We start from the raw sequence: 143,522 nt of genomic DNA on the forward strand, positions 1-143,522 counted from the left end.
GAGGCAACCTCAGAATGGTTCGAGCTAACGACTGGTGTCAAACAGGGATGTACAATGTCTGGCTTTCTTTTTCTGCTTATTATAGACTGGGTAATGAGGCATACTGTGAAGGAGGAGGGAACCGGACTGAGGTGGAAATTTACATCAAAACTTGAGCTTCTTGACTTCGCGGACGATGTAGCTTTAATTTCCTCAACGCAAAGACACGTGCAGTTGAAAACAAACAGGCTGGTAGAGAATGCAGAAAGGGCAGGCCTTCGGGTAAATGTCGGGAAGTGCAAAGTCATGAGAGTAAATGCAAGGAATAACGAAGCCATCACAGTGAACGGTGTGGCGTTGGAAGATGTAGAAAAGTTTACTTACCTGGGCGCCACAGTATGTAAACAAGGGGGTGGCGAAGAGGACATCAAGGCTAGGCTAGGGAAAGCGAGAGGAGCGTTTGTGAAGCTAGACCGAGTATGGAGCTCCAGCAGTATGTCGAGGAGGACGAAGATCAGGCTATAAAAAACATTGGTCAAACCAGTTCTCATGTATGGTTGCGAAACATGGAAAATGAACGAAAGTGATGCCAAGAAAATCGATGTGTTTCAGAACCGATGCCTGAGAAGGGTAATGTAGATTAAATGGCAAGATAAGATCAGTAATAGAGAGCTACTGGAAAGGGCTAACGTGGAGAAGTTGAGTGAAGAGGTAAGAAGAAGGAGATGGAGATTCATTGGACACATCCTGAGACAACAACCTGACAATGACTGTGTTACAGCCCTAACATGGACCCCAGAGGGAAGGAGAAAGAGAGGCCGGCCAAAAACAACTTGGCGGCGCACGGTAGAACAAGAGAGGTCCAAAGCAGGGTGGCAGTCCAGGAGTGAGGTGCGCACTGCAGCGCAAGACAGGAATCGCTGGAAAGCCCATGTGGAGGCCCTATGCGCCACCTTGGCACGAGGGGACACGTGAAGTGAAGGGATTTTACTGTGCTCGTGATTGCAGGGAAAATACTTGTCTCGCAAATAGAACCTTGTAAATCTTAGTACAATTATAATGTAAGGTCAGATCGAGTAAGAACGAATTGTGAATGGAACTGTGAATCGCGATTTATAGAAGATAGTGAATTGTAGAATGGATCGGAGATTGTCGGATTATTGGAATGTTGCAATAAATCTTCAGTAAAGGAAAGATACAGTCCTCTTCAGTTTGTGAACCGGCGAGTGCGGAGTCCGTGAAAGATTCTGCGACAGTTTGTGCTAAACGTCTTTCACTGAAACATGGTTTACAGTAGTCAACACTAAAACAGTCTATTGATTATTGGCTGTCCTTGGAAACGACGCCATCTAACTGGCCACCTGTAATTGCTTGCCGTCCAATCCAAAGTACAATTTTACTTTACTTTGATAAGGTCTGTTCAGTGGGCAGACAGACGTAAAGGTAATCACAAGATATTAAATACCTTTTGCTTTGCTCGATGAAGGAAGTTTTTCGAATATTTTAATTAAGCACGGTAATCAAAATATCAGCAAAAACAAACTACGTTTCGAAACATCGTGGCTTGACTTGACTTGAAAATGAAGCCACCATGTCTTCAAAACGAAGTCTCTTTTCGCTATCTTTTATTTTAAATTGTTTCTCTAAATTCTTACTTATTAGAATCAAAATATCGTATCCGCAAAGTGTACGTTGTCGAAAGTTCGAAAGTTCGAAAGCTTTTCACTGTCAAGTTACGCGTGGCCACTTCTAAACAGCTGTCGACGGTTGCATTTTCTGACTATCGGATTGGTCTCTATCATGTCGCTGTAATGTTAAGACGAATTTTTCAAGAAATCCGAGAGGTAACCGACATCAAGCTGATAGACCTTATGAAACCCACGAGTTTTTAACGGTCTGCCAGAATTAGAAATGAAAGTAGCCATTTTATGACATTATAGGATAAAAACAAGCTTAGAACCGAATCGAGGCTAAGCCTCGTGCTGGCCAAGAAAATGCTTCCCACATGGGAGAGAAAGAATTCAACAACTCTTATGTAAAGCTTTTCGCATAATGCGGAGTGGACCGGTGAGGGTAGGACTCTGCAGAGACTTTGCTCCCGTAAAATCTACCTCGTGAAGGGGGGTAGGGGGGAGAAGGGACATACCGCGAGAGTATTAAGACATGGGGAGGACCTACAGAGTTGAGAGGAAGACGCATAATAGTTGTCCCTTCCATAAAATGCCCGGCTAGAGATGTTTCGGCGACAACGACGAGCCAAGGTAAGAAGGCAGATAGCATCGGATATTTGGGAAGAATAAACCAACGCCATCTGAAGTCTTGTTTGTATGAGCGTATACAAGTCTTTGTTAGGTACGTACAATTTTGTAGCTCAAGGCAGAATTTAGTTGGTTATAAAGTTTGCGCGATTTTAAAACAAAGCTTAGTCCAGATCTTCAAATGTTATCTTATGTTTGAATGTGTGTATGTGGATAAGCTAAACATTATTCACTGTTCACCCGATCGTCAAATAATTTTATTTTATTGGTGGTTTGCATGTGACGTCATGGCGTCCATGTTGGTGGACAGGAGCAATAAGGTTTTCCTCCTCTGGGAGTTAACTTCCCTTTTTATGCAAACTTTGTGAACAAATTTTCTTTCGTTTTGTCCACTAACATGGCTGCAATGCAAACCACCTATACAGTCAAGAGACAGATAACTTGTCTGCATGCCGAACTTGGGCAAGCATCTTTGGTTCATCTGATAATTTTTCTCGGTATATATAAAGTCAAACAGATGAACTCGTCGTCTAGATGTAAGTTGACAGTATCCCCAGTAGGGTCGCTCTCTCTCTCCTTCTAACAGAGGCCTCTCAGCTTCTGTAGAGGAGAGAGGGACTCCCTTGTAAAAGAGGTGGGAAATGTTGTCATCTCTCTTTGGTGTATAAATTGTGGATTTCGGAGCCTCATGAGCTGAACGAACAGTTCCTTCAAGAGCAAGTCCACCCCCGAAAGGATATCATCAGGCAAAAATTTTTCAAGCCCTAAAAGCCTGCTGTGAGTCGTGGTCCAAGGAAGCCCCACAATTATCCGGGAGGAGCGGCTAGTGCCGAAAGATTTGATAAGATTTTATAGTAACCAGTACAAGATTTCTTCTATTTTATTTTTTAATGGAGAAACACCGTTTTCTAAAAGAAGATTGGAATGAGATTATTTGTTTACTTCATAGGTCTCGCTCTTAGCCTTGACTCATTAGAGCGGTATTTGATTGACAATCAGAAGTTACAGTACACTATAATAATTAAATCTTGATTTGCTCTCGGCCAGCTTAAATATCTGCCTACTTTGCGCATCGTTGGTTTCGCTCGGAGATTGTTTAGATTCATTACGTGATCACTGTTGTTTAGTCTGCATGCAACAATACAACTGTGAATTCACGATGGCTTTCTTTTTTTAACATTCTCAGTTGATCGTTGTTTCCCTAGATGCCTGCCATGACCGAAATTTCCCCAATTAGCTCGTATTTTAGTTGGTTAGAGCGCTACTGGTATAATTCAGATGTTGTGGATCCAAATCCCATCAAACCAAATTTCCGTCACAGGGCTAGCAAGCCGGGGAACTCTAGGACGGTACTCCTCACTTAAGCACTCAAATAAATCGTTACTTTCTAAGTACAGGGACTGTTGAAGGGGTCACTGTTTTATCTAGACAGCCTTGATCTTGAGAAGTCCTTGAGTTCTACCTCCAAGACATTATACGTGGAAACATAAAAGCCCACTCTTTGATCTTGAGGTCAACAAAACTTTCATCGCGCGATAATTTTTTTGGAGCAATGGAGGAAGGCCAACTTTGCGTGAAACAGGTAGAGTTTATAATGAATCCTACTATTTCCTCTCTTGTCAACTTTTACATGTTGTCGTGCATTTTTTAATAATCCAAAAAAATTACTGTCAGGTGCAGTTTTGTCGATACATGTTTGTAAGTGGAATATATGAAATAGCATATATTTGAAATATGTGAAGTGTCATATATATTAACTGTCTCAAAATCTGTTAATGCTTTCAATTTGTGTGATGTTTGTGGCAGTTAAAGACTAGAACACAGCTGTGTTCCTTGGGTTGGTTATGGATGGCTTATGACGTCCCCTACATCTGTAACATTTTCAAAAAAACCTTTAGACAAAATTACTTAGCTTTTGAATAAGACGAAAACACACAGTTCTTCAGTCTGAAAAGAAGGTCTTGCTCCGGGCAACGTTTCATAAAATGTATCGCACAACATGATTGCGACAGAAGTTGTACCATAAAACGGCCGAGTGCAAAGGGCCCTACTACGAACATGGCATATACCGAAATAGCTGCGAGAGGAAGAATTCGATTCCGCACCGCGCATGGTAATGTTTAGCAGCAGAAAAATTCGAGATTTTTGTGTTGCGGCCGCACGGTACGTTGAAATGCGCAATATTTGTAGTGCAATTTCTGTCGCAGTTTGATATCAAGACAATTTGGATGCAACGTTACCTAATGTGTTTTCTCAGCGGTCTCGAGCGATCTCTTGTAACAATTAAGAACTAACTTCGAGCCCTGTTTCATAAGCAAGAACCTTGGTGTTTTTTATTGTAGAGGAACATTGATTATCATTTATGTACTAATACTGATATTTTTTAGTTTTTAACAAAAGGTTGGTTCGTTGGAAGAATTTTGCAGTAATAATTGTGTGTTTTGAAGAACTGCATGTAGTAGTTTGCATAATAGTACATGACTGGAAATTGTTTGAAATGGAAGACCTTCTTTAAAAAAAAGTAAATAAAAGGGGCTCTCGATGAGAACATTCCTTTGTAATACGTTGTCATGTTTTACCCTCGGTTTTACATAGCAACTCCTAGGTTTTGCTACCGAATTATAACGAGCGAGATCAGCATATTTCTGCGGTTCCAATGTGTGAAAGAAACGTTTTTCCGAAAATGGAATATTCCTAATTTTTTTAGTTAAAATTACCTTTTTTGAAGTAACACGTTTTAGCTTGTTTTTGTGATATATTGGTTTCGGTTAATGTTCGGTCAATTTTGGCGGTTTTCAGAAGTTGGTCAGATTCAGAAATCCAAGATGGCCGCCGTTTGGCATTGATGACGTGCCACATATGACGTCATCATTTTCTCTTGTGAACCTCAAACAAATCATCTTTGAATATACTATATATCATCCAAGTGACATTGTGGAATGTGGTGGGGGGAGGGGGACGAAAAAATCCCGGTCTGGGCCGGTAAAGGATTAACAGAATTCCAAGAAAAATTCAAAGAGCTGTCCGGCAAACCGGTTCCCGAATTGTTCCTTAAAGGTTAAATTTGTAAATATAGTGATAAATGACAACCGGTGAGGTAATCAGCGATAACATCTACCCAACAACTGTGTTTTAGAGACAGGCCTATACGCTCCACCCGTCTCCGCACAATGAATAAAATCTCTTTGAATTTTCCAGAAACGTTGTTTTCGAATGGTGAATTATGTGAACTCGATTATAATTAACAATTACCTTGTAACTTACAGAGCTGTTAAAACTGACGACAAATACTACAACATGCGTGGGATCGCTGATGCCGTCTGGAACACAATAGACGACAATCAAGAGTTGACATAAAATAATTCTTCACTCCCGCAACTGTGAGAAGCCTGGTATGAGTAATGGACTGTGGGATCGTTTTGGTGGACGAATGGACATAGCTCCGACGAATAAGTGCATTATTCGGCATTTCCTCAGGGTAACGAAGTTCTTGTTAAATTGGGATCCCCAGTGAAAGCAACGAACGGTTTCATTATTTCCACAACGTTGATTCCACAAATTACTACACCACGCTTCTTCAGATTTACACCTTTCTGTATGGACGAGCTCTCGCCCTTTTATATACGTACACCTCAAGGTTCTAGAAATTCCTCTAAAGAGCTAAATTTAGTAGTATTGTACGGTTTCTAAACCAGGGTTATTACCTAAGAAAAACATTCCAGAATGTTCTTTAGGTGCGGACGGCTGAATGACTTCCGGTTCTAGACGGCTGTTCTATCAAGGAAGTTCTGAAAGTTAAACTTTCCCTGACATGTAAATTATGGTTATGTCTTGAAGAATGCCCAGAAATTAGCCAGAAAAGCAGGTGGTCGAGTTTGTGAAAATATAATACTCATAAATGACAACCGACGAGGCTGCTAACAACATTCCCATCTAAACAATTGTAAGCCGGAGCTCAATTTCCACGAAAGTCCCAAGAATGGAAAATTTTACAGCAGATGAAAATACTTTCCAGGTTTACCAAAACGGCACATTATCAGTGGACATGGCCACGGTTTTTGTTGCTTTGAACATATTTCTGTCCATCGTTGCATCTCTTGGCAATGGTCTGATCCTAGTCGCTCTTCACAAAGTGACTTCTCTTCATCCACCAACAAAATTGTTGTTTCAATGCCTGGCAGTCAGTGATCTTTTCGTTGGACTCGTTTCCTTGCCACTAAGAGCCATATTTTACTTGCCTTACATAATAGCGGTAAATATGAAAACGTTTCAATACGTTCCCGACATAACTGGTGGTTTCGGTTTCAGTTTTGGCATATCATCAGCTTTAATATCGACGGCCATAAGTATGGACAGGCTCCTCGCTCTTTTATTGAGGCTAAGATACAGACATGTTGTAACTTTAACGCGAATTGGGGCAGCTATAGTTTGTTGTTTATTGCTTAGTGTTGTCATTGGATTTTTGCACGTTTTCTTCAGCGACAAGTTATACAGCTTGGCTTTTGCCGTTGGTGTTTGCACACTTTCAGCTATCATATCAGTTTTCTGTTACACCAAGATCTACACTAAATTACGGCAACATCAAGCTCAAGTACACAACCTCGTGGAGCAAGGACAACCAAATGGAGCCAGAGAAAGTCCACTGAACATTACACGATACAAGAAGACGGTTGCTAGCATAGCGTGGTTACAATTGTCATTAGCTGTCTGTTATCTTCCTTTTGGCATTGTGTTTTTCAAACAATTCGTGTTTGGATTGTCAAACAAAACCTCTCAAATCACTTGGTTTTTTGCCATAACTCTGATGCATTCAAGCTCGTTCCTAAACCCGCTTCTTTACAGTTGGAAAATCCCAGACGTACAACAAGCTGTGAAGGACACAATCAAACAGTTTTGTAGCTCATAAACTTGAGCTTCGGCAAATCTCGATGCCGATGTCACATATATGGCGGCATGGAAAGCAGCGTGTTTCAATTACCGTCATCCGACCGACCCACATTTGTGGGAATTTCGCAGAAAAATTAATTAAATAAAAAGTGATACTATTGCAACGTTTCCTAGCGAGCAGCTGAAAACTGAACAGAGAGTGAGGTCGACCTATTCGCTTCAGTTAGTGTACAGTTAAAAGAGAGATTTAAAGCTGAGTTTTCTTTATCGTAAGTACCGAACGTATTGCTCCTTACTGCTTTCGGGCTTTCAGCGTTTTTATTACTATTGACATCTGCAGTGAAGTGTCAAATGCAAAATGTCGGTAATTTGGCAACATCAGTAACTGAAAAATAAAATACGTGGCATTTTAAAATATCTCTAAAAAGTTTACATTTCCTTTTTCGTCTTTCAAATAAGGACTTTAAAAATTTTAAGTACATGTCTTTTATCGATATCGAGATTTTGGAAAACCGAGGAAAATGGTTGTAATATCTAACGAAATTTTGCTTACTTTGTAATCCTGCGTCAGATTATGTTAAAATTTTAACAATTAGGTCTAGTTTCCGAGAATAATCACAGTTTAGTAAAACAAAACAACCAATTAAGTTCTTCCATATTTTGCCAGAGTTGTGCTGTATTATAATGACCCCGCTAGGTACCTTGCTGTGTTTTAGAACGTGTTATGTTATATATCTGCACCTGTCATGGACGGACAAGCCACGACTGAATTCTCACAAACATGAAGTAAATGCAATATTCACCTTCTGAAAATAGCACTACAATCGATTTAAAACAGAAGCAAACCGTTAGTTAGAACTGGTCAGGTTAAATCGCGTGGGTGGGTCGTGCAAGGAATGCGCAGTCAAGTGCTAACTTTAAAGAGCGTCTTAGTGCGCGCTTTAACCGGTCTTAAAGCAAGAAAATTAATATGAAAATTGTCTCTGCTATAATTTATCAAGAAATTAATTATCTCTGTTAGAGTGCCACAAGACAGGAGGAAGCAATGTCGTCGAGTGGGTAGGGCGCCGGACTTCAAATCCGGAGGTCCCGGCTTCAAGTTCCGCTCTGACCGCTCTAGAGTAGTTTCTCGCTAGCCCCGAGTTCAACTCCCAGGCCGCGCTTGTAAAAAGTCAGCTGGTCTGCCTCCTGCCATTTGGGATTTTTAACCATGTTATTTTCAATTTAAATTATTGGTTTGTGAAGTTTAATGCTCGGCCTCACTAGTACTTGCCGAGGGTAAATAAAGGTTATATTTAAGACTGTTGACGCACTTAACGGTCTTAACTGCGCTGGGTAAGCTTCTTTGAATTTTTTCTTATATAAAAACGGGCTCAAACCATTCAGTTAAGTTTAGACAGCCAAGAGCTAAGGTTGACCGTTAATTTTCACTCATTGTTAGTCAGAATACAGCAGAACGCGCGCGCTCCCTGGTGAAATAGCGGAAAGCCAACGATTTATCATTTTTAGAAGTAAACTGAGAAAACTTTGAAATTATTACATTTTTATCATAGTTGGATTGTGTATTTGATTAAGGGAACATTCTCGATAGCGAACTGAACACCTCGGACATTTCCTTTTATGTTTTGTTTATATGGTAAAATCCTGTTGTTGTTTTTGCTAAGGGGTCTTGTTGGGTGGAGAAAATTAAGTACTTAACGAGAAATGTGGAAAGCTATAATGATCTTTAAATCTTTACATGTTCTTACACCTGAGTAGTTTAAGCGAGCTGTTTGTCCAGCTGTGAAATAACTGAATATTCTCGGCTCTAAAAGACTACATTAACAAAACTACAAATCCATTGCCTCGCACCCACTTTCTGATGCAGTTCTTTGGAAAAGCTCACCTTCAGATTTTTGGTTAGCATCATCACTAAATAATTTCTGTCCCTCGTGTTGGGGTAAATACCAGTCAACAAAATTACCCACAAAAAAGGAAGAAAACGAAAATAAGTCCAGTGACCATCAAACAGACAAAAGAGGAGGACGAAAAAGATGCAAAACAAACTCAGTAATTGCTTCTCCATCAGTTGGGGTGCAATCGTTTGTTAGCCCTACATCCCTATTCTTGGCTGTGGGGTGATTCTGTTCTCCCCCTTTTGATAGACTTATAGACTATCTGTGGGCCAACACAATAGTGACAGGGAAGTGCACCCTCGCCTGCACTTTGCCCCACGGTAAGTGCTATGGCCTTTGTTCGAAAAAAGTCTGATCTCTCCAAGATTGTATCATCGTACCTTCTGACCTGATATCCTCCCAGAAGAGCACCCTTCCTGTGGTCCACCCTATGTTACACTCTAACATAGGTTCCCTTAAAGACACTGTTACTTTTTGGGATAGTCTCTACCTTCGCTGCAATCCACGTTTTGCCACAGCAATCAGCATTTCTAGTCTCCTTCTTCTGCGTTCTGGGTGTTTGTATCATGCACGTCTCCCTTACAGCAACTAGCAGCTAATTTTAAGATGTGAGCATTCAAGTCAGAGTCAAATTAAGTGGCCAGTTTATTCACCAAAATGGTTAGGTGCGCTTTAGCTTGGATTTTTTTGTATTGCACAAAAAGTTAATACAAATTATGGGAAGTGAATCAAAGGTTCTCACTGATACACCAGAAATACTACAGTTAATTTTGCGTCCTTGTTTATAAATTCTGTATAAATAAGTGAAAATCGCGGCTGACATTCTGAACCGTCCGTATTTTTATCAGAATATAACACCTCTTTTAGCTAGAAAGAGCCTTAAATACGGATACCCCGTTCTAGATCAGGAGTCGCAAAGAATTGAGTGTACTCGTCTGCTGTAACGAGGTGTTTTTGGAAAGCACATTGTGAGATTTTTATTGGGTAGCTTGAAGGTTGTTCTCGAAAATACGTCAGTCGTCGAATCATAATTATTTTTTATTTAAGCCTAAAGAAGTCTTTTGTGAATAAATTGCTGAAAGTGTTGCACTATAGGAACCAATCACAGCACGGAGATAGACAGAGATGAATTAATGATGATTGTTTTCTGAATAATCTGTTGCGCCGGCCTTGGTACTCAAAACTGCAAAACAAAAAACCTTGAAACTAGAAAACGAATCACCCCAAACTTAGAAAGTAAACTTCAGTCGCCCTTTATTTTAGAGCTAGAAGCGGTTAACTCATTACTATAAAAGGGGGCATACATTTTTATGCTATTTTTATTTGTTTATTTATTTATTTATTTATTTAAATTGACTAGATAAATAATTTGCACCCTTTCAACTGTTGTGTTTTCATTATTTTTGATTAAATATATTTAAAGTTGCTGACAATTAGACAGCAAAATTTACGTGTAATGATTTTTTGGTCACGGAAATTTTGCTCTCGAAAATGCAATTTTGACGATCGGATGATAATCATCGAACAAAAATAATAATGACTTCCGCTGGTATGATAAATTTAGAAAATAAACTTCAGTCGCCCTTTATTTCAGAGCTAGAAGCGGCTAAATCATTACTACTGATAAAAGAGAACATACATTTTTACGCTGTTTTTATTTATTTATTTATTTATTTATTTATTTATTTATTTATTTATTTATTTATTTATTTATTTATTTATTTATTTATTTATTTAAAGAGAATTAAACAGCAAAATTTACATGTATTGATCTTTTGGTCACGCAAATTGTCCTCTCGAAAATGCAATTGTGATCGGACGATAACCATCGAACTAAAATAACAATGACTTCCGTCTGTATGATATATTAAAACACGCTTTACAAAGCACTGAACGCTCAATCATCCTATATTGCTTTAATTTCCACTTTACCGTGACAGATTTGGATCAACACGATCTTTTGCCAAAGAGGTAAGTAATAATCTAAAATCTAACGCTTTGTTCAAGATTTAATCATCCCAAATTTAAGAGAATAATCACGGCTGTGTTGTGTGTATGGCGTAGCCGGAGAGTACACAGTTTAACTTTCGATCCAGTCCTACCACGCCCTGTGCCGGATGTATAAAACTAACAACTGAAATGGTTGTCCCTTTAAAATAGATAATAGATACAAACTATTTTCCTGTATTGTCGTAGTTTGTTAAACATTGTTGTTTCACCCTACGTACTAAACGAGCAACTCGCACATTTTTGTAACAAAATTACATCATATCCCAACAAACTCAACGAGAGACTTTTATTACCACGAACGCCGGCAGTTCTTTGTTTGTTAGTCCAGTTATGGTCTCGTAATATAAAACCAGTCTTTCCTGACACGATATATAAAATTTAAATAAGTTGTGAAAGATATTCGTAAATCAATATACTGGATTGTAATGATGGATCAGAAGATTAACTCTGCAGCGTATGTTAAAGTGCTAAAGTGAACCTATGAATTTCCCACTGAGGGTTAGCCCTAGTAAGGAAATGGGAGATCGCAAGAGGCAAAGAATAAATAAATCTTCGACCTCGCTAAAAGTTTAAAACTCCTCATTTGATCAACAGTTGCTCCAACGTCTAAGCTACGAGGCCAAACGGGAGTAAGATATGAATGATATTGGTGTTAAATGCGGTGATGTGAATGTCAAGAGCACACTGATATAATACAGAGTGTTGTGCCTCTAGCCGCTAGCACTCCTACTCATGACACAGATGACGGATCAGTGAACCCCAAAATTTCCCACTTAAGTGTTAGTCCTAGTGATAAGATTGGATTCCCGCCATGGTCGAAGATTTGTTTTCCTTGCCTCACATGGTCTTTCCTTACTAGGGAAAAATTGCACAGTAGGAAATTCATGGCTTAGCACTAAAAGGAGCAGTGTCACCTATTTTTTAATAGTGTCACTTTGAATAGTCCGATAATGTATTTGTTTCGATGGGAAAGTTAAAATAATGTTTCAGTTTTATTAACTAAAACCTTTTTAGTGTTCACACACTAGTATTAACTATCTTTGGCTGCAGCTGGCTGGGATGGAAATGGATTTCAAATTGAAAAAAATGGCCCTTGCCACACGCGGTCCAATCATAAATTATTATGATATCTCTCAGTAAGGATGCGCGGTGTGATTGGTCAGTTTTGCGGGCTATACTTCACTTTAAGGCCCGCTAAATTTGAAAAGTTTTTCCTTTCCCGCGCGCCCGATTAACCTCAGAGCTATATTTTTAAAATATCATACTAACCTCGTTTTCTCGGTCCGTACTGTAAGTTACGGATCCTCGTTTTTCCCGTTGATTTATGGGCCAACTCGCGAAACCATAAATCAACGGGGAAAAACTCGGTCCGAAACTTACAGTACAGACCTCGTCGAACTCGGTTAGTAAGAGAGGTATTTATAATGCTTACTTCTGTTGTCAGGAAAGTTGAGCGCGCGCTCGATCATTGTCAGGTGTTGGAAGATGTCTTCACAACTGAATGGTAAGTTACAGAACACGTAAGCGATGGAAAATTCAGCCGTTTGAGTGTATTTCCTCCGCCGTCGAATTCGTCCCCTGTAGCAGTTATGCATAGAGCAGAGCTAAGCAGTACAGCCACCAAAGCACTGACTTCAAACCCCGTTTTACGAACCCAAACATTAACAAAACCCTCATGAATTATGGCATCAAAATGCGCCAAATTTATGTAGTTTTCGAATTTGCGGTTACAGCCCACTCTGAGCATGCGTTTTCCAGTTCTAGGCCCAGACTCTCAGCCCTATATACGATATTACTTAAAAAAGCCCTGTAAAATGTTCTCGATCGCCAACAAAGAGAAGCCTGTTTACCAGAGAAAATCTTAACCATTCGATGTAGATTAGATATCCACGTAAGCGTCAAACATTCCTCTTTTACAATCTGGAGGTAACAGAATCATTCCGTCATTAGACCCAGGCAGCGAGAGAAAGAAAAATTTTCTAAAATTTGTATTCTCTCGAGTGACATTGATTCTTGCGGATGTCACGCAAATTCTGAAATAAAGCTGTTGTCCCGCCTGACTTTGATACGGTTTTATATATACAAACAAAACTAATTTTCATATGAAAAGCTTTGCAGTTAGTCTCGTTTACATAACGAGGTCCAAAGCAACTCAGAAATGGTCTATTTTGTTTATGCCATAGTCATCGCCTCAAGAGTTTTACCGGTATTCTCTTTCAGGCTCAGATTCATTAAACGAAACTGATGCCACAGGGACCCCACAGGTAGACCTTATAGCGATCATCCTGTACAGTATCACAATCTTAATGGCACTTGTGGGGAATATCCTGGTGATATACATTCTCTACAAAAGACCCGAAACAAGGCGCTTGACTAGCTACATGTACGTAAACCTTGCTGTGGCGGATTTGCTTGTCACTGTGGTTGTGATGCCTCAAAATCTGCAGTCTATTATCATGAAAGGAAGATGGCTGGATGGGTTATTTGGCGAGATCCTTGCCAAGTTGGTGGTATTTACGTTCTACGTAGCGCAAATGGCGTCTGTTTACTCCTTAACAGCTATTGCGTTTGATTCCTTCTTCAGTATTGTGTTTTCCTTAAGGGAATTTCCGCGTTTTAGGAACAAAAAGATTCTTGTACCATGCATCTGGCTGATCTCGATGTGTTTTATGTCTCCGTGGTTAATCATTCCGAAAGTTAGAAAGGAAGGACAACTAACTACTCTTGCTTTGAAATTTTCGCAGTTCGGGAAGCCTGTTCAATCATCTCTAAGAGGCGTTTACCTGTATGTAGTGATCACCATATTCGCATTGCCATTTGCGACAATGAGTTTTCTTTATGGGTACGTCTGCCTAAAACTCAAGGCGCACAGTTCACCAGGTGAGTCCATAAAACATGACAAAGCGCGACGTCGCGCGAACAAAACGAAACGTCAAGTCATACGCATGTCTATCGCAATTGTGGTTGCGTTTGCACTATGCTGGATTCCAACGCATGTCTATCACGTGATTTTGACCATCGATTATGAGTGGTCATATCGTGTATTGCCCTCTTACGTCATGTTGGTGTGTTACTGGTGTGGACATGCAAACAGCGCAGTGAATCCTTGGATGCTGATATACTTTAAAAAGCGATTCCGAGCTGTATTTCGCAAAATGCTCTTCTGGCCTTTATCTCGAATGTCGCTTACAAGCAGAGCAGGGACTATGAACAGGCCAGCTCCAAAGCCTGTCGTACAGTTAACACAATTTTATCAATTTACAACATCTTTGTAAACTGAATCGCAGGTTATTGGACAATTCCCACGCCAAAGAAAGGTTTGGCAATACATAAGCAAGTGCAAAACAACGATAAAATCGAAAAGTATTCGCTTTATTTACGTTTTTCTTCAGCGAGCTATATCTGACAGTATATTCGAATAATTTTTTTGTCAAATCAAAATAGAAGCTGGGTATTTGAGTAGCCATGACACCCAGTGGGATTCATTACTGATTTTTGTAATCAATTTTGTAAGTAATTAAGCTTGTATAGTAAGACTTGTAGTAAGGCTGTATTGTATTGTAAATATACTGTTAGTATTGAAACAGATTGTAAGTAGTGTAGATATTGTGAGTATTATTAAGAATGGTAAATACAGTGAGGTTGTAAATATAGTAAGTATTGTTAGTAGAAAAAAATGTTGTTAATATTCAGATTGCAAATCAGATTGAAATTATTATAAGCACTGTAAGTAGTGTGTAGTATTGTAAACACTGTGTTCTGTTGTATGCAAAGCTAATAATAAAATAAAAAAATATTAGAATAATTTATAATTTTGACCTTGAAAAAAATTAGTGCCTTGACACCTCCAATCGAAACGCCCGATTTTGTCGTTGATTTGTACTTGCTTATGTAAAAGGAATAAATGACTAAATATATGATGTTAAAAATTATAAATAAATATAGGGATAAATAAAGAAATTAATCAAATGTTAATTTAAAGTTTCTGATTTTCATTGCCCAGAACTCCTTACGGGTGTTTAAAGAGACATTGTCACCCAAGCTCATGCGCCAACACCTCAAAAAAAAAGTTCAGGCTGAAGTTTATTATTTTGTGTCAACGACAACAACGAAGTACCAAACAGAATAGCTGATATATCAATTTAATAGTTTAGGACAATTTAAAAATTTAAGACGATTTAAGAAATAAATAAATAATAGACCCTTCTCCAAAATGGCGGCCGAAAATTCAATTAAGTTAAAATTAAAAACGTATACCAGCACTAGAAAGAGCACTTTTACTTTAATAACCCTGCAAAAATGCAGCATAATTATCAGGTGTAATATCAGCTGAAAAAATGTAAGTTGAAAAATGAAGAATTTACAGACGTTTGTATGACTGGGGGTATGACGTATACCCCCAGTCACACAAACGGCTGTAAATTTGTCAAATTTCATCTTACATTTTCTCAGCTGATATAACACCTAATATGCTGAAACTTTGCGAGGTTATTGAAGTAAAGGTGTTCTTTCCAGTGCTGGTATGTGTTTTTCATTCGTTCAATTTTAGCTCATTCAAATCTGTTGCCGCCATTTTGGAGAAGGATCTATTACTTCGGAGCCTTGACTATATCTCCACCGCTAGTTTTGTATCCATCCCTATCACACTATTTAATTGAAGACGTCGTTAATGGCGGCTGCACCGCGGAGGGGGGGGGGGGGGGGGGGGTTTCCTGCACCAACTGTGAACATCTAGAAAGGGTTACTAATTTGTATGTAAAGCATAATATGAGGGAGGGGGTACTGGTGGGAAACGCAGAAATTAATAGAGGTGGCCTTATGCGGTTCCTTGCGATTGTTATCTACATTTGTACTGGTAGACCCGCTACACAGGCTAACGAAGGGGTGTCGAATGGTCTTAGCGAGCATTTGCGAGCACGCGAGCAGTGTGTTTTTTTTTTTTGCGAGCACGAGCAGTTGTCTAATTTTTCTTGGATGGCGTATAAAACGTTAACGATCTGGACGTAGGAACATGAGTAGTATATGACGTGAAACAGAACTTTAGAAATCCCAATGGACATTTGCTGACATGCTAACACACCGTTCATCAGGATGAGTCAAACGCTATTCGATGGTGTCTTGAGATTCTCAGATGTATTTTTCAGCACGCTGTAGCTATGGCAACTGTCTTCACCATGCATGCTTGCCAGCAAGGCCATCATTGCATTCTCGGTTTTCATGTGACGTCGTTGAATTCTAAAAACAAACCCGTGAAACCTTCAACCTCGTTCCCAGGGTCTCTCTTCTTCCTGCCGGGAAGAAGAGAGACCCTGGGAACGAGGTTGTGAAACCCTCTGATGTTTTATCTTCATGAAGCTTAAGGGAAGTATCACGAGAATTCGATGTCATTTCAAAACTCAAAAATGTTTGTCTGTCAACAGAAACAAAAATAGAATTGTCTAGTTTTGTTATAAATTATCACCCCAGTGCCATAAAACTGTGGATAAGTGCCTCTGGCCAGAGATAGAAAAGGTCGGAACGGATTGAAACTTGAAAAATGTTAGGCTGACGTTTTGCAAGTTTTCGCATTCAGTTGTTTCCAAAATGCGCTAGAATAGATAACGAGTTGTTCCTTTCAATAAATGAATTGATTCCTTTCTTCTCATTGTTCTGGAATTATTTTATAGCTAAGTGAAGATCTTATTTCACCATTTTTGACATACAGAAGCGTCAAAAACCCCATAACACTTCCCCCTTAAGACGGAACTGAAAACATCTCTCCCCGAATTTTTTAGCCTGATAGAGTCCTTCACTGACTTTGAAAGTAAAGAATGTTGAATTTTCGACTTTATACCTTTGATTTTATACCGGCGTGACATTACGATGACTTCCGGGTCAAAGTTGCCTTATAAAAAAAAAACTTCATCTTCTCCAGCGATTTGCAACGGTCTAGGCGGTTTAGCATTTGGATAAATGTCGATGCGGATGCGGATATGCAATAACCTACAAGAGAAAAGTAATCGCCTTTACAGCAAAAGTGGATTAATTCCAGACGTTTGCTTTGATTTCCGACCGCCATGTTTGTGCCCCTCGGAGGGGAACAAATATGGCATCTCCGTACTGAACTCATTCAATTCGTGTGGAATATTTGAAGAAATTACTCAAGTACAGGACACTGCCTAGACCTGAGACATGGGCAAGTTGTTTCTTTATATATCTTCTATAAAACGTCAAACTCTTGACATCATTCAGTAAATTGTTTCAATTTTAATAATTTTAATTTGTTACGGCGTGACAGGGAAACCTGCAGTCTTCTTCACGCAGGAAAACCGGCAATAAACTATTACTATTGAAAAAAAAAAAACAAAAACAAAAACAAAAAAACAAAACAAAACAAAAACAAAAAAGTCAAACATGAGTTTGTTCGTCGCCAAAGGGAGATCGCTGTTTGAGAAGAGAACTTCACTGTAGACATTTGACAAAAGTGCTAACGAGTTTTTTTTTATTTAAATATGATCTATTGTCTTACAGCCAATATATAAAACAATACTGGCGTTTCGCGACCAACTTCAAACAAATGCTGTTTGTCTAAATAGCTGTCTGGTGGTTCCAATACAGCATTCTGCTTCTCTGACACCACTGTTTTGGCGCACAATATCTTAGAGTGCTTTCCATTTCACCAGAACTGGCTGGCCACTGTAAATCAAATGCGTCATTTTGAAGGGATGGTGCTGCAAAATCTTGAAAAAATAAATCACTCTGAAAATGGAAGGTGCTATTTGAAGAAATTCGAAGGACAGGGATCAAATTTATCCTTCAGATCAGTACAGTCCGTTGGAGAACTGAACGCTCTGGCCGGCCAGTTGTTGCATATGGAAAGCGCCCTTGTCTTCTTGGCTGTAGGTACAGGCTGTCGAATAGGATAGTTTTTCAATCCTTATAACAATACTGTAAGAACTGGAAGGATAGTTATCCAGTCCTTACAAAACATGGTTTTGCACAATCGTTTATACGTGAGCACGTAGTTTATCCTGTAATAACGGCAATTGGTCTTAGCTTGATCGCCTTTTGACTTATCCCAGCATCATGACCTGAAAAAAAAATAGCATTTTAACACTAAAACTGTGTATGTTGTTCAATTGTCCTTGACTCAGACACAGCCGAAATGTTTAACCTTACCGTTGCTTCATCCTACACTCAACCAAACTTTGGATAATTAAGTGTGTTTTACACAAGTTGAATTCCGATAACTTGGGCCCAGTCCACGCGAATGCGTTCGTCGATGCGTATCCGTGTGGACGGAAAACGAAAATTAAAAGGATAACAAATATCTTGATCTTTAAACAATTTCTCCCAACAAATAGCAGACAAAATTAGTGGAAAACAACGAGGAGAATAAGCATGTTGATAACGGGGCTTACAGGGGTAATGGGTTTTTTGGTAAATCACAACACCGTTCCAGTAAACGAAGACTTCATGGACACACTTGAAGGAGGAAAGAAAATATCTCTACTCACATGTATTGACTACATCGGTCACGTTTTTGTATGATTCAGGAGCCTGAAAATAAAAATAAGGATGGCAATCGTCAATCAATCTCCAGCAATATCCATTTTTTCTCTAATTACAGAGAAGAATCAGAATCAGCAGTGACTCTACTTCTTCTAAACAATTCGATCTTTACGAGTTGCTTTGAACCTCATTATGAAAACGAGACTAAGTGCACAGTTTTTATCATGAAAATTAGTTTTCATTCTTCTGCAAACAAACCTAATTTTCATACCAAAAGCTTTATACTTAGCCTCGCTTTCATAATGAGGCTCAAAGCAACTCGGTAGTAGCCTATTGGTGTGCTAATGGTGGGGGTGGGGGAAGGGACATGACCACGAAATATTAACTTACCTCTTCTATGACAAGTTTGGGCGAGGCTACTCTGATGGATATTCCCTTTGTTTTAAGGCTATCTAACACATCTTGATAGTCGAGATTTCGCCTGAAGAGAAGAGTCGAGAACTAATTAAATGCATGTGCGCTTAAATCAATCAATTAGTATTCCAAAACATACTGAACTTCAATGGTGCAAGGCCTATTTTCCTCCACAACAACACTGACGCATGCGCTTTCAAGCCCACTCAGACTTTTACTACGTTTGTGTTAAGCTCCCTAAAGCCTAGATCTTGCGTGGTAAAGGAAAAAAAGACTCTGCTGTTAATGAAGTCGAAATAGGGAAGGCTTTCGCAAAGGCCTGTCTGTTTTCTATGACGGTCTTTACGAACTTTTGTGGCCATATTGCTCAACTGTCTGAACCTTCCTGGTCTTGTGGCTGGTCTAGGGTGTAGCCTATACAAATTCTATTTGCAGTCAATCCACGTCACGCGTGATCGGTATTTTTGAAATTTGAAGGGGGTTTTGAAATTTATATGTCAGTTTTGAACATCGCCAACGAGATTTCAGAGAAGAAATTTCCCTAGTTTATTGACGGAATAAAGCTATAAATTTTTCTTTATGTTATAGCATTAAGTATTTCAAGAATAACAACTGTTTCTTAAGTATTTTGAATCTTTTTTTTTAGCTAATGCGTCTTTTTTGGAAAGATTTCCAGAGAAATGATCAACATTCCATTCAAATGTCGGACATTACAAAGAGGAATTCGAATGCTCATTTTATTCTCGGAAATACTGGTTACTCGTGACGTGGTTTGAGTATGGAGCTTTAGCAACGACGACGGCGACGGTAACGACAACGCCGCAAAACAATAAGTTTAATGAGCAAAAACAATCGCTCTGTACGCGCGTTTTACATTTTGGTACATTTTCTTGCCGTCCTCTGCAAAACAACAACGTGAAATGACCACATTTAAGGTTTTGTGGAGAACGTGAACGCACGGCAGTGAATTTTTCATTTTCTTTCTCAACTTGTACGCCAGTTCTACCAATTTGGTTCCTGGATAGTTTGCCATTTTTGTAAAAGTTGAACGAGTTGAAATAATCGCGAAGTAGCACAAATAAAATAAAGATATATTTTTCGGGTGACGTTTTCTTTGCCGTTGGCGTCGTCGTTGCTTAAGGCCTGGCTAAACTAGGGAACATTGTTGTTTCCGCAACAATATTTCCAAGTTTAGCCAGGCCTTTAAGCTCCCTAGTAAAACATTGAAAAGTTCAACTCCCAGGCCGCGCTTGTAAAAAGTCAGCTGGTCTGCCTCCTGCCATTTGGGATTTTTAACCATGTTATTTTCAATTTAAATTATTGGTTTGTGAAGTTTAATGCTCGGCCTCACTAGCACTTGCCGAGGGTAAATAAAGGTTATATTTAAGACTGTTGACGGACTTAATGGTCTTAACTACGCTGGGTAAGCTTCTTTGAATTTTTTCGTTATATAAAGACGGGCTCAAACCATTCAGTTAAGTTTAGACAGCCAAGAGCTAAGGTTGACTGTTAATTTTCATTCATTGTTTGTCAGAATACAGCAAAACGTGCGCGCTCCCTGGTGAAATAGCGGAAAGCCAACGATTTATCATTTTTAGAAGTAAACTGAGAAAACTTTGAAATTATTACATTTTTATCATAGTTGGATTGTGTATTTAATTAAGGGAACGTCCTCGATAGCGAACTGAACACCTCGGACATTTCCTTTTATGTTTTGTTTATATGGTAAAATCTTGTTGTTGTTTTTGTCAAGGGGTCTTGTTGGGTGGAGAAAATTAAGTACTTAACGAGAAATGTGAAAAGCTATAATGATCTTTAAATCTTTACATGTTCTTACACCTGAGTAGTTTAAGCGAGCTGTTTGTCCAGCTGTGAAATAACTGAATTTTCTCAGCTCTAAAAGACTACATTAACAAAACTACAGTTCCATTGCCTCGCACCCACTTTCTGAAAAACAGCTTAAGCTATAGCGGTGCAGTTCTTTGGAAAAGCTCACCTTCAGATTTTTGGCAAGCATCATCACTAAATAATTTCTGTCCCTCGTGTTGGGGGTGATTACCAGTCAACAAAATTACCCACAAAAAAGGAAGAAAACGAAAATAAGTCCAGTGACCATCAAACAGACAAAAAAAGAGGAAGAAAAAGATGCAAAACAAACTCAGTAATTGCTGCTCCATCAGTTGGGGTGCAATCGTTTGTTAGCCCTATATCACTATTCTTGGCTGTGGGGTGATTCTGTTCTTCCCCTTTTGATAGACTAATAGACTATCCGTACACCCACACAATCGGGGCAGGGAAGTGCACCCTCGGCTGCGCTTTGCCCCACAGTAAGTGCTATGGCCTTTGTTCAAAAAAGGTCTGATCTCTCCAAGATTGTATCATCGTACCTTTTGACCTAATATCCTCCCAGAAGAGCACCCTTCCTGTGGTCCACCCTATGTTACACTCTAACATAGGTTCCCTTAAAGACACTGTTACTTTTTGAGATAGTCTCTACCTTCGCTGCAATCCAAGTTTTGCCACAGCAATCAGCATTTCTAGTCTCCTTCCTCTGCGTTCTGGGTGTTTGTATCATGCACGTCTCCCTTACAGCAACTAGCAGCTAATTTTAAGATGTGAGCATTCAAGTCTAAGTCAAATTAAGAGACCAGTTTATTCACCAAAATGGTTAGGTGTGCTTTAGCTTGGATTTTTTTGTATTGCACAAAAAGTTAATACAAATTATGGGAAGTGAATCCAAGGTTCTCACTGATACACCAGAAATACTACAGTTAATTTTGCGTTCTTGTTTATAAATTCTGTATAAATAAGTGAAAATCGCGGCTGACATTTTGAACCGTCCGTATTTTTATCAGAATAGAACACCTCTTTTAGCTAGAAAGAGCCTCAAATACGGATACCCCGTTCTAGATCAGGAGTCGCAAAGAATTGAGTATACTCGTCTGCTGTAACGAGGTGTTTTTGGAAAGCACATTGTGAGATTTTTATTGGGTAGCTTGAAGGTTGTTCTCGAAAATACGTCAGTTGTCGAATCATAATTATTTTTTATTTAAGCCCAAAGAAGTCTTTTGTAAATAAATTGCTGAATGTGTTGCACTATAGGAACCAATCACAGCACGGAGATAGACAGAGATGAATTAATGATGATTGTTTTCTGAATAATCTGTTGCGCCGGCTTTGGTACTCAAAACTGCAAAACAAAAAACCTTGAAACTAGAAAACGAATCACCCCAAACTTAGAAAGTAAACTTCAGTTGCCCTTTATTTCAGAGCTAGAAACGGTTAAATCATTACTATAAAAGGGGGCATACATTTTTATGCTATTTTTATTTGTTTATTTATTTATTTATTTATTTATTTATTTAAATTGACTAGATAAATAATTTGCACCCTTTCAACTGTTGCTGTTTTCATTATTTTTGATTAAATATATTTAAAGTTGCTGACAATTAGACAGCAAAATTTACGTGTAATGATTTTTTGGTCACGGAAATTTTGCTCTCGAAAATGCAATTTTGACGATCGGATGATAATCATCGAACAAAAATAATAATGACTTCCGCTGGTATGATAAATTTCGAAAATAAGCCTCAGTCGCCCTTTATTTCAGAGCTAGAAGCGGCTACATCATTAATTTAAAAGGGGACATACATTTTTACGCTGTTATTTATTTATTTATTTATTTATTTATTTATTTATCTATTTATTTATTTAAAGAGAATTAAACAGCAAAATTTACATGTAATGATCTTTCGGTCACGCAAATTGTCCTCTCGAAAATGCAACTGTGATCGGATAATAATCATCGAGCAAAAATAACAATGACTTCCGCGGGTATGATATATTAAAACACGCTTTATAAAGCACTGAATGCTCAATCATCCTATATTGCTTTAAATTTTTACGGTACCGTGAAAGGTTTGGATCAACGCGACCTTTTAGCAAAGAGGTAAGAAATAATATAAAATCTAACGCTTTCTTCAGGATTTAATCGTCCCAAATTTTAGAGAATACACAGTTGTTGTGTAGGGCGTAGCCGAAGAGTACACCGTTTAACTTTCGATCCAATCCTACCACGCCCTATGCCAGATGTTTGAAACTAACAATTGAAATGGTTGTCCCTTTGAAATAGATAAAAGATACAAACTATTTTCATGTATTGTTGTAGTTTGTTAAAAATTGTTGTTTCACCCTGTGTACTAATCGAGCAACTCGCACATTTTTGTAACAAAATTACATCATATCCCAACAAACTCAACGAGACACTTTTATTACAACGAACGCAGTTCTTTGTTTGTCAGCCGAGTTATGGTCTCGTAAAACCAGTCTTTCCTTACACGATATATAGAGTTTGAATAAGTTTTGAAAGATATTCGTAAATCAATATATAGGACAGTTTTCGGGCTCCGGTGACGAAGCTCTTCATTTTGCATTTAAGGTCAAGAGAAGAGGAATAATATTCTCTCATATTAATCTGTTTCACTAGGAAGTCTGTAAATCTTATAAAAACCTCAGTGCCTACATTGTGTGTATCAGTAAAACTATAAACCATGAACAATTATTGATAAGGCGACTAACTTTGCAGTAAACTATCTACAGAGTCATAAAGAGAACACCCCGAAGCTCTTCAATCAATTACCCAGAAATCTCACGAAGAATTACTCCGGAACGAGAACTGCAAGGGTGAGTAGTGATCAATGCCTGCGCCAGATACTTCTAAACAGAAATCGTTCAGTGCAACTTGTGTTTGTAATCTGTCCGTAAACGGTGTTTACAGTTGAATGTATCCTAGCAACACCTTTTTCAAGTCATCTTGAACTGTCGTCACTGGGGTTGGCAAGTTGTTTAAAAATCGCCAATATTTGGTGTGTAAGATAATGGCGTTAATTAAGTGACCGCAAATCGTCGCTCGCTCCTGCGACCGCAAACCGCAAAAACCAACCATCACTGGTACAGTGCGGATCAATCTGCTGCAATGATGGTATAAAATTCATTTGTATGCTTATGGCTTGCTTCAAACATTACGATCGCTGGCGTCTTAAAAACCTTTGGCCCATATAAATCCACCAATTGAAAGAAGTTTTCCATGTTTCCTATTTTCTTTGCACAGGAACCGGCTCTAACTACTAAAATTCCTCATTCGACCTTAGTGGCATTTTCCATCCTCGGCGGAGCAAGCAAAACTTAAATCAATCGTCACTCGCTTGCATACATTTTCCCACGCTCGCAATTTACTCCGGAATCATGAGTGAACTTTGAATTCTAATTGGTTCATTGCGCTGTTTTCAGCTCTTCTGATTGGCTAGAATAGTTTCTTTGGTTTTGGTTGCATGACAAAACTTGAAAATCGTTTCACTTGATTGTTTATTTTACATTCAGTTTAATAATATATTTAACATTGATATAAATTTTAATTCATATCAGTGAGTACATCAGTGAGTACATTTAAATTCATTCTATGTCGAAATTCAAACCATTAAGGCTATTTGTGGCCTCAGTCGCGTTTTACGGGAGATTTCTTTTTGCGCGGTGACAATGTTACTTAAGCTGATAGTTCTTTGCTGTATCGTTATCCGCCGTTTAGAGCTGTCAGACATTCCAATTATTTTTTCCAGTTTCTCCATTTACACGATATTCCTGTGTTTTTCTATGCTTTCTTTCTCATTAAAGTAAACAAGTAATAACAATAATTTCAATATCAAACCTCTGAAGGTAAAAACTTTGTGCTTAAGTTCATTCACACGTACTACAGTAAGCCCTGTTCCCTGTCTTTTGTCCTCAAATCCCACCTTTTATTATACAGTGCAGTTTTCATAGGGTCAGTAAATATTTCGACCAACCTGAAAACCGATTTCGTTTTTCTTTCTGCAATCTAAGGCGGTTCTGAGTTTGAGTTTGAGTTTGCGTTTATTAATATTTCTAACAAATACACAAAGACAATTTACACAACCCGCGTATAGCATTAGCTAATCTGGGCGGATATTAGTAAGAGACAAAAATTAAGACTACAATATTGCTACAATATCGGCACTACAATATAAGACTGTGACATGTAGTTGTAAACGAAACATATAGCTATAACGTATAATAATTAGCAATAAACAAAAATTAAGTATTAATGCTTAAAAACTACAATATTGCTACAATATCACTACAGTATAAGACTAAGACATGCAATTTTAAACGAAAAACGGGGCGAAACACATAACAATAGGGTACAATAATTATTGGCATTAAATTTCAATATTAAAGAATGGGCGTCAACATAATAGTCCTCAATCCCAAGTACGATTAAAAGTATTTTATGAAGTTTTCTTTTAAAAGTTCTTTTCTTTAGCTTACGCCAGTAGGGGTGTAGACGGTTCCACAATCTCGCACAAAACGCAGAGAAAGATTTAAGTTTCACACGCAATCTAGATTCCTGAGTATAAAATTTCTTTTTAGAAGAACGGAACGCGTATTATGTGCATAAACATCAGATGAATGAATGAAAAGCTTACGAATATTCTTAGGTGTAGAATTAGTAGAAACATCATGCATTATGGCGGAAACCGTCTTAAAATAGAGCATAACAGGTAGAATGTTCGAAGTTATAAAAAGATGGAAACGAAGGAAGTCAGGTCACTATTTTCGCTAATGACCTCATCACAAAAAATGAAAGAATTGGATTTTCGACTTGTACCACTAAATCCAAATTTTGCTTGATAATTACAGTTACACAATAGGTTTTTGTTCCATGTTATTAGGTCTTGTCATCTTGTCTTCCTTTCTATGAGAACCATCTTTGCTGGGTTACGTTTTCTTTGGCTGTCATAGACCTTTAATAATGTTAAAGTGATTCTCGTCAAGACTTTCGATCCAAAATTTTTACCTTTTTTTTTTCCAAATTTTTCCTATTCGAAAATTTTTCACGTTTTCGTCAAGAAATGAATGCAGTCAGATAATTATATTAATTTAATAGCCAGCCCTTTTAAAATATCATTTAAAAAAAGAGCTATGATAATAGGCTTTCTTTTAATAGAGTTGTTTTTAGCACGTTTTTCAACTGAGTGAAGTAAATCCAAAACCAAAGTAATTACACTGGCCAATCACAATAGATGTAAACAGAGGAACGAACCAATCAGAAGTCGAATCGAATACATGTTACTAGCTAAACCAGTAAACCGCGGGAAAACACGAGAAGCATGCCGCGACTATTGGGTTTGGTTTGCTTCTCACTGGTTGAGAAAGTACGCACGCTTTGCTGAACAATCTCACAAATACGAAAATCGCTGAAAACCACTCTATTTTAGTGTCGACTGAAGTAAGTTCGCGTTTCCTTCGTTTTTGCTTTGCTTTGTTCTGTGACTGGTTAGCAAAACTCATAACGTGCGAAAAGCCGGCTCCATTTTCGTTTTGTTTAGTAAAATATTCACGCGGGAAACTCGAAAGGAAAACCAATTTTAGCGAGCGACTAAATAAGAGTAAATGAGAGCGCTGCTAAAATTGGTTCTGATCACAGGTTTGGAAACGCGCGCTACTTTCTCGACTAATTAGAATTGAAACCAAAAACAATCATGACTTTCTTGCACACGTTTCCCCGCGCCTGGCGCCAGTCACATGTATTTGTTTCGAGTTGTGATTGAGTCAGTGTGTTCTTGCGCTTTGATTCTCATTATGGAATCGAGGTTCTTGCATGTTTTTATTATGAAAATTAGTTTTCATTTGATATATTTCAAAACTAATTTTCATATGAAAAGCTTTGCACTTAGCCTTGCTTTCATGACGAGGTTCAAACCTACTCGAAAATGGCTTATTTCTTTGGCTCATATGTTTGTTTCGGATACTTAAACCAAAAGCACTTAATCGCAATTTAAAAATCCCCAAAAGTCAGTCATTCACGCACGCGTTGTTTTAAAATATGCGAATTAGTAGAGTCAATATGCATCATGATCAAATCCAATTTTTCTAGACTTTGTTGTCGTTGCTCAAGCATCGAATTTAAAGGCCCATGTTCACCCAAGAGACATTGCGCGCCGAGCTGAATTTCGCACAGTCGAAAATTCAGAAAATTACCCGCGAGCGCTAAATCCACATTCATCGAGCTCATTTCCTGGAATATCACTATTTTTCGTGTCACTAAGCTTTGTATAATATCCTCTCGCTTTATTTATGAGGATATTTTCAAGAACAGTCTTCGTGTGGAAAGGAAAATTGGAAAATCGTCGGTCGCTTCTAAGTAACATCTCGCCGTTGACAATGTGGTTGTACAATTGTTATTCCAAAGGAATGTATTTGTCTCGCTTTTATTCTGAAACAAAGAAGCGGGAGGATTTGTTGTCTCCATGCATGCATCTGTTGTAGCGATGTTCCTGATTTCAACGGATGTCTGACCTTAACACGTAAGTTTTTTAGCTCCATTCGATTTTATTCTCCCGATTCATGTAAACAGCGTTGCGAAGAGACGTAATAAACTGTATGGTTTTCTAGGTGGCGTTCCTTCGTTTTTTCTTATCGGCATAGGCAAATAAATTAAAATACTCATTTGCTTAGTAAGCTGCAGATTCATTCATAGCATCGTTGCTTTATCATCAAAGGTAGAAATAATTTCATGATGGTAAGATAGACCGGATCGGCGCAGCCCGCTATAATTTTGAAAGCGATATTAACTGAGCTAACGAGTCCAGCACTGTTAATTTCATTTCATGTCAGCTTTTATAATAATCGAAAGGACACTTAAAGATTACTGTCTAACTTATACAACAATAGAATGAAAATCTTCGGACAAAATTATTTAATGTTGAGGGCTGCCGGCTTTAACTGTTCGACTGTTTCGCCGCATCGCTCAAAGGAATGAATGCAGAAAAACAAACCAAACCTCGAATTTCGTTCGCCGAGAATTTTACACAAAGGAGTACAAAGAACTCGAGCGCTTTGGAGAGTACATATTTCCTATAGGTATAGAAATTAAAATAAATCGGAGCGACTGAAACGAAATCAACCAGTCCGATTTGTGTGGTCTGATTTATTTTGAATGCGCCAGGACTTTCATCCCAGCGGGAATATTCTGGTAAACCAATCAGATCGCAAGACTAAACAATAGAAGCGCTTTTAAACAATAACAAACGGCCGCAAAGCCGAATGGGTGAAACTGGGCCTTTAAATGTGCCTAACGTTAATAACCTAAGGTACGAGTGGTAGCGTTACCAGAGCAAAATAAAATTTAAAATTTCGAGTGCGTTCAAGGATTAGAACACTATGAACATGGGACTCGTGCAAACTGACTGGTAAACTATTGAGACTAGAAAGGTTAAGAGGCAGGGTGTCTCAGATGAGGTCACATCAGATTATCTTGACAAATAAACCAAACTATTTGCATGGCTGACACTACGGCAAAGGGCTTACCGTATTTTCTCGATTAAACACCGGCCCCCGATTAAACGCCGGCTTCGTTTAAACGCCGGGTAAAAACTGCCAATTTTTAAATAAACGCCGGGTGCGTTTAATCGGGTCCCCGGCACAAGGACCGGTTACATGTAAATTGTAACCTCTTGAATGGCACTGTTACGACATACCAAGTACGGTATGCTGTTTTGGTATTTTAATAAACGTTCAAGGGAAAAATACCGGCGTTAGATAACTGGGATAGTCGCTGCACAGCGAAATAAAATATAGCGTTCGTGTTGTATTATTGACGCACTTTCTTGCTTGTGTTGTAGTAGCTTGTAGTGCTCACTGTCGTTTGAATCACGAGGATCCCTCCAAACTTCCAAGGATCGGTAGTAATAAATCAACCTGGAAATATGGCTGAAAATCGTATTTCATTAATAAACGCCGGACCCCGATTAAACGCCGACCTCGAAAAAACGCCGGGTCAAAACTGCCGAATTTTAAATAAACGCTGGTGGCGTTTAATCGAGAAAATACGGTATTTATTTGGGCCAAAAATAAAATATTTCAACTAGTACAACTAGTCTTCTTCAGAGCCAGAGCTACAACGGAACGTATTCAGAAGCAGTTTATTTGTGTGTCGTGTGGTACCCTGCATTCAAAAGTTTCGTTCTTATCTGAGTACAACATCGTCGCCATCGATGTCATGTCAAAATTATTCTCATTTATTATGAATAAGACCAAACAGCTAAACTGCTAGTGACGTATTAACTTATTCTTTCGTTGAGTGATAAAACCTGTCACTCAGCTGCCGTGGGAATCGGATGGTTCGTTTTGGTGGAATATCTGTTGGGAGGGCGGCATTCCCACTTCAGAAATTCCGCGTAAAATTGTGATAAAAAGCTAGCGTGTTCATTGCAGAAAAGTTATCTCAAACTTCCAAAACATAGCTTTCGTTTTCGAAAGGGCAAATACGTCGTTTTAATTGTGGAATGACTGTTCAGCTTGTATTTTCGAAAGGCCAGCAACAGCTTGGAAATTCGAGGAATAAGATTCCGTTCCCTAAACGCGTCCGCGATTAAACCTTGAGCTAAAAACTCATCGCAAGTCAGATTGTGTTGGCTTTCACAAATTTGCCTTTAAAGTGCCAATAAAACGACCTAAGAACACAGAGGACAGCATTTACAGTATTTTTCTTGAATGCTCTTCGCAGGTACGAAGGTGTCAACCTCGTTCTCAGGAGGAGACATTATGGGAACGAGGTTGGTTAGGTGTCCCTAAGCTATTTATTTACACTGAAAATGTTAATATGAAACGAAAACAACTAGAAGGCTGAGTCGGCTAAGATTTCCACTTTGGTTATAAAAGATAAAGAGATGTGCATTGTTAATAAAGCCCCTTTAAGTGTGTCAGTTAGTGTTGAATGTGCTGAGTTGTTTTGTGAAAATTATTATGAATCAAAATTAAAACACAGTCAGAGAAAAATACCGAGGGAAATTTTCTTTCATCAAATCGCGATCTTCTTAAACTATCTTTCCTTGTAGGTACGTCGAATGTAACGGAAGTACGTTTGATAAGACCTCCGATCATCATTTACACAAAAATGGTGGATGGAAAGTCAGGAGATCTAGACATAGAGAACCACATTCGAGAGCTTATTAATGCCAAAGAAGTTGGGGACAGAGGGAGGGAGGGATGTGCCTCTTTTGAACTGGGTGTGGGTTATTTCCAACGAGGTGATTTTAGAAAGGCCATAGAGTATGGTACTCAAACGCTTAGTATTGTAAAAGAAATGAGTGATAAATTTTTGGAGAGAAAAGCCTGTGGGCTTTTGGGCGATGCTTATAACAGTCTGGGTGATTTTGATCCCGCCATAGAGCACCTTACTAAATATCTTAGCATTGCACGAGAACTGGGGGACAGACCTGCAGAGGGAAAAGCCTGTTGCGGCATCGGCAGTGCTTATGAGAGAATTCGAAAATTTGAACAAGCCATAGAGTTCTTCAAACTGCATCTTACTATTGCTAAAGAGGTGGAGGACAGGGATAGTGAGAAATGTGCATGTAGACAACTGGGCAATGTTTATTTCCAACGAGGTGATTTTAAACAGGCCATAAAGTATGGCACGCAAACGCTTAGTATTGCAAAAGAAATGAGTGATAAATTTTTGGAGAGAAACGCATATGGGCTTTTGGGCGGTGCTTATAACAAGCTGGGTGATTTAGAGCAAACCATAGAGCACTATACTAAATATCTTAGTATTGCACAAGAACTGGGGGACAGACCTGCAGAGGGAGAAGCCTGTTGCGACATCGGCAGCGCTTATGAGAGACTTAGAAAATTTGAACAAGCCATAGAGTTCTACAAACTGCACCATACTATTGCCAAAGAAGTAGAGGACAGGGATGGCCAGGCATGTGCATGTAGACAACTGGGCGATGTTTATTTCAGTCTGGGTAATTTTAAACAAGCCATAGAGCACCACACCGAATGTCTCAGTATTGCCAAAGAACTGGGTGACAGAGGTTCAGAGGAAGGTACTTATAACTGTCTAGGCGATTCATATCAACAGCTTGGTAATTTTAAACAAGCTATAGACTACCATGCACAAAGTCTTAGGATTGCCAAAGAAGTGGGAAACAAGGCTAGCGAGTTATGGGCATATCTCGGACTGGGTTACTCCTTTGAGAGTCTGAACAATTTAAAAGAAGCCACGGAATTCTTTATAAAAGGACTCAATATTGCTAAAGAAATAGGGCACAGGTTAGGGGAAGGACGAGCCTACTGCGGCCTTGGATCTGCTTCCATCAATCTGGGTGATTTTGAACAAGCCATGGAGTACTTTAAACAACAACTTAGCATTGCTAAGGAACTTAGGAACAAGAAAGGGGAGGCAGGTGCACATGGTAATCTTGGCACAATTTATCGCCTTATGGGTAATATTGAACAAGCCATAGAGTGCCACGAACTATCTGTTACTATCAGCAAAGAGTCAGGGGACAGGCTTCTGGAGGGAAAAGTATACAATGAGCTAGGTGATGATTATCACCGTTCAGGTTGTTTTTCTGAGGCTCTTGAGTGTTATCGATCAAGCATAGAGATCCTAGAAAGCACACGAACTCTTCTTCAGTCAGAAGATGCGTGGAAAATAGGATTTCGTGATCTCAACTCGCATCCGTACACTGGTCTGTGGAGAACTCTTCTGATGAAAGGACACACTGAGGAGGCTTTATGTGCTGCTGAGAGAGGACGAGCACAGGCTTTGATAGATGTTTTGAAGACACAGTATGGGGTTGACTCACAACCGTCCGCCTCAGTTGAACCAAAGGAAACTATTTCCTTTATATTAAACAATTTGTCAACACCCACAGTTTTTGTAGCATGGCATTGCTGTAGTACAAATTTTTGGGTGCTGAGAAAAGGAAGCGAGATTCTCTTTGAACACATCAAAACAAAACCATGTGGCACTGTTTCGTTGTTCATGGAAAACACCTTAGCAGAGATTGGTGCACCTGGCCGTGTGATTTGTGAGAATCGCTCAATGGATGAGCTCAGTAATGACTCACGGTCTAAAAGAGAAGATGTGGAAAAAACACAAGAGTCCTCAACTTCTTCTGTCAATTCTTTGCCTCGACTGTATGATGTTATTATTGGCCCCATTGCGGACTTGCTCCATGGTGACCAGTTAATAATTGTTCCGGATGGTCCATTTTGCTTGGCTCCTTATTCTGCATTGAGTGAGTCAATCAGGATTCGCACTGTTCCCTCGCTGACCGCGTTGAAACTGATTGCAGGTGCACCGGAGGACTTCCACTTTAAGACTGGGGCGCTGGTCGTGGGAGACCCATGTTTAAAGGAAGTTACCAACCAATACGGTTGGGAGCAGCTAGAGTTTGCCAGAGAGGAAGCAAAGATGATTGGAAAACTTCTTAACATCACACCTCTTATTGGGAGTGATGCAACAAAAGACGAAGTGCTGAAAAGGCTCAAGTCGGTTGCCTTGGTGCACATTGCCGCACATGGATGTGCTGAAACCGGAGAAATTGTTTTGGCCCCAAAGACTGACAGGACATCGCAGATCCTTGAAAGGCAAGATTTCATCTTAACAATGTCAGACGTGCAAGCCGTTCGTCTGCGTGCAAGGCTTGTTGTGCTTAGTTGCTGTCACAGTGGCCGGGGAGAGGTCAAGTCTGAGGGTGTGGTCGGCATAGCACGTGCTTTCTTGTGTGCTGGTGCTCGGTCTGTTCTGGTGTCACTCTGGGCGATTGATGACGAGGCAACCCTGATGTTCATGAGAAATTTCTACCAACAACTAGCAGATGGGAAACGCGCCAGTGTGGCTCTTCACCAGGCTATGAAATCACTTCGGGAGTCACAAAAGTTCGGTGACGTGAAGTACTGGGCTCCATTTGTGCTGATTGGTGATGACGTCACTCTTGAAATTGGCAAACAGACGGATAATGGTGAGTCTAGTTTGCGTTTGAATTTGGAAAAAAGTAATTTTATTTGTAAATAATTAAGGACAGTCAGAGTCTGAGGGTCTTGAAATCTGTCTGAAAGTTATGTTATGATGAAATTTGCTATGTGTTGATTCCATTTGTTTTAGATTGAGTTAAGCTGTTCAACGCGTTCAGGCTTATGACCCGAATTGGTGAAATGGCAAAAAATATTGTGAGATTGCAGCGGTGAAGTCCCTGACTAAATTTTCAATCGTGCATTATCTTTTCTTTCGGTTTTCAAAACATGAAAATGTCTGGAATAGACTAATGATTTAGTTATTTGTCGATGGGCGGAATGTCGTCATGCACGTCACGTTACGTCACGCACTCCTTACCACGGAAGACTGATAACGATGCTCTCACAGATTAAATTCTCCTGTTTTATTTTATTTTGTTTGCAGAAGAAGCGTCTTCAAGCCAAGAAGGAGCTGCTAAGCGAAGCCGACCCTGACGTATGATAATGTTCATTTGGTTTCCTTTAACTCTGATGACTTCTGAGAAACAGTGTAATCATGCTGGATCCAAAAGATGTCAAAGACCAAAACTCTATAGTTGCTTTAATTAAGAAATTCATAAGGAAACAATTTAAATCCGATGGCACTGAAAATTGGCTTTTTTGTTGCAATTCGTTCAGTGAAGGACACATCATTGCTTATTTCTGTACATATGTTTTGAAGCTATTACTGTGTATATAGTTTGAAGCCATTACTTTCACAGGATAGAATAACCAAGACAAATATTACTTAATGATTATTTTGAATAGATGATGCACATTGCCTTTTTCGTATACATTTTCTGTGATGGAACATAACTTTTATGAATCTAAACAAAAACAACAACAACAACAAAAATTTCTTTTAGTTGTCATGGAAACAAGACATGGCTGCCTCGTTCCTCATTTTTAAAGGTCGCATTCTTTTGGGACTATTCCGGAATAGGAATACGGGTAGTGGACAGTATTCATGGTCTTCTGGGGCCTATTCTGTTTTTTTTTTGGCATGAACAGCATAGTAGTCCATTAATTCTGCCCCTGATACCAGAGTGAACGGAATACGGTTTGCCCAGAATAGAAATTGCGTTCTTTTGAGAAAGCTTTCAGTTTTATTGAAAGAAGAGGACTTGCGTTCTTTTAGAAAGGTTTTTAGTCGATAAAATCGGAATAGGCACAAACGCATTTTTTTGTGAACTGATAGTCTGTGTATTCTGTTATTTCTGGACCGGAATAAGAATAAATACCGAGATTAAGTAATCAGAACATTTGCAATAAAATAATAATCATACATAGCTATTTTGGCGTGATAAAAGTAATATTGATTTTTTTTATTTTATTTTTTACTTTCAACCGCTCCCCAATGACGGTGATATCATTTTTCCAGTCGAAAATAGACTTACCCAAAGACAAAGAAAAAAAAAACCTTGAAGTTCTCGGTAAAGACCTGCGCCAAAAAACAAGTCGAGAACGATCGGTAAAAACAGGATTGTTTTCCGTGTACAAACTAATGGAAAATGAAACTGCTGGAATATTTTGGTTTCAAGTGTTAAAAGTGTTGGATTCTTTCAGCTATTTTATGCTTTGATTCCAAAAATACATCTCGACATTTCCAGTTGACTGTGGAGTCGACTAAACGTTGTTTCGGTTTAAATTAGAACTGGAGTTAGAAGTTGACTTTCTTATTCCTCTTTAATCAAAACAAAGACGCAAAAAACTCCGTTCACTTACTTTGTTTTCCCACGGAGCACCAAAGAGCCCTCTAGAAACTCGTTTTAAAGGTTCCCTTGCGTTCCTGGTCGAATTGGAATTTGGAAATGTTGGTTTTTGTGGTGAGAGGAAAACCGGAGTAACCGGAGAAAAACCCTATGAGAAAGGATGAGAATCAACATTAAATTCAACTTCAATCTGGGCCGCTTTAGCTTTATGGGAGGCGAGTATTGTTATGACTGCGCATGCGCCATCCCTGCTTTCCTGGATAGCAAGTTCTTGCCACTCACATTGCGAGAAGGGAAGAAAGTTGCGGGTTTCTATGAAAATAACATTCAAGCCAAGAACAAAAACAAAAAAACAAAGAAAAACGAAAAATTCAAGACGTACCCACCCCACCCCCTTATAAGCCCCTTCCCCTCCCGACTGGCGGCCTACTAAAATCAAATGGCTGCCGAATCATGCAATCAACAAATGCAAGCTTTCAACAAAATTGTTCAAGGAGGACCCAGAGGAATGTGCTTTTGGAAAACATGTAAATTATTGGTTAACTTGATTACTGTTTGTTAAGAAATGACTTATTTGTATAATCATAATCTCTTTTCATGAAGGCGCAAACTGGTTTTTGAATAAATGTACGAAAAAATATTGGAGGTTTCAGAGTTATTTGTACCGAGATGAATTGATGGTGAGTGCCTTGGGAATAATTTTAGACTGCTAGCGGCCTCTTTCTTCTCCTAAGTTCTTTAGCGCGCGATGCATCTTCCCAATCCCCCCTCGTTCATTTTACTAATTTGCATAATTTTATTGTCACTTTTTATTGTCACTTTTTATTGTCACTGAGGGAAAAGTACGACTGCTCGCAGTCATCCAGTCTAGAATTATTTATTCTGGCCTTGGGGCGGGAAAATGTCGAAAACGAAAAACTAAATATCCAAGATTAGAAAATGAAGAACATTAATACTCGAAAACGAAGCCAGGAAGCGTCCCAAACTTAGAAACTAAACTGCAGTCATCCTTTATTGCAGAGCGGACTCGTGAGTTGAACGAAAATCACGCCTTAAAATTTCCGCCCTTCCACAGATAAGGCGCGAAGCCCGAAACTTCTGGAATTTGTTCAACTTTTTGTCACTTCTTCGCCATTTACTCAACTTTTACGACAAATTCACACCGTCGAAATCGGCCATTAATGTCACAAAAAAAGCATGTGTATTAATTGGGGAAGATCCAACCAAACGAATTGGTTATGTTTTGCTCTTCCTTCGAAAAGTCTGTTTATTTTGCTTTCTTTGTACTCTTAGAGCGAATTCATGTTTTATTAAAGTTACTTTGAGAAACTTTTGTGCCGTTTTGACGAAAACTTAGAAAAATGCCGTGACAATGCCCAATTTCCTTCTCAATCACGCGCAATTTATGTCCACTCTACCGGCTGAAATAACTAATAGCCTTTTATAATAATTATAGTTTGTGTCAGGAAAGAAGCACTGATGCGCGTGATTTAAACTGAAATGTTGCATGATACTAAATATTAACTAGAGAATAAATTAAATGAATAATGCTGTAGGAAATATATCGTATGTAACACCGATAAGTTTTAGTTAGTGAACAAAGCAGACTGCACAATTGTAAACCGGCAAAGTCCGAAATTAATGTTACAATGATGTGACTGCACGCATCTCTTAAGCTCAATAAGGAAGCATTACGATAGTGTAGGTTTGGAATTTTACTGTGCTCGTGATTGTAGGGAAAATACCTGTTGCGCAAATAAAACCTAGTAAATCTTAGTACAATTATAATGAGATTTCACTTTTTTTAATTTATTTCTTCGTCTACGAATTCCAGGTAATCAGCAACAGCGGAGTCTCTGCGCTGTAGCGGCTGCAGATGCAGATCCGGCTTCATTCCCATCAAAATTCATGAGGGTGGGGAGGGAGGGGATAAATTGTAGCGCTCTTTCCATGCCGGCAACCTATTGACAACAGCCTCAATCACAAGCAACAAAATTCCAATATGGCGGACGCTAGATGAGTGACTTTTGAAGTGTGGTGTGAATTCTTTTTAAATCTTTTTATATAATTTTTTATACCCGATTCAATGAATATAAAACTCGCAGGATCCGAGGAGTGTGAAGAGAAGGAATTCAAAGTGCCCAGAACTCGCAATCTTCTCCCATCGAAGACATACCGCGAGAGTATTAAGAGATGGGGAGAACCTTCAGAATTGAGCAGAAGACGCGTAATAATTGTCCCTTCCATAAAATGCCCGGCTAGAGATGTTTCGGCGACAACGGTGAGCAAAGGTAAGAAGACAGATAATATCGGATAATTGGAAAACAAGATGCCTGCTATACTGGCATTACGCGTGATGCTGGGGCTGATTCATTTATTCCAACTGTATGCTTTGCCGATTGATAAAACTATCCTTGCTAATGGAATAGTTTGAGTCACGACGATCGCTTTACGTTATTTACCTTGTGTTACGCGACTCAGACTATTACCGGAAATGTGTGAAATTCCATTACGATAATGTAAGCTTTTCAATGACCTCTTTTTAGTCTCGCGTCGTGGTCTAAGACTGTCAAACAAAGCACGATTCCTTCGCCAGGAACTCACCAATTTCCACCGTTTTAAATGTCGGGTGCTTCTTAAAAGTTATTCTTTCGATTCACCGCTGAGTCCAGAACATGTTAACAATATGGCGCGACAATTTAATCCGTCCTTAATAAATATATCAAATGATGCGTTGACGTTACACCTGTAGGGTTGAGTGGGTCCCCTCCCTCGCGATTAAAGCGACAAGAATGGAAGTTGATTGGCCTGCTGTTGTTGAAGACAATCAGAACATTACATCCCGAGTAGGAGAGGGGAGAGTTTAATGAATAAATTAATGTACCGATTTGTGACTACGAGGAAGAAAAAAAAAAAAAAAGAAATCGACCCGTTTTTAGACACGGTATGCCCCTTCAGGGCATCCCGCGTAAAAATAAACGAACACCATCCGAAGTCTTGTTTGTAATGTACGTTTTACTGATCGAGCTACAATATAAGTGTAAGCTTAATAGTAAGCCAGAATTTAGTTGGTTATAAAGTTTAGCGCACTTTTAAAACAAAGCTTCGTCCAGGTCTTCAACAATGGTTTCTTATTGTTTCAATTTGTGCATGCAGATAAGCTAAACGTTATTCACTGTTGACCCGATCGTCAAATGACTTTATTTTATGCAGTCAAGAGACATAATTTGTCTGCACGCCGAACTTGGGCAAGCATCTTTAGTTTACCTGATAATTTTTCTCGGTATAAATAAAGTCAAACAGATTAACTCATCATCTAGATGTAACTATACTGTATGAGTGATAAAAATCTGCGAGTCAGCGAGCCATGCGAGCCAAGGTGTGAGCCATGCGAGCCATGCGAGCCGTACGAGCCATGCGAGTCACGCGAGTCATGCGAGCCACAGTATAAATGTTAAGAATTTTTTTTTTGTATTTACATTAACATAAGAACAAGAACAAGAGCATCGGAACAAGATGAATAACATCGCAATATTTAATTCTTACAGTGGGACAACGCAAACCATCATATTTCAGTTTTTTGTTAATTGACACGTCAGGACTGATTATCAGTGTCATTCCAATCTTGTGAGGTATGATAAATGAGTACTCAAAGATGAGCGAAGTCAATATTGTCGCACTAAATCCAATTTGAAAAGAAGCAGCGTAACAGAAGCATTTGCCGTCAGCTGGTGGGTCGAATGCTATCTCGAAACCAGTCTCTGCCACTCTAGTGGCGAGTTTTGAAGAAAGACTTGTCTAAGGGAAAAGACAACCACATGCAGCAGTCAGCCAACCGACAGAGTTCTGATAACTCTGATTCACTAAAGACCAAACCTGTTAAAATGGCGCGATTTACTCACCATTCTTGACGCCAACACACGGAGATCGAAGTGCTGTTCTTTTCTTTTTTTTTACTTGAATGAAGTTCCACGTGGATATCAATGAATGACATGTGTCAATAGATACCTATTCAAGTAGCGGTGCAGCCGTATGTTTTTCCCGGATTGTTTTTTTCTGAAGTCTTGAACCTTAATAAATTTTTGCGTATTGTTTTTATTTTTTTGCGCATCTTGGGCGATTTTGAATAGGCAAAATTCTCTTCAAAATTAAAACAAAAACGAAAAAAAAAAAAAAAAAAAAACAAAGAAAAAAAATTCGTCCAAAATTTTCTCACGCGAATGTAATAAAACAAATAAAAATTCTTAACATTTGCACTGTGGCTCGCATGACTCGCGTGACTCGCATGGCTCGCACGGTGGCTTGCATGGCTCGCTGGCTCGCAGATTTCGCAGACCCATACTGTATGCCCAGTAGGGTCTCTCTCGCTCTCCTCCTAATTGTATAACATAGGCCTCTTTTGCACTGGAACAGTCAGCCGGTCTGTATAGGAGAGAGGGACTCCGTTTAAGAGGTGGGAAATATCGTAATCTCTCTTTGGTGTATAAATTGTGGATTTTGGTATCCGCCAGGGAGTGAATGCAGATATATGTAGTCATCAAGGTATCATTGACGGTTTCAAATGCAGATTAATTAAGAAATTAAAAAATGCACATCATGCATCTTTGGTATGTAGACCAGGCAATCAGACGTGAGATTTATAAACAACCATTATTTATCAGTTCCATTAGTAAACATCAATAGTGGTGTTTCCCCAGGAGTTTGATTCAAATTTCCGACCAGCATCCCCACTTGAAAACTGTCTGCTTAGTTTTTTCTTCTTGATGTACAAACTGACGCCAGTGTTTCAGATAACTTTCAGAGTCAGTGTCGGTGAAGAATTTTTGAGGGGTAAACAGATCAGGTTCTCTCCAAATTCAATTTGTCAGGTCAGGAATCCAGCTTTATTTGGGTTTTTTAAGATCCCTCTCTTGAGAATCATGTATTAATCAGTATTTATGACACAGGCATTCTCAGAAAAAAATCTGAGTGCTCTTATCAGGAGTGAGACCATAAGACCATCCGATTACTAGTTCGGATGCTCTACCACTGACCTACAGGAGACTCGTGGGAGCTAAGGCCATTAAACTAGGTTCATGGGTTCTGGAAAATATTCATCTGGATGGTTGATCTGTATGACTGCTCACATTTATACCCAGACACTTTTCATTTTAGACAGACTCTACAAAAATAATCTGGTTCAGGATTTTTCGATATTTATCAAATTACGCAGTTTTATTTAGCTCTGTACAATTCTTTCATGTACATGTTTGCTCGCAGTGAAAGCTGTTGATAATACTGCTTTTCTTCATCATTATGACTATAAAATAAATTTTTATGGATCAAAATTTTTATGATTTCTAGACAAGAATGCTCAAGGTGGCTCAGAAACTGACAGCTTTGACTCTCAAGTTGCAAGTTACAAGAGAAGATTACAGGAACGCAAGAGGATCCGAGGAATTTTAAACAACTGTGGCCTAAAACAGGACTGGCTTGAAAACAAGACTGCTAAAACTGAATTGGAAAACAGAGTGCTGAAAAGAATGATACTGAAAGGACGACCTGAGATTACCATTAAAGAGGTATTAACTTGAGATGCACTATCAACATAGAGTCCTACAGGGATGATATAATAATAATAATAATGATGATGATGATGATGCTGATGATGACATTTTTAGAGCTTCAGTGTACCTGTACAATATGATTTTTCTAAGTGAACATTAGGATTTAGGGGTTTGATTAGAAGCTTGTGATTAGTTGATACATTATGTCTTCGCAGGGTTGGCTACGGTTTGCCGCCCAACCATCCTTTGCTTAGGATCTGGGCATTCAGAAGTTTACACTGCCTTGAATAATTTATAATATTTGTTACTTGATATTGCACAAATTTACATGCTAATACATGATCAAATGTGCATCACAATAAAACTATAACTGCCAATACTAACTAAACATATATGGATCTAGAATGATATCACGGGATCTAAAATGTGTGAATTTATAAAATTTGATGAGGTGTTACAGGGTTTTATATGGTATCATGGAAAACCGCTGTAAAGTCACAGAATTTTGTAATTGTTTCCAGGCCTAGAAAGTCATGAGTGGATTTTAATTGTGGGCCCATGGAAAGTCACTCAAAATGATGTTTATGTAAAACATACAATAAAAACTAATAAAAAAGGAATAAAAGGGAAGAAGATAAACAAAAATAATTTAGCCTCTATAATAACTTGCATGCTATTGGTAACGCACCGCTGTAAAATTGAAAACCACTCTTGACTTGTTTATTGAATTCATAAAAAAAAAAAAATAACTCGCCTTTTGTTTTGCTTCTTTCAAACAAGACACCCACCCCACCCCCTATGATTGAAGAGGATACCCTTGTGACAGGGGAGGACAGGGGAGTGCCCACTATTCGCCAGCCCTCCCCAGCTGCCTTGGCTGTTATACAGGACTACTTGGAGCGCAAGAGGCTTCGCTTACTGGACCTCTTTGCACAAGCTGACAAGGACAAGAACTGGGTGGTTTCACGGCAGGAGTTTAGGAACATCATCCGATCATGGCACATCCCGCTGACGGAGATTGATTTGGAGGATTTGATAATGGCTCTAGATAGAGATAGCAGTGATGCTCTGGATTACAGAGAGCTGGCTGTGGGAAGGCAGACATACTTAGAACAAAGGTTAGAAGACTGTTTCTGAGCTCAGTGGCTTAACATACTGTATCATAGCATTAGTAATAATATCAAATGTGAGGAAGTGTGTCATCTGATTTCCAAACACCGAGAAATGGGTTGAAAAACAAGGCACAGCCAAGTTTTTTAAACCAACTTTGATGTGTTTGGAAATCGGATGAAACACTTTCAAGTTCAGTGAATGCAAATATGTCAAATATATAATTATTTTGAATAAGAAGAACCAGAGATACGGTTCGAAAATTTGGGAAACTTTTTAAGTTTTTTAGATCAGTTTTAAGCCTTTTTACCACACTGATCGACAAAAGAGCAATACATTTTGAAGTTAGTATGCAACTTAAGCAGTTGTGAAAAGAAAGCCTGAAAAAAATTCAGGCTTGAATGAGATTGAAACCCGAATTTGAACCCGAATTTGCAGAGGTCATGGGTTTAAATCCTGTTCAAGCCTGAATTTTTTTCAGGCTTTCTTTTTGCAACTGCTTAAGTTGCATGATAATTACGAGGATCTTTATTCCATTGAATCTTTCATCCGCAGTTCAAAATATATGTTAGATATATAATTCATATTCATTTATTCATCCTTCACAGGTATATTACATGTACAAACTCACAGTATAACCAGCTCCCAGTTAGCTTGTTAGCTCAGTTGGTAGAGCACTGCACCAGCATTGCAGAGGTCATGGGTTTGAATCCTGCGTTCAAGCCTGATTTTTTTCAGCCATTCTTTTCACAACTGCTGAAGTTGCGTACTAACTGTGCGGATATTTCCTGTATTTTCAGCTCTTTTCAGTGTTTGAAACTACAGTATCAATTATTAATAATAATTTTTGCTTGCTCTAAGAATTATTCTTAGAGCAAGCAAAAATTAATCAAAGCAAAAGTTTACAAAATCTTATGATAATTAAGATCCCATTCCAAAACTCCTTCATGGTAATGATTTCCTTTGTTTTATTGTAAGAAAATTATTATTAATGAGTTTGAGGATCAGTAATTTATCCAGTCATGTCTCTGTACCCATCATTGTAAAACCCGATGGGAAGGACTTTAGCCACATATGGTGCATTTGACTTTCTGAAGAACTATTTAATAATATTATTATTTGTGGGTCAACTGAGGTCAGTTCATCCTCCGGGCTTTAAACACTGAGGACCTTAAGGATGGTGCCTACTAATACTGAAGTATTTTTGCGCAGTTTATGACTATGCAGGAAAAGCAGATCTTAGCAAGGGGCTATCGGAATCCAAAAAGAAAATTGGGGGTAACCACACATTTTTTAGAGATAATTATTAAAGCAACAATAATAATTTCTAAAATGCTTTAAAATATAAAGGAATGTATGGTGCTTTTTTCCAAATTGAAGCTTTATTATCTCTGAAAAATACATGGTTACCCCCAATTTTCTTTTTGGATACAAATTAAGAGCACTTGCGAAGTTCTGCTTTCTCCACATAGTTTTAAACCGTGCAAAAATATCCCTGTATTAGTAGGCACCACCCATAGGAAACCTGAACTCGTATCTCAAGATGCACAGAACGTATACACAGTAACAAAAGTAGGCACCATCCTTAAGCAGCAAAAATGTATGTAGGAAATTGTGGGGACCTTGGTGTCTCAGATAGGAAGTGGCTATGCTGCTGAAGCCGATGGATCCTTAGATGCTGCCTAAAATGTAACCTGAAAATTAAATTTGCATTCTCTTTACTTTAAAACTTGTGATCGTTCCAACTGATTTCATTTATATATTGTGACCTTGAATTCCTTCAGGAAAGGTTGCTCCAATGTTTTATCCACTACTTTGCACTTCATTTGCATTCAAAACCTATGATAAATTATGGGCAAGCTAGCTGGTTTCTGTTTTTACATGTATTTTTAAACAAAGTGCAAAGCAGTCAGGATAAACCATTAGAGCAACGTTTCCCGAAGGAATCAAGTCGAAGACTACCTGCAAAAACTACAGTGAATCTGAGCTAAAACACTGAAAAGGCAATCTGAAATCAATGGGAATTTTTACCGAGCTCTTCCATTGCTATAAAAGAGGTCCATAGTCCATTCAAGACGCAGGGACTAATGCTTGTCAACATTCTATATTTCCTCAGGGTAAACAAGCAGACTGGAGAGTTCCTTCATGGTCCTGCTAACACCAAATCAGCAAAAAGACCAGAAACAATTCCAGAAGAACCAGAACCAGCTGTGGATCCTTCTCAAGAAAAATGGGGCAGCTCAGGAACACAGAGGCCAGGGTCTCCACAGAGACCTACATCCCCTCAAAGACCTCCCTCAGTGTCACGGAGCCCTGCGCAACAGAGACCCTTGACTTCCCCTCAGAGAGCCTTTTCACCCTCTCCAGGCCAGCCCGTGCCTTTTGTTGGACAAAGGCCCGATTCTGAGCCCCAGGAACGAGGGTCACGCCCTTATTCCCCCTCTAGTAGTAGTGACCGTAGTTTGTCACCGACTTTGTTGGAAATTCCTCCTTTTCAATTGTCAGAGAAAGTGGAACAGTTGACCCAAGATGAGGTATGTTGATTTTGTTTCTTTCTCGCCTGCGTAGCTGGAATCCGGTCGTTTCGCTCGAAAGTCAATTCGCCCAATGTTTTTATACGTGGTGTAATAAAACTTAAATTGGGAAAAAACTAGAAGACTGCGATGGATAAAACGAGCAGGAAACCTCAGTACAAATAATTGTAAAACCAAACTGAGAGGTCCTTGTATAAAAACCTTGACGTGCCGAGTTTTTTCCGAGATCTTACGGATTTACCTACATGTGACATCAAGAGGAAAAGTTTTGCACTTAGCCTCGCTTTCATAACGAGGCTCACAGCAACTCGAAAATGCTCTATTTAATACTTTACAGACTTTATTTGAAACATTTGCTAAATTTGTATCTAAGTGTCCCGTTCGTACAACAATTATTTCTGGGGAGATTAGAAAATGCTATGAACTGAACTTCCAAATTTAGTCAAGAATAAGCCACAATCAGTTTTTACCAATAGTCCATTTTACAGTTGTGTGCTTAGTGACTTGGCCTAATGGATTGTAAGCAGGGCTGGGGTGACCTTGTTTTGATACAAACCTCACTGCTTTTCATATGTAGATCATGCTGTTCTTATGCTAACTAGTTTGCATTTACATATGAAAAGCAGTGAGGTCTGTATCAAAACAAGGTCACCGTCACCCTCGCTTCCAATCCAGGGCCAGGTCACAAAGCACACAACTGTAAAATGGTCTATTCAAGGTATGAACTTAAAAAAAAAAGTCTGGTATTAACATGACAGCAACCTCTCTTGCAGATAAAAGACAGACGCTCGAAGAAACAGCAGAAACGGAAAGAGAAAGAGAAAAAGCAAAGGAAGAGGGTACCCCCAGAGAAAGTGACCGTCGCGCCATCTACCATGGGGGGTAGGTTAGGGGAGATGGTGGACAGGTATCGCAGGATGACCATGAAGGAATATAACGACGTGGTAGAGCTGTGTCAGATGCATGGAGTGCAGGTCAGCAAGGCACTGCTTGGACGAGGTGAGTTTTGTTTGTAGTTGATTTACGGTGCCATCTAAACTGCGAGGAGTTTTTATTTTTCTTCAAAAATATAGAGTTCTAAAGTGTGACGTCACAAATATTTGAATTTTTTAAATTATGGGATTTGTTAGTGTATTCAGAAAGAGTATAATGAAAAATGCCCACTTGCCAAAAATAAGCATCTTATTGCAATTTGGGGGCGAGATTTTAGCTCTGTTATGCCTTGATGACTCCATACAAATCCTTCTAATTTTGTCTTAGTTCTTATGTTTGGAACTGAGCCAAAATTAGAAGGATTTGTATGGAGTCAACACGGAATAAGCGGAATTGATATTATCTCAATCGTTCAGGAAATTCAGACAGTTTCATTTGTTAACTACATTTTTGGTGTCTTGTCTTTCAGTTCTGCTTCAACCTGAAGATACACCACTGTCACAGATAAAACTAAGAGGGAGGAAGCCTGGGCTCTTTTCAATATCCACCAGGCATCACATACCCGCCTCTAAACACCAGTCTTCCGTGGCCGTCACCAGCTTACGACGCCCGAAGTTTAGAGACCCGGGCCCTAGCACGTGACATATACACATTTGTAAATACAAACATGAGAGTCTTGTAGTGTTTCAAAGACTTTATTTTTTGTCACAAAAATTTGTAAAATGTTATATTTATTATACAGATATGCAAATATGAACTCTTGTACTGTAAAAATTAGTCATTTTTGTGTTCTTTAGCCCGAGAAATAAATAACGACAGATATTCTAAACAATTTGAAAAGGAATCTGTCAATAATAATCGTAAAGTACATGTCGCGAGCATTGGTGACAACATATTAATTCAGAATTACGTGATTTTACCTTTAGCTATTTTGGACTGTTTGCCAACTTTTTTGACATCTTGCTGTTAGCTCTCTTTATATTGCTATAGAGCTACCGACTGCATGTGCGAACTTTAAATCTAACCTGACTATTCGCCAAATAATACGCCATTTCCGAGTTTCTTTGAACCTCGTTATGAAAGTGAGGCTAATATTGCAAATTTTTTGTCATGAAAATTATTTTTCATTTGTATGCAAACAAAACCAATTTCCATATGAAAAGCTTCGCACTTAGCTTTGCTCTCATAACTAGGCTCACAACATCTTGGAAGTGGACTATTCAAAATGGCGTTCGCTGAGGAATGTAACTGGGGAAAGGTGTGTTTGGTGAAGAGACAATTGAAAGCTAAAAGAAAGTGGGAAGGATGCGCTAAGAGGATATTTAGGAATAAACTATATTGCGGTGATTATTTTGATCTTTCTTGTGGTTTTCAGAACTAGTCAGTCAATCCACCGTGTGGGAAAAAAATGGTGGTTGTGCATTTTACCACAATACCTTGTGAACCAAATACAGCCAATAGGCACATAGAAAATCTTTTTTTTTGCGAAATTCGTCCCTGTACTAACAACATTGTGTATGCTAGGTTTGTAGTTGTTAAAGTTTTTCTGTTCCTTTTTTAGGGTTTTCGTACCCTAAGAATTATCCGTAAATGTACCATTCGCCATCTTTTTCAATACAGTGGATTCACGTGTGCAAGTGATCTGCAAATACGGCGTAACTACCAAGCCTTTTAAACAGCGTTCTGTTGTTCTTCAGTTAATTTCAGAGGCAATAATCATTGAAACTGCTAATGTAATCCTGCGCCCGTTTCTGGCTTACACAGCATAGTCTTCCTTACAGTTTCGCCACTAAACGTTTCAATCTCTCGTAATCATCCACCGCCCGTGGGCGACAGCACTTGTGGATCCTCAAGGCGGTCACATGTTATTCAACTGTCCTTTGACATCCCAGCCTTCAACTACCGAACTGTTCATTTGGTGAAGCACTTGGAAAATCCAGCTGACTCATTTAATCTCCCAATAATATTGATAGCATTTTAGCTTTACGTCTTTTGGTCTCCACCTGATTTCGCTTTCACCTTGTGGATCTTTTGGCCTTCTTTTGTCTTTTCTTCCTTTTCACTTCTTCCACTGCCACCTTCCCACTATCCTCACAACTTGTCTCAGCTTATTAATGCAAAAGAGAGAAAGCAGTTTTAACAACTGTTTTAAAAAAGCGCCTTGTTTATTTACTGTAAAATTCTGAATAAACGCTCCCAAATCCTTCCGTAAAAAACCCCCACTCTTCCACTCCGATATAAGGTTATCGACTGTTATGACGCGAAAGCACAGGGTGGTATTTTTGTGCCAAATTTTGCCGTTTGAAGGTTGCGTGCGACATTACAAGGTTACCCCCAATTTTCTTTTTGGATGCCAAAAGCACTTGCTAAGTTCTGCTTTCTCCTCATAGTTTTAAACCACGCAAAAATATCCCTGTACTAGTAGGCACCACCCATAGGAAACCTGAATATCCCATGATTCGCAGAACGAATACACAGTAACAATAGTAGGCACCCTCCTAAAGCTATTTTATTGCCAAAGTCAACCAATAGTAAAACGCAAAATTCCCTCCAAAATTAAGAAGCCCCACCCCACCCCCCGAAAATAAGCTCCCTTTCAACGACAGAAGCCCAGTGCTTCTATTGTACAACAGTAATGTAATGTAATGTACCTTTCATCCCAGGCATCAACAGGGCCCCGCTCTTTGTAGGATACTTTCCGCTAAAGCCAGCAGGTATTAATGGCGTCTTCACCAAACTGGAGAGTTCAGCTGAAGAAAAGGAAATTAAAGGAAACTATCGTGAAAATAACATGTACAAAAGCGATAAGTGAGTTTGTAAAATGTCAAAACCAGCATTCGAGCTGTCAGCATAACACCTGAGAGGCGCCTGAGGACGAAACCTATCAATGTACTTGAAATTCTCGCTGCTTTCTTTTTGGACTATGAGTAGTTTTCTTATTTTGCACAGGGCGAGTGGAGTGAGTGAAATACACAAGCGTGCGCAGAAATCCCCCCCCCCCCCACTCCCCCTCCTCAAGGAGACACCACACGCGTTTGTCCACGCAGAAGGCAATTTTGCTGCCATTTGCGTGGTGAGCTCACTGTTGTTTTCTAGTGCGTCTAATTTTCACATCTCTTGTGCAAGACTTGATAATGACATCGCATGCTGGCAAAACGAAAGGTTTTTTCGCTAAACCTAAGTTACAATGCAGTATAAACAGTAAGTTGTAATACACTACAACAAAATTTCTCTTCGTTCTTTTAGCTCTCCAGCTCGGCTATCCAGAAAGCGACTGCCAACTATCTAGAGCTGCAAGCAAAATAGACCTCATTGGAGTGTCGTAAAACCAAAACCAAAGTCATTACTCTGGCCAATCACCACAGACGCAAACAGCGTAATGAACCAATAAGAAATCGAAGCAAATACGTGTACCTGGCGCCAACCGCGGGAAAACGCGTGCGAGTAAGGCACGATTGGTTTTGATTTTGCTGCTGATTGGTTGAGAACGTGGCACGTATTTTGCTGGCCAATCACAGAGCGAAGTAAAGCAAAACCAAAGCAAACGTGAAATTACTTTCGACACTCAGCTGAAATCCGCTCTAATGGTATTCTGGTTATTAAACTGAATCCAGTTTGCGCATTTGGCTTAAGCAGAGGGAATCTTCACAGGCAAATATATATTTTTAATATATTCCCCTGCAAGGGCCTCCACTGCAAGCTGCTAGATCCACATCAATACCACGAATACAGAAATTGTTTATTGGAATGCTCAATACCTTTCATTTGCTTCAGCTTTTCCTGTCTCTCTTTCCTTTCTCCTGAATCTCCAAGATCTTCTAACCTGTGTGAATGCTCGTCAAAGGCAAATAACTAGTAAGAAAGAGTTTTGCTGCCAGGGGTTGCCGCAGTGATATGGTGACTTCATTCGTAAGAGCTGTACTATAACTATGAACACTGGAAGTACACAAGCCAAAATCTGACGAAAGAAAACATGAAACCGACGGCAAGCGCGGGAAAATAGACGGGCAGCCGGCAGAAGTCACATGTACAGGTCACATAGTTTTGCTTTAAAAATCTTTGTATCTGATTGGCCAATAATTTTGCATTGAACTTAAGTGACACATGAAATGCCACGCATATGTTTGAACTGCGAGTCACAAAATGACGTATTTAAGGCTGCGGTTTTTTGGGACACATTTTTGAAATTCCAAAATCAGAATACCTCGAAATATTAAACAATTACATTATTCTTCTAAAACATTAATAAGAATTCGACTCGTTTACCTTAGCCATTTGGATATGTTTTCCTCACCGGGCAACAGATACAACAGAGATTTTTCAGTGTGTAGTTTCCTTTTTTAGAATACACAGAATATGGCCCCAGAAAACGCGCCCTAAAAGTTTCTTTCGTTGGTAATAATTGGAGCATACTCAATGTAAGAGTTTTTGAACAGCGCGTGGGGAGAACTATAGAATTTAATCAACAACCACTTTATTGACATCTACTTTGTCTTGAAATCTTTGTAATAATCCCTTTTGAACTTCACAAAAGGATACAAATCTTCATCAACTTCAATGTCCATAGCTTTGGCGGAGGCAAGAATCCAGTCATTGCCTGACTTCTTCCGTCTAAATCTACAAAACAACACATGATAAATGAATAAATAAACAAAAGGAAACACAAATGAGGGGAGGTGTCCTCGTGCCCTAGCGATTAGGGAGGGCCCGGGTTCAAGTCCCGCTCTGACCACTTGGATTTGTTTCACGGTAGCCCCGTTTTCAAATCCAAGACCACGCTTTGTAAATGGCCAACTGCTTTGCCTCCTAATAGTTGGAATTTTAAACAAATGTTATGTTCAGTTTGTATATTTTTCATTGATTTATAGTGTCCTCAATTTGCGCTACAGTGCTTAATACTTGACACTTAAAGGCGCATTGTTAAGGAGATTTTGCTGTATGTTGGTAAAAACTGCTAAAACATTTGGCAATGACAAAGAACCACTTCTTTAACATGAAATTGCTCTTAGAGCACCGAAAAGAAATTATGAAAGGATTTATCCAAGGAATCAAAGAATAAACTATAAACTACAGTTTTTAGCGATTTCTCCAAAACTCACAGGAGGAACTTGAAAATACTGGCCAATTTTTTCAAGTTGCAATCCATTTCCATCCTATCCATCTGTAGACAAAAATGATTAATTTTAATTCCTGTACACTAGTAGGGTTATTTTTAACAAAGTTGAACCATTATTTTATCGTCTCCATCGATACATATAGGTTTTTTCGCTATTCAAAATGACGCTAAAAATAGGAGACACTGTCCCTTAAAATGAAGCCATTTACTTTTATTTTATTCGAATGAATGAATGAGAAGTTTTCCATGTTTATGCTGCGGTGTTCTTGAGAGTCACAGCGACATGTCCACAGAATTTTGCTGATTGTCTTTTACTTACATGTGTTCTTCCTTGTCAATTTGTTTAGCAAGCGAGATTCTTTTTCGTATGGAAGACATGAAAGCTACGTCAACAGGGAAGGAGTCGAGGTCGTTTCCTGGAACAAAAATGTAAATAAACAGGAAACAAATGAAGATTTGTGAAAATGCGAACATTTGGTTGGAACAAAGAAAAAACTCTGATTCCCAACGACAATACAACCCATGATGCTAGGCCCTCTAAATTGGGAGTTAACTGTCCATTATAAGGGGCGAGATATCTCTTATTTGGGGGCTACAGGTCTGGAGCGAAACGTTTTAGGTACGATTCGACCACAAATCCTCACACCATCCCTGCGTTGAGCGTCTTCATGATTTTCTTGTAAGATCCCAGTTCTTCCGGCCCCACAAGTACAACACTTAAACCTTCCCTGCTGGCTCTTGCTGTACGACCACTGAGATGAATATACAGCTGTAGAAACAACAAAGTAAGAAAATGAATATATTTATCGAATCTACAGATCTGTATGAGAACCATTATTTATTGCCTTATGTCTTCCAGCAGTTTCTGTTAGAATCTGCGAAGTACCATTTCTCGAAGCACAAAATTAATTTTGAAAAGACACAAAGTTTCGGCTAACTGACAAGCAAATGACCTTCCATAACGTAGACCCTCGTTAGTCGGTGGGAAAAATGTCCAAAACACACCCGAAAAATTGTCGGTGACTTAACGGACAGTTTTGAAGTTTCAATCCTTGCCTAATCTTGAGGTTATCACGCACCCCACCCCACTCCTACTGGTACGTTTCAACATACGTCAGGATCCTTGGGAACTTGATAGTAAATCACGTGCTCAACTGCTGGTATATCCAGACCCCGCGCGGCCACATCTGTAGCGAGAAGCAAACCAGTAGAACTTGACTTGAACCTGAAAAGCGGGAAAATGACAAATCAAGATTAACGTGAATAACACTTTCCTGAGTATACCTGTGTCACTCACTGAACAATACATCATTCTCACTTATTTAACAGGCTTAAAATAATTATACAGTCAACTCCCTTTATTGCGGACACCCTCGAGCGAGAGTCAGTGTTCACTGAAATAAATTCTCGCTATTAAATAGCAGCAATTTATTTCAGTTAAACGTCTGTAATTTAATTTTGCCGCAGATTCAGTTGAATTGATTGTACAATCGCATTTATTCCATTGCGCATATGCCACACATGGACACTCAAACCCTAGCAGTATATATACAGGATGTTTGTTCCATGAACCTAGTTTAATGGCCTTAGCTCCCACGAGTCTCCTGTAGCTCAGTGGTAGAGCAAACGAACTAGTAGTCAGAAGGTCTTAGGTTCAACTCCTGATAGGAGCACTCAGATTTCCTTTTTCAAAAATATGCCTGTGTCACTCACTGAATAATACATCATTTTCGTTAACCAGATTATTATCAAAAAGCGTCTTTTCGACTGATTTCGACAAGATTTAACGTTAAGTATAACACATGATTTAAACTGACATGTCCAGGTTCTTTAACCTCTGTCTTTGTTGCATACTGGCGTGTAAAACCCACGGATCAAAGTTTAGCAGTCTAAACAATGAACCCAGTCTCCTAACACAGTCGACCGTATTGGAAAACACCAGCGTGCGGCCTGGGTAACGGGACAGGAAATAGTAAAGATACAGATCCTATAAAGCAAAGGAAGGAAGGAAGAGAAACTAAGATGAAACAAGAACTAGAGCTTGGAGTAAGTGTGTGACTGTTGAAAACAGCACACTTAAGTCGACAAAGGCACAATGAAGAGTCTCTAGGCTGATGGCGTAATTTTAACTCTTCCATTCTACACGTACATGAAAAAATTCAGTACAAGGGTTGATTTAAACTCTCCAAAAGAACTTGCAGTTTAATAGCGTCGATTTCTTTCTTTTTTTTTCGGGGGGGGGGGGTGGGGAGGGGCATTCACTTGAAAAGTCTTTGACATTCGAAATATATGAGAACAATGAGAAAATCCCTGTTGACACTTAATAACAACAATTGACTCTTGTTTAAATGCAACTTGAAGGAAAGTGGCTTGCTAAAATATTGAGATTCCTACTGAACGCTTTCTAGGTGGAATGACAGGCAATCTGTGAATGGAATTTCTCCAACTGAATATTTTATGTTGCAAATGCAGAAAAATTTAATACATGCTGATAAAGAAGACAATTCATGAATAGTCCCCTAGTTATTTTCCTAGCGATAGTAAAGCGACCGAACCACGTAAATCCACTGCCGAGTGAAAATGGCCTGCTTATATATTTTTCTCTTCAACCTTATGTTGTGTCCCCTCAAAGAAGGAAATTCTTGTGTTCGCTCATGTATTTCGCTCGCTTCACTATCCCTTAAAAAAAAAAAGAATAGTAGAAGTCTAATGTTAAAGATATAGCAACAAACCTTTTCATCAAGGGAGCAAGAAATCTTTGTCTCTGTTAGCGTTTGCACTGTTCCTCTCTTGTTTGTAACATCAATCACTTTACAACTGTTTTTATGCAGTCCAACTTTGTCCATTAACGGTACTAAACACAGAGACCAAAAGAGATTAGATTACGCTATACAGTCGAACCTGTATATAACGGCCACCCTCGGGACTTGAGGAACTGGCCGCTTAATACAGGTGGCCGCTTAATACAGGATCACTAAAAATACTCACTGGGCGTGGTCTAATGTCAATTTTAATGGCGTATCATTCAAAAACATTTCAGGCAAAGAAAACAGTAGGACAATCAACACTCTTTCAAGCGATCAATACTTTAAACAAAGTTCAGTGCCTGTTACAGATTCAGATAGCGTTACGGCGTGACGCCGTTCACGTGGGACTTAAACGCATTGCATCATGGACCTGCTAACCATGTGATTGCGGGAGTGTTGTCGTTTTTCGAGAAAAGTAGTTTTACTTTGTGTACAGTGTAGGTACGTTCGAGTTGATATTACAGTCAATCAGATTTGAGCCTAAAGATCCTTGTGTGGAGTTGAATCCTTACGAAGAACCGGCGACAAGCGTCCTGTAGCGCAGCCCTTCTCTTACATGGTCACTTCGAGCCGGAGCCGATAATACTTGTTTTTACGCTGCACACTGTGGATTCTTCGATCTTTGTTTTGACTGAAGTCATTGAGCGATGCCACCAAAAGTCAAAAACCTTGCAAGGAAGAAAGCAACTCGTGAAGGACATCGAACAACCGTGAAACGAATCGCCTATACAGTCAATGAGCAATTGGATGTCCCGATCAGCGATGAATTGGATCAGAGCAAGCAAGCTCTACACGTGTCGAAGCTTCGCCAGCAAAGATAATCACTTCGTTCTAAATCGGAAACTCTGAAAGGTCTAGACGAAGACATCCTGTCGATCGTGGAAGACGAAGAAATTGAGAACGAGATTCGAGAAGCAGATCTCGTAAGCGAATTAATACAGCTCAGCATATCAAGAATCGATAATTTTCTGGAAACATTTAGACCCCCCGCGAAGAACATGGACACACCAGAACAACACGAGACACCGGTAAGCCCTCACATTTCTGTATCTACGGAAGTTGCTTCTGGTAATTCTGAACCCTCTAATGTCACTGTTGAATCTCCTAATCCTACTGCAAGTGCTTCTGGTAATTCTGAACCCTCAAATGTCACTGTTGAATCTCCTAATCCTACTGTAAGTGCTTCTGGTAATTCTGAACCCTCAAATGTCACTGTTGAATCTCCAAATCCTACTGCAAGTTCATGTACACCATCACCTTCTGCCTCCCAAGTTAAATTACCTAAACTCGATTTGAAGAAATTTGATGGGGAGATAAGTAACTGGCGAACCTTCGGGGATGCATTCGAGTCATCAATCCACAACAATATGAAGCTAGCGGCTATTGATAAATTCAATTACCTGAATTCACTCCTTATGAAACCAGCCAGTGATGCCATTTCTGGATTGTCCCTTACTGCCACCAACTACGAAGAAGCTGTTGCCATTTTAAAGAAGAGATTTGGCAATAAGCAACAAATCATAAGCAGACACATGGACATTCTTCTCAGTATTAACCCGGTCAATTCAAGCCAAAACATTGATAAGCTGAGACACCTTTATGATACCTTAGAGGCGCATGTCAGAAGTCTAAAATCGTTGGGGGTCCCTTCAGACTCATATGGAACCCTTCTTTCCTCCATTATCATGAACAAGCTCCCAAGCGACTTGCGTCTAGTCATCAGCAGAGAAGTGAAGGATGAGGAGTGGCAGCTAGATCAGATTTTGCACGTGTTTGAGAATGAATTGGAGGCCAGGGAACGCGCAGCTGTTCGTGACGTTGCTCAATCGACAAGTGAAGTAAAATCGTTCAAAAGAGACCAACCCAGGATGAAGCCCACCACTACAGCACTTCTCACGAAAGCCACAGGACCCACTTGCACCTATTGCAGGATGAATCATGCCTCTAACTCCTGCACTACTGTGACCAATGTTGCTGCCCGAAAGGAGATTCTGAAAAAGCATGGAAGATGTTTCGTCTGTCTAAGAAGAGGTCACATTAGTCGCAATTGTCCTTCGAATATCAAGTGTTTTAAGTGTAGTGGTCGTCACCACGTCAGTATTTGTACCTCTGGTATCAGTGAAGGAACTGGGGCCCACTCTGTTAAAAATGCCCCTCCGACTGCCAACCATGAGCAGACCTCTTGGAGAGTGCCAAACGATACAAATGAGAATCCTACAGCATTGTATGTTGGAACATCAACGCCCATTCTTCTCCAGACAGCTACGGCAGTAGTCTCGAAGCCTGGTCAACCAGGACAGTGCGTAGCCAGACTTATCCTAGACAGCGGTAGTCAGAGGTCTTACGTGACAACAAGAGTGAGGGAACAACTGAACTTGCCAACTGAAAGGAAACAGACAATTGCAATTAAAACCTTTGGATCATCGGATGAACACACCCAATCTGTAGACGTTGTTCAACTTTGTGTTGCTGCTGAGAATGGTGAGGAAGTTCAGCTGTCTGCCTTCGTGGTACCACTCATATGTGATCCCCTACAGAGACAGTACGTTGCAAAGGCCGGCAACACGTACGCCCATCTTAAAGGTCTCAATCTTGCTGACCACTGTACCGGTGATAATGATGTTGCTGTGGACATCCTTGTCGGATCAGACCACCATTGGCATCTTGTCTCTGGAAGAGTGATACGGGGGGAGGATGGCCCAACGGCAATTCACACTAAGCTTGGATGGGTTTTGTCAGGCCCAGTTAATGGAGCAACACAAGATGAGAGGCAGCAGAACAACCTCGTGACAACACATGTTCTAAAGAGTGCAGTGAAGCCTATTGATGTTACGAATGAAAGTCTTGACGGAAACCTAAGAACATTCTGGGAACTGGAGTCACTAGGCATAAAGCCGAAATCCTTGTATGAAGAGTTTGAGGAGAAGATATCCTTCGAGAATCAGAGGTACGAAGTCCATCTGCCATGGAAGACACCGCATCCAATCCTCCCGGACAATTATGATCTGAGTGTGAAGCGGTTGACCAACCTACTCAAACGTCTACGCCAAGATCCTGAGGTCTTAAGAGAGTATGATTCAGTTATCAGAGAGCAGCTAAGCAAAGGCATAGTCGAAATCGTAGAGAAGCCTGAAGATGGAGACGTTGGCAAAATTCACTACATCCCGCACCATGCAGTCATACGGAGGGACAAAGCGACAACTAAGCTCAGAGTTGTATACGATGCTTCTGCCAGAACTGAAGGTGCATCACTGAATGATTGTCTGTACGCAGGACCACCCCTTGCAGAAAACATTTTTGACATACTCCTGAGATTTCGAGCGAATCGAGTAGCTCTGACTGGTGATGTGGAAAAGGCGTTCCTTATGGTCGGCATGGCAAAGGAGGACAGAGATGTGTTGCAATTACTATGGGTGGACGACGTACAGAAGAATTCCCCTGAGATTGTGATACTTAGATTTACAAGAGTGGTCTTCGGAGTTTCTTCCAGTCCTTTCTTGTTGAATGCGACCTTGAAGTATCACATTGAGAGGTACAAGGATGAAGATCCAGAATTCGTGGAAAGATTTCTTCGCGCCATTTATGTGGATGACTTGAGTTCTGGAGCCCCTGAGAGTGACGCCGGCTACGAACTCTACTTGAAGTCCAAGGTCAGACTCGCTGAAGGAGGATTTAACTTGAGAAAATTTGTGTCAAACTCCGCTGAACTTAGGGAGAGAATCCAATGCAATGAATCAAGAATGTCAAACCCAGTCACATCTGAGAACATCGTTGAACCTGAACGCATGCAATCATCTCAAGACGTCACTGAACAGGATGTGACCGAAGAAGACAAGACCTATGCCAAGAGCACACTTGGAGCTGTAGAGGATACAACTAGTACAGAGCAGAAGGTGCTTGGAGTGCGCTGGAACTATGTGAATGATACATTTGTGTTTGAAATGAAAGAGATAGCAAGCCTTGCAAGAGACATTGAACCGACGAAGAGAAACGTCGTCAGCATTGCAACAAAGTTCTATGATCCACTGGGGTTCCTGTCACCTGTAATTCTGCAATTCAAGTTGTTCTTTCAAGAACTCTGCAAGCGCAAGATTGGTTGGGACGACCGCCTAGAAGGAGAGTTATTGAAGTGGTGGCAGAAACTAGTAACTGGTTTGCAAAACATGAGTTCATTTACACTACTAAGATGCTATTTCCAAGTCGTCTCCGAAAGAATTGTCAGTTGTAGCCTCCATGGGTTCGGTGACGCATCCTGCAAAGCCTACGCAGCAGTAATTTACCTGCACATCACAACAACCAATGGAAGTTACCTGAAGTTCGTTGCATCGAAGTCCAGAGTCGCACCCGTGAAACACAAGTCAATCCCAAGATTAGAACTTCTTGCCGCCTTAGTACTGGCAAGACTGAGTACACACGTCTGTGAAGCCTTAGAGCCTGAAGTGGGAATTGCGGAAATGACCTGCTGGACAGATTCAAGAGTAACACTGTGTTGGATCAAAGGTGAAGAAAGAGAGTGGAAACAATTCGTCCAGCACCGCGTGAACGAGATTCGACAACTTGTTCCGGCAACCAAGTGGAAGCATTGCCGTGGAAAGAACAATCCAGCTGATGTTCCGTCAAGAGGAATGAGCCCTTCAGAAATGTCAGAGTGTGCCTTGTGGATTGACGGACCAAAATGGCTCATCGAGTATGAAGAAACGAGTGAAGAAGAGTTTGATAGTGCGCAGCTTCCAGGAGAATGTCTAGAAGAAATGAAGGTTGGAGACAAGGAGAAGTTGCAGATTGAAGCCTCGTCTTCACTACTAGCTGCAGCTGAGGCCGTTGGTATAGCCCAGATAATCAGATGTGAAGATTACAGTGAACTACCGCGACTATTAAGGGTCACTGCCCTAGTTCTCAAGTTTGCAAACATTATGAAGTCGAAGTTGCGGAAGGAGGTTCCACCACAAGTACGATTAACTAGCCAAGACATTGCATTAGCAGAAACCCTCTGGATCAAGGAAATACAGAGATCGCTGAGCAAGAATCCTAAGTTTGAAATTTGGAAACAGCAGTTTGGCCTATTCGTCGATGGACAAGGTATCATGAGATGTATGGGACGTTTAGCCAATGCGCAGCTACCCACGTCGATTAAGCAACCTATCCTGTTGGACAAGAGCCACTATCTCACATCCCTCATTGTACGAGACAGCCACAAGCGAGTCATGCATAGTGGTGTCAAGTCTACCCTTACTGAATTGAGAGACAGGTTCTGGATCGTTCAAGGCAGGCAGTTCGTGAGAAAGCTATTGCATCGATGTGTCGTATGCCGCAAACTGGAAGGAGGACCTTACCAAGCTCCACCGGCCCCGCCACTCCCAGAGTTCAGAGTAAAGGAGGAGCCACCGTTTACCTATGTCGGACTTGACTTTGCCGGTCCACTCTACGTGAAGAATTCAAATTGCAACAGTCCTCAACAGAAAGTGTGGATCTGCCTTTACACATGTTGTGTCACGAGAGCTATCCATTTGGATCTTGTGCCAGGTCTGACGGCTAACGCATTCTTGAGAAGCTTTAGAAGATTTACCGCCCGACGTGGACGACCGTCGTTGGTGGTGTCCGACAATGGTAGTACCTTTAAACCTGCAGCACGAGAAGTCGCAAAGGTGTTGAATGACCCAGGAGTAAAGCAGCACTTCGCCAAGGAACAGATGAAGTGGACATTCAACCTTGAGAAAGCACCCTGGTGGGGTGGAATATTTGAGAGACTTGTGAGATCAGTGAAGAGGTGTCTGAAGAAGACTATCGGAGGAGCAAGACTTACCTATGAAGAATTGTCGACTGTAGTTGTGGAAGTTGAGATGATACTAAACTGCAGACCTCTTTCATACGTGTCAAGCGAAGACCTTGAAGAACCGATCACGCCATCGCACTTACTGTGTGGACGGCGTCTGATGAGTGTTCCTGACAGCAATACTAGTGAAACCCCGGACTACAACCCAGACATTCAGCCACAAGATTTAGATAGAAGAATGCAGCATCTGAGCAATGGTATGAACCACTTTTGGAAAAGATGGAGAGAAGAATATCTCGTGGAACTGCGAAACTCTCATCGTTATGCTGCCACCGAGGGGAACACTGATAGAACTGTGTCCACTGGAGATGTAGTTATTGTTCATGACGAAGATCAACCTAGAGGAAAATGGCGGGTTGGCAAGGTTGAAGATCTCATTGCAGGAGCTGATGGAGCTATCAGAGGAGCTGTTGTTCGAGTCCAAAGCAAGGGAGGAAAATGCACAACAATCAGACGTCCGGTGCAACGCCTTTACCCCTTGGAAATCCGATGCCAGGTCGCTGAGCCCGCAGCAATCTCCAGATTTGTTCCTGATTCATCAGTCCCTTGTGCCAGACCTGAACAGCCCGAGCCGAGACAGAGCCGCCCAAGACGAGCAGCAGCAGTAGAAGCTGACCGTAGGAGAAAAACGTGGCTAGAGGATCTGAACTAAGGAACACTGACAAGCTCCTGACATTAAACATTCAGTGTCGAACTTTGCTAACATGACTTTGAACCAAGGAACTCTTTAGTTTCGTATCGTTGTAGTTTTCTTACGGTTATGTTGGGATTGTGTTGACCAGAACAAATAGTTAGCTCAGTAGTGGATAATCTGGTCAACAGGGGGGAGTGTTACAGATTCAGATAGCGTTACGGCGTGACACCGTTCACGTGGGACTTAAACGCATTGCATCATGGACCTGCTAACCATGTGATTGCGGGAGTGTTGTCGTTTTTCGAGAAAAGTAGTTTTACTTTGTGTACAGTGTAGGTACGTTCGAGTTGATATTACAGTCAATCAGATTTGAGCCTGAAGATCCTTGTGTGGAGTTGAATCCTTACGAAGAACCGGCGACACGCGTCCTGTAGCGCAGCCCTTCTCTTACAGTGCCAGCTTGTAACAGCTATAATATACGTAACTTTCTGTAAAAGCACTGTGCAATAAATTGTCCTCTACTCTTCTACGGCATACAGTACTGTATTTCTATGACTTACAGTTCACAATAAAATAACTCATTCCGTCATTTCATAGTTGTTACGTTCGAAGTGGAGTTATAACCGAAATGTTGCTAATTAAAAGAAGTACAATAGAAAAAAAATTCTTCAAGTTAAAATAGAAATAGAGTAACAATTACGGCGACTTAAAAAAGTCGGACACGTGCGTTTGGCGCTTCGGCATTTGAAACTTTTGTTTGTAGAGCAAGTCGTTAACTCTCGACACTGCCAGCGACAATTCCTGTTATCCATGGTACTGTGCAAACGCCCGTAGTTGTTCTGCATGTTCTATAGCATCTGACAGTGATCTTTAAAGGCGATGATTTTTCATTCTCCATCACATGACAGAGGAACAAGCTAATTAAAGAGGAATTTCTAGCTAAAGAGTGAAGCATATTCAAAACAAACTTGTTTTAGCGTTCGTGATATGGTACTGCACTTCAGCACATTGCGGACATCTGAAACTGGACGTTAACGATACTAAACGGTCGACTTATCAGATTACAGTAGCTTTGTACATGTTATTTCGTTATCGTGACGATGGATCGCATTTTAAACACAATAAAATACCGCATAAAAAAACATATGGCTTAGTTTCCATTCAAGGGTGGCCGCTTAATACAGGTAAAAATAACAAAGAAAGACAGACATAGGACTGCTACAGGGTGGCCGCGGCCGCTTAATAGAGGTGGCCGCCTAATACAGGTAACAAATACAGCGTTTGTATGAGCGAAAAATAGGGACTTTGAAAATTGGCCGCTTAATAGAGGGTGGCCGCTTAATACAGGGCCGTTATATACAGGTTCGACTGTAGTTAGCATAACACACAAGGCTGAAAATTATGAAGCATCCAAAGATTCTTTTAAATATCACTACTTGAGAGGAGCAGGGATGGCGCAGTGGTAAGAGCTTTCGCCTCCTGCCAATGTGGCCCTGGTTCGATTCCCGGACTCGGCGTCATGTGTGGGTGGAGTTTGTTGTTGGCTCTCAACCTTGCTATGAGAGGTTTTTCTCTGGTAGTCCGGTTTTCCTGTCTCCTCAAAATCCAACATTTCCAAATTCAAATTCGATCTGGAGAGTGTCCCCATGCTGTAAAGCGCATTGACCATCTTGTCATGGATTTGTGTGCCATACAATTACTTTTACATTATTTTTTTACTTTACAAAAACAAGTACACTGTATACACCTGTATGCACGGCTAAAGGAAATGATCACCAAAGATACAATGTCTTGATGTTAAAACAAGTTCTCCCAACTAGCACTAAAAGGAATATATGAAGACCAGTAAGGAGATTGTACATGTTGATACTGGGGCTTAAACAAGGAATTACCCAAGGCTTCTCCTCTTGTGACACTCTTTTCTTTTCCTTTTTTCTTGAATGATTTGGGAAGAGTCAAGGTCGCAGAGGAGATAAACTTCTGCAGCGTTTTCTTGGCAGCAGTATCTTTATGGGACAAAGATTGAAATGGTGTTAGGCATTTATAATCATCATGTACAATCATGAACAAGAAATGGAACAAAGACCAGAATTACTTAGATTAATCAGGTGTGTTTTGGTTTACACTACAGCAATGGAATCACCCTATATAGAGTACTCAAGTGTGATGTCACAAAATAATATTTGAATTTTTGAAATTATGGGATTCATTAAGATGATTGGAAAGAGCATGATCATGGCAAATAGGCATCTTATTGCAATTTGGGGATGATATGAGACATTAACACTGTTATGTTCTGATGACACCATACAAATCCTTTTAATTTTGTTTAGAACTTGTATGGAGTCATCAAAGTACCACAGTGCTAATATCTCACCTCCAAATTGCAAGAAGATGCTGATATTTGGAGAGCAGACATTTTTCATCATGCCCGTTCTGAATATCTTGAAGTAAATCTCCCAATTTCATAAATTTAAATCTTGGGAAGTCATCACTTCAGAACTCTTTTGCACATAATTGTATGCAAAATGACGGCAAAAACAACTTTACTTGTGATTGGTTGGTCATCCTCTTGGTGCTCTCTACTACCACTGTATGGACAAATGAAAATTAAGAGTTACAATGTACATTAAAGGGGAAGTATCATGGGGTTTTTAATATCTTTTGTTAAGATTATGAAATAAGACCTTCAATCAGCTGCCAAATAATTCTAGAATGACGAGAGGAAAGAAATCAACTCAATTCTCGAAAGGAACAACTCGTGATCTGTTCTAGCGCATTTTGGAAACAATAATGCGAGAACTTGAAAAACATTAGCCTAACATTTTTCAAGTTTCAATCCATACCGACCTAGTCTATCTCTGGCCAGAGGCACTAATCGACAGTTTTATTGCACTAGGGTGATAATTTATAACAAACTTGACAATTATTTCTTTGTTTCTGCTTACAGAAAAACGTTTTTGGGTTTTGAAATGACAGCAAATTTGCATGATACTTCCCCTTTAAACTCAGAGTAAAGTTGACACAAGTTTATCCAAGGCTCTTGTTTATCAGGTACTAGACAGGTAGAAATAAATGTTTAGTTTATCAACAGAGATGACAACTGAAGGTAATTTGGCCAACCCAAAGACATTTGAACACTGACATTTCAAGCGTTCTAAAGCCCTCAGTCAGAGTAAATCAAGGAAATGTTGGTTGTATGTGTTTAGTATATAGTGTGCAGTGGAGCTATGTTATTGGTGGGTGCATAGTAATGTGAACAACAAAAAGTGTTCACTGATTCCTTGGGGATCAAGAGTGCCAATTTGGAAGATGAATTTGTGTCCTAAAGTTTTGCAGGGTGGCCTAACTTCTAAGTCTGTGGCTCCTTGAAATTTGCCTTTTAGTTAGAAAACGGCATTCATTTCATGACCCTATATTCAATTACATGTAATATACATCTAACAGGCATACCATTGCAAAACACTGTAATTTGATTGACTACACTACTCATTACTTATTTTGCAATCACAGAGAGTGAACAGACTTCACAAACTTCAAAACATTGATGAAATGAAATGAAATATTGCATAACACAAAGTTCAATTACCACTTTCTTACACCTATTTTGAAATCACACAGTATTATTGCCAATACTAACATACTATTTTTGTTACTTCATTTTCATTTTGATGGGCTAAAGAAAGGATGCGAGTTAGAGCAAAAAATGGTGCAATTTGGGAATAAATCGCACTGTTGAGAGCCAGTCAGATTGCAAGGATCACCAGTGATTTCAAAATGGGTTTAATAAATACTAAAACAGCGTTTGCTAGTTGGCAAGGGATGCACCCTTATCAATTACAGTGTATCTCATGGTAGAAATCTGGCACTCATGATCATTCTTGTGTTAGACATAAAAAAAAAACACATTCCAAATTGCGTTTGGAGTCGAGATTGTATAGGTCAATCAACGAATAAATGAATGAATGAATGAATGAATGAATGAATGGATCTTGGGACATGTATCTGGCATCCCCTGCAGATTTTACAGGGCCTGATGGCATCATCACCAACTTGGCAAAGGAGAGGGAGCCTGGGGTCAAGATGATCAACAAATGCACTTCCTTATCTTTGATTATATATAAGTAGTTATTATTGTTAATTAAATTTCTTGCCCTACCTTGTCCTATAAATAAGATCTAGGATTGAAGAAAGTTCTTGAAAATGTCCTTGTTCCACCATTCTGTCCGCGTCGTCAATTACAAGGAATCTGAGGTGATCCAGCTGGCAGACATGTTCCTCTCCCTGCAATGATGTATGTGTTGTGGTTTAAATTGTTTTTGGTTTAAAAATGTATTGTATCTCATGGACAGTGCACTACATGTACTAGGCATTTTTCAGGCAATTTACACGCAGCACTCACCTCTGATATCAGATCCCACAGTCGTCCAGGAGTGGCCACTACGATCTCAGGACACTTGCGCAAAAGTCTTTGTTGCTTCTGTGGAGCCATTCCTCCAACCACAGCCACAATCTACACGGACATATTCCGATAATATTATTAATATAATATTAAAAAAATAACAATAATAAAATAAGCCTTGCGGATACAAAAAGATTAAAGTGTTACAAGCTTTCGATTCCTTCGCTGAATCTTTTTCAAGTGAAATGTTAATTCAAGTTATGAGACTTGAGGGGGTGTGAGTCACATGACAAAATGTCCAAAAAGCCCACTGGTAGTTCGTAATCCCTGTCTTGATTGAAAGTGAGACCCTGGCACTGTATCTCGATGGCCTCTCTGAACGTCCTTCTCAGGATATCAGTTTCCTTTACGATAATTTTTGACAGACATGCCCAGAGAGTGTTCCGAGTTCTGGTGATTGAAGTAGAAGAAGTACTGACGGCAGCTTGGAAAACAGGGTACAGTATTTCTGATCAGGCCTTTACCTCTAATGAAGTGTGCTTTGCAGCTTGCTGGAGGTGAGTTCTTATTTGCAGGGCTAATTCTCTTGTTGGTTTCATAATCAGAGCCAAGAGAGGTCTTTTGATCTTGTCACTGCCCAAGTTGTTGTTAGTGGATATCTCTTTCTCTCCTTTAGATTCTTGGCTAGCCTTTTGCTGCAGGATGTGCGTGAGAATTGGAATCCCAAATGCAAGAGTTTTACCTGATCCCTGTCAGACAACAAGAAGTAGACGACAGTAAATTGAATAAAAAATAATTTTTTTACTGTGTGAGTAACTGTTACTCACACAATCCCTAACAAAAGGGAAGACCACATGTTAAATAGAGCTCAATTATTGAGTGTTGGAAGTAATTTCACGTTTACTTTGGTTCTGCTTTACTACAGTCCAAGACTGGTTTAGAAAACTTGCACCACTTTGTCAACCAGTGAAAGGCACTTGACCAAAACCAATCGTGACTTGCCCACATATGTTTTCCTGTACTTGTTGCCAGTTTCATGTACATGTACAGCTGTATTTTCTTTGAATTCTGATATCCCCTATTACATGTAATTTGTAGCAGTTTGTAGGAAGCAAGGGCAATGGCTTACTGTCACCCAACAATATACGATCATCTGAACAAAGAAAAGTTCAGCACAACCAGCTCAAGTAGTTGTCTGAAGGTGCAGCCTGCTCAGCAATCTTGCGCTCTACCAACTGGGCAAACGTTAACCCACAAATGTGCCATGTTTATTTACCTCTACGTACATCTACACTCTACACTTAAGTTATGAATAACGGGGATTTCCTGCCTCAAATTGTGGTGGGTAACCAAATATGACATTGTGTGACACAAGCGGCCATAAACGTTTGCATTGACTTATGTACACCGCATCGTTTGATCGGGGGTTAAGGGAAGATGTCATAACAAGTCTTACCGTACTTCCACAGAGAAAATAAAGCCAAAAACAAAATATAAAACTAAAAAAGTGTCTAACATACAATTTATGCAGCTCTCTGATGTCTCTGTGGTGGAATATTGCTGGTGGTAGTGACAGTGTCTGTATTGGAGTTAAGGGCTTGTGAATCCCTGTTCACTCAGAGACTCTGTAATATCTCTTTTGGAACCCCAAGACCTTCCCAGGCACTTTCATCTGCCATTATTTCTAAAATCCACAAGATTAAAGACATATTACAGTACAAATCAAACTCTTAAATCCGACTTTAAGAGTGTACATGGGCTTTAAAATAGCGAGCTTCCTGTAAAGAGGCATTAAGCGAAGTGAAGTTCCACTTAAAGTAAAATTACTTAGTACGTACTTATACTTTACATGTATGGTAGAATATAATAAGGTGTTCTTAGCTTACGGTAGACAGATATAGTCGTCCTTTTATATTCATACAATGATGGCGTCTAAAACTAAGAAACAAAACTGAGATACAAGGGTTGCCCAATCCCTGTATGGCCTAGCTACCACCAGGCAGTCATGATCATTTCATTTCAGTTACGTAACTGAGGCAAAAAGCTGGACCACTTGAGCCAAACAGATTGACAAAGATGAAAGACAGAGAAGCCTAGAAACTAGGCAATACAAGGGTACATGACTTGCACTGAAAATTAGCAACAAGCACTCAGAGAAAACTACAGACAATCATGCCAGAGGAAGAGAGGAGTTCTGGCAAAGGAAATACTCTCTGTGAATGGGATGAGGAAAGGCCATTTATGTTGCAGACATTGGATGAAAGCATACTTGTATAAGAATAATTATAATATATATATTTAGCCAAAGCGAAAAGCGGAGCTCCAATTTTTTCTCATAGCATTAATAGAAATCTGCTTAGCGAATGAACGTAATAACCTTACCAGTTCCTCATCCTTTCTGCAGTTATGATATATTTTTAGTGCATATATGCAGCAAACTACTCATCAACAATAACAGTGTAATACAGAGGGCAAATTTTTATGAAAGCTGATTTGTTGTAACAGAGGGCAATTTTTCTTAATTTTCCTTTCTCTGAGGGCAAAATTACTAACTTCTGATTGGTCAAGGCGCGAAAATATTCTTTCCTCATTGGCTGAGCACGCCAGTTTTAAATTTCGTTGGTTTGTTTAGAAATTCAAAACTGTGTCAATTTTGCACCTATAGTAATAATTCTAGTCGCTAAATAAACGCTAACAAATGGAGAATACGGGAAAATAGTCTTTGGTGTTTGGTAGAATTATTTCAGAAATTTTAAACTTGTGTGTGTTTACAAACATATGAGAGTCGTAAGGTGCGAATGACAAAAACACGGTCACGGAACAATATTGTTCAAAAGTTAATTTCTACAGGAATTTATCGATGGTATGTTATAAAAGAGGTTCTTTGTCAAATGTTCGACCAGTTTTGACCAAAATACAGCAAAATCATCGTGACAGTGCCCCTTTAAGTACCCAAAAAAATCTTTTCTAAGTACAGGAACTCTTGAAGGGGTCACTGTTTTATCCGGACAGTCTTGATCTTGAGAAGTCCTTGAGTTCTTCCTCCAAGACATTTTGACGTCAAAACATAAACTTTCACTCTTTGATCTTGAGGTCAACAAAACTTTCATCGCGCGATAATTTTTTGGAACCATGGAGGAAGACCAACTTTGCGTGAAACGGGCAGAGTTTGCTTGCTATTTGAAATGGAGGGCATTGGTTGACTCGACTGCCCTGCATTGCATTTGTTTCCGTCGTCTTTTTAAAGAACTATTGCCTTGTTGGCCACGGGTTTCTTCGGACAAGAACAATTCTTTGCTCTCGTTCCAACTTTTCCGCTGCTAAAAGTAAACCCAAAGAAAACAAAACTTTCTATTTGGAATGACGCTTTTTCTGTAACAGTGATTAACACCAAATCTCTCCCTCCTGTGAAATCAATGCTTATTCAAACCCAGAGGTGATGAGAATTAAGAATATGATCACCCAAGGGAAATTTTCGTGACATTTTAATAATTTCTCCCCAGAACTTTTATAAGGAAAGTATGGGGACAAGATAAGAGAATTTGTTAAAAATAATAGGAACCCATTACAATCATCAAGCTATTTTTTCAGCTTGTCTGTTGATAAATCAAAATTTTGTTTGGTGTTTGGAGAGAGCTCGCCTCCTAAGAAAAGCTTTCTTCAACAAATCAAAACATTTTTTTTTTTACGTTTCTTCTAGCATCACGTTCTCTTAGTTTTCTTAACAGCAATCACAATCCCCTCCAAAGCCAACTGTTCTACTTATCATTGTAAACCTCATGGCAAGTAATTCATGTTAAGGTGCCATATAGTCACCCACATAATCCTTACTTTAACCCGCCATATAGTCACCCTAACCTTAACATGAAGAATACGCCCCTCATCCGGTTAGGTTATACAACAATTTGGCCGGCGAGGCACATGATTGGTTCAATTTAACGTAACCACTAGTTAATTCACGGGACATGCTTACGCATTCCACTAATGGAATGTCTGAACGATTATTTGCAAGAATTAAAGCAGTTCATAATGAATCCTATACTGTTTCAGCTCTTGTAAACTTTTACATGTTGTCGTGCATTTTTGAGTAATCCAAAAAAATTACCGTCAGGTGCAGTTTTGTCGATACATATTTGTAAGTGGAATATAATGAAATATCATATATTTAAAATATATGAAGTGTCTTATATATTAACTATCTCAATTTGTGTGATGTTCGTGGCAGTTAACGACTAGAACACAGCTGTGTCTGGGCCGCTAAAGGATTAACTGAATTCCGACAAAAATTGAAGGAGCTGTCCGGCAAACCGGTCCCCGAACTGTTCCTTAAAGGGCCCTAGTCAGCCACACCTTTGTTTTTGTTTATATGCGAGAGTGTGGCTATTCTATTTTATTCAGAGCATGTCAACATGAACGAAATCACTGTGAAACTACTATAGATAATGAAACATACTTTCAGGAACACAATTTGCAGTAAAGCAATAAGATTTCACTTCACCATGCAATATCAATTATTTCGATAGGATCGAAAATGGCGGAGGCTGACTAGGGTCCTTTAAAGGTCAGATTTGTAAATATAGTTATAAATGACAACCAGTGAGGTAGTCAGTGATAACATCTACCCAACAACTGTGTTTTAGAGACAGGCCTATATGCTCCACACGTCTCCGCACAATGAATAAAATCTCTGTGAATTTTCCAGAAACATTGTTTTCGAATGGTGAATTATGTGAACTCGATTATAATTAACAATTATACCTTGTAACTTACAGAGCTGTTAAAACTGACGGCAAATACTGCAACATGCGTGGGATCGCTGATGCCGTCTGGAACACAATAGACGACCATCGAGAGTTGACATAAAATAATTCTTCACTCCCGCAACCGTGAGAAGCCTGGTATGAGTAATGGACTGTGGGATCGTTTGGGTGGACGAATGGACATAGCTCCGACGGCATTTTCTCAGGGTAGCGAAGCTCTTGTTAAATTGGGATCCCCAGTGAAAGAAACGAGCGGTTTAATTATTTCCACAACGTTGATTCCACAAATTACTACACGATGCTTCTTCAGATTTACACCTTTCTGTATGGACGAGCTTTCTTGTCAGTTCGGTTTCTAAACCAGGGTTATTACCTAAACAAAACATTCCAGAATGTTCTTTAGGTGCGGACGGCTGAATGACTGCCGCGGTTCTAGACGGCTGTTCTATCAAGGAAGTTCTAGAAGTTTAATTTTCCATGACACTGACATGTAAATTATGTTTGTCTTGAAAAATGCCCAGAAATTAGCCCGAAAAGGAGGTGGTCGAGTTTGCGAAAATATAATACTCATAAATGACAACTAACGAGGCTGCTGACAATATTCCCATCTACACAATTGTATTAAAGTGGGAGCACAATTTCCACGAAAGTCACAAGAATGGAAAATTTTACAGCAGATGAATATACTTTGCAGATTTACCAAAACGGCACATTATCAGTGGACATGGCCACGGTTTTTGTCGCTTTAAATATATTTCTGTCCGTCGTTGCATCCCTGGGCAATGGTCTAATCCTAGTCGCTCTTCACAAAGTGACTTCTCTTCACCGGCCAACAAAATTGTTGTTTCAATGCCTGGCAGTCAGTGATCTCTTCGTTGGACTTGTTTCCCTGCCACTGCGAGCCATATTTTACTTGCCTTACATAATAGCGGTAAATATGAAGACGTTTCAATGCGTTCCTGACATAACTGGTGGTTTGGGTTTTGGTTTTGGCATGTCATCAGCTTTAATATCGACGGCCATAAGTATGGACAGGCTTCTCGCTCTTTTATTGGGGCTTCGATACAGACATGTTGTAACTTTAAGGCGAATTGGGGCAGCTATAGTTTGTTGTTTATTGCTTAGTGTTGTCATTGGATTCTTGTACGTTTTCTTCAGCGACAAGTTATACAGCTTGGCTTTTGCCGTTGGCGTTTACACACTTTCAGCTATCATATCCGTTTTCTGTTACATCAAGATCTACATTAAATTACGGCAACATCAAGCTCAAGTACACAGCCTCGTGGACCAAGGACAACCAAACGGAGCCGGAGAAAGTCCACTGAACATAACACGATACAAGAAGACGGTTGCTAGCATAGCGTGGATACAGTTGTCACTAGCTGTCTGCTATCTTCCTTTTGGCATTGCGTTTTTCAAAAAATTCGTGTTTGGATTGTCAAACAAAACCTCTCAAATCACTTGGTTTTTTGCCATAACTCTGATGCATTCAAGCTCGTCCCTAAACCCGCTTCTTAACAGTTGGAAAATCCCAGACGGACAACAAGCTGTGAAGGACACAATCAAACAGTTTTGTAGCTCATAAACTTGAGCTTCGGCAAATCTCGATGTCGATATCACATATATGGCGGCAAGGAAAGCGTGTTTCAATTACCGTCATCCGGCCGACCCAGATTTTTGGGAATTTTGCAGAAAAATTAATTAAATTACATGTAAAAGTGATACTATTGTAACGTTTCCTAGCCAGCAGCTGAAAACTTTGCAGGTAGTGAGGTCGCCCTATTCGCTTCAGTTAGTGTAAAGAGAGATTTAAAGCTGAGTTTTCTTTATCGTAAGTACCGCAAGTATAGCTCCTCATTGCTTTGGGCTTTCAGCGTTTTTATTACTATTGGCATCTGCAGTGAAGTGTAAATTCCATCTACATTTGAATGCCAACATAATTTTGGCAACATCTGTAAAAAAAAAACCTGGCATTTTAAAATATCTCTAAAAAGTTTACATTTTATCGAGGCGTTTTATCTCATTTTGAGGTAAGGACTTAAAACATTTGAAGTGTTTTGGGTTTTTTTTTAATGAATATCGAGATTTTGCCAAACCGAGGAAGGTGATTGTAATATCTATCGAAAATTTGGCTCATGTTGTAATCTTGCGTCAGATTATGTTAAAATTTTAACAATTAGGTCTAATTTTCCGTGAATTATCACAGTTTAGTAAAACAAAACAACCAATTAAATTTGCCAGAGTTTGCTGTATTAGAATGATCCCGCTGGGTACCCTGCTGTGTTTTAGAACGTTTTATATCTGCACCTGTCATTGACCGAAAAGCCACGATTGATTCTCATAAGGATGAAATAGATACAATATTTACCTTGTGAAAATAGCACTACAATCGTTTAAATACATAAGTAAACCGGCAGTTAGAAGGGTGAGACTGAATTGCGTGGGTGGGTGGGTGGTGCAAGGAACGCACATTCAAGCACGAACTTTAAAGGGCGTTAAGTTAAAGTGCACACTTTAAGGGGTCTTAAAGGAAGAAATTTAATAAAAAAAAAACTTAGTTCTGCTAGAATTTAGCAAGAAACAAGTTATCTCCGTTAGATTGCCAAAAAACAGGAGGATGCAACGTGGTCGAGTGATCAGCGCGCCGGACTTGAAATCCGGAGGTCCCCGCTCTGACCGCTCGCTGGAGTTGTTGCTTGGGAGCCCCGAATTCAACTCCTCGGCCGCGCTGGTAAAAAGTCAGATGTTCTGCCTCCTGTCAGTTGAGATTTTTAATAACCACGTTATTTCCAATTTAAATTATTTCTCTGTGAAGTTTAATGCTCGGCCCCACCAGCACTTGTGCTATAAACACTGCCGAGGATAAATAAAGGTTATGTTTAAGACTGTTCACGGACTTAAAAGGTCTTAACTGCGATGGCTAAGCTACTTGAATTGTTCTCTTATACCAAAACGGGGACAAACCATTCACTTAAGTTTTGACAGCCAAGAGCTAAAGTTAACTGTTAATTTTCACTCATTGTTCGTCAGAATACACGGAAACGCGCGCTCTCCCTAGTGAAATAGCGGAAGCGAACGATTTTATCATTTTTAGAAGTAAACTGAGAAAATTTTTAGATCATGACATTTTTATCATAGTTGGATTTTGTACATTTTAAAATTAGGGAGCGTCCTCGATAGGGAAAACCTCGGACGTTTCCTTTTATGTTTTCTTTACGTAATAAAATCTTGTTCAGTGTTGTTATTGTTGTTGTTAAGGGGTCTTGTTGGGTGGAGAAATTAAGTACTTAACGAGAAATGTGAAAAGCTATAATGGTCTTTTAATCTTTGCATGTTCTTACACCTGAGTACTTTAAACAAGCTGTTTGTCCGATTGTGACAAAACTGAATATTCTCAGCTCTAAAAGACCCCATTAACATACTTGCAGTTCCATTGCCTTGCACCCACTTTCTGAATAACAGCTTAAGCTATAGTGGTGCAGTTCTTTGGAACAGCTCACCTTCAGATTTTTGGCAAGCATCATCACTAAATAATTTCTGTCCCTCGTGTTGGGGATAAAGACCAGTAAACAAAATTACACACAAAAAAGGAAGAAAAAGAAAATACGCAAATAAATCCAGTGACCATCAAACAGATAAAAAAAGAGGAAGAAAAAGATGCAAAAGAAACTCAGTAATTGCTGCTCCATCAGTTGGGGTGCAATCGTTTGTTAGCGCTAGATCCCTATTCTGGAGGGGCGGGGGGTGCATAGGGGTGGGGTGATTCTGTTCTCCCCCTTTTTGATAGACTTATAAACTATCGCTGGGCCCACAAAATCGAGGCAGGGAAGTGCCCCCTCCACTTTGCCCCTCAGTAAGTGCTATGGCCTCGCATTTGAAATAGGTCCGATTTCTTCAAGATTGTACCATCGTACCTTCTGACCTATATTATCCTCCCAGAAGGGCACCCTTCCTGTGGTCCACCCTATGTTACGCTCTAAAATGGGTTCGCCTAAAGAAACTTTTACTCTATGGGATCGTCTCTACTTTTGCTGCAATCCAAGTTTTGCCACAGCAATCAGCATTTCTAGTCTCCTTCTTCTGCATTCTGCGTGTTTGTATCATGCACGTCTCCCTTACAGCAACTGACAGCTAATTTTAAGGTCAGAGTCAAATTAAGAGACCAGTCTATTCACCAAAATGATTAGGTGCGCTTTAGCTTGGATTTTTTTGTATTGTACAAAAAGTTAAAAATAATTATGGAAAGTGAATGAAACTGTCTCACTGATATACCACAAATACTACAGTTAATTTTGCTTCCTAGTCTATGAATTGTCTGTGAGTAAGTGAAAATCGCAGCTGACATTTTGAACCGTTTGTATGTTTATCAGAATATAAGACCTCTTTTAGCTAGAAAGAGCCTCAAATAAGGATACCCCGTTTAAGATCAGGAGTCGCAAAGAATTGAGTGTACTCGTCGGCTGTAACGATGTGTTTTTGGAAAGCATATTGTAAGATTTTTATTGGGTAACTTGAAGGTTGTTCTCGAAAGTACGTCATGCAGTTGTCGAATCATGATTTTTTTTTTTTTATTTTATTTAAGCCTAAAGAAGTCTTTTGTGAATAAATTGCTGAAAATGTTGCACTATAGGAAGCAATCGCAGTACGGAGACAGGCAGAGTTGAATTAATGATGACTGTTTTCTGAATAATTTGTTTCGCCGGCCCTGATACCCAAAACTGCAAAACAAAAAACCTTTGAAACTAGAAGTTTGAAACACCCCAAACTTAGAAAGTAAACTTCAGCCGCCCTTTATTTCAGAGCTAGAAGTGGTTGAATTCATTACTTTAAAAGGGGGCATACATTTTTACGTTGTTTTTATTTATTTATGTATTTAAATTGACTGGATAAATAATTTGCACCCTATCAACTGTTGTTGTTTTAATTATTTTTTATTAATTATTTTAAAGTAGCTGACAATTAAGACAACAAAAGTTACGTGTAATGATCTTTTTGTTCGCGGAAATTTTTTTCTCGAAAATGCAATTTTGACGATCGGATGATACAGATATCGAACAAAAATAATAATGAGTTCCGCTGGTATGATAAACTTAGAAAATAAACTTCAGTCGCCCTTTATTTCAGAGCTATAGAAGCGGCTATATAATTACTATAAAAGGGGACATGCATTTTTACGCTGTTTTTATTTATTTATTCATTCATTCATTCATTCATTTATTTATTTGAAGAGAACTAAGTACCAAAATTTACATGTAATGATCTTTTGGTCACGGAAATGTTCCTCTGGAAAATGCAATTGCGATCGGAGATAATCATTGAACAAAAATAACAATAACTTCCGTCTGTATGATATATTAAAACGCACTTTACAAAGCACTGAACGCACAATCATCCTATATTGCTTTAAATTTTACGGTACCGTGACAGGTTTGGATCAACACAATCTTTTAACAAAGAGGTGAGTAATAATCTAAAATCTAACGCTTTCTTCAAGATTTAATCGTCCCAAATTTTAGAGAATAATCACAGTTGTTGTGTAAGGCGTAGCTGGAGAGTATATATCGTTTAACTTTCGATCCAGTCCTACCTCTCATGTTTGATGTAATATATCAAACACGAGAAAGCGTGTTTCATCCGATATCCAAACACTGAGAAGTAGGTTGAAAAAACGAGGCGCAGCCGAGTTTTTTTTAAACGACTTTGAGGTGTTTGATATCTGATGAAACACACTTTCGAGTGTTTGATATGGCTTCTCAAATGATCAATAATTCTTGGAGAAATTCAAGGCTAAAGTTGGCAAAATTTTATGGTAATTAGGATCACATATCCAAACCACGGTCACGGTAGTGATTTTCTTTGTTTTCTCTTGATGAATTATTAGTGATTTTGAGAATAAGTTTTGAAAAATATTCGTAAATCAATATAAAGGACACTTCATTTTTCACTAAAGGTCAAGAGAGGAGGTATAATATTCTCTCATATCAATCTGTTTCACTAGGAAGTCTGTAAATCTTATAAAAACCTCAGCGCCTAAATTGTGTGTATCAGTAAAACTATGAACCATGAATAATTATTGATAAGGCGACTAACTTTGTACTAAACTATTTACAGTCGTAAAAAGAAAACTCCGAAGCTCTTCAATCAATCGCCTAGAAATCTTAAGAAGAATTACTCTGGAACGAGAACTGCAAGGGTAAGTAGTGATCAATGCCTGCACCAGCTTCTTCTAAACATAAATCGTTCAGTGCAACTTGTGTTTGTAATCTCTCAGTAAACGGTATTTACAATAGAATGTATGCTAGCAACATCATTTTCAAGCCATATTGTACTCTTGTCACTGTGGTAGACAAGTTGTGTCAAAATCGCCAATATTTGGTGTGTAAGATAATAGTGTTAAATGACCGCCAATCGTCGCTCGCTCCTGCGACCGCACCCTGCAAAGACCAACTATCATTGGTACGGTGCGGATCAATCTGCTGCAACGATGGTATAAAATTCATTTGTATGCTTATAGTTTGCTTTAAACATTACGATCGCTGGCCTCTTAAAACACTTTTGGCCAATATAAATCCACCAATTGAAAGAACGTTTTCTTGTTTCCTATTTTCTTGGCAATGAAACCGGCTCTAACTACTAAAATTGCCTATTCGACCTCAATGGCATTTTCCATCCTCGGCGGAGTAACTTTTTAGGTTAGATCTAAACAGTATACTTTTATTGATATTTTCTATACCTTAATTCCTGGGCCTTACTTTTTTTTTCTTATAGATGGTTTGATATACCAGCGGATTTTACCAACTTTAATGTAAGTAGAAGAAGATATGATTTTACACGACTTATATTTCACTAATGATGGTAATTGAACTGAGTGGAGTGCAATTTGGTCTGAAATCATACGCGTGATTTGAAAATCGAAAGAGCGCGCAGCGTGAGTTCGATTTGAAATCACAAGTAATAATTTCAGACCAAAATTGCACGACACAAAGTTCAATTACCACTTTATTACACCTGTTTTGAAATCACACAGTTTTATTGTCAATATTAATATTTTATTTTTGTGTTTACATTTCCATTTTGATGGGCTTAAAAAAGGATGCGATTTAGAGCAAAAAAATGGTGAAATTTGGAAATAAATCGCACTGTTGAGAGCCAATCAGATTGCAAGGATCACCCATGATTTCAAAATGGGTGTAATAAATTAATTAATTAATCACTCTATCAGTAGCGGTTTTCAAATGAAGGTCGACAGAAATTTCGCGTTTGCTCAAATGGTTTACATTATTTTTCTCTGTGATTGCTCAAAGCCAAACTCGCGCCATTTTGTCAACCAATGAGAAACAAAACTAAATGCAATCGTCACTTGCTTGCACGCATTTTCCCGCGCTTGCAATTCATGGCTCCGGAATACATGAGTGAACTTTGAATTCTCATTGATTCATTGCGCGGTTTTCAGCTGTTCTGATTGGCTAGCTGATAGTTACTTTGGTTTTGGTTGCATGACAAAACTTGAAAATCGTTCCACTTGATTGCTTATTTTACATTTAGTTTAATAATCTATTTAACATTGATATAAATTAATCAAGATCAGTGAGTACATTTAAATTCATTCTATGAAGAAATTTCGGTGTTCAAACAATTAACGTTATTTGTGACCGCAGTCGCGTTTTGCGGGAGCTTTCTTTTCGCGCGGTGGCAATATTACTTAAGCTGATGGTTCTTCGCTGTATGGTTGTTTGCTGCAGGTCTGTAGTTGTCTGCCGCTTAGAGCTGTCAGACAGTGCAGCTACTTTTTCCAGTTTCTCCCTTTACACCATATTCCTGTGTTTTTCTACACTTTCTTTCTCATTAAAGTAAACAAGGAAAAACAATAATTTCGATATCAAATCCCTTTAGGTAAAAACTTTGAGTAAATATTTCGACCTCTCCAACCTGAAAACCGATTTCGTATTTTTTTTATCCTGCAATCTAAGGCGGTTCTGAGTTTGAGTTTGAGTTTGAGTTTATTATTATTTCCAACAAATATACAAAGACAATTTACACAACCCGCGTATAGCATTAGCTAATCTTGGCGGATATTAGTAAGAGACAAAAATTAAGACTACAATATTGATATAATATCGGCACTACAATGTAAGACTGTGACATGCAGCTGTAAACGAAACACATAGCTATAACGTATAATAACTAGTAATAAACAAAAATCAAGTATTGATGCTAAAAGACTACAATATTGCTACAATATCGACACTACAATGTAAGACTGTGAAACAAAACACATAGCTATAACGTATAATAACTAGAAATAAACAAAAATCAAGTATTGATGCTAAAAGACTACAATATTGCTACACTATCGATACTACAATGTAAGACTGTGAAACAAAACACATAGCTATAACGTATAATAACTAGTAATAAACAAAAATTAAGTATTAATGCTAAAAGACTACAATATTGCTACAATATCATTACAATATAAGACTAAGACATGTAATTTTAAACGAAACACGTAGCAAAACACATAGCAATAGGGTAAAATAATTATTGGCATTAAATTTCAATATTAAAGAATGGGCGTGAACATAATAGTCTTCAATCCCAAGTACGGTTTAAAGTAATTTATGAAGTTTTCTTTTAAAAGCTCTTTTCGTAAGCTTACGCCAGTAGGGGTGTAGAAAGTTCCACAATCTCGCACCAAACGCAGATAAAGATTTAAGTTTCACACGCAATCTAGATTCCTGAATATAAAATTTCTTTGTGGAAGAAGAACGCGTATTATGTGCATGAACATCAGATGAATGAATGAAAAGCTGACGAATGTTCCCAGGTGTAGAATTAGTAGAAACATCATGCATTGTGGCAGAAACCGTCTAAAATAGAGCATAACAGGTAGAATGTTCGAAGTTATAAAAACTCGGACGGAGACGAAGCAAGTCAGGTTGTTATTTTCACTAATAACCTCATTACAGAATATGAAAGAATTGGATTTTCGACTTGTCCAAATTGTGCTTGATAATTGCAGTTACAAAATAGCTTTTTGTTCTGTTAGTAGGTCTTGTCATCCTGTCTTCCTTTGTATAGGAACCATCTATGCTGGGTTACGTTTTTTTTGCCTGTCACACCTTTTATAATGTTAAAGCGATTCTCATCAAGACTTTCGATCCAAAAGGTTTACCTTTTTTCCAAAATTTTCCTATTCGAAAATGTTCACGTTTTCGTCAATAAATGAATGCGGTCACATAATTATATAAATTTTATGGCCAGCCCTTTTTAAATATCATTCAAAAAGAGCTATGATAATAGGATTTCTTTTGATAGAGTTGTTTCTAGAACGTTTTTTAACTGAGTAAAGTAAATCCAAAACCAAAGTAATTACTCTGGCCAATCACAATAGATGTAAACAGAGCAACGAACCAATCAGAAGTCGAAGCGAATACATGTTGCTAGCTAAACTAGTAAACCGCGGGAAAACGCGTGAAGCAAGCCACGACTACTGGGTTTGGTTTTGCGCATGCTCCTCACTGGTTGAGAAAGTGCACACGCTTTGCTAAACAATCACATAGATAAGAATATCGTTGAAAACCACTCTATTTTAGTGTCGACTGAAGTAAGTTCACGTTTCCTTCGTTTTTGCTTTACTTTATTCTGTGACTGGTTAGCAAAACTCGTAACGTGCGAAAAGCGGGACCCATTTTCGTTTTGTCTGATAAATTATTCTTGTGGGAAACGCTACTAGATAAGAGAAAATGAGAGCGCTGTTAAAATTAGATCCGATCGCAAGTTAGAAAACGCGCGCTTTTCTCGACTAAAAAGAATTATCACCAGAAGCAATCGTGACTTTCTTGGACACGTTTTCCCGTGCTTGGCGCCTGTCACATGTTTTTTTTCGAGTTGTGATTGAGTCAATGTGTTATTACGCTCTGAGCCTCACTATGGACTCGACGCTTCGTGCATAGTTTTTATTATGAAAATTAGTTTTCGTTCATATATATTCGTGTCAAATGTATTCTCTTTTATTATGAATAAGACCAAACAGCTAAATTACTATTGACCTATTCAGACTTATTCTGTCACGAAAAACCTGTTACTCAGCTGTCGTGGGCACTGGACGGTTCGTTTTGGTGGAATATCTGTTAGCAGGGTGGCATTCCCACTTCAGAAATTCGGTATAAAATTGTGATGAAAGACTAGCGTTTCCATTGGGGAAATGTTATCTCAAACTTTTGAAACATCGTGAAAAGCTAAACCTTACGTTTTCGGAGTGGCAAATAAGTGGTTTTTAAAAGTGTTGAAGAAGTTCAGCTTGTATTTTCGAAAGTATAATAAAAGCTCGGAAATTCGAGGAATAAGTTCTTTTCCTAAACGTTTCCTCGATGAAACATTGAGCTATAAACTCTTTACAGAGAAAATGTATGGCAATCCTCGCTCTCAGGAGGAGACACCGTGAAACATGACGAGGTTGCTTAGGTGTCCTTAAGCTGTTTACACTGAAATTGTAACTATGAAATGAAAACAATAGAACGCAGTGCTGAGATTCAGTACAACTTTGGTTATAACAGACAATAAAGAAATCAAGAGATGTGTATTGTGAATAAAACCGTTTTAAACTGAAACCGTGTTAGTTAGTGTTGAAACTGACCTGGTGAGTTGTTTTGTGGAAATTATTATTGATCAAAATTGATACACTGTGAGGGAAAAGTACCGTGGGAAATTTGCCTTCATGAAATCGCAAGCTTCGTAAACTATTTTTCCTTGTAGGTACGTCGAGTGTTACAGAAATACGTTTGATAAGACCTCCGATCGTCATTTACACAAAAATGGTGGATGGAAAGTCAGGGGATATAGAGAACCACATGCAAGAGATTAACAATGCTATAGAAGTGGGTGACAGAGGGAGAGAGGGAAGTGCCTCTTTCGACCTGGGCTTTGCTTATTACAATCGAGGTGATTTGCAACAAGCGTTAGAGTATGGCACGGAAACGCTTAGTATTGCAAAGGAAAGGGGTGATAAGGCTTTGGAGAAAGAAGCCTATTGGCTTTTAGGCAAGGTTTTTTTCGGTCTGGGTAATTTTGCACAAGCCATAGAGTACCACACTAAACTTGTCAGCATTGCCAAAGAACTGGGGAATAGAACTGCAGAGGGAAAAGCCTGTTGCGACATCGGCAGAGCTTATAAGGGACTTCGCAATTTTGAACAAGCTATAGAGTTCTACAAACTGCATCTTAGTGTTGCAAAAGAAGAAGGGGACAGGGATGGCGAGAGATGTGCTTGTACACAACTGGGCAAGGTTTATTGCAGTCTGGGTGATTTTAAACAAGCCGTAGAGTACCACACCAAAGGTCTAAGTATTGCAAAAGAACTGGGGAACAGAACTGCAGAGGGAATAGCCTACTGCAAGCTCGGCATTACTTATGAGGGACTTCGCAATTTTGAACAAGCTATAGAGTTCTACAAACTGCATCTTAGTATTGCCAAAGAAGTAGGTGACAGGAATAGCGAGGGATGTGCTTGTAGACAACTGGGCGAGGTTTATTGCAGTCTGGGTAATTTCAAACAAGCCATAGAGCACCACACTAAACTTCTCAGTATTGCAAAAGAACTCGAGAACAGAACTCTAGAGGGAATAGCCTGTTCCGACATCGGCAGAGCTTATGAGGGATTTCGCAATTTTGAACAAGCTATAGAGTACTTCAAACTGCATCTTTGTATTGCTGAAGAAGTAGGGGACAGGGTTAGCGAGGGATGTGCTTGTAGTCTACTAGGCGATGTTTACTGCAGTCTGGGTAATTTCAAACAAGCCATAGAGTACCACACTAAACGTCTCAGTATTGCAGAAGAACTGGGGAACAGAGCTGCGGAAGGAAAAGCCTGTTCCGACATCGGCAGAGCTTATGAGGGACTTCGCAATTTTGAACAAGCTATAGTGTACTACAAACTGTATTTTAGCATTGCCAAAGAATTAGGGGACAGGAGAAGCGAGAAATGTGCTTGTGAACAACTGGGCGATGTTTATTTCAGACTGGATAATTTTAAACTAGCCATAGAACACCGCACCGAATGTCTCAGTATTGCCAAAGAACTGGGTGACAGAGGTTCAGAGGAACGTACTTATAAATGTCTAGGCGAGTCATATCAACAGCTTGGTGATTTTAAACAAGCTATAGACTACCATGCGCAAGGTCTCAGGATTGCTAAAGAAGTGGGAAACAAGGCTAGCGAGGGAAAGGCATATTTCGGACTGGGCATATCCTATGTGAATCTGAAAAAATTAAAAGAAGCCACGGAATCCTTCATAAAAGGACTCAATATTGTTAAAGAAGTAGGGGACAGGTCAGGGGAGAAACTCGCCTACTGCTGCCTTGGATATGCTTCCTTCAATTTGGGTGATTTGGAACGATCCATTGAGTACTATCAACAACATCTCAGCATTGCTAAGGAACTTAAGGACAAGGGAGGAGAGGCAGTTGCTCATAGAAGTCTTGGCACAATTTATCAACGTATGGGTAATATTGAACAAGCCATAGAGTGCCACAAACTATCTCTTACTATGAGCAAAGAGTTAGGGGACAGGCTTCTGGAGGGACATGCATACAATGGGCTAGGTTATGATTATCAATGTTCAGGTTGTTTTTCTGAGGCTGCTGAGTGTTATCGATCAAGCATAGAGATCCTAGAAAGGACACGAACTCTTCTTCAGTCAGAAGATGCGTGGAAAATAGGCTTTCGTGATCTCAACTCGCATCCGTACACTGGCCTGTGGAGAACTCTTTTGATGAAAGGAGACACTGAGGAGGCTTTATGTGCTGCTGAGAAAGGACGAGCACAGGCTTTGATAGATGTTTTGAAGACGCAGTATGGGGTTGACTCACAACCGTCTGCCTCAGTTGAACCAAAGGAAACTATTTCCTTTATATTAAACAATTTGTCAATACCCACAGTTTTTGTAGCATGGGATTGCTGCAGCACAAATTTTTGGGTGCTGAGAAAAGAAAGCGAGATTCTCTTTGAACACAACGAAACCAAACCATGTGGCATTGTCCCGTTGTTAATGGAAAACACCTTAGCAGAGATTGGCGCACCTGGTCGTGTGATTTGCGAGAATCGCTCAATGGATGAGCTCAGTAATGACTCACGGTCCAAAAGAGAAGATGTGGAAGAAACACAAGAGTCCTTAACATCTTTTGTCAATTCTTTGCGTCGACTGTACGATGTTATTATTGGCCCCATTGCGGAATTGCTCCGTGGGGACCAGTTAATAATTATTCCGGATGGTCCATTTTGCTTGGCTCCTTATTCTGCATTGAGTAAGTCAATCAGGATTCGCACTGTTCCCTCGCTGACTGCGTTGAAACTGATTGCAGGTGCACCTGAGGACTTTCACTTTAAGACTGGGGCGCTGGTCGTGGGAGACCCATGTTTAAAGGAAGTTAAGGACCGATACGGTGAGCCCTTATGGGAGCAGCTAGAATTTGCCAGAGAGGAAGCAAAGATGATTGGAAAACTTCTAAACATCACACCTCTGATTGGGAGTGATGCAACAAAAGACGAAGTTCTGAAAAGGCTCAAGTCGATTGCCTTGGTGCACATTGCCGCACATGGATGTGCAGAAACCGGAGAAATTGTTTTGGCCCCAAAGTCTGATAGGTCATCGCAAATCCCTGAAAGGCAAGATTACATCTTAACAATGTCAGACGTGCAAGCCGTTCGTCTGCGTGCAAGGCTTGTTGTGCTTAGTTGCTGTCACAGTGGCCGGGGAGAGGTCAAGTCTGAGGGTGTGGTCGGCATAGCACGTGCTTTCTTGTGTGCTGGTGCTCGGTCTGTTCTGATGTCACTCTGGGCGATTGATGACGAGGCAACCCTGATGTTCATGAGAAATTTCTACGAACAACTAGCATATGGGAAACGCACCAGTGTGGCTCTTCACCAGGCTATGAAATCACTTCGGGAGTCACAGAAGTTCGGTGACGTGAAGTACTGGGCTCCATTTGTGCTGATTGGTGATGACGTCACTCTTGAAATTGGCAAACAGACGGATAATGGTGAGTCTAGTTTGCGTATGAATTTGGAAAAAAGTAATTTTATTTGTAAATAATTAAGGACAGTCAGAGTCTTAGGGTCGTGAAATCTGTCTGAAAGTTATATTATGATGAAATTTGCTATGTGTTGATTCCATTTGTTTTAGATTGAGTTAAGCTGTTCAACGCGTTCAGGCTTATGACCCGAATTGGTGAAATGGCAAAAAGTTTTGTGAGATTGGAGTGGTGAAGTCACTAACTAAATTTTCAATCGTGCACTATCTTTTCTTTCGGTTTTCAAAACATGAAAAAGTCTGGAATAGACTAATGATTTAGTTATTTGTCGATAGGCGGAATGTCGTCATGCACGTCACGTTACGTCACGCACTCCTTACCACGGAAGACTGATAACGATGCTCTCACAGATTAAATTCTCCTGTTTTATTTTATTTTGTTTGCAGAAGAAGCGTCTTCAAGCCAAGAAGGAGCTGCTAAGCGAAGCTGACCCTGACGTATGATAATGTCCATTTGGTTTCCTTTAACTCTGATGACTTTTGAGAAACAGTGTAATCATGCTGGATCCAAAAGATGTCAAAGACCAAAACTCTATAGTTGCTTTAATTAAGAAATTCATAAGGAAACAATTTAAATCCGATGGCACTTAAAATTGTTTTTTTGTTGCAATTCGTTCAGTGAAGGACACATCATTGCTTATTTCTGTATATATGTTTTGAAGCTATTACTGTGTATATAGTTTGAAGCCATTACTTTCACAGGATAGAATAACCAAGACAAATATTACTTAATGATTATTTTGAATAGATGATGCACATTGGCTTTTTTATATATATTTTCTGTGATGGAACATAACTTTTATGAATCTAAACAAAAACAACAACAACAACAATTTCTTTTAGTTGTCATGGAAACAAGACATGGCTGCCTCGTATCTCATTTTTAAAGGTCCTATTCTTTTGGGACTATTCCGGAATATTCATGGTCTTCTGGGACCTATTCTGTTTTCGGCATGAACAGAATAGTATTCCATTAATTCTGCCCCTAATACCAGAGTGAACGGAATACGGTTTGCCCAGGATAGAAATTGCGTTCTTTAGAGAAAGCTTTCAGTTTTATTGAAATAAGAGGACTTGTGTTCTTTTTAGAAAGGTTTTTAGTCGATAAAATCGGAATAGGCACAAACGTTTTTTTTTTGTGAACTGATAGTCTGTGTATTCTGTTATTTCTGGACCAGAATAAGAATAACCAGAATTGTCTCAAGAGAATGCGCTTCCAAATCAGTTCAACTGTTTCGTTTCACGATGAAACTCGTATTTCCATTGACATAGTTTTTGGTGACGACCGCGTTTCATACTCATTGGTATCGAGTAAGGAGTTCTATTAATAACAGAATAATAAGTGTACCGTATATACCGAGATTAAGTAATCAGAACATTCGCAATAAAATAATAGTCATACATAGCTATTTTGGCGTGATAAAAGTAATATTGATTTGTTTTATTTTATTTTTCAACCGCTCCCCAATGACGGTGTCTTCATTTTTTTCAGTCGAAAATAGACTTACCCAAAGACAAAGACAAAGAAAATACCTTGAAGTTCTCGGTAACGACCTGCGCCAAAAAACAAGTCGAGAACGATCGGTAAAAACAGGATTGTTTTCCGTGTACAAACTAATGGAAAAGGAAACTGTTGGAATATTTTGGTTTCAAGTGTTAAAAGTGTTGGCTTCTTTCAGCTATTTTATGCTTTGATTCCAAAAATACATCTCGACATTTCCAGTTGACTGTAGAGTCGACTAAACGTTGTTTCGGTTTAAATTAGAACTGGAGTTAAAAGCTGTACTTTCTTATTCTTTTTAAAGGGGCCCTTGCGTTTCTGGTCGAATTGGAATTTGGAATTGTTGGTTTTTGTGGTGAGAGGAAAACGGGAGTAACCGGAGAAAAACCCTATGAGAAAGGATGAGAACCAACAATAAATTCAACTTGAACCTGGGCCGTTTTATGGGAGGTGAGTATTGTTATCACTGCGCATGCGCCATCCCTGCTCCCCTGGATATCACGTTGTTGCCCCTCACATTACGAGAAGGGAAGAAAGTTGCGGGTTTCCATAAAAATAATATTTCAAGCCAAAAACAAAAACAAAAAAACAAACAAAAACGAAAAATTCAAGACGTACTCACCCCTATATAAGTCCCTTCCCCTCCCCACTGGCGGCCTACACTATCAAATAGCTGCAGAATCATGCAATCAACAAACACAAGCTTACCACAAAATAGTTCAAGGAGGTCCCAGAGGAATGCGCTTTTGGAAAGCATGTAAATTATCAGTTAACTTGATAACTGTCCTTTTCGAAATGACTTATTTCTAAAATCATAACCTCTTTTCTTGGAGGCGCAAACAGGTCTTTTTTGCATTAATGTAGGAAAAATATTGGAGGTTTCAATGTTACTTGTGCCCAGATGAATTGATGATGAGTGACTTGGGAATAATTTTAGACTGCTAGCGGTCTCTTTCTTCTCCTAAGTTCTTTAGCGCGCGAGGGATCTCCCCAATCCCCCCTCGTTCATGTTACTAATTTGCATAATTTTATTGTCACTCTGTGCGCATGACCTAAGGAAAAAGGTACGACTGCTCGCTGTCTATAATAATTTTTTCTGGCCTTGGGGCGGGGGAATGTCGAGAACGAAATACTAAATATCCAAGATTAGAAAATGAAGCACCTTGAAGGTCGAAAACGAAGCCAGGAAGCATCCCAAATTTAGGAAGTAAATGGCAGTCATCCCTTATTTCAGAGTTGACTCGTGAGTTCGAACGAAAATCACACTTAACACTTTCGCCCTTCCACCGATGAGAGGCGAAGCCCAAAACGTCTGGAATTTGTTCAATTTTTTGTCACTTCTTCGCCATTTACTCAACTTTTACGACAAATTCGCACAGTCGAAATCGGCCCTTAAAGGGGCATTGCCATTTTTGTGTTACTCCCGAATGTCGAAACAAAAACATGAGTATTAATGGACGCGTTAACGTAATTATGCCCCAGTTTGTTTCATGATAAAACTCCAATAACTAGTGGACAAAAAATTCGTGTAGGTTACCTTTAATAATAATAATAATAATAATAATAATAATAATAATAATAATAATAATAATAATAATAATAATAATAAAAATAATAATAATAACTACTTATATAGCGCTTATCCAGTTCTGTTCTAAGCGCTTTACAAAGTAAAAATCATATTTGTTTAAAATAATTCGAAAAAAGATGAGTCTTAAGTAAACGTTTAAAAACATTTAAATTGTCGCAATTACGAATGTCGATAGGTAGTTTGTTCCAGAGTTCTGGGGCCGAAACAGCGAAAGCTCTGGAGCCATACGACTTTAGATTATGGTTGATATGACATAGGCGAAATGCGTCAGACGACGATCGGACCGTTCTTGAAGTTGTATAGCGGCGTATCAGGTCTTGTATGTAGATGGGGGACTGTTGGTGAAGAGCTTTGTGGGTGAGCAGAATTATTTTGAGTTTGATTCGCTCGGTAACTGGAAGCCAGTGGAGTGAAGTGCAGATGACCAGGATGAAAATGGTTTTTTCATGCGGTTTATTGGGGAAGATCCTACTAAACTTATTGCTTATGTTTTGCTCTTCCTTCGAGAAGTCTGTTTAGTTTGTTTTCTTTGTACTTTTAGAGAAAATTTATGTTTGATTAAAAGTTACTTTGACAAAATTTTGTGCCGTTTTGACAAAAACTTAGAAAAATACCGTGACAATTGCCTTCTCAATTGCGCGCAATTTATGTCCACTCTACCGACTGAAAGAACTAATAGCTAGCCTTTTATAATGATTAGTTTGTGTCGGGAAAGAAGCACTGATGTGCGTGACGTAAACTGAAATGTAGCATGATGCTGAATATTAACTAGAAAATAAATTGAATGAATAATGCCGTACGAAATATATCGCATGTATCACCGATAAGATTAAGTTAGTGAATAAAGCAGATTGCACACTTGTAAACCGGCAAAGTCCGAAGTTAATGTACTGCATGACAATGATGTAACTACACACATCTATTAAGCTAAATAAGGGAGAGAAACGCGTGTAGTTGTGTAATAGAAATTAAATTTAGGGGCATTAGAATAGTGTAGGCTTGGGATTTTACTTTTGAATGTGCTGTTGTCGAGGAAGAGGCAACCTCAGAATGGTTCGAGCTAACGACTGGTGTCAAACAGGGATGTACAATGTCTGGCTTTCTTTTTCTGCTTATTATAGACTGGGTAATGAGGCATACTGTGAAGGAGGAGGAAACCGGACTGAGGTGGAAATTTACATCAAAACTTGAGGTTCTTGACTTCGCGGACGATGTAGCTTTAATTTCCTCAACGCAAAGACACGTGCAGTTGAAAACAAACAGGCTGGTAGAGAATGCAGAAAGGGCAGGCCTTCGGGTAAATGTCGGGAAGTGCAAAGTCATGAGAGTAAATGCGAGGAATAACGAAGCCATCACAGTGAACGGTGTGGCGTTGGAAGATGTAGAAAAGTTTACTTACCTGGGCGCCACAGTATGTAAACAAGGGGGTGGCGAAGAGGACATCAAGGCTAGGCTAGGGAAAGCGAGAGGAGCGTTTGTGAAGCTAAACCGAGTATGGAGCTCCAGCAGTATGTCGAGGAGGACGAAGATCAGGCTATACAAAACATTGGTCAAACCAGTTCTCATATATGGTTGCGAAACATGGAAAATGAACGAAAGTGATGCCTAGAAAATCGATGTGTTTCAGAACCGATGCCTGAGAAGGGTAATGAAGATTAAATGGCAAGATAAGATCAGTAATAGAGAGCTACTGGAAAGGGCTAACGTGGAGAAGTTGAGTGAAGAGGTAAGAAGAAGGAGATGGAGATTCATTGGACACATCCTGAGACAACAACCTGACAATGACTGTGTTACAGCCCTAACATGGACCCCAGAGGGAAGGAGAAAGAGAGGCCGGCCAAAAACAACTTGGCGGCGCACGGTAGAACAAGAGAGGTCCAAAGCAGGGTGGCAGTCCTGGAGTGAGGTGCGCACTGCAGCGCAAGACAGGAATCGCTGGAAAGCCCATGTGGAGGCCCTATGCGCCACCTTGGCACGAGGGGACACGTGAAGTGAAGGGATTTTACTGTGCTCGTGATTGCAGGGAAAATACTTGTCTCGCAAATAGAACCTAGTAAATCTTAGTACAATTATAATGTAAGGTCAGATCGAGTAAGAACGAATTGTGAATGGAACTGTGAATCGCGATTTATAGAAGATAGTGAATTGTAGAATGGATCGGAGATTGTCGGATTATTGGAATGTTGGAATAAATCTTCAGTAAAGGAAAGATACAGTCCTCTTCAGTTTGTGAACCGGCGAGTGCGGAGTCCGTGAAAGATTCTGCGACAGTTTGTGCTAAACGTCTTTCACTGAAACATGGTTTACAGTAGTCAACACTAAAACAGTCTATTGATTATCGGCTGTCCTTGGAAACGACGCCATCTAACTGGCCACCTGTAATTGCTTGCCGTCCAATCCAAAGTACAATTTTACTTTACTTTGATAAGGTCTGTTCAGCGGGCAGACAGACGTAAAGGTAATCACAAGATATTAAATACCTTTTGCTTTGCTCGATGAAGGACGTTTTTCGAATATTTTAATTAAGCACGGTAATCAAAATATCAGCAAAAACAAACTACGTTTCGAAACATCGTGGCTTGACTTGACTTGAAAATGAAGCCACCATGTCTTCAAAACTAAGTCTCTTTTCGCTATCTTTTATTTTAAATTGTTTCTCCAAATTCTTACTTATTAGAATCAAAATATCGTATCCGCAAAGTGTACGTTGTCGAAAGTTCCAAAGTTCGAAAGCTTTTCACTGTCAAGTTACGCGTGGCCACTTCTAAACAGCTGTCGACGATTGCATTTTCTGACTATCGGATTGGTCTCTATCATGTCGCTGTAATGTTAAGACGAACTTTTCCAAGAAATCCGAGAGGTAACCGACATCAAGCTGATAGACCTTATGAAACCCACGAGTTTTTAAAGGTCTGCCAGAATTAGAAATGAAAGTAGCCATTTTATGACATTATAGGATAAAAACAAGCTTAGAAACGAATCGAGGCTAAGCCTCGTGCTGGCCAAGAAAATGCTTCCCACATGGGAGAGAAAGAGTTCAACAACTCTTATGTAAAGCTTTTCGCATAATGCGGAGTGGACCGGTGAGGGTGGGACTCTGCAGAGACTTTGCTCCCGTAAAATCTACCTCGTGAAGGGGGGTAGGGGGGAGAAGGGACATACCGCGAGAGTATTAAGAGATGGGGAGAACCTACAGAGTTGAGAAGAAGACGCATAATAGTTGTCCCTTCCATAAAATGCCCGGCTAGAGATGTTTCGGCGACAACGACGAGCCAAGGTAAGAAGGCAGATAGTATCGGATATTAGGGAAGAATAAACCAACGCCATCTGAAGTCTTGTTTGTATGAGCGTATACAAGTCTTTGTTAGGTACGTACAATTTTGTAGCTCAAGGCAGAATTTAGTTGGTTATAAAGTTTGCGCGATTTTAAAACAAAGCTTAGTCCAGATCTTCAAATGTTATCTTATGTTTGAATGTGTGTATGTGGATAAGCTAAACATTATTCACTGTTCACCCGATCGTCAAATAATTTTATTTTAATGGTGGTTTGCATGTGACGTCATGGCGTCCATGTTGGTGGACAGGAGCAATAAGGTTTTCCTCCTCTGGGAGTTAACTTCCCTTTTTATGCAAACTTTGTGAACAAATTTTCTTTCGTTTTGTCCACTAACATGGCTGCAATGCAAACCACCTATACAGTCAAGAGACAGATAACTTGTCTGCATGCCGAACTTGGGCAAGCATCTTTGGTTCATCTGATAATTTTTCTCGGTATATATAAAGTCAAACAGATGAACTCGTCGTCTAGATGTAAGTTGACAGTATCCCCAGTAGGGTTGCTCTCTCTCTCTCTCCTCCTAACAGAGGCCTCTCAGCTTCTGTAGAGGAGAGAGGGACTCCCTTGTAAAAGAGGTGGGAAATGTTGTCATCTCTCTTTGGTGTATAAATTGTGGATTTCGGAGCCTCATGAGCTGAACGAACAGTTCCTTCAAGACCAAGTCCACCCCCGAAAGGATATCATCAGGCAAAAATTTTTCAAGCCCTAAAAGCCTGCTGTGAGTCGTGGTCCAAGGAAGCCCCACAATTATCCGGGAGGAGCGGCTAGTGCCGAAAGATTTGATAAGATCTTATAGTAACCAGTACAAGATTTCTTCTATTTTATTTTTTAATGGAGAAACACCGTTTTCTAAAAGAAAATTGGAATGAGATTATTTGTTTACTTCATAGGTCTCGCTCTTAGCGTTGACTCATTAGAGCGGTATTTGATTGACAATCAGAAGTTACAGTACACTATAATAATTAAATCTTGATTTGCTCTCGACCAGCTTAAATATCTGCCTACTTTGCGCATCGTTGGTTTCACTCGGAGATTGTTTAGATTCATTACGTGATCACTGTTGTTTAGTCTGCATGCAACAATACAACTGTGAATTCACGATGGCTTTCTTTTTTTAACATTCTCAGTTGATCGTTGTTTCCCTAGATGCCTGCCATGACCGAAATTTCCCCAATTAGCTCGTATTTTAGTTGGTTAGAGCGCTACTGGTATAATTCAGATGTTGTGGATCCAAATCCCATCAAACCAAATTTCCGTCACAGGGCTAGCAAGCCGGGGAACTCTAGGACGGTACTCCTCACTTAAGCACTCAAAAAAATCGTTACTTTCTAAGTACAGGGACTGTTGAATGGGTCACTGTTTTATCTAGACAGCCTTGATCTTGAGAAGTCCTTGAGTTCTACCTCCAAGACATTATACGTGGAAACATAAAAGCCCACTCTTTGATCTTGAGGTCAACAAAACTTTCATCGCGCGATAATTTTTTTGGAGCAATGGAGGAAGGCCAACTTTGCGTGAAACGGGTAGAGTTTATAATGAATCCTACTATTTCCTCTCTTGTCAACTTTTACATGTTGTCGTGCATTTTTGAGTAATCCAAAAAAATTACCGTCAGGTGCAGTTTTGTCGATGCATGTTTGTAAGTGGAATAAATGAAATAGCATATATTTGAAATATGTGAAGTGTCATATATATTAACTGTCTCAAAATCTGTTAATACTTTCAATTTGTGTGATGTTTGTGGCAGTTAAAGACTAGAACACAGCTGTGTTCCTTGGGTTGGTTATGGATGGCTTATGACGTCCCCTACATCTGTAACATTTTCAAAAAAACCTTTAGACAAAATTACTTAGCTTTTGAATAAGACGAAAACACACAGTTCTTCAGTCTGAAAAGAAGGTCTTGCTCCGGGCAACGTTTCATAAAATGTTTCTCACAACATGATTGCGACAGAAGTTGTACCATAAAACGGCCGAGTGCAAAGGGCCCTACTACGAACATGGCATATACCGAAATAGCTGCGAGAGGAAGAATTCGATTCCGCACCGCGCATGGTAATGTTTGGCAGCAGAAAAATTCGAGATTTTTGTGTTGCGGCCGCACGGTACGTTGAAATGCGCAATATTTGTAGTGCAATTTCTGTCGCAGTTTGATATCAAGACAATTTGGATGCAACGTTACCTAATGTGTTTTCTCAGCGGTCTCGAGCGATCTCTTGTAATAATTAAGAACTAACTTCGAGCCCTGTTTCATAAGCAAGAACCTTGGTGTTTTTCATTGTAGAGGAACATTGATTATCATTTATGTACTAATACTGATATTTTTTAGTTTTTAACAAAAGGTTGGTTCGTTGGAAGAATTTTGCAGTAATAATTGTGTGTTTTGAAGAACTGCATGTAGTAGTTTGCATAATAGTACATGACTGGAAATTGTTTGAAATGGAAGACCTTCTTTAAAAAAAAGTAAATAAAAGGGGCTCTCGATGAGAACATTCCTTTGTAATACGTTGTCATGTTTTACCCTCGGTTTTACATAGCAACTCCTAGGTTTTGCTACCGAATTATAACGAGCGAGATCAGCATATTTCTGCGTTTCCAATGTGTGAAAGAAACGTTTTTCCGAAAATGGAATATTCCTAATTTTTTTAGTTAAAATTACCTTTATTGAAGTAACACGTTTTAGCTTGTTTTTGTGATATATTGGTTTCGGTTAATGTTCGGTCAATTTTGGCGGTTTTCAGAAGTTGGTCAAATTCAGAAATCCAAGATGGCCGCCGTTTGGCATTGATGACGTGCCACATATGACGTCATCATTTTCTCTTGTGAACCTCAAACAAATCATCTTTAAATATACTATATATCATCCAAGTGACATTGTGGAATGTGGTGGGGGGAGGGGGACGAAAAAATCCCGGTCTGGGCCGGTAAAGGATTAACAGAATTCCAAGAAAAATTCAAAGAGCTGTCCGGCAAACCGGTCCCCGAATTGTTCCTTAAAGGTTAAATTTGTAAATATAGTGATAAATGACAACCGGTGAGGTAATCAGCGATAACATCTACCCAACAACTGTGTTTTAGAGACAGGCCTATACGCTCCACCCGTCTCCGCACAATGAATAAAATCTCTTTGAATTTTCCAGAAACGTTGTTTTCGAATGGTGAATTATGTGAACTCGATTATAATTAACAATTACCTTGTAACTTACAGAGCTGTTAAAACTGACGACAAATACTACAACATGCGTGGGGTCGCTGATGCCGTCTGGAACACAATAGACGACAATCAAGAGTTGACATAAAATAATTCTTCACTCCCGCAACTGTGAGAAGCCTGGTATGAGTAATGGACTGTGGGATCGTTTGGGTGGACGAATGGACATAGCTCCGACGAATAAGTGCATTATTCGGCATTTTCTCAGGGTAACGAAGTTCTTGTTAAATTGGGATCCCCAGTGAAAGCAGCGAACGGTTTAATTATTTCCACAACGTTGATTCCACAAATTACTACACCATGCTTCTTCAGATTTACACCTTTCTGTATGGACGAGCTCTCGCCCTTTTATATACGTACACCTCAAGGTTCTAGAAATTCCTCTAAAGAGGTAAATTTAGTAGTATTGTACGGTTTCTAAACCAGGGTTATTACTAAGAAAAACATTCCAGGATGTTCTTTAGGTGCGGACGGCTGAATGACTTCCGGTTTTAGACGGCTGTTCTATCAAAGAAGTTCTGAAAGTTAAACTTTCGCTGACATGTAAATTATGGTTATGTCTTGAAGAATGCCCAGAAATTAGCCAGAAAAGCAGGTGGTCGAGTTTGTGAAAATATAATACTCATAAATGACAACCGACGAGGCTGCTAACAACATTCCCATCTAAACAATTGTAAGCCGGAGCTCAATTTCCACGAAAGTCCAAAGAATGGAAAATTTTACAGCAGACGAAAATACTTTCCAGGTTTACCAAAACGGCACATTATCAGTGGACATGGCCACGGTTTTTGTTGCTTTGAACATATTTCTGTCCATCGTTGCATCTCTTGGCAATGGTCTGATCCTAGTCGCTCTTCACAAAGTGACTTCTCTTCATCCACCAACAAAATTGTTGTTTCAATGCCTGGCAGTCAGTGATCTTTTCGTTGGACTCGTTTCCTTGCCACTAAGAGCCATATTTTACTTGCCTTACATAATAGCGGTAAATATGAAAACGTTTCAATACGTTCCCGACATAACTGGTGGTTTCGGTTTTGGTTTTGGCATATCATCAGCTTTAATATCGACGGCCATAAGTATGGACAGGCTCCTCGCTCTTTTATTGAGGCTAAGATACAGACATGTTGTAACTTTAACGCGAATTGGGGCAGCTAGAGTTTGTTGTTTATTGCTTAGTGTTGTCATTGGATTTTTGCACGTTTTCTTCAGCGACAAGTTATACAGCTTGGCTTTTGCCGTTGGTGTTTGCACACTTTCAGCTATCATATCAGTTTTCTGTTACACCAAGATCTACACTAAATTACGGCAACATCAAGCGCAAGTACACAACCTCGTGGAACAAGGACAACCAAATGGAGCCAGAGAAAGTCCACTGAACATTACACGATACAAGAAGACGGTTGCTAGCATAGCGTGGATACAGTTGTCATTAGCTGTCTGTTATCTTCCTTTTGGCATTGTGTTTTTCAAAGAATTCGTGTTTGGATTGTCAAACAAAACCTCTCAAATCACTTGGTTTTTTGCCATAACTCTGATGCATTCAAGCTCGTTCCTAAACCCGCTTCTTTACAGTTGGAAAATCCCAGACGTACAACAAGCTGTGAAGGACACAATCAAACAGTTTTGTAGCTCATAAACTTGAGCTTCGGCAAATCTCGATGCCGATGTCACATATATGGCGGCATGGAAAGCAGCGTGTTTCAATTACCGTCATCCGACCGACCCACATTTGTGGGAATTTTGCAGAAAAATTAATTAAATTAAAAGTGATACTATTGCAACGTTTCCTAGCGAGCAGCTGAAAACTGAACAGAGAGTGAGGTCGCCCTATTCGCTTCAGTTAGTGTACAGTTAAAAGAGAGATTTAAAGCTGAGTTTTCTTTATCGTAAGTACCGAACGTATTGCTCCTTACTGCTTTCGGGCTTTCAGCGTTTTTATTACTATTGACATCTGCAGTGAAGTGGAAATTTCCACCTACATTTGAATGTCAAATGCAAAATGTCGGTAATTTGGCAACATCAGTAACTGAAAAATAAAATACGTGGCATTTTAAAATATCTCTAAAAAGTTTACATTTCCTTTTTCGTCTTTCAAATAAGGACTTTAAAAATTTTAAGTACATGTCTTTTATCGATATCGAGATTTTGGAAAACCGAGGAAAATGGTTGTAATATCTAACGAAATTTTGCTTACTTTGTAATCCTGCGTCAGATTATGTTAAAATTTTAACAATTACGTCTAGTTTCCGAGAATAATCACAGTTTAGGAAAACAAAACAACCAATTAAGTTCTTCCATATTTTGCCAGAGTTGTGCTGTATTATAATGACCCCGCTAGGTACCTTGCTGTGTTTTAGAACGTGTTATGTTATATATCTGGACCTGTCATGGACGGACAAGCCACGACTGAATTCTCACAAACATGAAGTAAATACAATATTCACCTTCTGAAAATAGCACTACAATCGATTTAAAACAGAAGCAAACCGTTAGTTAGAACTGGTCAGGTTAAATCGCGTGGGTGGGTCGTGCAAGGAATGCGCAGTCAAGTGCGAACTTTAAAGAGCGTCTTAGTGCGCGCTTTAACCGGTCTTAAAGCAAGAAAATTAATATGAAAATTGTCTCTGCTATAATTTATCAAGAAATTTATTATCTCTGTTAGAGTGCCACAAGACAGGAGGAAGCAATGTCGTCGAGTGGGTAGGGCGCCGGACTTGAAATCCGGAGGTCCCGGCTTCAAGTTCCGCTCTGACCGCTCTAGGGTAGTTTCTCGCTAGCCCCGAGTTCAACTCCCAGGCCGCGCTTGTAAAAAGTCAGCTGGTCTGCCTCCTGCCATTTGGGATTTTTAACCATGTTATTTTCAATTTAAATTATTGGTTTGTGAAGTTTAATGCTCGGCCTCACTAGCACTTGCCGGGGGTAAATAAAGGTTATATTTAAGACTGTTGACGGACTTAACGGTCTTAACTGCGCTGGGTAAGCTTCTTTGAATTTTTTCTTATATAAAAACGGGCTCAAACCATTCAGTTAAGTTTACACAGCCAAGAGCTAAGGTTGACCGTTAATTTTCACTCATTGTTAGTCAGAATACAGCAGAACGCGCGCGCTCCCTGGTGAAATAGCGGAAAGCCAACGATTTATCATTTTTAGAAGTAAACTGAGAAAACTTTGAAATTATTACATTTTTATCATTGTTGGATTGTGTATTTGATTAAGGGAACATTCTCGATAACGAACTGAAAACCTCGGACATTTCCTTTTATGTTTTGTTTATATGGTAAAATCCTGTTGTTGTTTTTGCTAAGGGGTCTTGTTGGGTGGAGAAAATTAAGTACTTAACGAGAAATGTGGAAAGCTATAATGATCTTTAAATCTTTACATGTTCTTACACCTGAGTAGTTTAAGCGAGCTGTTTGTCCAGCTGTGAAATAACTGAATATTCTCGGCTCTAAAAGACTACATTAACAAAACTACAAATCCATTGCCTCGCACCCACTTTCTGATGCAGTTCTTTGGAAAAGCTCACCTTCAGATTTTTGGTTAGCATCATCACTAAATAATTTCTGTCTCTCGTGTTGGGGTAAATACCAGTCAACGAAATTACTCACAAAAAAGGAAGAAAACGAAAATAAGTCCAGTGACCATCAAACAGACAAAAGAGGAGGACGAAAAAGATTCAAAACAAACTCAGTAATTGCTTCTCCATCAGTTGGGGTGCAATCGTTTGTTAGCCCTTCATCCCTATTCTTGGCTGTGGGGTGATTCTGTTCTCCCCCTTTTGATATACTAATAGACTATCTGTGGGCCAACACAATAGTGACAGGGAAGTGCACCCTCGCCTGCACTTTGCCCCACGGTAAGTGCTATGGCCTTTGTTCGAAAAAAGTTCGATCTCTCCAAGATTGTATCATCGTACCTTCTGACCTGATATCCTCCCAGAAGAGCACCCTTCCTGTGGTCCACCCTATGTTACACTCTAACATAGGTTCCCTTAAAGACACCTCCTTAAAGACACTGTTACTTTTTGGGATAGTCTCTACCTTCGCTGCAATCCACGTTTTGCCACAGCAATCAGCATTTCTAGTCTCCTTCTTCTGCGTTCTGGGTGTTTGTATCATGCACGTCTCCCTTACAGCAACTAGCAGCTAATTTTAAGATGTGAGCATTCAAGTCAGAGTCAAATTCCCTCCAGTCATGTCCAATACTCACCACTTGTTCGGGTCGTGAAAGTGCCTTTACGACTCGTACCAGTCGTACGAGCCAAGTGGTGAGTATGACACTTTTAATGAAAATAACATGACGTTTGATTTGGCAAAACTGCATCTCATTAAAGGAGGTCCTGGCCTGCCAAATTCGTACGAGTCGTACGACTCTTTCAAGTGGTGAAACTGCATCTCATTAAAGGAGGTCCTGGCCTGGCAGATTCTTACGAGTCGTACGACTCGTTCAAGTGGTGAAACTGCATCTCATTAAGTAAGGATTCTTTAATCCATGAACCGAACCAAGCGCAGTACACATGAATATATCTCGTTCTTTAATCCATGAACCGAAACAAGCACGCTACACATGAAAATACCTCGTTCTTTAATCCATGAGCCGAAACAAGCGCACTACACATGAATATATCTGGTTCTTTAACCCATGCACGCCACACATGAATATATCTCGTTCCTCAATCCACTGAACCGAAACAACCGCGCTACACGTGTACATAACTCGTTCTTTAATCCATGAACCGAAACAAGCACACTACGCATGAATATATCTCGTTCTCGTTCTATCAGCGTGAGCGACCAAATAATGCATTTCTCGATGAAACAGAAAATGAACTAGAAGTAAACAAAATTTAAACTAGGGGCTGATGCTGTAAAATACAACAAATATAAGTTTTCTTCGTTCTTTAGCGTGAGAAACTAAATGATGCCTTTCTTACAAAACAAAACCTTACGATCGACTGGAACTAGGAAACGTGTTTTCCTGACGACTTATGCAGAATACTATAGATTAAAATTAGTATTTTATGGAAAAAGAAGACTGTACGGTAGTATTGGTCAATAACTTTAGTGGCATTTGGTGGCTCCTAAAGGAGCCGTTGTGAGAGATCATTTTGTAATGACTCTCTTTTACTTCGGTAACCCATTGAGGTACAGAAGTTTGTTGTAGTCTACATCAAAGTAGAACCACAGATGACTTTTTGCTCGGCATTGTTGAGGACAAAATCTACTTTTCTTGCCCTCTTTTCTGCTTTAACTGTTGAGTCCGCCCAGTGCTGCGCCAGCATTATCCATCTTCTGATAAGGGTTGGCTCACAACCGTTGCCGATGAGAAAGAGAACCAACTTGAAGGTTTCGGTGTCACCCATGGGTTTTCTCCAGAATATGAGCCGCATTTCCTTTGGCCACGATTTTAAAGGAAAGAATGCGTCCCTTTTGAAAAGTGCTCTATGAAAGCTGCAATCCTGCATCATGGTTTAAATACCCTCAATTACAATTTTGTCACCTTCCCTCGACAGAACGGTTGATTGTTTGGAGCAACAGTTATTCAACGTAATCGCACTAGCTATTGTTGGTAAATTTGCCGCAAACAATCGGCTCGAGTATATTCAACCGGTTCCCATCAACACTATCACATCTACCAGTCGTTCGATTTGCTGTTAGGTTGGCATAAGACGGAGTTGTTTTAATCCCCTTTATCAGCGCGCTGGCCGATTTTAAATTCCTTATTCCTATTTTAAATGCCTTATTAAAAAAAGAAACCTCTGAATTTCGATCATTTCCTTTTCTTCATTGTTCTTTCCTTTTATTTTTAAATAAACAAAGGACTCGTGTTGCTCGGTTGTCAATAGTAAGTTGTTATAGTTGACATCAAACACCTCCAATGTCTTAAAATGATTCCTAATTTCATCTGACCCAGCGGGGGGGGGGGGGGGGGGGGGCAGCAGCGAGGCCTGGATCCGAGTTTGCATGATCGCCCCAGATAAGAAATTTGGCCGAGCGAGACTAAGTACTGATGTTTTGATAAACAAACATGGCGGCGATTTTATGTGAAAGCGCGTCTGTGCGGATTCGCAAACAATTTGTCTATTCGACGTCCAAACAAAACAGGAAGGTTTCGGTCGTTCTTTTACCTGAAGTTTGGTCATCAAGAGGGATCACGGATGCAAATTCTGCAGCGAAAAACGAAAATACGGCAACCGACGACTAGCTGACCCCGGAGAGGATCAGTACAGTCAACTCTCTCAAAGCGACCACTTCGTAAACAACCGTTTTGTTTCTCAGTTAAATATTGTTTCAAGAGCTCTCTCGTAAGCGACCACCACTCAAATTTCTAAGGGACCGCGACCACTTTTTAGGCCAGAAACTTGACATATTATTATTCTTTTGTTTTCTGTTTCCGGTAAGCGACCACCCAACATATTCACGTATGATCTGAGTAAATAATTTCTCAGACTGACAGTTTACAGACAGAGAAGATTACTATAATTAGATCTGTAGGTAAATGGGAATTGTTTCAGTGATCTGTTCCAAAATGTTACACAAAATTTCGTCAGAAGAATGAATAGATGTGAAAAAATCAAATAAATTAGTTTTTATTTGCCTAATTTTAGCTGCTTGGGTAATATTTTTAGGTAATTAATTTATCAGTCCAGCATTAGGCTTATTTTGTTGATCTTTTTCGTAAGCGACCACTTTTTTTATTCGTCGTGCACCAAGGATTGTCGCTTATGAGAGAGTTGGCTGTTTCTAGATCTGACACAGTTCACAGGGCTAGACCTGCTCCTGTAGAAATTGACTCTCACGAGAGGTAGTAAGCCTTCCTCCATTCCACTTTATCGTTATCTTCCCTATTTTTTCATTTATGCACACTTTTGTACACTGTAGAATTTCCTCCTTTTACAGCAACTGCCCACTGAGAGTCAACAAACTGTGGAGGTTCTGGTGATCTAATTTTTTGTTTTGCTTTAATTAGTTAAAATGTTACTATCATACCTCAACAACAGATTTTTCTTCACCAATCTCTTCTAAACGGTGAAAAGTTGAGAGGTGATGAAAGCAGCACTTTGCTCTTCAACTTTTGCCAAGTGAGCCACAAAATCAATATTGACTTTTGATTTCAGTATGTATGCTTGGTAATAAATCTCATTATTTTATAGGAAGAGGTGAAGTAACCTTTAATTATTTTAGATTTCGTCTATCATACCTCTGGGGTGAGAACTGAAACATAAAAGAGGCAGGGTGCTAAACAGCAATACTTCAGCAAGTCAAGTGTGTGAAAATGTGCAGTAATTGCATAATTTACAATATGCTATGTTACAAAATATGTACCAATTAAACAATATTGCAATATGTTGCAGTTCTGATGTATATTGTCATATACTGATGACATTATTATACTGCAGAGTAATGTGGTCAGCTGGGATAATCCTCGAGTGTATTGAAACACTTCAGTAATCAAGGGGCGATAAATTATTTAGATTGTCTTCTTCGAAATGGCTGTTGCATACATAGAGAAACCATGGTTGACTGAGTTTGCCATCCCAGGATCTATTTAGTACTGTATCTCCCTTGCAGTTGGGTTTTGGGTGCATTCCCAGTAGCCCCATTTTGACATCCACCAATGGGGGAAAACCACCATACCCATAGAGGTGGTCATGGACATCTGTGAGGGTGAAAGGTGAGACAATAATATTTACATGTACCTTCCAAGATTTTTTGCACATGCATGTGGCTTCTGCAGGATCTCAGTGTATCAGTACATTGTTCACCCGGTGCTACTGAACTCGACTACCCAATTTTTTGCACAAGAGAATGAGGACTTGAATGTCTTTTCACGCAAGTGACAAACACCCTTGCAACCGCTCATATAAACCTGGTAGCTCTATTCACAATAATGTTAAGCAATCTACTTCTGAGATCTTTATAAGCTATCCTTTCCAGTTGCAACGTTTTCTTATCTAAAAATTTCTTAAGGACTAAAGCCGTTTTCCTTGTGTATGCATTTAAACCATTTGTGCATTAAAATTAACCTTACAGGAAAAACTGTCGTCCGCGACATTTAAACAGAGGGAGAATTCCATAAAATAAACATGCTGTTTCATTCGTAACTACGCTTTCAACAGTTAATACGCATAAAATGTGGGACAAATACTTTTAATAAGCTTACACTAAAGTTCCAAGCCGATCTTGAGAAACAAGCTTACATTCTGGGCTTTCGCGATGACAGTCGTGAAACACTGTGTGGTTTCTAGTTTCTTCAGAACTGAACAAGAATCGAAATTGAAATCTACTATTTTGTCGACGTGCAATATCTTCCTGAGACGACGAAAACCATAATCGTTTGCTACATTACAAATCATATTCTTCACCACATACACTCGCTGGTAAATCTCAGCTCAGCTGAGGACATGTCGCTCGCAATTTCAATGTTGACGGCTCTACTAACCTAAAACAAAGTATGAACTGGCATCTCATTCCAGCGGTCTTGATTAATCGTAGTGTTCAACTTCGTACTACCGCAAAAAAACATGCTAACAGTAAATAAACAATAACTAACTACGACCGCGTTTTCCACCGTCGAGTCGCTACGGACAAATTCGCATGAATCTTTTGCATTTCGCGCATGCTCGTTACGGTTTACGAATGATTGACAGATTTCTTTACTGGGGCGATCATCTATTTCGGAAAAGCGGCAAGATCAAAGGTAGCTGCCAGCCCCCCCTGATCTGACCTTTCTATTGGTCAAGTTCGATTCCTTCCCTGTGTCGGAAACAGGGAGGGCTTCAGTTTACTTGTGGCCAAACGCGGAACCACAAAACATAAATTGAAGTATGGAACAGAAATAAATATCAACGAAAACAAAAGGCAACAATCGAGGCAATGAAGTAAAGAAGAAATGAATGTGTGTTTGTCTCACGGCTTGTTTTAAAACAAACGGTAATAGCTAGGGTGGTACACTTCGCTCTTGTAACTAGGCAACCGTTGCGAATCGAAGCGTCGAGCCCACGCCATACCACAACCTCGTTCCTAGGGTCTCTCCTCTTCACTTCCGTGGTTCGTGAAGAGAAGAGACCCTGGGAGCGAGGTTGGCCGTACCATTACTGGCACAACACAAGACGTTCTCAACATGTCAACGACAGTTAGAAATTACGGCCATTTATTTCGCGTCGGGTTTGTGTTTCAAACCATTGGCGACATATTCCTGAGCCTTATCAGTTTTGCTTCCGTTGTAAAACAGTATATTTATGGAACCTCCCCTCAGCAAACAACCCAAGATGTTGAAGCCTTTACTGCCGAAACTCGTAGTCTGTTATTCTTAAATCCGAATATCGTGGCGTTTAGTGAACGCGAGTTTCAAGAATTCCATGATTTTACCCTGAGCTGTGGACAACCAATGGGAACTGTACTGGTTAGTGAAAGAGTTAAATGTAGAAAAAGTGACAAACCCTTGGTTTTAGAGAAAACAAGTCATCCAGTGGTCATCTACCACACATATCGTCGGACTTACATGGGGAGCCGCCTAACCAAACACTGTCGAACATCCGGCACGAACACTACGGCCAATGGTCAATCCAAGGTCAAAAGTACAGGAAAACTACTTTGATGCTTCTACATTGAAACTGCCATTTCTGCTTTCTACAGAAGATACTGCGTTTGATATGACATTGTTGAGCGAATGTTCTAACTTGTTATGGATCGGGGCCGTTCCTTTCTCCACTTTTGCCACTGCGTATAATCGTAGATTTGACTACAGAAGGCCCACGAACGAGGCAGATGCTGAAAGTGAGACGCCTAAGACGAAGAGAAGAAAACGGTAGGACTAATTATTTACTTTCATGCATTTATGCAACGAGCGCTTACCAATGATTTTGCTACAAAATCGTTTCGCTACAGTGCAGTTTAGTCGCTTCGATCGCTTCTTTTTAAAATTGACATATTCTCTAATATTTGAACTCTGCACTTTGCTTCTCATTCAAACGCTGTGAAACATAGAAAGAGCTAAGATAATTTTTCACCTGAACTCACTTTAAGAACGAGAAATAAAGAACATTATTTCTCTTAATTGTTCAACCATTATGACTTGATCCAAAAATTACCAAGCATTCAACACAACATAGCATTTGCTGATGCTATCAACTATGTTTGTTTTTTAACAAGAAAACACGATATTGTTACAGTTTATGGAGACATAAAATCCACAGCGTCAACATCGTTAAGCATGTATTAGATACTTGAACGTATTTATTTAATCACCAACATAGCAGAGGGGTTTACCTAAAAGCCTGTATCCAGAACCGAAAACCAGCATGCAAAAAGAAGAAAATTCATTGAAATGGAAATTTTCAACCAGGTTTCAACTCACTTGGGAAACAGTCTTTGTTGCTGTGGTTGAAAAATAACAATCAGTCAAGAGCCCAGTGAATTTTCAAAAAAAAATACCTGAAATTTCAATTGCTGCAGTTAAACCTATGGCGTTTATTGTGGCAGTCCCTTTCAAGCGTAAAGCTTTTAAAACACACATCAGACAACACTTATAAAAATCAAATACACGGAATCCGGAATTCAGCAGTCATTGTGTTTTGCCACTTTTCCTGGGGAAATCTGTTTAAACTGGTATGAAAAGATAGATGTCAAAACGTTTTTTTTTTAGTATAGTTATGATCCATTGCAATTAGCATAATCTTTTATGGAAAAAAAAGGAGGTCAATCAATAAGAAAGATATTTCCCAATGGAATCGCCTTAATAAAAGTAAGAACATTCTTTTGCCTTACTTTTTCTGTGTAACTTGAAGTACGTTGATTGGCTTGTGATCATAAGAGCTAGGGGAGAGAGATGAGTATGAGTCGTCATATTTTGACAAATATAAAGAGATTTGTTGTAGACATCAAGTTAATAGATAAGTGCTGTTTTGGTGTGTTTAACAGCTTTCACTTTAAGAGATTGCCTTAGAATACCACTGTTGACAAATTTCAATTTTTATATTCTGGATTTCACATTTTGCCTTAGAAAAAAACCCAATCATTAATTGGTACTTCAAAAAAAAAATCCCTTTGATATGCAGTTTATAATATCCATTATATTGCTTTTAAGCAATTAACTTTAGAATTCGATCCCAATAATTACAAAACCAACACAACATAATAACTGATGTTACCAACTTAGTTTTTATTTATCAACAAAACCATTGCTACAGTATTGTTACAGTTTATAGAGTTTATATAAGTTCCATGGATGATCATAGTAAGATTAAGGTCTAGTAATTCATGTTCTCTTTCACTGGAAGTGGAATACAAACTACAAAATGGAAACAATGTCATGACAGGGGCCAATCTGAGTAAAGTCAAACCCCACTTTATACCACCCCCTTAATATGGGCACCTTGTTATTAGACACAGTTGTCTCTTTCCCTGGGGAAAATCCCATAGTTCTTTTGAAATGCAACACACTTTCTAATTGCCCCATCAACTAAATGTCATGAAACATTAGCCGCACTTATGCAGCGGCCTTTAGTCAACTTTGTCTTCAATGAACCCCATCTTTTGTGAAGGCACATAAAACACGCTATTCTTACTTTATGCATGTATACTGGAGGATGCATTATCATCTGGCCAAAGTTACGCAAACATTTCTTGCTCGTCCGGTTATTTGTCTGAAGTATAAAGACATACATAAGATGCATTATCCACCTGAACAAATTATCTTCCGTTAAGCCTCGTTCAATACGAACACTAATGGAAGATGGTTAGTCCAGACACAATGCTTCTCGGGCCCATCTTCATACTAAAGACTCAGCTACAGAAAAATGGCTACCTTGTACGTTATACCATTCAGTCTGTTCGTATTATGTTCCGTTCTATACCTTTTTAATACGGCACCCCATTAATATGCACACTATCCATGGTCCCTTCGGTGTCCATATGAAAAGAATTCGACTGTATTAAAATTACACCCGCAAAGACAGAAGATCTACCAAAACTAACAATAATATTTTCCTAAATTCCGTCTAAAGACATTCATTCTGAGACCAGCACCTCAGATTTAATGCAGCTACTCTGGCCAACATACCTAACAACACCAAATTATAAAAATTATTAATCATATTTTTTCAAGTTTCTTTTAGTGGAATTGTAACAACCCTGTATTACAAAAAAAATAACAAAGTTGCAACACATACATTATATGACAACTCTTAAAACATGATTTTCAATAAAAACAAAAATAGACTAATTCATATAAAGCAAAAAAAAAAAACAACCAAAAAAAAAAATAATAATAATAATTTAAGGAAAACCCACCGCTAAGAAACAAGAATACCAAATTGATATGGAAAGCCAATTTCCTTTCAAATCATCAATTGCTCCATTTTAATGAAATTGTTGTAAAAAAAACATGTTTCATTAAAGCAGTTTGTATTACAGTAATGACAAAAAAAAAAAGTATAGTTACACAAAAGGGAATAGTAATAAATGACAAATTAGTATTTGCAGTTAAAGTCCCAGCTGTTCTGATTATTTATGTACAAAGACTTTCATCAATCAGAGATAACTTGCTGATTAAAAAACATGATCAAATGGGTTCAAAATTGCATGCACAATGGCCAAAGAAGAATAAAAAGATAATAATAGTAACAAAAAAAGATATGGTATAACATCAAACAAGGCTTAACATAAAAATCATCTACACAAAAAGGTCCACATCTTTACAAAAACTGTTTATTTTTGTCACTGCAAGTGTCTAATGTTGTCTCTCCACAAGACTCGAGTTTAAGTCCTTAAGTAGACCTCATCAATTGCCGCTGTAAGGTAATCTTTCTTGAACAATCTAACAATAAAACAGTTGCTACATTGGTACTTATCAATAGGATCAAAAGCTTTCTTTTCACTTATCAAAAACCTTTTTTACTTACTCCAGTATAAATTACTAGGTATAACTCTTTCCAAAAAACGGGGGAGTCTTTCACTTTAAGAGACTGCCTTAGAATAGGGGGATGCACAATCTGTGAGCCAGCGAGGCATGCAAGGCAGACGTGGGAGGCACTCAGGTTAGCCTAAAAACACTCTGGTTAGCTTAAAAAGCACTCCAATTAGCCTAAATAGCACTCAGGTTAGCTTAAATAGCTCCCAGCTTAGCTTAACGGTTAGCATTTATGCTGGGCGTTCTTCATGCCTCACATGCCTCGCATCTTTTGTTCATGCCTCGCATGTCTGCCTGGCATGCCTCGGTAGCTCACATGTTGTATACACTCCTTAGAATACCACTGTTGACAAAATTATTTTTTTATATTATGAATTTCACATTTTGGCTTTCAGGTAAACCCATAACAAAGAATGTTTCAAGAAATAGTACTTTTACTCATGCATAATACAGGGTTCAGAAAAACCCAATCATTAATTGGTACTTCAAAGAAAAAAATCCCTTTGATATGCAGTTTATAATATCCATAAAATTGCTTTTAAGCAATAGACTTTAGAATTTGATCCCAATGATTACAAAACCAACACAACATAATAACTGATGTTACCAACTTAGTTTTTATTTATCAACAAAACCATTGTTACTGACAGTATCATAGTAAGATTAAGGTCTAATAAATCATGTCCTCTTTCACTGGGTGTGGAATTTTATACAAAGATATACAAATGGAACAATTTCATGACAGAGACCAATCTGAGTAAAACCAAACCCCACTTTATACCACCCCCTTAATATGGGCACACTGTTATTAGGCACAGTTGTCTCTTTTCCCTGGGAAAACCCCATAGTGCTTTTTAAATACAACACACTTTCTAATTGTCCCACCAACTAAATTGTCATAGGACATTAACCGCACTTACACAGACACTCTTTCGTCAACTTTGTCTTCAATGAACCCCATCTTTTGTGAAGGCACATAAAACACGCTATTCTTACTTTATGCATGTATACTGGAGGATGCATTATCATCTGGCCAAACTTACACAAACATTTCTTGCTCGTCTGGTTATTTTTCTGTAGTATAAAGACATACATAAGATGCATTATCCACCTGAACAAATTATCTTCCATTATAAGTCGTTCAATACGATTAACAATAAAAGATAGTTAGTCCAGACACATAATGCTTCTTGAGCCCATCTTTATACCATAGACCACTCCAATAAAATGGGTAATTTTGACTTAAGCACCCATTAATATGCACACTATCCATGGTCCCTTCGGTGTCCATATGGAAAGGATTCGACTGTATTAACATTACACCCACAATACCATAATTTAACCTTAAATCACCCCACAACAACCTAAATTTCGCCTACATCCACTAAAATTAAAAGTTACGTTCCACGCAAGTTACCTTCAATTCTACAATTATCACGCACCTAACTTTAAGCTTAATTAACTAACTAATGAAATTCTGCTTTCTTCATACTTATAACAATTACGCCGTATCAATATCTTACCTCCGAAACATTTTTCTGTAGCATAATGACTTCAAGAAACCGCTATATTGGCGAATTACGTACCTTTATAAACACTCGCACCAGGTTCCCTCGTCATAAGGTGGCACGGGCTTGTTGATGTTATCGTTCCTAATGATTCCCACAAATGCTAGCCTCCCGCGCAGACGTTCTTAGGGGTTCGTCACGCGTTCCTGCCCCACGAACCCCTAAGAACGTCGCTGGGGGCTACACAAATGCTAAACACAACCGCATTAAATGTTTACCCCTCGTAAACCCGAAAGCCACAACAGATTATCCGGCAATCTTACCTAAACTAAATTGGGGATATTTTCTAACACTGCCAAAGCGTGCGTTCTCCAATCAACATTTCTTTGTAGACTCGGTGATGCTTGTGTCCGCGCGTACTGTTCGACTACAACTGTCCCTAAATCGACAAATACGGATACCCCGTTCTAGATCAGGAGTCGCAAAGAATTGAGTGTACTCGTCTGCTGTAACGAGGTGTTTTTGGAAAGCACATTGTGAGATTTTTATTGGGTAGCTTGAAGGTTGTTCTCGAAAATACGTCAGTTGTCGAATCATAATTTTTTTTATTTAAGCCTAAAGAAGTCTTTTGTGAATAAATTGCTGAAAGTGTTGCACTATAGGAACCAATCACAGCACGGAGATAGACAGAGATGAATTAATGATGATTGTTTTCTGAATAATCTGTTGCGCCGGCCTTGGTACTCAAAACTGCAAAACAAAAAACCTTGAAACTAGAAAACGAATCACCCCAAACTTAGAAAGTAAACTTCAGTCGCCCTTTATTTCAGAGCTAGAAGCAGTTAAATCATTACTATAAAAGGGGGCATACATTTTTATGCTATTTTTATTTGTTTATTTATTTATTTATTTATTTATTTATTTATTAATTAATTAATTTATTTATTTAAATTGACTAGATAAATAATTTGCACCCTTTCAACTGTTGTTGTTTTCATTATTTTTGATTAAATATATTTAAAGTTGCTGACAATTAGACAGCAAAATTTACGTGTAATGATTTTTTGGTCACGGAAATTTTGCTCTCGAAAATGCAATTTTGACGATCGGATGATAATCATCGAACAAAAATAATAATGACTTCCGCTGGTATGATAAATTTAGAAAATAAACTTCAGTCGCCCTTTATTTCAGAGCTAGAAGCGGCTAAATCATTACTACTGATAAAAGAGAACATACATTTTTACGCTGTTTTTATTTATTTATTTATTTATTTATTTATTTATTTATTTATTTATTTATTTGAAGAGAATTAAACAGCAAAATTTACATGTATTGATCTTTTGGTCACGCAAATTGTCCTCTCGAAAATGCAATTGTGATCGGAAGATAATCATCGAACTAAAATAACAATGACTTCCGTCTGTATGATATATTAAAACACGCTTTACAAAGCACTGAACGCTCAATCATCCTATATTGCTTTAATTTTCACTTTACCGTGACAGATTTGGATCAACACGATCTTTTGCCAAAGAGGTAAGTAATAATCTAAAATCTAACGCTTTGTTCAAGATTTAATCATCCCAAATTTAAGAGAATAATCACGGCTGTGTTGTGTGTAGGGCGTAGCCGGAGAGTACACAGTTTAACTTTCGATCCAGTCCTACCACGCCCTGTGCCGGATGTATAAAACTAACAACTGAAATGGTTGTCCCTTTAAAATAGATAATAGATACAAACTATTTTCCTGTATTGTCGTAGTTTGTTAAACATTGTTGTTTCACCCTACGTACTAAACGAGCAACTCGCACATTTTTGTAACAAAATTACATCATATCCCAACAAACTCAACGAGAGACTTTTATTACCACGAACGCCGGCAGTTCTTTGTTTGTTAGTCCAGTTATGGTCTCGTAATATAAAACCAGTCTTTCCTGACACGATATATAAAATTTAAATAAGTTGTGAAAGATATTCGTAAATCAATATACTGGATTGTAATGATGGATCAGAAGATTAACTCTGCAGCGTATGTTAAAGTGCTAAAGTGAACCTATGAATTTCCCACTGAGGGTTAGCCCTAGTAAGGAAATGGGAGATCGCAAGAGGCAAAGAATAAATAAATCTTCGACCTCGCTAAAAGTTTAAAACTCCTCATTTGATCAACAGTTGCTCCAACGTCTAAGCTACGAGGCCAAACGGGAGTAAGATATGAATGATATTGGTGTTAAATGCGGTGATGTGAATGTCAAGAGCACACTGATATAATACAGAGTGTTGTGCCTCTAGCCGCTAGCACTCCTACTCATGACACAGATGACGGATCAGTGAACCCCAAAATTTCCCACTTAAGTGTTAGTCCTAGTGATAAGATCGGATTCCCGCCATGGTCGAAGATTTGTTTTCTTTGCCTCACATGGTCTTTCCTTACTAGGGAAAAATTGCACAGTAGGAAATTCATGGCTTAGCACTAAAAGGAGCAGTGTCACCTATTTTTTAATAGTGTCACTTTGAATAGTCCGATAATGTATTTGTTTCGATGGGAAAGTTAAAAAAATGTTTCAGTTTTATTAACTAAAACCTTTTTAGTGTTCATACACTAGTATTAACTATCTTTGGCTGCAGCTGGCTGGGATGGAAATGGATTTCAAATTGAAAAAAATGGCCCTTGCCACACGCGGCCCAATCATAAATTATTATGATATCTCTCAGTAAGGATGCGCGGTGTGATTGGTCAGTTTTGCGGGCTATACTTCACTTTAAGGCCCGCTAAATTTGAAAAGTTGTTCCTTTCCCGCGCGCCCGATTAACCTCAGAGCTATATTTTTAAAATATCATACTAACCTCGTTTTCTCGGTCCGTACTGTAAGTTACGGATCCTCGTTTTTCCCGTTGATTTATGGGCCAACTGGCGAAACCATAAATCAACGGGGAAAATCTCGGTCCGAAACTTACAGTACAGACCTCGTCGAACTCGGTTAGTAAGAGAGGTATTTATAATGCTTACTTCTGTTGTCAGGAAAGTTGAGCGCGCGCTCGATCATTGTCAGGTGTTGGAAGATGTCTTCACAACTGAATGGTAAGTTACAGAACACGTAAGCGATGGAAAATTCAGCCGTTTGAGTGTATTTCCTCCGCCGTCGAATTCGTCCCCTGTAGCAGTTATGCATAGAGCAGAGCTAAGCAGTACAGCCACCAAAGCACTGACTTCAAATCCCGTTTTACGAACCCAAACATTAACAAAACCCTCATGAATTATGGCATCAAAATGCGCCAAATTTATGTAGTTTTCGAATTTGCGGTTACAGCCCACTCTGAGCATGCGTTTTCCAGTTCTAGGCCCAGACTCTCAGCCCTATATACGATATTACTTAAAAAAGCCCTGTAAAATGTTCTCGATCGCCAACAAAGAGACGCCTGTTTACCAGAGAAAATCTTAACCATTCGATGTAGATTAGATATCCACGTAAGCGTCAAACATTCCTCTTTTACAATCTGGAGGTAACAGAATCATTCCGTCATTAGACCCAGGCAGCGAGAGAAAGAAAAATTTTCTAAAATTTGTACTCTCTCGAGTGACATTGATCCTTGCGGATGTCACGCAAATTCTGAAATAAAGCTGTTGTCCCGCCTAACTTTGATACGGTTTTATATATACAAACAAAACTAATTTTCATATGAAAAGCTTTGCAGTTAGCCTCGTTTACATAACGAGGTCCAAAGCAACTCAGAAATGGTCTATTTTGTTTATGCCATAGTCATCGCCTCAAGAGCTTTACCGGTATTCTCTTTCAGGCTCAGATTCATTAAACGAAACTGATGCCACAGGGACCCCACAGGTAGACCTTATAGCGATCATCCTGTACAGTATCACAATCTTAATGGCACTTGTGGGGAATATCCTGGTGATATACATTCTCTACAAAAGACCCGAAACAAGGCGCTTGACTAGCTTCATGTACGTAAACCTTGCTGTGGCGGATTTGCTTGTCACTGTGGTTGTGATGCCTCAAAATCTGCAGTCTATTATCATGAAAGGAAGATGGCTGGATGGGTTATTTGGCGAGATCCTTGCCAAGTTGGTGGTATTTACGTTCTACGTGGCGCAAATGGCGTCTGTTTACTCCTTAACAGCTATTGCGTTTGATTCCTTCTTCAGTATTGTGTTTTCCTTAAGGGAATTTCCGCGTTTTAGAAACAAAAAGATTCTTGTACCATGCATCTGGCTGATCTCGATGTGTTTTATGTCTCCGTGGTTAATCATTCCGAAAGTTAGAAAGGAAGGACAACTAACTACTCTTGCTTTGAAATTTTCGCAGTTCGGGAAGCCTGTTCAATCATCTCTAAGAGGCGTTTACCTGTATGTAGTGATCACCATATTCGCATTGCCATTTGCGACAATGAGTTTTCTTTATGGGTACGTCTGCCTAAAACTCAAGGCGCACAGTTCACCAGGTGAGTCCATAAAACATGACAAAGCGCGACGTCGTGCGAACAAAACGAAACGTCAAGTCATACGCATGTCCATCGCAATTGTGGTTGCGTTTGCACTATGTTGGCTTCCAACGCATGTCTATCACGTGATTTTGACCATCGATTATGAGTGGTCATATCGTGTATTGCCCTCTTACGTCATGTTGGTGTGTTACTGGTGTGGACATGCAAACAGCGCAGTGAATCCTTGGATGCTGATATACTTTAAAAAGCGATTCCGAGCTGTATTTCGCAAAATGCTCTTCTGGCCTTTACCTCGAATGTCGCTTACAAGCAGAGCAGGGACTATGAACAGGCCAGCTTCAAAGCCTGTCGTACAGATAACACAATTTTATCAATTTACAACATCTTTGTAAACTGAATCGCAGGTTATTGGACAATTCCCAAGCCAAAGAAAGGTTTGGCAATACATAAGCAAGTGGAAATCAACGATAAAATCGAAAAGTATTCGCTTTATTTACGTTTTTCTTCAGCGGACTATATCTGACAGTATATTCGAATAATTTTTTTGTCAAATCAAAATAGAAGCTGGGTATTTGAGTAGCCATGACACCCAGTGGGATTCATTACTGATTTTTGTAATCAATTTTGTAAGTAATTAAGCTTGTATAGTAAGACTTGTAGTAAGGCTGTATTGTATTGTAAATATACTGTTAGTATTGAAACAGATTGTAAGTAGTGTAGATATTGTGAGTATTATTAAGAATGGTAAATACAGTGAGGTTGTAAATATAGTAAGTATTGTTAGTAGAAAAAAATGTTAATATTCAGATTGCAAATCAGATTGAAATTATTATAAGCACTGTAAGTAGTGTGTAGTATTGTAAACACTGTGTTCTGTTGTATGCAAAGCTAATAATAAAATAAAAAAATATTAGAATAATTTATAATTTTGACCTTGAAAAAAATTAGTGCCTTGACACCTCCAATCGAAACGCCCGATTTTGTCGTTGATTTGTACTTGCTTATGTAAAAGGAATAAATGACTAAATATATATGATGTTAAAAATTATAAATAAATATAGGGATAAATAAAGAAATTAATCAAATGTTAATTTAAAGTTTCTGATTTTCATTGCCCAGAACTCCTTACGGGTGTTTAAAGAGACATTGTCACCCAAGCTCATGCGCCAACTCCTCAAAAAAAAAAGTTCAGGCTGAAGTTTATTATTTTGTTTCAACGACAACAACGGAGTACCAAACAGAATAGCTGATATATCAATTTAATAGTTTAGGACAATTTAAAAATTTAAGACGATTTAAGAGATAAATAAATAATAGACCCTTCTCCAAAATGGCGGCCGAAAATTCAAATAAGTTAAAATTAAAAACGTATACCAGCACTAGAAAGAGCACTTTTGCTTTAATAACCCTGCAAAAATGCAGCATAATTATCAGGTGTAATATCAGCTGAAAAAATGTAAGTTGAAAAATGAAGAATTTACAGACGTTTGTATGACTGGGGGTATGACGTATACCCCCAGTCACACAAACGGCTGTAAATTTGTCAAATTTCATCTTACATTTTCTCAGCTGATATAACACCTAATATGCTGAAACTTTGCGAGGTTATTGAAGTAAAGGTGCTCTTTCCAGTGCTGGTATGTGTTTTTCATTCGTTCAATTTTAGCTCATTCAAATCTGTAGCCGCCATTTTGGAGAAGGATCTATTACTTCGGAGCCTTGACTATATCTCCACCGCTAGTTTTGTATCCATCCCTATCACACTATTTAATTGAAGACGTCGTTAATGGCGGCTGCACCGCGGGGGGGGGGGGGGGGGGGGGGGTTTCCCGCACTAACTGTGAACATCTAGAAAGGATTACTAATTTGTATGTAAGGCATAATATGAGGGAGGGGGTCCTGATGGGAAACGCAGAAATTTATAGAGGTGGCCTTATGCGGTTCCTTGCGATTGTTATCTACATTTGTACTGGTAGACCCGCTACACAGGCTAACGAAGGGGTGTCGAATGGTCTTAGCGAGCATTTGCGAGCATGCGAGCAGTGTGTTTATTTTTGCGAGCACGAGCAGTTGTCTAATTTTTCTTGCGAGCAGCGAGCACTTTATAAAACGAAAAGGTTATCTTTTCTGTCAAAGATGGCGTATAAAACGTTAACGATCTGGACGTAGGAACATGAGTAGTATATGACGTGAGACAGAACTTTAGAAATCCCAAGGGACATTTGCTGACATGCTAACACACCGTTCATCAGGATGAGTCAAACGCTATTCGATGGTGTCTTGAGATTCTCAGATGTATTTTTTAGCACGCTGTAGCTATGGCAACTGTCTTCACCATGCATGCTTGCCAGCAAGGCCATCATTGCATTCTCGGTTTTCATGTGACGTCGTTGAATTCTAAAAACAAACCCGTGAAACCTTCAACCTCGTTCCCAGGGTCTCTCTTCTTCCCGCTGGGAAGAAGACCCTGGGAACGAGGTTGTGAAACCTTCTGATGTTTTATCTTCATGAAGCTTAAGGGAAGTGTCACGAGAATTCGATGTCATTTCAAAACTCAAAAATGTTTGTCTGTCAACAGAAACAAAAATAGAATTGTCTAGTTTTGTTATAAATTATCACCCCAGTGCCATAAAACTGTCGATAAGTGCCTCTGGCCAGAGATAGAAAAGGTCGGAACGGATTGAAACTTGAAAAACGTTAGGCTGACGTTTTGCAAGTTTTCGCATTGAGTTGTTTCCAAAATGCGCCAGAATAGATAACGAGTTGTTCCTTTCAATAAATGAATTGATTCCTTTCTTCTCGTTGTTCTGGAATTATTTTGCTAAGTGAAGATCTTATTTCACCATTTTTGACATACAGAAGCGTCAAAAACCCCATAACACTTCCCCCTTAAGACGGAACTGAAAACATCTCTCCCCGAATTTTTTAGCCTGATAGAGTCCTTCACTGACTTTGAAAGTAAAGAATGTTGAATTTTCGACTTTATACTTTTGATTTTTTACCGGCGTGACATTACGATGACTTCCGGGTCAAAGTTGCCTTATGAAAAAAAACTTCATCTTCTCCAGCGATTTGCAACGGTCTAGGCGGTTTAGCATTTGGATAAATGTCGATGCGGATGCGGATATGCAATAACCTACAAGAGAAAAGTAATCGCCTTTACAGCAAAAGTGGATTAATTCCAGACGTTTGCTTTGATTTCCGACCGCCATGTTTGTGCCCCTCGGAGGGGAACAAATATGGCTTTTCCGTACTGAACTCATTCAATTCGTGTGGAATACTTGAAGAAATTACTCTAGTACAGGACACTGCCTAGACCTGAGACATGGGCAAGTTGTTTCTTTATATATCTTCATTAAAACGTCAAACTCTTGACATCATTCAGTAAATTGTTTCAATTTTAATAATTTTAATTTGTTACGGCGTGACAGGGAAAACTGTAGTCTTCTTCACGCAGGAAAACCGGCAATAAACTATTACTATTGAAAAAAAAAAACAAAAACAAAAAAGTCAAACATGATTTTGTTCGTCGCCAAAGGGAGATCGCTGTTTGAGAAGAGAACTTCACTGTAGACATTTGACAAAAGTGCTAACGAGTTTTTTTTTTTTAAATATGATCTATTGTCTTACAGCCAATATATAAAACAATACTGGCGTTTCGCGACCAACTTCAAACAAATGCTATTTGTCTAAATAGCTGTCTGGTGGTTCCAATCATATAATTATTTATCTGACTGTCTTTATACCGTAGTGTCTTGTACTATTGTAACTGACCATCCTTGTAATTCAGCCTTTTAGGCTGCGAGAGGGTTACCAATAAACTATTATTATTATTATTATTATTATTATTATTATTATTATTATTATTATTATTATTATTATTATTATAATACAGCATTCTGCTTCTCTGACACCACTGTTTTGGCGCACAATATCTTACAGTGCTTTCCATTTGCAAGAACTGGCTGGCCAGTGTAAATCAAATGCGCCATTTTGAAGGGATGGTGCTGCAAAATCTTGAAGAAATAAATCACTCTGAAAATGGAATGTGCTTTTTGGAGAAATTCGAAGGACAGGGATCAAATTTATCCTTCAGATCAGTACAGTCCATTGGAGAACTGAACGCTCTGGCCGGCCAGTTGTGGCATATGGAAAGCGCCCTTGTCTTCTTGGCTGTAGGTACAGGCAGTCGAATAGGATAGTTTTTCAATCCTTATAACAATACTGTAAGAACTGGAAGGATAGTTATCCAGTCCTTACAAAGCATGGTTTTGCACAATCGTTTATACGTGAGCACGTAGTTTATCCTTTAATAACGGCAATTGGTCTTAGTTTGATCGCCTTTTGACTTATCCCAGCATCATGACCTGAAAAAAAAAATAGCATTTCAACACTAAGACTGTGTATGTTGTTCAATTGTCCTTGACTCAGACACAGCCGAAATGTTTAACCTTACCGTTGCTTCATCCTACACTCAACCAAACTTTGGATAATTAAGTGTGTTTTACAGAAGTTGAATTCCGATAACTTGGGCCCAGTCCACGCGAATGCGTTCGTCGATGCGTATCCGTGTGGACGGAAAACGAAAATGAAAAAGAATAAAAAATATCTTGATCTTTAAACAATTTCTCCCAACAAATAGCAGACAAAATTAATGGAAAACAACGAGGAGAATAAGCATGTTGATAACGGGGCTTACAGGGGTAATGGGTTTTTTGGTAAATCACAACACCGTTCCAGTAAACGAAGACTTCATGGACACACTTGAAGGAGGAAAGAAAATATCTCTACTCACATGTATTGACTACATCGGTCACGTTTTTGTATGATTCAGGAGCCTGAAAATAGAAATAAGGATGGCAATCGTCAATCAATCTCCAGCAATATCCATTTTTTCTCTAATTACAGAGAAGAATCAGAATCAGCAGTGACTCTACTTCCTCTAAACAATTCGATCTTTACGAGTTGCTTTGAACCTCATTATGAAAACGAGACTAAGTGCACAGTTTTTATCATGAAAATTAGTTTTCATTCTTCTGCAAACAAACCTAATTTTCATACCAAAAGCTTTGTACTTAGCCTCGCTTTCATAATGAGGCTCAAAGCAACTCGATAGTAGCCTATTGGTATGCTAATGGTGGGGGTGGGGGAAGGGACATGACCACGAAATATTAACTTACCTCTTCTATGACAAGTTTGGGCGAGGCTACTCTGATGGATATTCCCTTTGTTTTAAGGTTATCTAACACATCTTGATAGTCGAGATTTCGTCTGAAGAGAAGAGTCGAGAACTAATTAAATGCATGTGCGCTTAAATCAATCAATTAGTATTCCAAAACATACTGAACTTCAATGGTGCAAGGCCTATTTTCCTCCACAACAACACTGACGCATGCGCTTTCAAGCCCACTCAGACTTTTACTACGTTTGTGTTAAGCTCCCTAAAGCCTAGATCTTGCGTGGTTAAGGAAAAAAAGACTCTGCTGTGAGTGAAGTCGAAATAGGGAAGGCTATCGCAAAGGCCTGTCTGTTTTCAATGACGGTCTTTACGAACTTTTGTGGCCATATTGCTCAACTGTCTGAACCTTCCTGGTCTTGTGGCTGGTCTAGGGTGTAGCCTATACAAATTCTATTTGCAGTCAATCCACGTCACGCGTGATCGGTATTTTTGAAATTTGAAGGGGGTTTTGAAATTTATATGTCAGTTTTGAACATCGCCAACGAGATTTCAGAGAAGAAATTTCCCTAGTTTATTGACGGAATAAAGCTATAAATTTGTCTTTATGTTATAGCATTAAGTATTTCAAGAATAACAACTGTTTCTTAAGTATTTTGAATCTTTTTTTCAGCTAATGCGTCTTTTTTGGAAAGATTTCCAGAGAAATGTTCAACATTCCATTCAAATGTCGGACATGACAAAGAGGAATTCGAATTCTCATTTTATTCTCGGAAATACTGGTTACTCGTGACGTGGATTGAGTATGGAGCTTTAGCAACGACGACGGCGACGGTAACGACAACGCCGCAAAACAATAGGTTTAATGAGTAAAAACAATCGCTCTGCACGTGCGTTTTACATTTTGGTACATTTTCTTGCCGTCCTCTGCAAAACAACAACGTGAAATGACCACATTTAAGATTTTGTGGAGAACGTGAACGCACGGCAGTGAATTTTTCATTCTCTGTCTTAACTTGTACGCCAGTCCTACCAATTTGGTTCCTGGATAGTTTGCCATTTTTGTAAAAGTTGAACGAGTTGAAATAATCGCGAAGTAGCACAAATGAAATAAAGATATATTTTTCGGGTGACGTTTCCTTTGCCGTTGGCGTCGTCGTTGCTTAAGGCCTGGCTAAACTAGGGAACATTGTTGTTTCCGCAACAATATTTCCAAGTTTAGCCAGGCCTTTAAGCTCCCTAGTAAAACATTGAAAAGTTCAACTCCCAGGCCGCGCTTGTAAAAAGTCAGCTGGTCTGCCTCCTGCCATTTGGGATTTTTAACCATGTTATTTTCAATTTAAATTATTGGTTTGTGAAGTTTAATGCTCGGCCTCACTAGCACTTGCCGAGGGTAAATAAAGGTTATATTTAAGACTGTTGACGGACTTAATGGTCTTAACTACGCTGGGTAAGCTTCTTTGAATTTTTTCGTTATATAAAAACGGGCTCAAACCATTCAGTTAAGTTTAGACAGCCAAGAGCTAAGGTTGACTGTTAATTTTCATTCATTGTTTGTCAGAATACAGCAGAACGTGCGCGCTCCCTGGTGAAATAGCGGAAAGCCAACGATTTATCATTTTTAGAAGTAAACTGAGAAAACTTTGAAATGATTACATTTTTATCATAGTTGGATTGTGTATTTAATTAAGGGAACGTCCTCGATAGCGAACTGAAAACCTCGGACATTTCCTTTTATGTTTTGTTTATATGGTAAAATCTTGTTGTTGTTTTTGTCAAGGGGTCTTGTTGGGTGGAGAAAATTAAGTACTTAACGAGAAATGTGAAAAGCTATAATGATCTTTAAATCTTTACATGTTCTTACACCTGAGTAGTTTAAGCGAGCTGTTTGTCCAGCTGTGAAATAACTGAATTTTCTCAGCTCTAAAAGACTACATTAACAAAACTACAGTTCCATTGCCTTGCACCCACTTTTTGAAAAACAGCTTTAGCTATAGTGGTGCAGTTCTTTGGAACAGCTCACCTTCAGATTTTTGGCAAGCATAATCACTAAATAATTTCTGTCCCTCGTGTTGGGGGTAAAGACCAGTAAACAAAATTACACACAAAAAAGGAAGAAAAAGAAAATAAGCAAATAAGTCCAGTGACCATCAAACAGATAAAAAAAGAGGAATAAGAAGATGCAAAACAAACTCAGTAATTGCTGCTCCATCAGTTGGGGTGTAATCGTTTCTTATCCCTACATCCCTTTTCTTGGCTGTGGGGTGATTTTGTCCCCCCCCCCCCCCCCTCCCCTTTTTTGATAGACTAATAGACTATTCGTGGGCCCACACAATCGTGACAGGGAAGTGCACCCTCGGCTCCACTTTGCCCCACACTGAGTGCTAAATAGGTCCGATCTCTCCAAGATGGTTCCATCGTACCTTCTGACCAATTATCCTCCTAGAAGGACACCCTTCCTGTGGTCCAACCTATGTTACACTCTAACATAGGTTCCCTTAAGACACTGTTACTTTATGGGATAGTCTCTACCTTCGCTGCCATCCAAGTTTTGCCACAGCAATCAGCATTTCTAGTCTCCTTCTTCTGCGTTCTGGGTGTTTGTATCATGCACGTCTCCCTGACAGGAATTAGCAGCCAATTTTAAGCTGTGAGCATCCAAGTCAGAGTCAAATTAAGAGACCAGTTTATTCACCAAAATAGTTAGGTGCGCTTGGATTTTTTTGTAATGCACAAAAAGTTGAAAATAATTATGGAAAGTGAATAAAACTGTCTCACTGATACACCAGAAATACTGCAGTTAATTTTGCTTCCTAGTCTAGGAATTCTCTATGAATAAGTGAAAATCGCAGCTGACATTTTGAAGCGTCCGTATATTTATCAGAATATAACACCTCTTTTAGCTAGAATGAGCCTCAAATACGGATACCCCGTTCTAGATCAGGAGTCGCAAAGAACTGAGTGTACTCGTCGGCTGTAACGATGTGTTTTGGAAAGCATATTATATTGGGTAGCTTGAAGGTTGTTTTCGAAAGTACGTGGGTTCTCGAACCATAATTTTTTTTATCTAAGCCTAAAGAAGTTTTTTACGAATAAATTGCTGAAAATGTTGCACTATAGGAACCAATCACAGCACGGAGACACGCAGAAAGGAATTAATGATGATTGTTTTCTGAATAATTTATTGCGCCGGCCTTGGTACCCAAAACCGCAAAACAGAAAAACTTGAAACTAGAAAACGAAACACCCCAAACTTAGAAAGTAAACTTCAGTCGCTCTTTATTTCAGAGCTAGAAGCGGTTAAATCAATACTATAAAAGGGGGCATACATTTTTACGCTGTTTTTATTTATTTGTTTATTTATTTATTTATTTATTTATTTATTCAAATTGACTAGATAAATAATTTGCATCCTTTCAACTGTTGTTGTTTTCATTGTTTTTTATTAGTTATTTTAAAGTAGCTGACAATTAGACAGCAAAATTTACGTGTAATGATCTTTTGGTCACCGAAATTTTACTCTCAAAAATGCAATTTTGACGATCGGGTGATGATCATCGAACAAAAATAATAATGAGTTCCGCTGGTATGACAAATTTAGAAAATAAACTTCAGTCGCCCTTTATTTCAGAGCTAGAAGCGGCTAAATCATAGCTATAAAAATGGGACATACATTTTTACGCTGTTTTTTATTTATTTATTTATTTATTTATTTATTTATTTATTTATTTATTTATTTATTTATTTTTTTATTTATTTATTTATTTGAAGAGAATTAAACAGCAAAATTTACATGTAAGGATCTTTCGGTCACGCAAACTGTCCTTTCGAAAATGCAATTGTGATCAGATGATAATCATCGAACAAAAATAACAATGACTTCCGTCTGTATGATATATTAAAACACGCTTTACAAAGCACTGAACGTTCAATCATCCTATATTGCTTTAAATTTTTACGGTACCGTGAAAGGTTTGAATCAACACGATCTTTTAGCAGAGAGGTAAGTTAAAATCTAAAATCTAACGCTTTCTTCAGGATTTAATCATCCCAAATTTTGCAGAATAATCACAGTTGTTGTGTAGGGCGTAGCCGGAGAGTACACCGTTTAACTTTCGATCCAGTCCTAACACGCCCTGTGCCAGATGTATAAAACTAACAACTGAAATGGTTGTCCCTGTGAAATAGATAATATATACAAACTATTTTCCTATATTGTTGATGTTTGTTAAACATTGTTGTTTCAGCCTGTGTACTAATCGAGCAACTCGCACTTTTTTGTAACAAAATTACACCATATCCCAACAAACTCAACAAGAGGTTTTTATTACCAGGAACACAGTTCTTTGTTTGTCAGCCGAGTTATGGTCTCGTAAAACCAGTCTTTCCTGACGCGATATATGGAATTTGAATAAGTTTTGAAAGATATTCGTAAATCAATATAAAGGACACTTTTAGGGATCCGGTGACAAGGCCCTTCATGTTGCATTTAAGGTATAATATTCTCATATCAGTTTGTTTCACTAGGAAGTCTGTAAATCTTATAGAAACCTCAGCGCCTTACATTGTGTGTATCAGTAAAACTATGAACCATGGATTGATGAGGCGACTAACTTTGCACTAAACTATTTGCAGACTCATAAAGAAAACACCCCGAAGCTCTTCAATCAATCGCCTGGAAATCTTACGAAGAATTACTCTGGAGGGTTTGCTGCAAAGGTGAGTAATGATCAATGCCCGCGCCTGATACTTCTAAACAGAAATCGTTCAGTGTCACTTGTGTTTGTCATCTCTCGGTAAACGGTATTTACAGTAGAATGTATGCTAGCAACACCTTTTTCAAGTCATCTTGAACTGTCGTCACTGGGGTAAGCAAGTTGTGTCAAAATCGCCAATATTTAGTGTGTAAGATAATGACGTTAAGTGACCGCCACTCGTCGCTCGCTCCTGCGACCGCAACCCGCAAAAACCAACCATCACTGGTACGGTGCGGATCAATCTGCTGCAACGATGGTATAAAATTCATTTGTATGCTTATCGCTTGCTTCAAACATTACGATCGCTGGCCTCTTAAAAAAGTTTGGCCCATATAAATCCACCAATTGAAAGAACGCTATTTTCTTGGCAATGGAACCGGCTCTAGCTACTAAAATTCCTTATTTGACATGTTCCATCCTCGGCGGAGTAACTTTTTAGGTTAGATCTAAACAGTGTACTTAAACTGATATTTTCTATATCTTAATTCCTGGGCCTTACTTTGTTTTTTTTTTTCTTTTTATAGATGGTTTGATATCCCAGCGGATTTTACCAACTTTTATGTAAGTAGCAGAAAGATATGATTTAACACGACTTATATCTAATTAATCAATTAATTTATCGCTCTATCAAGAGCGGTTTTCAAATGAGTGTCGACAGAAATTTCACGTTTGCTTAAATGGTTTACATTTTTTTCTCTGTGATTGGTCAAAGCCAAACTCGCGCCATTTTCTCAACCAATGAGAAGCAAAACTTAACTCAATCGTGACTTGCTTGCACGCATTTTCCCGCGCTTGAAATTGGCTACGGAATCCTGTTTTCAGCTGTTCTGATTGGTTAGAATAGTTACTTTGGTTTTGGTTGCATGACAAAACTCAGTGAAAATCGTTCCACTTTAACATTTAGTCTATTTAACATTTATATAAATTAATCAAGGTCAGTGAGTACATTTAAATTCATTCTACGTAGAAATTCATGTTTGTGTCAGATCGGAGAAAGAAGAAGTCTTTCTCTGTAGCAAGACAGCCACGGGTATTAAAACATGAAGGAAATTCTTCGTAATGTTTTAATACAGCTTTTAATTGGTAAATGTTATTGGTTAAATTTTATGTATGAGCCCATGATAGGATTTTGAGTAAGCCGGAGCCGTGCCACCAGTAGAACTGGCGGAGGAGGCAGAACCCGTACGAAAGTACGGAAGAGACAGACAAACGGAAGTAAGAATGAACGCAATGCCGGAACCACATAGAACACTGAATGACTAACTTAATAACCAGACAAGATGCCCCGATGGCACAAGGCAAAGTGAACAGACACAACCGAATATCCGCACGACCGCACGACCGAAGGAACATCGCCAAATTGCCAATTTCACGGTTGATTTGCTGAATTAGGGGCTTCTGTTGTTCTTGAAATACTTATTAATCATTAAAGGCTGTAAATTAAATTAATGAAAAATTGCAGAAAGAAGAAACTTACTTGTGAAAGACTTAAGTGCGCTTAGCATAGTTAACTTTTTTGTTAAGTATTTGTGTCACATTAAAGAAAGGCTTTCAGTGTCATTAACTTCTTTGTATTCTTTTTTTTTTGCCTAACATTAAATTTATTTTTACATTGAATTTAACTTTTGTAATAATACTAGGTTTCAGCATAATTCTTTGCAAGGAGGACTAAACTACCTCGCTAACTATGATCCTCTTTTGCTCTCTCACTAAATGTAAAGTGCGCGCGCTAACAATCAATCTTAGTTTTGAGATAGTCTGGGTACTAGAGTGTGACGTTTCCGTTTGAATAAAACGTCGTGTTCAAGTAATGTCGCGAGCCCGATTAGATCAACAAGCTTAACTGTTTAAATCAAGGAGCCAGGTTAAACACTCAGTTATAGCTGTAAAAGTTTCAAAAGTTAGCTGTAAATTTACCGTTCTTCACTTCCATGTTTCAACATTTTGCATTTCCAAGTCGTTTTACCTACTATGTGCGACGAGGAGACTTATTCAAACCGGCTGCATGTCATGAAAAATAAGAACTCTTCTTCTGCAGACGCCGGACGCTCAGGTACAAGGTAAAATAAGTTTTTTTAATTTGCTAAAACTGCATAGAATGATACATGTCAGCTCAGGCACGTAGGGCCAGCTGTGGTGCCGCAGTTTGAAACGTGTGGTAGAGAGATTCACCCTGAATTTATTCATAATTTTCTCCCTCGCTAAGACGTTTACATATTCCTTCGTGGTTTTCGTTGTTTGGCGTTTTTTGAACTCTCTACCGGGTCTGTTCACTGTGCCCCTGACGAGATTGACAGACCTTCTGAGCAGACGGAGCTTATTTTGCTTTTGTCACTCTATGCTGTTTCTTATTTATCTTTTTGGTGAGCTCACTAAAATACGTGCGTAAGAATTTTCATAATTATCTAACATTAAGTATAAAGAACGAAAGCTCGTCGCTTCTCACTCGTTCCGAAAAGATAAGCGTTTTTAAGTTTGCACTAGAATATCAGAAAATCGATTCCTATAAACGCACAGAACTGCAAACAAAGGAGCTGTCCACTCGGTCGTTCAGCTGTTCATCTAGGCTCGCGGGTTCGTTCACTCGGTTTCTCGTTCGTTCGTTTTCGCCGGCGAGCGCTAGGTGGACGGTTAGATCGTTAACTCGGTCTTTTGGCTATTCGCTCGCTCGCTCGGATGTTAGTTCGCTCGTGATTCCGTTTGTTCGTTCGTTTGCGTTTCTGGTTTGTTCAGTTGTTCCTCCGTATGCCCAGTTCTTCTTGCTATTCATGGGCATAAACCTGTTTTAAAAAATAATAAAATTTAACCAATTAAAAGCTCTATTAAAGCATTGCGAAGAAGTTCCTTCATGTCTTAATACCTATGGATGTCATGCTACTGAGAAAGACTTCTTTCTTTAATGTGACACAAATACTTAACAAAAAAGTTAACTATGCTAAGCGCACTTAAGTCTTTCACAAGTAAGTTTCTTCTTTCTGCAATTTTTCATTAATTTAATTTACAGCCTTTAATGATTAATAAGTATTTCAAGAACAACAGAAGCCCCTAATTCGGCAAATCAACCGTGAAATTGGCAATTTGGTGATGTTCCTTCGGTCGTGCGGTCGTGCGGATATTCGGTTGTGTCTGTTCACTTTGCCTTGTGCCATCGGGGCATCTTGTCTGGTTATTAAGTTAGTCATTCAGTATTCTATGTGGTTCCGGCATTGCGTTCATTCTTACTTCCGTTTGTCTGTCTCTTCCGTACTTTCGTACGGGTTCTGCCTCCTCCGCCAGTTCTACTGGTGGCACGGCTCCGGCTTACTCAAAATCCTATCATGGGCTCATACATAAAATTTAACCAATAACATTTACCAATTAAAAGCTGTATTAAAACATTACGAAGAATTTCCTTCATGTTTTAATACCCGTGGCTGTCTTGCTACAGAGAAAGACTTCTTCTTTCTCCGATCTGACACAAACATACTCTGCCGTTTGGAGCTATCAGACATTCCAATTATTTTTTCCAGTTTCTTCATTTACAAGATATTCCTGTGTTTTTCTATGCTTTCTTTCTCATTAAAGTAAACAAGTAAAAACAATAATTTGGATATCAAACCTCTTGAGGTAAAAACTGTGAGTAAATATTTCGACCTCCCCAACCTGAAAACCGATTTCGTGTGGGTTTTTTTTTTGCAATCTAAGGCGGTTCTGAGTTTGAGTTTATTTTTATTTGCAACAAAATATACAAAGACACTTTACACAACCCGCGGATAGCATTAGCTAATCTTGGCGGATATTAGTAGGAGACAAAAAGTAAGACTACAATATTGCTACAATAACGGCTCTACAATATAAGACTGTGACATGCTGTTGTAAACGAAACACATAGCTATAACGTAACATAATTAGAAATAAAGAAAACTTAATGCTAAAAAACTACAATATTGCTACAATATCACTACAATATCAGACTAAGACATGCAATTTTAAACGAAACACGTGGCGAAACACATAGCAATAGGGTACAATAATTATTGGCATTAAATTTCAATATTAAAGAATGGGCGTCAACATAATAGTCCTCAATCCCAAGTACGGTTTGAAGTAATTTATGAAGTTTTCTTTCAAAAGCTTTCGTTAGCTTACGCCAGTAGGGGTGTAAACAGTTCCACAATCTCTCACCAAACGCAGGGAAAGATTTAAGTTTCCACACAATCTAGATTCCTAAAAAAAAAATTTCTTTTTGGAAGAAGAACGCGTATTATGTGCATGAACATCAGATGAATGAATGAAAAGGTAACGAATGTTCCTAGGTGTAGAATTAGTAGAAACATCATCCATTATGGCGGAAACCGTCTCAAAATAGAGCATAACAGGTAGAATGTTCGAAGTTATAAAAAGATGGAAACGAAGCAAGTCAGGTTGCTATTTTCACTAATAACCTCATTGCAGAAAATGAAAGAATTGGATTTTCGGCTTGTGCCACGAAATCCAGTGTTTTGCTCGATAATTGCAGTTACAAAATAGCTTTTTGTTCTGTTATTAGGTCTTGCCATCTTGTCTTCCTTTGTATGGGAACCATCTTTGCTGGGTTACGTGTCGTAGACCTTTTATAATGTTAAAGCGATTCTCGTCAAGACTTTCGATCCAAAATTTTTACCTTTTTTTCCCCAATTTTTCCTATTCGAAAGTTTTCACGTTTTCGTCAAGAAATGAATGCGGTCACATAATTATATCAATTTTATGGCCAGCCCTTTTTAAATATCATTCAAAAAGAGCCATGATAACAGGCTTTCTTTTAAAAGAGTTGTTTCTAGAACGTTTTTTAGCTGAGTAAAGTAAATCCAAAACCAAAGTAATTACCCTGGCCAATCATAATAGATGTAAACAGAGCAACGAACCAATCAGAAGTCGAAGCGAACAAATGTTACTAGCTAAACCAGTAAACCGTGGGAAAACGCGTGAAGCAAGCCACGACTACTGGGTTTAGTTTGCTTCTCACTGGTTGAGAAAGTGCGCACGCTTTGCTTAACAATCACATAAATAAGAAACTCGCTGAAAACCACTCTATTTTATAATGTCGACTAAAGTAAACGTTCACGTTTGCTTGATTTTGCGTTACTTTATTCTGTGACTGGTCAGCAAAACTCGTAACTTGCGAAAAGCCAGCAGCTCCATTTTCTTTTTGTTTTGTGAAATATTCACGCGGGAAACTCGCAAGGAAAACCAATTTTACGAGCGACTAAATAAGAGTAAATGAAAGCGCTGCTAAAGGTAGTTCTGATCGCAGGTTAGAAAATGCACGCTACTTTCTCGACTTATTAGAACTGAAGTTTTCCCGCGCTTGGCGCCAGTCACATGTATTTGTTTCGAGTTGTGATTGAGTCAATGTGTTATTGCGCTTTGATTCTCATTATGGAATCGAGGTCATTGCATGTTTTTATTACGAAAATTAGTTTTCATTTAATATTTTTACAAAACTAATTTTCATATGAAAAGCCTTGCACTTAGCCTTGCTTTCATGACGAGATTCAAAACTACTGGAAAATGGCCTATTTCTTTGGCTCATATGTTTGTTTAGTATACTCAATCCAACAGCACTCAATCGCAATTTAAAAAAGCCCTAACAGTCAGCCATTCACGCACGCGTCGTCTTAAATTTGCGTATTGGTAGAGTCGAGATGCATCATGATCAAATCCAATTTTTCTAGGCTTTGTTGTCGTTGTTCAAGCATCGAATTTAAATGTGCCTAGCGTTGACTTAACAGCTTAAGAAAGTAATTAATAGGCTTAGGTACGAGAGGACGCGTTACTAGAGCAAAACAAAATTAAAAAATTCGTGTGCGTTCAAGGATTAGAACAACATGGGAAGCGTACAAACTGACTGGTAAACTATTGAGACTAGAAAGATTAAGGGGTAGGGTGTCTCAGATAAGGTCATATCAGGTTATCTGGGTAAATAAACCAAACTGATTGCAGGGCTGACACTACGGCAAAGGGCTTATTTATTTGGGCCAAAAATAACATATTTTAACTAGTACAACTAGTCTTCTTCAGGGCCAGATCTACAACGGAACGTATTCAGAAACAGTCTATTTGTGCGTCGTGTGGTAACCTGCATTGAGTTTCGTTCTTATCTAAGTACAACATCGTCACCATCGATGTCGTGTCAAAAGTATTTTCTTTTATTGTGAATAAGACCAAACAGCTAAACTGCTACTGACGTATTGACTATTCTCTCGTTGAATGATAAAACCTGTTACTAAGCTGTCGTGGGAATCGGAAGGTTCGTTTTGGTGGAATATCTGGGAGGGCGGCATTCCAACTCCAGAAATTCGGTGTAAAATTGTGATGAAGAGCTAGCGTGTTCATTGCGGAAAAGTTATCTCAAACTTCCGAAACATAGTGAAAAACTAAGCCTTTCGTTTTCGGAGGGGCAAATACGTCGTTTTAATTGTGGAATGACTGTTCAGCTTGTATTTTCGAAAGGCCAACAACAGCTCGGAAATTCGAGGAATAAGATTTCGTTCCCTAAAAGTTTCCGCGATTAAACCTTGAGCTAAAAACTCCTAGCAAGTCAGATTGTGTTGGCATTTACAAATTTGCCTTTAAAATAGCAATAAAACGACCTAAGAACACAGAGGACAGCATTTACAGTATTTTGCTTAAATGCTCTTCGCAGGTGCGCAGGTGTCAACCTCGTTCTCAGGAGGAGACATTATGGGAACGAGGTTGATTGTATCCCTAAGCTATTTATTTACACTGAAATTGCTAATATGAAATGAAAACAATAGAACGCGGAGCCCGCTGAGATTTTTGCTTTGGTTGTAACAAATAAAGAGATGTGTATTGTTTATAAAACCGTTTTACAATCAGTCCGTGTTACTTGCAGTTGAAAGTGCTGAGTTGTTTTGTGAAAATTATTATGGATCAAAATTAAAACACAGTCAGAGAAAAATACCGTGGGAAATTTGCCTTCATCAAATCGCGATCTTCTTAAACTATCTTTCCTTGTAGGTACGTCGAATGTAACGGAAGTACGTTTGAAAAGACCTGCGATCATCATTTACACAAAAATGGTGGATGGAAAGTCAGGAGATATAGAGAACCACATGCAAGAGCTTAACGATGCTAAAGAAGTGGGGGACAGAGGGAGGGAGGGATGTGCCTCTTTTAAACTGGGTATTGCTTATTACAATCGAGGTGATTTTAAAAAGGCCATAGAGTATGGCAAGCAAACGCTTAGTATTGCAAAAGAAATGAGTTATAAATTTTTGGAGAGAGAAGCCCATCGGCTTTTGGGCGGTGCTTATTACAGTCTGGGTGATTTTGAGCAATCCATAGAGCACAGTACTAAATATCTTAGTATTGCACAAGAACTGGGGGACAGACCTGCAGAGGGAAAATCCTGTTGCGGCATCGGAAGAGCTTATGAGAGACTTCGAAAATTTGAACAAGCCATAGAGTTCTACAAACTGCATCTTAGTATTGCTGAAGAAGTAGGGGACAGGAGAGATGAGAGATGTGCTTGTGGACAACTGGGCGATGCTTACTTCAGTCTGGGTAATTTTAAACAAGCCATAGAGTACCACACTAAACTTCTCAGCATTGCCAAAGAACTGGGGAACAGAACTGCCGAGGGAAAAGCTTGTTCCGACATCGGCAGAGCTTATGAGGGACTTCGCAATTTTGAACAAGCTATAGAGTACTTCAAACTGTATCTTAGTATTGCCAAAGAAGTAGAGGACAGGGGTAGCGAGGGATGTGCTTATAGTCTACTGGGCGATGCTTATTGCAGTCTGGGTAATTTCAAACAAGCCATAGAGTACCACACCAAAAGTCTCAGTATTGCAAAAGAACTGGGGAACAGAACTCTAGAGAGAATAGCCTGTTCCGACATGGGCACAGCTTATGAGGGACTTCGCAATTTTGAACAAGCTATTGACTACCACACCAAAAGTCTCAGTATTGCAAAAGAACTGGGGAACAGAAATACAGAGGTAACAGCCTGTTGTGACATCGGCAGAGCTTATCAGGGACTTCGCAATTTTGAACAAGCTATTGAGTACCACACCAAAGGTCTCAGTATTGCAAAAGAGCTGGCGAAAAGAACTGCAGAGGGAAAAGCCTGTTGCAACATCGGCAGAACTTACGAGGGACTTCGCAATTTTGAACAGGCCATAGAGTACTTGAAACTGCATCTTACTATTGCTGAAGAAGTAGAGGACAGGGTTAGCGAGGGATGTGCTTGTGGACAACTGGGCAGTGTTTATTACAGTCTGGGTAATTTCAAACAAGCCGTAGAGTACCACACCAAAAGTCTCAGTATTGCAAAAGAACTGGGGAACAGAACTGCAGAGGGAAAAGCCTGTTGCAGCATCGGCAGAGCTTATGAGGAACTTCGCAATTTTGAAAAAGCTATTGAGTACCATACCAAAAGTCTCAGCATTGCAAAAGAACTGGGGAACAGAACTTTGGAGGGAAAAGCCTGTTGCGACATCGGCAGAGCTTATGAGGGACTTCGCAATTTTGCAAAAGCTATAGAGTACTTCAAACTGCACCTTAGTATTGCTGAAGAAGCAGAGGACAGGGATAGCGAGAGATGTGCATGTAGACAACTGGGCGATGTTTATTGCAGTTTAAGTAATTTCAAACAAGCCATAGAGTACCACACCAAAAGTCTCAGTATTGCAAAAGAACTGGGGAACAGAACTGCAGAGGGAGTAGCCTGTTGCGAGATAGGCAGAGCTTATGAGGGACTTCGCAATTTTGAACAAGCTATTGACTACCACACCAAAAGTCTCAGTATTGCAAAAGAACTGGGGAACAGAACTGCAGAGGGAATAGCCTGTTGCGAGATAGGCAGAGCTTTTGAGGGACTTCGCAATTTTGAACAAGCTATTGACTACCACACCAAAAGTCTCAGTATTGCAAAAGAACTGGGGAACAGAACTGCAGAGGGAATAGCCTGTTGCGAGATAGGCAGAGCTTATGAGGGACTTCGCAATTTTGAACAAGCTATAGAGTACCACACCAAAAGTCTCAGTATTGCAAAAGAACTGGGGAACAGAACTTTAGAGAGAATAGCCTGTTCCGACATGGGCACAGCTTATGAGGGACTTCGCAATTTTGAAAAAGCTATTGAGTACCACACCAAAAGTCTCAGTATTGCAAAAGAACTGGGGAATAGAACTGCAGAGGGAAAAGCCTGTTGCAACATTGGCAGGTCTTATGAGAGACTTCGCAATTTTGAACAAGCTATAGAGTACTTTAAACTGCACCTTAGTATTGCTGAAGAACTAGAGGACAGGGATAGCGAGAGATGTGCTTGTGGACAACTGGGCGATGTTTATTACAGCCTGGGTAATTTCAAACAAGCCATAGAGTACCACACCAAAAGTCTTAGTATTACAAAAGAACTGGGGAATAGAACTTTAGAGAGAATAGCCTGTTCCGACATGGGCACAGCTTATGAGGGACTTCGCAATTTTGAACAAGCTATAGAGTACCACACCAAAAGTCTCAGTATTGCAAAAGAACTGGGGAACAGAACTTTAGAGAGAATAGCCTGTTCCGACATGGGCGCAGCTTATGAGGGACTTCGCAATTTTGAACAAGCTATTGAGTACCACACCAAAAGTCTCATTATTGCAAAAGAACTGGGGAACAGAACTGCAGAGGGAACAGCCTGTTGCGGCATCGGCAGAGCTTATGAGAGACTTCGCAATTTTGAACAAGCTATAGAGTACTTCAAACTGCAACTTAGTATTGCTGAAGAAGTAGAGGACAGGGTTAGCGAGGGATATGCTTGTGCACAACTGGGCAGTGTTTATTACAGTCTGTGTAATTTCAAACAAGCCATAGAGTACCACACCAAAAGTCTTAGTATTGCAAAAGAACTGGGGAATAGAACTTTAGAGAGAATAGCCTGTTCCAACATGGGCACAGCTTATGAGAGACGTCGCAATTTTGAACAAGCTATAGAGTACTTCCAACTGCACCTTAGTATTTCTGAAGAAGCAGAGGACAGGGATAGCGAGAGATGTGCATGTAGACAACTGGGCGATGTTTATTGCAGTTTAAGTAATTTCAAACAAGCCATAGAGTACCACACCAAAAGTCTCAGTATTGCAAAAGAACTGGGGAACAGAACTGCAGAGGGAGTAGCCTGTTCCGGCATCGGCAGAGCTTATGAGGGACTTCGCAATTTTGAAAAAGCTATAGAGTACTTCAAACTGCACCTTAGTATTGCTGAAGAAGCAGAGGACAGGGATAGCGAGAGATGTGCATGTAGACAACTGGGCGATGTTTATTGCAGTTTAAGTAATTTCAAACAAGCCATAGAGTACCACACCAAAAGTCTCAGTATTGCAAAAGAACTGGGGAACAGAACTCAAGAGGGAATAGCCTGTTTTCAAATCGGCAGAGCTTATGAAGGACTTCGCAATTTTGAAAAAGCTATAGAGTACTCCAAACTGTTTCTTAGTATTGCTGAAGAAGTAGAGGACAGGGTTAGCGAGGGATTTGCTTATAGTCTACTGGGCGATGTTTATTGCAGTCTGGGTAATTTCAAACAAGCCATAGAGTACTACACCAAAAGTCTCAGTATTGCAAAAGAACTGGGGAACAGAACTGCAGAGGGAGTAGCCTGTTCCGGCATCGGCAGAGCTTATGAGGGACTTCGCAATTTTGAAAAAGCTATAGAGTACTTCAAACTGCACCTTAGTATTGCTGAAGAAGCAGAGGACAGGGATAGCGAGAGATGTGCATGTAGACAACTGGGCGATGTTTATTGCAGTTTAAGTAATTTCAAACAAGCCATAGAGTACCACACCAAAAGTCTCAGTATTGCAAAAGAACTGGGGAACAGAACTCAAGAGGGAATAGCCTGTTTTCAAATCGGCAGAGCTTATGAAGGACTTCGCAATTTTGAAAAAGCTATAGAGTACTCCAAACTGTTTCTTAGTATTGCTGAAGAAGTAGAGGACAGGGTTAGCGAGGGATTTGCTTATAGTCTACTGGGCGATGTTTATTGCAGTCTGGGTAATTTCAAACAAGCCATAGAGTACTACACCAAACGTCTCAGTATTGCACAAGAAATGGGGTACAGAAGTGCAGAGGGAACAGCCTGCTGCCAACTCGGCCAGACTTATGATAGACTTCGCAATTTTGAACAAGCTATAAAGTACTACAAACTGCATCTTATTATTGCCAAAGAAGTAGGGGAGAGGAATTACGAGGCGTGTGCTTGTGAACGACAGGGCGATGTTTATTTTACCAATCTGGGTAATTTCAAGCAAGCCATAGAGTACTACACTCAACATCTCAGTGTTGCCAAAGAACTGGGTGACAGAGATTCAGAAGAAAGTACTTATGAATGTCTAAGCACAATATATGGAAAGCTTGGTGATTTTAAACAAGCTATAGATTACCGTAAACAACATTACAGGATTGCTAATGGAGTGAGAAACAAGGCTAGCGAAGGAAAGGCATGTCTCAGTCTGGGCGAATACCACAACACAATGAACAATTTAGAAAAAGCCACGAAAAACTTTAGAAAAGCACTCAATATTGCTAAAGAAGTAGGGGACAGGTTAGTGGAAGTCCGAGCCTACTGCAGCCTTGGCAATGTTTACCTCGAGCTGGGTGATTTGGAACAAGCCATGGAGTACTTTGAACAACAACTTGGCATTGCTAAAGAACTTAGGGACAAGGGAAGAGAGGGATCTGCATATTTCAATCTTGGCTTAGTTTATTACGGCATGGGTAATATTGAACAAGCCATAGAGTACCACAAACTATCTCTTTCTATGAGCAAAGAGTCAGGGGACAGGCTTCTGGAGGGAAATGCATACGCTAGACTAGGTCTTGATTATGAATCATCAGCTTCTTTTTCTAAGGCTATTGATTGTTATCAATCAAGCATAGAGATCCTAGAGAGCGCAAGAACTCTCCTTCAGTCAGAAGATGCGTGGAAAATAGGATTTCGTGATCTCAACTCGCATCCGTACACTGGTCTGTGGAGAACTCTTTTAAAGAAAGGAGAGGCTAAGGAGGCTTTATGTGCTGCTGAGAAAGGACGAGCACAGGCTTTGATAGATGTTTTGAAGACACAGTATGGGGTTGACTCACAACCGTCCATTTTGGTTGAGCTAAAGGAAACGATTTCCCAAATGTTAAACGATTTACCTACACACGCAGTGTTTGTAGCAATTGATGAAGCATATGGCACGATCAATTTTTGGGTACTGGGGAAGAGCAGAGACCTTCATTTTGAACAAACCAAAATTGAACCTGGACTTGCCTCCCTCTTACTGGAAACAACCTTGACAAAGATTGATGTTCGTGGTCGCGTCATATGCGAGAATCGCTCAATGGATGAGCTAAGTGATGACTCACGATCCAAAAGAGAAGATGTGGAAGAAACACAAGAGTCCTCAACCCCCGCTGCTGTCAATTCTTTAAGCGGACTGTACGATGTTATTATTGGCCCCATTGCGGACTTGCTTCATGGTGACCAGTTAATAATTGTTCCAGATGGTCCATTTTGCTTGTTTCCTTATTCTGCATTAAGTGAGTCAATCAGGATTCGCACTGTTCCCTCGCTGACTGCGTTGAAACTGATTGCAGGTGCACCTGAGGACTTCCACTTTAAGACTGGGGCGCTGGTCGTGGGAGACCCATGTTTAAAGGAAGTTAGCATTACGTATACAAACCAGTTCGGTGAGCCCAAATGGAAGCAGCTAGGATATGCCAGAGAGGAAGCAGAGATGATTGGAGACCTTCTAAAGACCACACCTCTGATTGGGAGTGATGCAACAAAAGACGAAGTGCTGAAAAGGCTCAAGTCGGTTGCCTTGGTGCATATTGCCGCACATGGATGTGCTGAAACCGGAGAAATTGTTTTGGCCCCAAAGTCTGACAGGACATCGCAGATCCTTGAAAGGCAAGATTTCATCTTAACAATGTCAGACGTGGAAGCTGTTCGTCTGCGTGCAAGGCTTGTTGTGCTTAGTTGCTGTCACAGTGGCCGTGGAGAGGTCAAGTCTGAGGGTGTGGTCGGCATAGCACGTGCTTTCTTGTGTGCTGGTGCTCGGTCTGTTCTGGTGTCACTCTGGGCGATTGATGACGAGGCAACAATGATGTTCATGAGAAATTTCTACCAACACCTGGCAGATGGGAAACGCGCTAGTGTGGCTCTTCACCAGGCTATGACATCACTTCGGGAGTCACAGGAGTTCGGTGCCGTGAAGTACTGGGCTCCATTTGTGCTGATTGGTGATGACGTCACTCTTGAAATTGCGAACAGAAATGGAGAGAATGGTGAGTCTAGTTTGCGTTTGACTTTAGACAAAAGTAATATTTTTAAATTAATTAAGGACAGTCAAGGTCTGAGGGTCTTCAAGTGTGTCTGAAAGTTATGTTGTGATGGAATTTGTTGTGCGATGATTCCATTCGTTTCAGATTCAGTTAAGCTCTCAACGCGTTCAGGCTTAGGACCTGAATTGGCGAAATGGCAGAAAGTGTTGTGAGATTTTATAGGTGAAGTCACAAACTAATTTTTCAATCGTGCACCATCTTTTCTTTCGGTTTTCAAAACATGAAAGTCTGGAATAGACTTATGATTTAGTTATTTGTTGATAGGCGGAATGTCGACATGCACGTCACGTTACGTCACGCACTCCTCACCACGGAAGACCCATAAAGATGATCTCACAGATTAAATTATTTTGTTTTATTTTATTTTGTTTGGCAGAAGAAGCGTCTTCAAGCCAAGAAGGAGCTGCTCAGTAAAGCCGACCCTGACGTATGATAATGTCCATTTGGTGTCTTTTAACCCTGGCGACTTCTGAGATACAGTGTAATGATCTCGAGTCCAAAAGATGTCAAAAACCAGTGGTCTATGCCTGCTTTGATTAAGAAATGAACAAGAGAATAATGTAAACCCGATTGTACGGAACATTGGCCATTTTCTTGTTATTCGTTTAGTGAAGGACATATTCATTGCTTGTTTCTGTATATATGTTTTGAAGCTATTACTGTGTATATAGTTTGAAGCCATTACTTTCACAGGATAGAATAACCAAATCAAATATTACTTAATGATTATTTAGAATAGATGATGCACATTGGTTTTTTTGTATATATTTTCTGTGATGGAAAATAGCTTTTATGAATCCAAACAAAAACAACAACAACAACAAAATTTTTATGTTGTCATGGAAACAAGACATGACTGCCTCGTTCCTCTTTTTTTAAGGTCGCATTCTTTCGGGACCGTTTTGGAATATCTTCTGGGACCTTTTCTGTTTTTGGCATGAACGGAATTTTATTCCATTGATTCTGCCCCTGATACCAGAGTGAACGGAATACAGTCTGCCCAGAATAGAAATTGCGTTCTTTTGAGAAAGCTTTCAGATTTATTGAAATCGGAGGACTCGCGTTCTTTAAGGAAGGTTTTTAGTCGATAAAATCGGAATAGGCACAAACGTGTTTTTTTGTGAACTGATAGTCTGTGTATTCTGTTATTTCTCAACCGCGTTAAAAAAAAAAAAAAAAAAAAAAAAACAGAATTTGTCTCAAAACAATGCGCCTCCAAATCAGTTCAACTGTGTCGTTTCACGAAGAAACTCGTATTTCCATTGACATAGTTTTTGGTGACGCGGTATACGAGGTTTTCACACCGTCTCATTGGTATCGTGTAATAAGGTGCCCTATTAATTTAATAATAACAGTACATAAAGTGTAGCGCATATACCTAGATTAGTTAATCAAAACATTCGCAATAAAATAATAATCATACATAGTAGTTTGTCGTGATAAAAGTAATATTTATTTTTTTAATTTTATTTTTTCCTTTCAAGCGCTCCCAAATGACGGTGGCTTCATTTTTACAGTCGAAATAGACTCACCCAAAGACAAAGAAAAAAAAATACCTTGAAGTTCTCGGTAAAGACCTGCGCCAAAAAACAGGTCGAGAATGATCGGTAAAAACAGGATTGTTTTCGGTGTACAATCTGGTGGAAAATGAAACTGCTGGAATATTTTGGTTTCTATTGTTAAAAATGTTGGCTTCTTTCAACTATTTTTTGCTTTGAGTCCAAAAATGCATCTCGAAATATCCAGTTGACTGTGGAGTCGACTAAAATTTGTTTTCGTTTCAAATTAGAGCTGGAGTTAGCAGCTGTACTTTCTTATTTCTTTTTAAACAAAACAAAGACGCCAAAAAAAAAAAAACAAAAAAACAAAACTGGTCACTTAATTTGTTTTCCCTCGGAGCACCAAAGAGCTCTCTAGAAACTCTTTTTGAAGGTGTCCTTGCGTTTCTGGTCGAGTTGGAATTTGGAGATGTTGGTTTTTGTGGTGAGAGGAAAACGGGAGTAACCAGGGAAAAACCCTCGGAGCAAAGATGAGAACCAACAATAAATTCAACTTGAACCTGGGCCGCTTTAGCTTTATGGTAGGCGAGTATTGTTATCACTAGGCATACGCCATCCCTGCTCCCCTGGATAACACGTTCGTGCCACTCACATTGCGAGAAGGGAAGAAAGTTGCCGGTTTCTATGAAAATAATATTTCAACCCAAAAACAAAAACAAAAAATGCAAGACGTACCCACCCCACCCACTTATAAGCCCCTTCCCCTCCTTACTGGCGGCCTTCAATAATCAAACAGCTGCAGAATCATGCAATCAACAAACACAAACTTTCAACAAAATTGTTCAAGGAGGACCCAGAGGAAAGTGCTTTTGGAAAGCATGTAAATTATCGGTTAACCTGATTACTGTTTGTTTCGAAATGACTTATTTGTAGAATCATAATCTCTTTTCAGGAAGACGCAAACTGGTTTTTGAATTAATGTAGGAAAACTATTTGAGGTTTTAATGTTATTTGTGCTAAGATGAATTGATGATGAGTGCCTTGGGAATAATTTTAGACTACTAGCGGTCTCTTCCTCCTGCTAAGTTCTTTAGTGCGCGATGGATCTCCCAAATCCCCCTCGTTCATTTTACTAATTTGCATAATTTTATTGTCTCTTTGTGCGCATGACCTAAGGAAAAAGTACGACTGCTCGCCGTCTATAATAATTTATTTTGGCTTTAGGGCGGTCGAATGTTGAAAACGAAAAACTTGATATCCAAGATTAGAAAATAAAGAACATTGAAACTCGAAAACGAAGCCAGAATGCATCCCAAAGTTAGAAACTAAATTGCAGTCACCCTTTATTTCAGAGCTGATTCGTGAGTTCGAACGAAAATCACGCTTAACACTTCCGCCCTTCCACAGATGAGAGGGGAAGCCCGAAACGTCTGGAATTTGTTAATTTTTTGTCATTTCTTTGCCATTTACACAACTTTAACGACAAATTCGCACCGTCGAAATCAGCCCTTTAAGGGGTATTGTCACTTTTGTGTTACTCCCGAATGCCGAAACAAAAACATACGTGTATTATTGGCGCGTTAAAGTAATTATGCCGCAGTTTGTTTCATGATAACTCCAATAACTAATGCAAAAAACTAGTGTAGGTTATCTTTGCAGAAGACCAGGATGGAAATGGATTTAAAATTGAAAAAAATAATGGCCAATGGTTTCAAGCTTTTTTCCGTGCGGTTTATTGGGGAAGATCCGACTAAACTGATTGGTTATGTTTTGCTCTTCCTTCGATAAGTCTGTTTATATTGTTTTCTTTGTACTCTTAGAGCCAATTCATGTTTGATTGAAGTTACTTTGGCAACATTTTGTGCAGTTTTGACAAAAACTTAGAAAAATGTCGTGACAATGCTCCATTATCTTCTCAAGTACGCGCAATTTATGTCCACTCTACCGACTGAAATAACTAATAGCTAGCCTTTTATAATAATTAGTTTGTGTCAGGAAAGAACCACTGATGTGCGTAACTTAAACTGAAATGTTGCATGATGCTGAATATTAAGGCCATTCTCATAAAATGTTTCGTTTCCCATCACCCGACCGACCCATTTTTTTTCGAAAAGTCAAAGAAAAAAAAAAAAGAAAAAAAAACCAGATTCACTATAGTCAAAGAAGCAAATACTTTAATTTAAAAGCACACGATCTTGTTCTATTAACAACAATTGGTATGATGTGATGCCCTTGTCTTTAATTAACATCGATACTACGAATAACGAACGAAAAGATCACGTTTTCGAGTTGGCTTTGTTACCAGGCTCTCTTACTTAGCAGCCCGGCCTTCTCCGAAACCCAGACCCCTTCAAGTGCTCATTTTTTTTTTTTTTTTTGCCCGAGCGACCGACCCACCATCACAAGAGACGGGGCGACGAAAAACGAAACATTTTATTGGGATGGCCTAACTAGAAAATGTATTGAATGAATAATGCCACACGAAATATATCGCATGTAACACTGATAAGATAAAGTTAGTGACAAAGCAGATTGCACCGAACTGTAAACCGGCAAAGTCCGAAGTTAATGTACTGCATGACAATGATGTAACTGCACGCATCTATTAAGCTAAATAAGGAAGAGAAACGCGTGTAATTGTGTCATAGAAATGAAATTTAGAAGCATTACAATAGTGTAGGCTTGGGATTTTACTGTGTTCGTAATTATAGGGAAAATACTTGTCGCGCAAATAGAACCTAGTAAATCTTAGTACAATTGTAATGTAAGGTCAGATCGAGTAAGAACGAATTGCGAGCGGAACTGTGAATCGCGATTAGAAGATGTATGTATATATGTAATTGTAGATTGGATCGGAGATTGTCAGATTGTTGGAATGTTGGAATAAATTTTCAGTAAAGGAAAGATACAGTCCTCTTCAGTTTGTGAACCGGCGAGTGCGGAGTCCTAAAAGATTCTGCGACAGTTTGTGCTAAGCGTCTTTTACTGAAACATGGTTTACAGTAGTCAACACTAAAACAGTCTATTGATTATTGGCTGTCCTTGGAAACGACGCCATCTAACCCCACCTCTAATTGCTTGCCTTCCAATTCAAAATTGCAATTATTCTTTACTATAACAAGGTCTGTTCAGTGGGCAGACAAACGGAAAGGTAATCACAATATATCAAATACCTTTTGCTTTGCTCGATAAAGGACGTTTTTCGAAAACTTTATTTAACCTGCGAAAAGAGACTACGTTTCAAAGACATCGTGGTTTTATTTTCAATTAAAAAAAAGTCAATCTTCAAGTGGAGTAAATTGACTTGAAAATGAGGCCACCCTGTCTTCAAAACGTAGTCTCTTTTGGCTAATTTTTTATTTCAAATTGTTTCTCTAAGTCCTGACTCATTAGAATCAAAACATCGGAAGTTCGAAGGTTTTCCACTGTCAAGATACACGTGGCCACTTATTCACAGCTGTCCACGGTTACATTCAGTTTTGATTCTCGGATTGGTCTCTATCATGTCGCAGTAGTGTTACATGTAAGTTTTCTACGCAGTATCGATGCAACAAACTCATGCCCAAAGGAACAAGCTGTCGGTCGCCAGGAGAGAGACTGGGAAGATCCAATTTTTTGGCTGGCTGCACCATTACGGCTTGGCATTGTTTTACCCCAGAAATCTTGCGGTGAAAAATTCCAGTAACCCAGCCGGCGCTTTCCATTCGACCAAAAATTCCGGAAATTCCGGGTTTGGGAGCGAATGGAACAGACGTTTTCCGGAATTTCATTCCGAAATTTTGGGTGTACCTCGCGAGGTTGGCCTAAAATTCCGGAAAATCGGAATAACCGGAAAATTCCGTTCCATTCGACCATTCCTGCTCGCGCTCAGTTTCTCAGAGCGCGGAAATCGAACTCAACATGGCTTCCAATTCTTCTGCTCAATATCAGTGTTCCGCTTGTTATTATGCGACAGATGACTTGAATGTTCTTTTGCACCACTTTTGCACCGAAGCCACGGCAAACTTTTGCAAGTAGTGCGAAAATGCATAAAAGCTACGCGCAATGTCTTAAACTCGTCAGGAAAATGGAGTGGTATCGTGCCCTCAAAGTAGTCGCGGACTCGGTTTAAATTCCTACGCAATTAGGAGCTACGTATACCCACACTGAACAGCGTTATGTCGTCGTCCTCGTCCAATACTTCGCTTATTTCAACTTCATAGTCGTCGAGCAACTCTAAAGCAAGTAAAATAGACAAAGAGTCCGCCATTTTTTGATTCCCCTGTTTATTTGGTATTTTCGCGCGAAAATTGGTACTTGATGGACTGGGACGGCTTGGTTCAAACCAACCGGAAAATACTGTTCCATTCGTCACATGGAATACTCGAAATTTCATTCCGGAATTTTTGGTCAAATGGAAAGCGCCCCCAGAGTCTCTCCAGGTGACCAACCTCTCTGATCCGCTCCGATCTTTTGGCCAGGGGTTAGATCGTTGGCCCTGGCAACAGCCGTTACCGCCTTTAATTTACTCTCGGTTACGCAGACCCTCTGTACTGATCAATTCACCGTGATTTTTGAATTTTTCTTTATTTATCTTTTCGTCTACGAATTCCAAGTAATCAGCAATAGCGGCTCTGCCAGATCCTATCCGGCATGCAAAAACGTCAACATTTCCACCAAAATTCACTTGGGTGGGGAGGCTAGGGGATAAATCGTAGAACTCTTTCCATGGCAACCTCCTGACAACAGCCGACACAACAGCCTCAATCACAAGGGACAAAATTCCAATATGGCGGACGAAGATGAGTGACTTTTGAATTTTGAAGTGCGGTGTAAATTCTTTATAAGTCTTTAGATATAACAATATTTTACCCGATTCAATGAATATAAAACTGGCAGGATCCGAGGAGTGTGAAGAGAAGGGATTCAAACTGCCCAGAACTCGCAATCTTCTCCCATCGAAGACATACCGCGAGAGTATTAAGAGATGGGGAGAACCTTCAGAATTGAGCAGAAGACGCATAATTATTGTCCCTTCCATAAAATGCCCGGCTAGAGATATTTCGGCGACAACGGTGAGCCAAGGTAAGAGGGCAGATAATATCGGATAATTGGGAAAAATTAACGAACACCATCCGAAGTCTTGTTTGTATGAGCGTATACAGGCTGAGCTAGTAAAAACAAGCCAGAATTTAGTTTGTATAAATTTTAGCGCGCTTTTAAAACAAAGCTTCGTCCAGGTCTTCAATAATGGTTTCTTATTGTTTCAATGTGTGTATATGAATAAGCTAAACATTATTCACTGTTGACCCGATCGTCAAATGACTTTATTTCATACAGTCAAGAGACATAAGCTTACTTTGTCTGCACGCCGAACTTGGGCAAGCATCTTTAGTTTACCTGATAACTTTTCTCGGTATAAATAAAATCAAACAGATTAACTCATCATTTAGATGTAACTGCTGTATGCCCAGTAGGGTTGCACTCTCTCTCCTCCTAATTTTACAACAGATGCCTCTTTTGCACTCGAGCTGTCAGCCTCTGTAGAGGACAGAGGGACCCCCCCTTAAAAGAGGTGGGAAATATCGTCATCTCTCTTTGGTGGATAAATTGTGGATTTTGGTATCCTCCAGGGACTGAATCTTGAAGGTATTTGTAATCATCAAGGTATCATTGAAGTTTTCAAATGCAGATTAATTAAGAAATTAAAAAATGCCATCATGTATTTTTGGTAAATATGTAGAAGAAGCAATCAGATGTGAGATTTATAAAATTCCTTCACAACCATCATTATTTTATCAGTTTCATTGGTGAACATCAATAGTGGTGTTCCCCCAGGAGTTTGATTCAAATTTCCAACCAGTATCCTCACTTGGAAACAGCTGTGTCTGCTCAGTTTTTTCTTCTTGGTGTACAAACTGAAGCCAGTGTTCCAGATCACTTTCGGAGTCCGTGTCGGTGAAGAATTTTTGAGGGGTCAACATATCTGGTTCTCTTCAAATTCAATTTGTCAGGTCAGGAATCCACCTCACTTGGGTTTTTGACCTAAGATCCCTCTTTTATCTGGAACACCATGATGCTCAGATAAAGTGAAGTGAATAATATTCTTCTGGATGGTTGATCTGTCTGACTGCTCGCGTTTATACCCAGACATAATTTATTTTATTTCAGGCAGACTTTCCAAAATCTGGTTCAGGATTTTTCGATATTTATTACAGTGTGACATGCCTTACCATGGCTACCCAACAAAGTTTGTTGGTGGCCACAGTAAGGCGCATTGCACTTTGAGCCGGGTCTTGACAATCTGCAAGCCAGCGAGTCAGCGAGCCATGCGAGGCAGACGTGCAAGCAGGCCCTCAGGTTAGCTTAAAAAACACTCCAGTTAGCCTAAAAAGCACTTAGGTTAGCTTAAATAGCTCCCCGGTTATCTTAACGCTAATAGCATTTATGTTGGGGGTTGTTCATGCCTCGCATGTTTTGTTCATGCCTCGCATGGCTCGCATGGCTCACACGTTTGCCTCGCTGGCTCGCACATTGGCCACACTCCTGTAAGCCTAATGGCAATTACGCAGTTTTAAATTAGCTGGGTACAATTATTATTCTTACACGTACTAGCCTTTGCTTGCAATGACAGCCCTGTTGGTCATAGTACTTTTTCTTCATCATTCTATAAAATAAACTTTTATGAAATCAAAGTTTTATGATTTCTAGACAAGAATGCTCAAGGTGGCTCAGAAACTGACAGCTTTGACTCTCAAGTTGCAAGTTACAAGAGAAGATTGCAGGAACGCAAGAAGATCCGAGGAATTTTAAACAACTGTGGCCTAAAACAGGACTGGCTTGAAAACAAGACTGCTAAAACTGAATTGGAAAACAGAGTGCTGAAAAGAATGATCCTGAAAGGACGACCTGAGATTACCATTAAAGAGGTATTAACTTGAGATGCACTATCAAGATTGGGTCCTAATGTAACAATAACAATAATAATAATAATAATAATAATAATAATAATAATAATAATAATAATAATAACATTTTTAGAGCTTTGGTGTTCAGTCGACTCCCGATAACTTGAACCTTGAAGGGAAATTGAAAAAGGTTCGAGTTATCGGGAGTTCGAGTTATCAAGGGTAAAATAATATAGAAAATGACCTGGAAGGAAAGGAAAATTGGTCCCAGTTAGCGCGAGGTTCGAGTTAGCGAGGGTTCGAGTTAGCGGGAGCCGACTGTATATGATTTTTCTACAAGTAAGTGAACATTAGGATTTAGGGGTTTGATTAGAAGTTTGTGATTAGTTGATACAGTATGTCTTCGCAGGGTTGGCTACGGTTTGCCGCCCAACCATCGTTTGCTTAGGTTCTGGGAATCAAGAAGTTTACACTGCCTTTAATAATAATAATATTTATTACTTGATATTGCACAAATTAACATACTAATACATGATCAAATGTGCATCACAATAAAACTATAACTGCCAATACTAACCAAACATATATGGATCTAGAATGATATCACGGGATCTAAAATGTGTGAATTTATAAAATTTGATGAGGTGTTACAGGGTTTTACATGGTATCATGGAAAACCGCTGTAAAGTCACAGAATTTTGTAATTGTTTCCAGGCCTAGAAAGTCATGAGTGGATTTTAATTGTGGGCCCATGGAAAGTCACTCAAAATGATGTTTATGTAAAACATACAATAAAAACTAATAAAAAAGGAATAAAAGGGAATGCTATTGGTAACGCACCGCTGTAAAATTGACTTGTTTACCCTGGTGAAAATCTTTTGAGGATCTTTAAAGATCCTCAAAGATCTTCATGAAGATCTTCGAGGATCCTTATGAAGATCTTTAAGGATCCTTAAACAATCTTGCAAAGATCTTTAAGGATCCTCAAAAATCCTTGCCAAGATCCTTAAGGATCCTCAACTTTCTTGCCAAGATCCTTGAAGATCT

The 143,522-nt window shown here is 39.2% G+C and overlaps 9 protein-coding genes and 4 long non-coding RNA genes across 18 annotated transcripts in view; 9 read left to right on the forward strand and 4 right to left on the reverse strand.

The window, feature by feature from the left end:
• The first annotated feature begins 54 nt into the window (after window positions 1-54).
• On the forward strand, window positions 55-504 carry LOC146457246 (uncharacterized). Its single transcript, XM_085092128.1, has one exon. It carries the CDS (start codon window positions 55-57, stop codon window positions 502-504), a length of 450 nt encoding a protein of 149 aa, XP_084948254.1.
• Window positions 505-10,945: 10,441 nt separating this feature from the next.
• LOC146457247 (neuropeptide Y receptor type 2-like) lies at window positions 10,946-14,322 on the forward strand. 2 transcript variants are annotated; one of them, XM_085092103.1, is made up of 3 exons: window positions 10,946-10,990; window positions 12,474-12,533; window positions 13,250-14,322. In XM_085092103.1, exons 2-3 carry the CDS (start codon window positions 12,515-12,517, stop codon window positions 14,302-14,304), a joined length of 1,074 nt encoding a protein of 357 aa, XP_084948229.1. In that variant the 5' UTR covers window positions 10,946-10,990; window positions 12,474-12,514; the 3' UTR covers window positions 14,305-14,322. The 2 variants fall into 2 exon arrangements, with proteins under 2 accessions (XP_084948229.1, XP_084948230.1); XM_085092104.1 differs by lacking the exon at window positions 10,946-10,990 and having other exon boundaries at window positions 12,298-12,533; window positions 13,256-14,322.
• Window positions 14,323-17,516: 3,194 nt separating this feature from the next.
• On the reverse strand, window positions 17,517-19,108 carry LOC146457248 (uncharacterized). The gene is made up of 3 exons (XR_014858547.1): window positions 18,911-19,108; window positions 18,526-18,568; window positions 17,517-18,099 (listed from the first exon to the last, which is right to left on the reverse strand). It is a non-coding gene; the product is annotated as an uncharacterized LOC146457248 (long non-coding RNA).
• A 12,028-nt stretch (window positions 19,109-31,136) lies between these two features.
• Window positions 31,137-33,988, forward strand: LOC146457249 (tetratricopeptide repeat protein 28-like). 2 transcript variants are annotated; one of them, XM_085092176.1, is made up of 2 exons: window positions 31,137-32,770; window positions 33,204-33,988. In XM_085092176.1, exons 1-2 carry the CDS (start codon window positions 31,137-31,139, stop codon window positions 33,235-33,237), a joined length of 1,668 nt encoding a protein of 555 aa, XP_084948302.1. In that variant the 3' UTR covers window positions 33,238-33,988. The 2 variants fall into 2 exon arrangements, with proteins under 2 accessions (XP_084948302.1, XP_084948301.1); XM_085092175.1 differs by having other exon boundaries at window positions 31,137-32,766.
• Window positions 33,989-36,500: 2,512 nt separating this feature from the next.
• LOC146457250 (uncharacterized) lies at window positions 36,501-45,636 on the forward strand. Its single transcript, XM_085092069.1, has 6 exons — window positions 36,501-36,800; window positions 39,853-40,070; window positions 40,836-41,173; window positions 43,282-43,699; window positions 44,473-44,698; window positions 45,102-45,636. The coding sequence occupies exons 1-6, from the start codon at window positions 36,596-36,598 to the stop codon at window positions 45,272-45,274; spliced, it is 1,578 nt and encodes a 525-aa protein (XP_084948195.1). The 5' UTR covers window positions 36,501-36,595; the 3' UTR covers window positions 45,275-45,636.
• Window positions 45,637-45,639: 3 nt separating this feature from the next.
• On the reverse strand, window positions 45,640-68,272 carry LOC146457251 (ATP-dependent RNA helicase DDX24-like). The gene is made up of 15 exons (XM_085092022.1): window positions 68,195-68,272; window positions 63,949-64,173; window positions 63,425-63,535; window positions 63,182-63,306; window positions 61,573-61,613; window positions 60,915-61,028; window positions 52,481-52,602; window positions 51,566-51,735; window positions 50,862-50,973; window positions 50,403-50,517; window positions 50,068-50,167; window positions 49,172-49,249; window positions 48,391-48,455; window positions 47,284-47,382; window positions 45,640-46,739 (listed from the first exon to the last, which is right to left on the reverse strand). Exons 1-15 carry the CDS (start codon window positions 68,270-68,272, stop codon window positions 46,648-46,650), a joined length of 1,647 nt encoding a protein of 548 aa, XP_084948148.1. The 3' UTR covers window positions 45,640-46,647.
• LOC146457252 (uncharacterized) lies at window positions 59,474-59,709 on the forward strand. Its single transcript, XR_014858534.1, has 2 exons — window positions 59,474-59,583; window positions 59,620-59,709. It is a non-coding gene; the product is annotated as an uncharacterized LOC146457252 (long non-coding RNA).
• A 12,416-nt stretch (window positions 68,273-80,688) lies between the features above and the next one.
• Window positions 80,689-83,142, forward strand: LOC146457253 (tetratricopeptide repeat protein 28-like). Its single transcript, XM_085092116.1, has 2 exons — window positions 80,689-82,224; window positions 82,662-83,142. The coding sequence occupies exons 1-2, from the start codon at window positions 80,733-80,735 to the stop codon at window positions 82,703-82,705; spliced, it is 1,536 nt and encodes a 511-aa protein (XP_084948242.1). The 5' UTR covers window positions 80,689-80,732; the 3' UTR covers window positions 82,706-83,142.
• An 18,369-nt stretch (window positions 83,143-101,511) lies between these two features.
• LOC146457254 (uncharacterized) lies at window positions 101,512-106,464 on the reverse strand. Of its 2 annotated transcripts, none has more exons than XR_014858505.1 (3): window positions 106,349-106,464; window positions 105,822-105,899; window positions 101,512-101,701 (listed from the first exon to the last, which is right to left on the reverse strand). It is a non-coding gene; the product is annotated as an uncharacterized LOC146457254 (long non-coding RNA). The 2 variants fall into 2 exon arrangements; XR_014858504.1 differs by lacking the exon at window positions 101,512-101,701 and adding an exon at window positions 103,924-104,732 and having other exon boundaries at window positions 105,746-105,899; window positions 106,349-106,426.
• A 1,332-nt stretch (window positions 106,465-107,796) lies between these two features.
• On the forward strand, window positions 107,797-111,626 carry LOC146457255 (neuropeptide Y receptor type 2-like). Of its 2 annotated transcripts, XM_085092106.1 has the most exons (3): window positions 107,797-107,872; window positions 109,356-109,415; window positions 110,132-111,626. In XM_085092106.1, exons 2-3 carry the CDS (start codon window positions 109,397-109,399, stop codon window positions 111,184-111,186), a joined length of 1,074 nt encoding a protein of 357 aa, XP_084948232.1. In that variant the 5' UTR covers window positions 107,797-107,872; window positions 109,356-109,396; the 3' UTR covers window positions 111,187-111,626. The 2 variants fall into 2 exon arrangements, with proteins under 2 accessions (XP_084948232.1, XP_084948231.1); XM_085092105.1 differs by lacking the exon at window positions 107,797-107,872 and having other exon boundaries at window positions 109,286-109,415.
• A 3,226-nt stretch (window positions 111,627-114,852) lies between these two features.
• LOC146457256 (uncharacterized) lies at window positions 114,853-116,066 on the reverse strand. Its single transcript, XR_014858537.1, has 3 exons — window positions 115,975-116,066; window positions 115,590-115,632; window positions 114,853-115,161 (listed from the first exon to the last, which is right to left on the reverse strand). It is a non-coding gene; the product is annotated as an uncharacterized LOC146457256 (long non-coding RNA).
• Window positions 116,067-131,982: 15,916 nt separating this feature from the next.
• On the forward strand, window positions 131,983-135,011 carry LOC146457257 (tetratricopeptide repeat protein 28-like). Of its 2 annotated transcripts, none has more exons than XM_085092065.1 (2): window positions 131,983-134,041; window positions 134,472-135,011. In XM_085092065.1, the coding sequence occupies exons 1-2, from the start codon at window positions 132,232-132,234 to the stop codon at window positions 134,501-134,503; spliced, it is 1,842 nt and encodes a 613-aa protein (XP_084948191.1). In that variant the 5' UTR covers window positions 131,983-132,231; the 3' UTR covers window positions 134,504-135,011. The 2 variants fall into 2 exon arrangements, with proteins under 2 accessions (XP_084948191.1, XP_084948192.1); XM_085092066.1 differs by having other exon boundaries at window positions 131,983-134,032; window positions 134,466-135,011.
• Window positions 135,012-140,349: 5,338 nt separating this feature from the next.
• The window catches only part of LOC146457258 (uncharacterized), an 11,637-nt gene continuing 8,464 nt past the window's right edge, over window positions 140,350-143,522 (forward strand). Inside the window, exons 1-2 of the mRNA XM_085092177.1 lie at window positions 140,350-140,652; window positions 142,279-142,496. Of these exons, the coding sequence (XP_084948303.1) occupies window positions 140,448-140,652; window positions 142,279-142,496 (423 nt within the window). The 5' untranslated portion in view covers window positions 140,350-140,447. The remainder of the gene's footprint in view (window positions 140,653-142,278; window positions 142,497-143,522) is intronic.

The sequence above is a fragment of the Pavona decussata genome, unplaced genomic scaffold (genome assembly GCF_977016875.1).
Source record: "Pavona decussata unplaced genomic scaffold, jaPavDecu1.1 SCAFFOLD_244, whole genome shotgun sequence".
In the NCBI taxonomy this organism is placed as follows: Eukaryota; Metazoa; Cnidaria; class Anthozoa; order Scleractinia; family Agariciidae; genus Pavona; species Pavona decussata.

Excerpts from the sequence above, each read along its gene's own strand:
- LOC146457257 (XM_085092065.1), top strand. The coding sequence starts at position 132,232 with ATGAACAATTTAGAAAAAGCCACGAAAAACTTTAGAAAAGCACTCAAT. Across the intron at positions 134,042-134,471 it reads TGGAGAGAATGGTGAGTCTA|CGTCTTCAAGCCAAGAAGGA; the intron begins GTTTGCGTTTGA and ends TGGCAGAAGAAG.
- LOC146457249 (XM_085092175.1), top strand. The coding sequence starts at position 31,137 with ATGGAGTACTTTAAACAACAACTTAGCATTGCTAAGGAACTTAGGAAC. Across the intron at positions 32,767-33,203 it reads TGGCAAACAGACGGATAATG|AAGAAGCGTCTTCAAGCCAA; the intron begins GTGAGTCTAGTT and ends TTTTGTTTGCAG.
- LOC146457251 (XM_085092022.1), bottom strand. The coding sequence starts at position 68,272 with ATGGTCGTCTATTGTGTTCCAGACGGCATCAGCGATCCCACGCATGTT. Across the intron at positions 61,029-61,572 it reads GGATGACCAACCAATCACAA|ATACTGCTGCCAAGAAAACG; the intron begins GTAAAGTTGTTT and ends TGTCCCATAAAG. Across the intron at positions 51,736-52,480 it reads CTTGCTCCCTTGATGAAAAG|GATCTGTATCTTTACTATTT; the intron begins GTTTGTTGCTAT and ends TTTGCTTTATAG.
- LOC146457253 (XM_085092116.1), top strand. The coding sequence starts at position 80,733 with ATGAGCAAAGAGTTAGGGGACAGGCTTCTGGAGGGACATGCATACAAT. Across the intron at positions 82,225-82,661 it reads TGGCAAACAGACGGATAATG|AAGAAGCGTCTTCAAGCCAA; the intron begins GTGAGTCTAGTT and ends TTTTGTTTGCAG.
- LOC146457246 (XM_085092128.1), top strand. The coding sequence starts at position 55 with ATGTCTGGCTTTCTTTTTCTGCTTATTATAGACTGGGTAATGAGGCAT.
- LOC146457250 (XM_085092069.1), top strand. The coding sequence starts at position 36,596 with ATGAATATAAAACTCGCAGGATCCGAGGAGTGTGAAGAGAAGGAATTC. Across the intron at positions 40,071-40,835 it reads CTGAGATTACCATTAAAGAG|ACACCCACCCCACCCCCTAT; the intron begins GTATTAACTTGA and ends CTTTCAAACAAG. Across the intron at positions 43,700-44,472 it reads AACAGTTGACCCAAGATGAG|ATAAAAGACAGACGCTCGAA; the intron begins GTATGTTGATTT and ends CCTCTCTTGCAG.